At 44.4% G+C, this 112,839-nt stretch overlaps 4 protein-coding genes and 1 pseudogene across 6 annotated transcripts in view; 3 read left to right on the forward strand and 2 right to left on the reverse strand.

The window, feature by feature from the left end:
• The window catches only part of LOC135518844 (rho guanine nucleotide exchange factor 18-like), a 55,403-nt gene extending 53,058 nt beyond the window's left edge, over window positions 1-2,345 (forward strand). The window contains exons 21-22 of the mRNA XM_064943828.1: window positions 6-104; window positions 724-2,345. Coding sequence (XP_064799900.1) covers window positions 6-104; window positions 724-896 — 272 coding nt within the window. The 3' untranslated portion in view covers window positions 897-2,345. The remainder of the gene's footprint in view (window positions 1-5; window positions 105-723) is intronic.
• Window positions 2,346-15,616: 13,271 nt separating this feature from the next.
• Window positions 15,617-55,852, reverse strand: sppl2 (signal peptide peptidase-like 2). 3 transcript variants are annotated; one of them, XM_064930087.1, is made up of 15 exons: window positions 55,748-55,852; window positions 55,109-55,225; window positions 54,175-54,357; window positions 52,838-52,927; window positions 52,231-52,370; window positions 40,487-40,629; window positions 34,800-34,896; window positions 34,450-34,566; window positions 26,330-26,411; window positions 24,024-24,098; window positions 22,156-22,218; window positions 21,930-22,029; window positions 19,276-19,353; window positions 18,041-18,201; window positions 15,617-17,113 (listed from the first exon to the last, which is right to left on the reverse strand). In XM_064930087.1, exons 1-15 carry the CDS (start codon window positions 55,817-55,819, stop codon window positions 16,961-16,963), a joined length of 1,671 nt encoding a protein of 556 aa, XP_064786159.1. In that variant the 5' UTR covers window positions 55,820-55,852; the 3' UTR covers window positions 15,617-16,960. The 3 variants fall into 3 exon arrangements, 2 of the variants coding, with proteins under 2 accessions (XP_064786159.1, XP_064786168.1); XR_010450933.1 differs by having other exon boundaries at window positions 16,982-17,113; window positions 17,951-18,201; XM_064930096.1 differs by lacking the exon at window positions 15,617-17,113 and adding an exon at window positions 17,120-17,793.
• Window positions 55,853-61,743: 5,891 nt separating this feature from the next.
• Window positions 61,744-66,423, forward strand: LOC135509445 (U6 snRNA-associated Sm-like protein LSm7). The gene is made up of 4 exons (XM_064930113.1): window positions 61,744-61,808; window positions 65,038-65,140; window positions 65,370-65,441; window positions 65,718-66,423. The coding sequence occupies exons 1-4, from the start codon at window positions 61,803-61,805 to the stop codon at window positions 65,858-65,860; spliced, it is 324 nt and encodes a 107-aa protein (XP_064786185.1). The 5' UTR covers window positions 61,744-61,802; the 3' UTR covers window positions 65,861-66,423.
• A 233-nt stretch (window positions 66,424-66,656) lies between these two features.
• On the forward strand, window positions 66,657-74,155 carry LOC135509453 (death-associated protein kinase 3-like). Its single transcript, XM_064930126.1, has 12 exons — window positions 66,657-66,743; window positions 67,667-67,771; window positions 69,977-70,106; window positions 70,245-70,336; window positions 70,552-70,690; window positions 70,967-71,096; window positions 71,547-71,595; window positions 71,723-71,749; window positions 72,020-72,172; window positions 72,440-72,485; window positions 72,811-73,022; window positions 73,615-74,155. Exons 2-12 carry the CDS (start codon window positions 67,710-67,712, stop codon window positions 73,922-73,924), a joined length of 1,350 nt encoding a protein of 449 aa, XP_064786198.1. The 5' UTR covers window positions 66,657-66,743; window positions 67,667-67,709; the 3' UTR covers window positions 73,925-74,155.
• A 29,948-nt stretch (window positions 74,156-104,103) lies between these two features.
• Window positions 104,104-111,779, reverse strand: LOC135518860 (polyhomeotic-like protein 3; annotated as a pseudogene).
• Window positions 111,780-112,839: the final 1,060 nt, after the last annotated feature.

Here is a 112,839-nt window from a genome sequence, read left to right on the forward strand (position 1 = left end):
TGCAGCGTCCATAGAAATGTCTCAGGTGGTGCCGATCAGAGTGACAGGAAATCAGAGTCTGAGAGGGAAGAAGACTGTGAGCCCACAGAGAAACTACCAATTAGGTAAGAGCCCTCACAGGTAAAAACCCGTTACTGATTCTACCAATCAGGTAAGAGCCCTCACTGATGCTACCAATCGGGTAAGAGCCCTCACTGATGCTACCAATCGGGTAAGAGCCCTCACTGATGCTACCAATCGGGTAAGAGCCCTCACTGATGCTACCAATCGGGTAAGAGCCCTCACTGATGCTACCAATCGGGTAAGAGCCCTCACTGATGCTACCAATCGGGTAAGAGCCCTCACTGATGCTACCAATCGGGTAAGAGCCCTCACTGATGCTACCAATCGGGTAAGAGCCCTCACTGATGCTACCAATCGGGTAAGAGCCCTCACTGATGCTACCAATCGGGTAAGAGCCCTCACTGATGCTACCAATCGGGTAAGAGCCCTCACTGATGCTACCAATCGGGTAAGAGCCCTCACTGATGCTACCAATCGGGTAAGAGCCCTCACTGATGCTACCAATCGGGTAAGAGCCCTCACTGGACCTACCAATCATCTAAGACGAGAACCTTGGGAGTTCCAGATACATATTGTCTGATTTTTACTGTTTTAATATCTCGGGAAGTAAATTAACACACCCAATAATTAAGTTAACCGTACGCTGTTATGCCTCTTCAGATGATTTCTTCAGTCCTCCAGAGCCCCTGTCCAGCGTTAAGCCCTCCCAGACCCTGTCGTCCAGCAGCAGCATGAGGACCAATAACCAGAGCCACGTCCCTCCACCTCCCCCTCCACCCTTCCCCAAAGACATAGTAAGCAAACCAACCAAGGAGCACGTTATCTACCTGTAAGGACACAGGGCGACACCAAAACCCTAAGCCAGGGCTCTGAAACTGGCGGCCCATGTGCCAAAACCGGCCCACGAGTGATTTATATTTGGCCCGCCAAAGCTCTGTTCACAGTAAAGATGTGATTATATATATTTTTTACTGATTGGGCTTTCTAATTGCTGGTACTGTTCCTGTTGAATTTCCACATTTCCAAAATTCATTTCTATTGTTTGGATGAGTGCTTGTCTCTAAACTCTCTCTGCACTCAAGTCTTTATGTTTTTAAGCCTTTTTAAAGATGATATAAATTCATGTTAGGAAGCTGGTTATTACTTTGAATTGTTTACAGGTCTGAGGTGCCAAGCACGTTACCTCAGAGCGCATTAGAAACTCTTTTAAATCTGAATTGACCTGTTCCTCGTTTTGTATTTCTTCATGTCATATAATGTATGGAAGTAAATGTTCATTTAGCTGTGAGGTGTAAAACTGACCAGTTTACCAGACGCAGATTAAGTTTGGTCCAGCACTAAAAAAAGATTCTCAATTGAGATTCTCCCAGTTTTTAATTTTTTTGTTGTCCAAGACTAGGCTTAATCTGTGTCTGGGAAATGGGCCCTTATGGTATGGGAATTATGGTGTATTATAACACTGAATAATAATGACTACTGTACTAAATTATGCCAATTCTCCTGTGGTTTATGCCATTTTGTGATTTTTGTTATGAAGTTTACAGGAGAGGGTTTCATGACATTTTGTCAGCATTTTGTCAGACAGCTTCTCCACACCCATATCAACATGGATTGTTGTCAGTCAAGTTTTAGTTTAGTTATAACGACAGGAAAGTTTGTGTGCGAGAGTGAAATGTTAGAACTATCTTATGTGTGTACTTTGAACAAGAGGCAAAGCGTTTTGCCAGATGGTTTTCTTCATTGTGTAACTGTCAAAAGGTTCTGTTCTGGGAACCAAGGAACTTATTGAACAATGTTCTATCGGGGAGATGTTTGGAAGGATGTTGCTCATGGTTACAGTTTCCAGTGAACACAGTCTGGGAATAGAATTAGAACACGTGTGACAAAACATTTGTTTTTACTGCTCTAATTATGTCGTTAATTATCTTCAAAATGGAATCTCCCTATAACACATGTTCTATTGTTTCTACTATGCTGTTGTTACTTATAACCTGGATGGTTGCAGCCCTGAATGCTGATTGGCTGATATAGCCGTGGTATATCACACTGTATGCCACGGGTATGATGAAACATTTGTTTTTACTGCTCTAATTAAGTTGCTAACCAGTTTATTATAGCAATAAGGCACCTCTGGGGTTTGTGGTACATGGCCATGATACCGCGGTTAAGGGCTGTGTCCAGGCACTCTGTGTTACGTCGTCTGTAAGAACAGCTCTTAGCCGTGGTATATTGGCCATATACCACATCTCCTCTGGCCTTATTGCGTATATATATATATATATATATATATATATATATATGGTCTGGACATTCTGCTGTGATGTTGATGTCCTGGTAAACTGTTGTGGTTCCCATCCACAGCCGATGGAAGGAATAAAAAATCATTCTGCTGCCTGTAATCAGCCTGTTTGTTTCTAGAAGGAGAGCTCAGTCAAGTCAGGCCGGGGTTCAATCCAATAGTTTCCTTTAAAATCTGCATTGGCGTAATCGGATTGAATCCCCGGCCTCCATGTCACCTCCGAATGACTCACTTCCTCCCATCCCATGTCCAGTCTGAAATAGCAGTGAAGCAGCGCAAGGACAAAGCAGTTCTGTTGTTCCCCACCAGAATAGAACAGTGGCCTGTAATCGTTAGTCGTGTATGTTTTGCTTCCAGTTCAGCCCCTCAATGGGTGAATCTCAATTGTATTTCCTTGGTTCCTTTCATCCTCTCGCTTCAAAACACTTGGATGAGGTCAGAGGTCACAACCCCTCTGACCGGCAACCTCAGAATTATAGTCACCATTCTTCTTCTGTTGCTAATATAGAACATTCAGTTGGTGGTATATGACCTGGCAGTAGCTTGAGTTCTGAATGGAGAGTCTGTCTGACTGGGTGAGTCACTCCGGGAGCCGGTGGAGATTTGATGCCCTGTCACTACCTGGGTGCCTGGTCCTGCCCGTTAGCGCTGATGAAGTCTCCTCTGGCTCCCGTAGTGACTCTCCCAGTCAGACAGACTCTCCATTCAGAACTTAACATTAACACAGCAGTGACTCTCCCAGTCAGACAGACTCTCCATTCAGAACTTAACATTAACACAGCAGTGACTCTCCCAGTCAGACAGACTCTCCATTCAGAACTTAACATTCACACAGCAGTGCAGTGCCTCCCTTGGCTCTCGTCTCATCAGCAAGGCAGGCACACATTGTGGAGAGAAGGCTAGAGAGTCCGACTGCCGTGAGAGTGTAATTTGAGACGGGGCCAGAATGAAGAGGGTCATTCATATTCAGTTGCAGTACAACTCTTGCTACTGCCAGGTCATATACCACCAACTTAATGTTCTATATTAGCAACAGAAGAAGAATGGTGACTATATTTCTGAGGTTGGCAATGACGAAGCCATGCAGAGGATGAAATGCTTTTGTTTATTTATTTTGGCGTATTCCTCCTCAGATGTTTTAAAAACCACCTGGTGATGTCATCAAATAACCCTGGTGAATATCTCATCTCATTGGCTGCAAAATAGTGTGCAGATGAATCTGATAGGGCACTCTCCCTAACCAACCAGCTTCTTCCGTCATGACTTGACTTCTTATCTCTAACCCCTATCCTTTGACCTCTAGCAGACTGTTAAAATAGTGGTGTTCCTCTGCTAATATGTTGGTGACACATCAGATCTTAGGTATAGGTATTTTACGCATCAGCTAACCACATGTTATAGCAATCTGATGCCCGACGGAACAGTCGATGATGTGGCACGCAACCATTGGTTGATGCAGGGGAACATCCACCTATATTTCCAGTACTGACCAGGTCCTTCCTGTGTTTATGGACTCGTGGCTGTGATGAAATGAACGGGAACAACAAAAAACTAAAATCTACTCTGTTTAGCTACAGAATATACAGTGGGGTCAGGAATTATTGGCACCCTTGATAAAGATTAGCAAAAAAGACAGTAAAATAAATAATACAAATACTGAGCTATGTTGTATGCTCAAACTATCCTGAACAAAAATATAAACGCAACATGCAAACATTTCTAAGATTTTACTGAGTTACAGTTCATATAAGGAAATCAGTCAATTGAAATGAATTAATTTGGCCCTAATCTATAGATTTCACCTGACTGGGTGGGGGTGCAGCCATGGGTGGGCCTGGGCCCAGCCAATCAGAATGGCCCGCAAAAGGGCTTTATTACAGACAGAAATACTCCTCAGTTTCATCAGCTGTCCGGGTGGCTGGTCTCAGACGATCTCGCAGGTGAAGAAGCCGGATGTGGAGGTCCTGGGTTGGCGTGGTTACACGTGGTCTTTGGTTGTGTGGCCGGTTAGATGTACTGCAAAATTCTCTACAAATGACGTTGGAGGCGGCTTATGGTAGAGAAATTAACATTCTGGCAACAGCTCTGGCGGACAGTCCTGCAGTCAGCATGCCAATTGCACGCTCCCTCAACTTGATCTGTGGCATTGCGTTGTGTGTCAGAACTGCAAATTTTTCATGATTACTGATCAATTTCTTCATACATTTATAATTAGTAGGTTTTATGTTTTAACAAATATTTGTTATTTTGTACATATGTATTGTATATCGTGGTGTGGTTTTCATAACATCTGCACACTTTTATTTCATTCGTTTTTTTCTATTTATCACTTGTTTTCTTTGCTGCAAATTATTTTTTTTGACTGGCCTTTTATTGTCCACAGCACAAGGTGCACCCCTGTAATGATCATGCTGTTTAATCAACATATTGATATGCCACACCTGTCGGGTGGATGGATTATCTTGGCAAAGGAAAAATGCTCACGAACAGGGATGTAAACAAATTTTGTGCACAACTTTTTTGAGAAATAAGCATTTTGTGTGTATGAAATATTTCTGGTTTCTTTTATTTCAACTAATGAAACATGGGACCAACACTTTAAATATTGCGTTTTATATATATTTTTTGTTTAGTATAGGTGCCGGCACTGTTTATATTTAGGTGCTGGAACTCAACAATACTTTTAACCTAATTTTCTATCAGAGGTTCAGGAACTGTTTATATTGAAGTGCAGGAACTGAAACAGTAGAAACTTCTGAGGTGCCGATATTCAGTTCCGGAGAGCTCCTGCCCAAGTGAAGCACGGCTTGAGTCCCAAATGGACCCTGGTTCAAAAGTAGTGCACTATGAAGGAAACAGGGTGCCATTTGGGATGCACCCCACAAATATTTAGCAAATGTATTAAGTAAAAATAAAAAAAATGTAACGACGTTCTTCGTTTGTCGAAAGAGAGTCGGACCGAAATGCAGCGTGTTTGTTACATGTTTATTAGTGAAAACAAATAACGAAACTATACATGAAATAACGAATAAATACAAAACAACAAAACAGAACGTGAAACCTATTACAGCCTGACTGGTGAAACTACCACAGAGACAGGAACAATCACCCATGAAATACAAAGCGAAACCCAGGCTACCTAAATACGGTTCCCAATCAGAGACAACGAGAATCACCTGACTCTGATTGAGAACCGCCTCAGGCAGCCAAACCTATGAAACACACACCCCTAATCAGCTACAATCCCAATAACTAAAAAACCCCACTAAATACAACAAACAATAAACCCATGTCACACCCTGGCCTGACCAACTAATAAACTAAAACACAAAATACTAAGACCAAGGCGTGACAGAACCCCCCCCCAAGGTGCGGACTCCCGAAGCACCTCAAAACCATAGGGAGGGTCCGGGTGGGCGTCTGTCCATGGTGGCGGCTCCAGCTCCGGACGTGGACCCCACTTCATAAATGTCATTGTTCCTCCCCTTCGCGTCCTGGGATGATCCACCCTCGCCGCCGACCATGGCCGAATAGTCCTCACCCAGAACCCTACATAACAGAGGAGCAGCTCGTGACTGAGGGGCAGCTCGGGACTGAGGGGCAGCTCGGGACTGAGGGGCAGCTCGGGACTGAGGGGCAGCTCGGGACTGAGGGGCAGCTCGGGACTGAGGGGCAGCCCGGGACTGAGGGGCAGCCCAGTACCAAGAAGAAGCCCAGTACCGAGAAGAAGCCCAGTACCGAGAAGAAGCCCAGTACCGAGAAGAAGCCCAGTACCGAGATGAAGCCCAGCCAGGCAGTTGAATCCGGCAGATCCTGGTTGACCGGCTGATCCTGGCTGACCGGCGGATCCTGGCTGACCGGCGGATCCTGGCTGACCGGCGGATCTGGAAGAGTCTGGCTGACTGGCGGATCTGGAAGAGTCTGGCGGATCTGGAAGAGTCTGGCGGATCTGGAAGAGTCTGGCTGACTGGCGGATCTGGAAGAGTCTGGCGGATCTGGAAGAGTCTGGCGGACTGGCGGATCTGGAAGAGTCTGGCGGACTGGCGGATCTGGAAGAGTCTGGCTGACTGGCGGATCTGGAAGAGTCTGGCTGACTGGCGGATCTGGAAGAGTCTGGCTGACTGGCGGATCTGGAAGAGTCTGGCTGACTGGCGGATCTGGAAGAGTCTGGCTGACTGGCGGATCTGGAAGAGTCTGGCTGATCTGGAAGAGTCTGGCGGATCTGGAAGAGTCTGGCGGATCTGGAAGAGTCTGGCGGATCTGGAAGAGTCTGGCGGATCTGGAAGAGTCTGGCGGATCTGGAAGAGTCTGGCGGATCTGGAAGAGTCTGGCGGATCTGGAAGAGTCTGGCGGATCTGGAAGAGTCTGGCGGATCTGGAAGAGTCTGGCGGATCTGGAAGAGTCTGGCGGATCTGGAAGAGTCTGGCGGATCTGGAAGAGTCTGGCTGACTGGGGGATCTGGAAGAGTCTGGCTGACTGGCGGATCTGGAAGCGTCTGGCGGATCTGGAAGCGTCTGGCTGACTGGCGGATCTGGAAGAGTCTGGCTGACTGGCGGATCTGGAAGAGTCTGGCTGACTGGCGGATCTGGAAGAGTCTGGCGGATCTGGAAGAGTCTGGCGGATCTGGAAGAGTCTGGCGGATCTGGAAGAGTCTGGCGGATCTGGAAGAGTCTGGCGGATCTGGAAGAGTCTGGCGGATCTGGAAGAGTCTGGCGGATCTGGAAGAGTCTGGCGGATCTGGAAGAGTCTGGCTGACTGGCGGATCTGGAAGCGTCTGGCGGATCTGGAAGCGTCTGGCTGACTGGCGGATCTGGAAGAGTCTGGCTGACTGGCGGATCTGGAAGCGTCTGGCGGATCTGGAAGCGTCTGGCTGACTGGCGGATCTGGAAGAGTCTGGCTGACTGGCGGATCTGGAAGAGTCTGGCTGACTGGCGGATCTGGAAGAGTCTGGCTGACTGGCGGATCTGGAAGAGTCTGGCTGACTGGCGGATCTGGAAGAGTCTGGCTGACTGGCGGATCTGGAAGAGTCTGGCTGACTGGCGGATCTGGAAGCGTCTGGCTGACTGGCGGATCTGGAAGAGTCTGGCTGACTGGCGGATCTGGAAGCGTCTGGCTGACTGGCGGATCTGGAAGAGTCTGGCGGATCTGGAAGAGTCTGGCTGACTGGCGGATCTGGAAGAGTCTGGCTGACTGGCGGATCTGGAAGAGTCTGGCTGTCTGGCGGATCTGGAAGAGTCTGGCTGTCTGGCGGATCTGGAAGAGTCTGGCTGACTGGCGGATCTGGAAGAGTCTGGCTGACTGGCGGATCTGGAAGAGTCTGGCTGTCTGGCGGATCTGGAAGAGTCTGGCGGATCTGGAAGAGTCTGGCGGATCTGGAAGGGTCTGGCGGATCTGGAAGAGTCTGGCGGATCTGGAAGAGTCTGGCGGATCTGGAAGAGTCTGGCGGATCTGGAAGAGTCTGGCGGATCTGGAAGAGTCTGGCGGATCTGGAAGAGTCTGGCGGATCTGGAAGAGTCTGGCTGACTGGCGGATCTGGAAGAGTCTGGCTGACTGGCGGATCTGGAAGAGTCTGGCTGTCTGGCGGATCTGGAAGAGTCTGGCGGATCTGGAAGAGTCTGGCGGATCTGGAAGAGTCTGGCGGATCTGGAAGAGTCTGGCGGATCTGGCGGATCTGGAAGAGTCTGGCTGACTGGCGGATCTGGAAGCGTCTGGCTGACTGGCGGATCTGGAAGAGTCTGGCGGATCTGGAAGAGTCTGGCTGACTGGCGGATCTGGAAGAGTCTGGCGGATCTGGAAGAGTCTGGCGGATCTGGAAGAGTCTGGCGGATCTGGAAGAGTCTGGCGGATCTGGAAGAGTCTGGCGGATCTGGAAGAGTCTGGCGGATCTGGAAGAGTCTGGCGGATCTGGAAGAGTCTGGCGGATCTGGAAGAGTCTGGCGGATCTGGAAGAGTCTGGCGGATCTGGAAGAGTCTGGCTGACTGGCGGATCTGGAAGAGTCTGGCTGACTTGGCGGATCTGGAAGAGTCTGGCTGACTGGCGGATCTGGAAGAGTCTGGCTGACTGGCGGATCTGGAAGAGTCTGGCTGACTGGCGGATCTGGAAGAGTCTGGCTGACTGGCGGATCTGGAAGAGTCTGGCTGACTGGCGGATCTGGAAGAGTCTGGCTGTCTGGCGGATCTGGAAGAGTCTGGCGGATCTGGAAGAGTCTGGCGGATCTGGAAGAGTCTGGCGGATCTGGAAGAGTCTGGCGGATCTGGAAGAGTCTGGCTGATCTGGAAGAGTCTGGCTGACTCTGGCGGATCTGGAAGAGTCTGGCGGATCTGGAAGAGTCTGGCGGATCTGGAAGAGTCTGGCGGATCTGGAAGAGTCTGGCGGATCTGGAAGAGTCTGGCTGATCTGGAAGAGTCTGGCTGACTCTGGCGGATCTGGAAGAGTCTGGCGGATCTGGAAGAGTCTGGCGGATCTGGAAGAGTCTGGCGGATCTGGAAGAGTCTGGCGGATCTGGAAGAGTCTGGCGGATCTGGAAGAGTCTGGCGGATCTGGAAGAGTCTGGCGGATCTGGAAGAGTCTGGCTGACTGGCGGATCTGGAAGAGTCTGGCTGATCTGGAAGAGTCTGGCTGATCTGGAAGAGTCTGGCTGACTCTGGCGGATCTGGAAGAGTCTGGCGGATCTGGAAGAGTCTGGCGGATCTGGAAGAGTCTGGCGGATCTGGAAGAGTCTGGCGGATCTGGAAGAGTCTGGCGGATCTGGAAGAGTCTGGCGGATCTGGAAGAGTCTGGCGGATCTGGAAGAGTCTGGCGGATCTGGAAGAGTCTGGCTGACTGGCGGATCTGGAAGAGTCTGGCTGACTGGCGGATCTGGAAGCGTCTGGCGGATCTGGAAGCGTCTGGCTGACTGGCGGATCTGGAAGAGTCTGGCTGACTGGCGGATCTGGAAGAGTCTGGCTGACTGGCGGATCTGGAAGAGTCTGGCGGATCTGGAAGAGTCTGGCGGATCTGGAAGAGTCTGGCGGATCTGGAAGAGTCTGGCGGATCTGGAAGAGTCTGGCGGATCTGGAAGAGTCTGGCGGATCTGGAAGAGTCTGGCGGATCTGGAAGGGTCTGGCGGATCTGGAAGAGTCTGGCGGATCTGGAAGAGTCTGGCGGATCTGGAAGAGTCTGGCGGATCTGGAAGAGTCTGGCGGATCTGGAAGAGTCTGGCGGATCTGGAAGAGTCTGGCGGATCTGGAAGAGTCTGGCTGACTGGGGGATCTGGAAGAGTCTGGCTGACTGGCGGATCTGGAAGCGTCTGGCGGATCTGGAAGCGTCTGGCTGACTGGCGGATCTGGAAGAGTCTGGCTGACTGGCGGATCTGGAAGAGTCTGGCTGACTGGCGGATCTGGAAGAGTCTGGCGGATCTGGAAGAGTCTGGCGGATCTGGAAGAGTCTGGCGGATCTGGAAGAGTCTGGCGGATCTGGAAGAGTCTGGCGGATCTGGAAGAGTCTGGCGGATCTGGAAGAGTCTGGCGGATCTGGAAGAGTCTGGCGGATCTGGAAGAGTCTGGCGGATCTGGAAGAGTCTGGCGGACTGGCGGATCTGGAAGCGTCTGGCGGATCTGGAAGCGTCTGGCTGACTGGCGGATCTGGAAGAGTCTGGCTGACTGGCGGATCTGGAAGAGTCTGGCTGACTGGCGGATCTGGAAGAGTCTGGCTGACTGGCGGATCTGGAAGAGTCTGGCTGACTGGCGGATCTGGAAGAGTCTGGCTGACTGGCGGATCTGGAAGAGTCTGGCTGACTGGCGGATCTGGAAGCGTCTGGCTGACTGGCGGATCTGGAAGAGTCTGGCTGACTGGCGGATCTGGAAGCGTCTGGCTGACTGGCGGATCTGGAAGAGTCTGGCGGATCTGGAAGAGTCTGGCTGACTGGCGGATCTGGAAGAGTCTGGCTGACTGGCGGATCTGGAAGAGTCTGGCTGTCTGGCGGATCTGGAAGAGTCTGGCTGTCTGGCGGATCTGGAAGAGTCTGGCTGACTGGCGGATCTGGAAGAGTCTGGCTGACTGGCGGATCTGGAAGAGTCTGGCTGTCTGGCGGATCTGGAAGAGTCTGGCGGATCTGGAAGAGTCTGGCGGATCTGGAAGGGTCTGGCGGATCTGGAAGAGTCTGGCGGATCTGGAAGAGTCTGGCGGATCTGGAAGAGTCTGGCGGATCTGGAAGAGTCTGGCGGATCTGGAAGAGTCTGGCGGATCTGGAAGAGTCTGGCGGATCTGGAAGAGTCTGGCTGACTGGCGGATCTGGAAGAGTCTGGCTGACTGGCGGATCTGGAAGAGTCTGGCTGTCTGGCGGATCTGGAAGAGTCTGGCGGATCTGGAAGAGTCTGGCGGATCTGGAAGAGTCTGGCGGATCTGGAAGAGTCTGGCGGATCTGGCGGATCTGGAAGAGTCTGGCTGACTGGCGGATCTGGAAGCGTCTGGCTGACTGGCGGATCTGGAAGAGTCTGGCGGATCTGGAAGAGTCTGGCTGACTGGCGGATCTGGAAGAGTCTGGCGGATCTGGAAGAGTCTGGCGGATCTGGAAGAGTCTGGCGGATCTGGAAGAGTCTGGCGGATCTGGAAGAGTCTGGCGGATCTGGAAGAGTCTGGCGGATCTGGAAGAGTCTGGCGGATCTGGAAGAGTCTGGCGGATCTGGAAGAGTCTGGCGGATCTGGAAGAGTCTGGCGGATCTGGAAGAGTCTGGCGGATCTGGAAGAGTCTGGCTGACTGGCGGATCTGGAAGAGTCTGGCTGACTGGCGGATCTGGAAGAGTCTGGCTGACTGGCGGATCTGGAAGAGTCTGGCTGACTGGCGGATCTGGAAGAGTCTGGCTGACTGGCGGATCTGGAAGAGTCTGGCTGACTGGCGGATCTGGAAGAGTCTGGCTGTCTGGCGGATCTGGAAGAGTCTGGCGGATCTGGAAGAGTCTGGAAGAGTCTGGCGGATCTGGAAGAGTCTGGCGGATCTGGAAGAGTCTGGCGGATCTGGAAGAGTCTGGCGGATCTGGAAGAGTCTGGCGGATCTGGAAGAGTCTGGCGGATCTGGAAGAGTCTGGCTGACTGGCGGATCTGGAAGCGTCTGGCTGACTGGCGGATCTGGAAGAGTCTGGCGGATCTGGAAGAGTCTGGCTGACTGGCGGATCTGGAAGAGTCTGGCGGATCTGGAAGAGTCTGGCGGATCTGGAAGAGTCTGGCGGATCTGGAAGAGTCTGGCGGATCTGGAAGAGTCTGGCGGATCTGGAAGAGTCTGGCGGATCTGGAAGAGTCTGGCGGATCTGGAAGAGTCTGGCGGATCTGGAAGAGTCTGGCGGATCTGGAAGAGTCTGGCGGATCTGGAAGAGTCTGGCGGATCTGGAAGAGTCTGGCGGATCTGGAAGAGTCTGGCGGATCTGGAAGAGTCTGGCGGATCTGGAAGAGTCTGGCGGATCTGGAAGAGTCTGGCTGACTGGCGGATCTGGAAGAGTCTGGCTGACTGGCGGATCTGGAAGAGTCTGGCTGACTGGCGGATCTGGAAGAGTCTGGCTGACTGGCGGATCTGGAAGAGTCTGGCTGACTGGCGGATCTGGAAGAGTCTGGCTGACTGGCGGATCTGGAAGAGTCTGGCTGACTGGCGGATCTGGAAGCGTCTGGCTGACTGGCGGATCTGGAAGAGTCTGGCTGACTGGCGGATCTGGAAGCGTCTGGCTGACTGGCGGATCTGGAAGAGTCTGGCTGACTGGCGGATCTGGAAGAGTCTGGCTGTCTGGCGGATCTGGAAGAGTCTGGCTGTCTGGCGGATCTGGAAGAGTCTGGCTGACTGGCGGATCTGAAAGAGTCTGGCTGACTGGCGGATCTGGAAGAGTCTGGCTGACTGGCGGATCTGGAAGAGTCTGGCGGATCTGGAAGAGTCTGGCGGATCTGGAAGAGTCTGGCGGATCTGGAAGAGTCTGGCGGATCTGGAAGAGTCTGGCGGATCTGGAAGAGTCTGGCGGATCTGGAAGAGTCTGGCGGATCTGGAAGAGTCTGGCGGATCTGGAAGAGTCTGGCGGATCTGGAAGAGTCTGGCGGATCTGGAAGAGTCTGGCTGACTGGCGGATCTGGAAGAGTCTGGCTGACTGGCGGATCTGGAAGCGTCTGGCTGACTGGCGGATCTGGAAGAGTCTGGCTGACTGGCGGATCTGGAAGCGTCTGGCTGTCTGGCGGATCTGGAAGAGTCTGGCGGATCTGGAAGAGTCTGGCGGATCTGGAAGAGTCTGGCGGATCTGGAAGAGTCTGGCGGATCTGGAAGAGTCTGGCGGATCTGGAAGAGTCTGGCGGATCTGGAAGAGTCTGGCGGATCTGGAAGAGTCTGGCTGACTGGCGGATCTGGAAGAGTCTGGCTGTCTGGCGGATCTGGAAGAGTCTGGCTGACTGGCGGATCTGGAAGAGTCTGGCTGACTGGCGGATCTGGAAGAGTCTGGCTGTCTGGCGGATCTGGAAGAGTCTGGCTGACTGGCGGATCTGGAAGAGTCTGGCTGTCTGGCGGATCTGGCTACCTAAAGCACCAAACTAGCAACTCCCTCATTAATTTCTCCTCCAATTTCCCCATTAACTCCTTCACAGTCTCTGCTTCGCTCACCTCCAACACCGATTCTGGTCTCCTCCTTGGCTCTTCACGATAAACAGGGAGAGTTGGCTCAGGTCTGTCTCCTGACTCAGCCACTCCCCCTCTGAGCCCCCCCCCCAGAATTTTTTGGGGCTTCGCTCTGCGCCGCCGTGTCTTTTGTTTCGACTCCATTCTCCTATAGCCCTCTTCGCACTGCTCCAGCGAATCCCAGGCGGGCTCCGGCACTCTCTCTGGGTCGGCCGCCCACCTGTCTATTTCTTCCCACGTCGTAATATCCATACTGTACACCATTCTGGGCTGCTCCTGTTTCCATCCACGTCGCCGTGCTGCCTCCTCATACCAGCACCTCTCCGCTTCAGCCGCTTCTAGTTCCTCCTTAGGGCGGCGATATTCACCAGGCTGAGCCCAGGGTCCTTTTCCTTCCAGCTCCTGTTTCCTCTTCGCCTGCTGCACCTTTGGGCGGCTACACTCCCCTGGTTTAGCCCAGGGTCCTCTCCCGTCAAGGATTTCCTCCCATGTCCAGAAATCCTTAATACGCGGCTCCTCTTTGGGCTGCTCCTCTTTTGGCTGCTCCTGCCTGTTGACACGTTGCTCGGTCCGTGTGTGGTGGGTGATTCTGTAACGACGTTCTTCGTTTGTCGAAAGAGAGTCGGACCGAAATGCAGCGTGTTTGTTACTCATGTTTATTAGTGAAAACAAATAACGAAACTATACATGAAATAACGAATAAATACAAAACGGAACGTGAAACCTATTACAGCCTGACTGGTGAAACTAACACAGAGACAGGAACAATCACCCACGAAATACAAAGCAAAACCCAGGCTACCTAAATACGGTTCCCAATCAGAGACAACGAGAATCACCTGACTCTGATTGAGAACCGCCTCAGGCAGCCAAACCTATGAAACACACACCCCTAATCAGCTACAATTCCAAGAACTAAAAAACCCCACTAAATACAACAAACAATAAACCCATGTCACACCCTGGCCTGACCAACTAATTAACTAAAACACAAAATACTAAGACCAAGGCCTGACAAAAAAGTTACTGGAGAATTGAGACAATTGATTATAAGCTCCAAAAAAAAAAGAAACGTCCCTTTTTCAGGTCCCTGTCTTTCAAAGATAAACATCCAAATAACTTCAAATCTTCATTGTAAAGGGTTTAAACACGGTTTCCCATGCTTGTTCAATGAACAATTAATGAACATGCACCTGTGGAACGGTCGTTAAGACACTAACAGCTCACAGACGGTAGGCAATTAAGGTCACAGGTATGAAAACTTAGGACACTAAAGAGGCACCTCTACTGATTCTGAAAAACACCAAAATAAAGATGGCCAGGGTCCCTGCTCATCTGCGTGGACATGCCTTAGGTATGCTGCAAGGAGGCATGGGGACTGCAGGTGTGGCCAGGGAAATAAATTGCAATGTCTGTACTGTGAGACGCCTAAGACAGCGCTACAGGGAGACAGGACGGACAACTGATCGTCCTCGCAGTGGCAGACAACGTGTAACAACACCTGCACAGAATCGGTACATCCGAACATCACACCTGCGGGACAGGTACAGGATGGCAACAACAACTGCCTGAGTTACACCAGGAACGCACAATCCCTCCATCAGTGCTCAGACTGTCCGCAATAGGCTGAGAGATGCTGGACTGAGGGCTGGTAGGCCTGTTGTATGGGCCTGTTGTATCACTGGCAACAACGTCGCCTATGGGCACAAACCCATCGTCGCTGGACCAAACAGGACTGGCAAAATGTGCTCTTCACTGACGAGTCGCAGTTTTGTCTCACCAGGGGTGATGGTCCGATTCGCGTTTATTGTCGAAGAAATGAGCGTTACACCGAGGCCTGTACTCTGGAGCGGGATCGATTTGGAGGTGGAGGGTCCGTCATGGTCTGGGGCCATGTGTCACAACATCATCGGACTGAGCATGTTGTCATGGCAGGCAATCTCAACGCTGTGCATTACAGGGAAGACATCCTCCTCCCTCATGTGGTACCCTTCCTGCAGACTCATCCTGACATGACCCTCCAGCATGACAATGCCACCAGCCATACTGCTCGTTCTGTGTGTGATGTCCTGCAAGACAGGAATGTCAGTGTTCTGCCATGGCCAGCGAAGAGCCCGGATCCCAATCCCATTGAGCACGTCTGGGACCTGTTGGATCGGAGGGTGAGAACTAGGGCCATTCCCCCCAGACATGTCTGGGACCTGTTGGATCGGAGGGTGAGAACTAGGACCATTCCCCCCAGACATGTCTGGGACCTGTTGGATCGGAGGGTGAGAACTAGGACCATTCCCCCCAGACATGTCTGGGAACATGCAGGTGCCTTGGTGGAAAAGTGGGGTAACATCTTACAGCAAGAACTGGCAAATCTGGTGCAGTCCTTGAGGAGATGCACTGCAGTATTTAATTCTGTTGGTGGCCACACCAGTTTCTTTTGATTTTGACCCCCCCCCCTTTGTTCAGGGACACATTATTCAATTTCTATTAATCACATGTCTGTGGAAGTTGTTCAGTTTGTCTCAGTTGTTGAATATTTACACATGTTAAGTTTGCTGAAAATAAACACAGTTGACAGTGAGAGAATTTTTTTTTTTTTGCTGAGTTTATTATCATGAGACAACCTCCCCCTCCCCCCACACAACATAAAGTATCACTTATCAGTTTAAGAAACATAATAAGCTAACACATGAATACAGAACTCTGTCTTCATAAAGCACTATGCACAGAGACATTCCAATTGTAACCATGGACACCAGTAAGGCCAAAACCCATTAAGACAATATGAATTATATAACCAAAATTGGTCGCTCTACATTAGGTCTCCTTATAACCCATGTGTTCACATGGTAGCTACATACCAGTAAGTAGTTAGTGTAATTAGTTACAACTTTAAAAACTGTTAAACACGTTTAAGTACTATTTGAACCTAGCTGCCTACAATGTAATTACACCTATATACTACTGTATGTATCTACCACATAAATACATGGGTTTTTACACCTAATGGAAAATGGGACCACAAAATCTACTAGAGAAACGGTGTGGACAACATTAACTGTTGCACCCTTAGTATTATATAAAGACAGTGTGTAAGCTACTATATAAACCACACACTATTGTTGACAGCCTGGTCTAAACCAAACCCATAGCATGCAAAAACAATAAAAGGTCAAAAGTTCAGATTTAAACCAAATCAAAAAACTATTGGAGAAGGTTTCCGGGCACGGATTAAGCCTTATCCAGGATTTATAACAATTTACAAGGAGATTCTCCATTAAGCTTGCTTTTTTTAGTTCACTAGGAAACCGCCCCTTGACCCCTAAATCGATAATCATTCTATACCGTTTCGGTCGTTGAGAATCCATGATAGCACCACATGATATCGGGTATGTAGTACGGTAGACACTTCCTCTTTCATAAACAGAGAGACAAGCCGTAGTGTGGTTCTTCTTCTTCAAAGTACTTAATAAAGGAGAATGGGAAAAATTGGGAACAAGCTAACCGACAGAGCTTCTGATGGTCGGACTGCAACACATTGACCTTCTAGTTGTGGAGATTGTTGACTACTATTTTGCATAGGACTGGTGGGATAAATGGTGAACTGGAGGACAGGAGAGTTTGGAGACAAAACGTCTATTTTATGTGACAGGATGATAAAACTCATGAGAGGGGCGTTAAGTCAGCGTAGGTCGCAGTCGGGGCTGTGTATGTTGTGCTCTTTGACCTGGGTCGACAGCGCATCATCCAGGACTCTCAGCCAGTGCTGATCCCTGCTGACCCCGAGGTGTTTCGCACGTTGAAGAACTGCCACTGGAGGTTGAGTGCCCTCCCTCTCTCCCGTCAGTCCTTTTCCTACCCTTTTTCACACCAAGTGCACTGAAATGTTTATCATTTGTTTAAGAACTTATAGTGTTCCATTGAGATCCTATGTGTCAAAAATAAAATGAAATGAATAAGAAATTGGCATCCTAGAAGTCCTTTACTCTGATTTGCTGGCTTCTTTCTCTGGAAGGGGAGTGTCCTCACTCTGATTGGTTGCATCAGGACCTTGTGGCTCAGGATTGGTGAGGGGGTCATCTGTGGGTGGTCCTGGGGTTTGCATACAGTTGATTGGTTGCAGAGCTATGGGAGGCTGAGAGGGATATACAGAGTGGAGACATCAGACCACTGTGGAGCAAATCTGGGAGACAGACTATTGCCAACAATAGGCACACAGATAAGATTGTTTATGCAGGATGCCAACAAAATATACAGCCATTCCTCTCAACAAGTGGATCAATCGGCTTGATGGTTTTTCTACCATGAGGTTGTTGTCCTTCACTAGAATCACCACTGACTGGAGGAGTGTGTTAGCCAGCCTGGTAGACCGTTAGCAGAGGTATGGCTGTACATTGAGCTTGAAAACACCTCAGATAAAACTGGTGCCCTGGGTTGGCCTTACAGCACAAACACATTTGGGGACCAGGCTACCTCAGACACACGGAGGGGAAAAGCATTCTCAGGGAGGAAAGTTGCTTCAGAGCACCTCGTTTCACACCACATTCAAACCCAGTAGCTTATAGAAGCATCTTCACAATTTGCAGGTCAGAGAAAATGGGTGAGAGACAGTTCAGGACACTCCCCTTGTCATCACCAGATACAATTCATGTTGTCAATGTGTGAATTCATCACGACTCTACCTACCAATAGCGTTTAATGACCCTAGAAGTATCTATTCTAAACACCACAGGACAATCTATTAAGACAATATGACACTTATCTAGGAGCAGAGGAATACAATGGGAGAATCCAGGCGGGTGGCAGACACAGACCCTGGAGCCCTCAGCAGCAAAGCAGAGAACCCACAGTAAAATGACAGTAGAGAACAGGAAGGGGCGAAGCAGAGCAGGAGGAACAGCAAACAGAAACAGCATGTTGGAACGAAGAAGCGTATTATATCTAGTTTGTTTTCGGGGTTACGGTACTCAACTTTAAATTCTAGGTTTACTTTGTGGTACAAAACACTAGAAATGTTTCTTTCCGTAGAAGAAGAAGGCACTCAAATCAAACTGGTAATCACCACAAATCCACTTCCTGTCCAGAATAATGGCAGCTCTTTGCGCCACAGCGCCACCGCCAGGCTGGAGAGGAGGGTGCAAGGCACCAGGTATAACAGGGCCGGCTGACCCATCTGCATCAGGGCCAGAGCTACGAAGGTGATGAGCAGCCCGATACCATAACCTTCATGGGGAAGAGAGAGAGGGGGGAGAGAGAGGAGGGAGAGGAGAGTGGGTGGGGGGGAGGGGAGGGAGATGAGAGTGGGTGGGTGGAGGGGGGGGAGGGAGAGTGGGTGGAGGTGGAGGGGGAGGGAGAGTGGGTGGAGGGGGAGGGAGAGTGGGGAGAGTGGGTGGAGGGGGAGAGAGAGGAGGGAGAGGAGAGTGGGTGGAGGGGGGAGGGAGAGGAGAGTGGGTGAAGGGGGAGGAGAGTGGGTGAAGGGGGAGAGAGAGGAGAGTGGGTGGAGGGGGAGGGAGAGGAGAGTGGGTGGAGGGGGAGGGAGAGGAGAGTGGGAGGAGGGGGAGGGGGGAGAGGAGAGTGGGTGGGTGGAGGAGGAGGGAGAGGAGAGTGGGTGAAGGGGGAGGGAGAGTGGGTGAGGGTGGGTGGGGGGGAGGGAGAGGAGAGTGGGTGAAGGAGGAGGGAGAGGAGAGTGGGTGGAGGGGGAGAGAGAGGAGAGTGGGTGGAGGGGGAGGGAGAGGAGAGTGGGTGGAGGGGGGGGAGGGAGTGGGTGGGTGGAGGGAGAGAGAGGAGAGTGGGTGGAGGGGGAGGGAGAGGAGAGTGGGTGGAGGGGGAGGGAGAGGAGAGTGGGTGGAGGGGGGAGAGAGAGTGAGGAGAGTGGGTGAAGGGGGAGGGAGAGTGGGTGGAGGGGGAGGGAGAGTGGGTGGAGGGGGAGAGGAGAGTGGGTGGAGGGGGGAGGGAGAGAGGAGAGTGGGTGGAGGGGGAGGGAGAGGGAGAGGAGAGTGGGTGGAGGGGGGAGGGAGAGGAGAGTGGGTGGAGGGGGAGGGAGAGGAGAGTGGGTGGAGGGGGAGGGAAGAGAGTGGGTGGAGGGGAGGGGGAGGGAGAGTGGGTGGAGGGAGAGGAGAGTGGGAGGGAGAGGAGAGTGGGTGGAGGGGGAGGGAGAGGAGAGTAGGTGGAGGGGGAGGGAGAATGAAGCAGGTATGTTACTGCTTGTTTGGAACAAATACTAGTTGTTAAAAAAGACTCTACACACAAATGGCGTTTTTGACTATCAAAAAGACAATGGAAATGTGTCGGTCTTACCGATAGTGCAGGCCAGGAAATAGAACCGTGAGGACTGCATTAGGATGTCAAACCTGTGACAGTAGGCTATCAGCAGACCTGAGAAAGAAAGAACATGGTCAGCTCAACAGGGACGAGTACAGATATCTCGCCACAGAAAGATACGATAACAAGAGTTAGATATTATACGACAACAAGAGTTAGATATTATACGATAACAAGAGCAGAGCAGAGTACAGTACAGTAGGATACTACAGGAGTATAGTACAGTAGTGGAGTACACAGTACAGTAGTAAAATACAGTACAGTAGTAGACTATAGTACAGTGGTAGACTATAGTACAGTAGTAGAGTACAGTACAGTAGTAGACTATAGTACAGTAGTAGACTATAGTACAGTAGTAGAGTACAGTACAGTAGTAGAGTACAGTAGTAGAGTACAGTAGTAGACTACAGTACAGTAGGAGAGTACAGTAGTAGACTACAGTACAGTAGTAGACTATAGTACAGTAGTAGAGTACAGTACAGTAGTAGAGTACAGTACAGTAGTAGACTACAGTACAGTAGTAGACTATAGTACAGTAGGAGAGTACAGTAGTAGACTACAGTACAGTAGTAGACTATAGTACAGAAGTAGAGTACAGTAGTATACTACAGTACAGTGGTAGAGTACAGTAGTAGACTATAGTACAGTAGTAGAGTACAGTAGTAGACTATAGTACAGTAGTAGACCAGAGTACAGTAGTATACTACAGTACAGTAGTAGAGTACAGTACAGCAGTATACTACAGTACAGTGGTAGAGTACAGTAGTAGACTATAGTACAGTAGTAGAGTACAGTAGTAGACTATAGTACAGTAGTAGACCAGAGTACAGTAGTAGAGTACAGTAGTAGAGTACAGTACAGTAGTAGACTACAGTACAGTAGTAGACTATAGTACAGAAGTAGAGTACAGTAGTCTACTACAGTACAGTAGTAGAGTACAGTACAGCAGTATACTACAGTACAGTGGTAGAGTACAGTAGTAGACTATAGTACAGTAGTAGACTATAGTACAGTAGTAGACTATAGTACAGAAGTAGAGTACAGTAGTGTACTACAGTACAGTAGTAGAGTACAGTAGTAGACTTCAGTACAGTAGTAGACCATAGTAAAGAAGTAGAGTACAGTAGTATACTACAGTACAGTAGTAGACTATAGTACAGAAGTAGAGTACAGTAGTATACTACAGTACAGTAGTAGAGTACAGTAGTAGAGTACAGTACAGTAGTAGACTATAGTACAGAAGTAGAGTACAGTAGTATACTACAGTACAGTAGTAGGCTATAGTACAGTAGTAGACTATAGTACAGTAGTAGAGTACAATAGTAGACTATAGTACAGTAGTAGACTATAGTACAGTTGTAGAGTACAGTAGTAGACTATAGTACAGAAGTAGAGTACAGTAGTAGAGGATAGTACAGTAGTAGACTAGAGTACAGTAGTAGACTATAGTACAGTAGTAGACTATAGTTGCAAAAATCCCTGAAGTTGGAGACTTTTATCTCCCTCTCCAACTTCAAACATGTGCTATCTGAGCAGCTAACCGATCGCTGCAGCTGTACATAATCTATTGGTAAATAGCCCACCCATTTTCACCTACCTCATCCCCATACTGTTTTTATTTATTTACTTTTCTGCTCTTTTGCACACCAACATCTCTACCTGTACATGACCATCTGATCATTCATCACTCCAGTGCTAATCTGCAAAATTGTAATTATTCGCCTACCTCCTCATGCCTTTTGCACACAATGTATATAGACTCCCCTTTTTTGTACTGTGTTATTGACTTGTCAATTGTTTACTCCATGTATAACTCTGTGTTGTCTGTTCACACTGCTTTATCTTGGCCAGGTCACAGTTGCAAATGAGAACTTGTTCTCAACTAGCCTACCTGGTTAAATAAAGGTGAAATAAAAAAATAAAAAAATTGTACAGTAGTAGAGTACAGTACAGTACAGTAGTAGACTATAGTACAGTACAGTAGTAGACTATAGTACAGTAGTACAGTACATTAGTAGGCTATAGTACAGTAGTAGACTATAGTACAGTAGTAGAGTACAGTAGTAGAGTACAGTACAGTAGTAGACTATAGTACACTAGTAGAGTACAGTAGTAGACTATAGTACAGTAGTAGAGTACAGTAGTAGACTATAGTACAATAGTAGAGTACAGTAGTAGACTATAGTACAGTAGTAGAGTACAGTAGTAGACTATAGTACAGTAGTAGACTATACTACAGTATTAGACTATAGTACAGTAGTAGAGTACAGTAGTAGACTATAGTACAATAGTAGAGTACAGTAGTAGAGTACAGTAGTACAGTAGTAGACTTTAGTACAGTAGTAGAATACAGTACACTAGTAGACTATAATACAGTAGTAGACTATGGTACAGTAGTATAGTAGAGTAGTATTACCTGGTACTAAGATGTCGCTGACTATAGTACAGTAGTAGAGTACAGTAGTAGAGTATAGTACAGTAGTAGACTACAGTAGTAGACTATAGTAGAGTAGTAGAGTACAGTAGTAGACTATAGTACAGTAGTAAAATACAGTATAGTAGTATAGTAGAGTAGTAGACTATAGTACAGTAGTAAAATACAGTATAGTAGTATAGTAGAGTACTATTACCTGGGACTAAGATGTCTCCAAATCCCAGCAGAGAAAAGGGCCTGTCACACAGAGCCAGAGGGGAGGAGTTGAGGCGGGGCACTTTGAGCACCATAGGAAGCTGGAGGAAGGCCAGCAAGGACAGGGAGCATCCTTTATTAGTTACATTATCACCGCCTTCTACTGTTACTTCAAGAGAACGAACAACTGTCATAATGAGACCAAATCAAATCAAAGCCTACTGTACCTTTTCATGTGTGGAGGAGTCAGAGGGCCCAGCCGCCACCTCCACCATAATACTATGGCCACTCTGAGGAGACAAACACAGTACAACAACATGGTAGTGGCTTCATGCAGGGTTTCCCAAACTTGGTCCCGGGGCCCCCACTAGGTGCACGTGTTGTTTTTTGCCCTAGAACACACAGCCGATTCAAACAAACAAAAGCTTGATGATGAGTTGGTTATTTAAATCAACTGTGTAGTACTAGGGCAACAAAAAAAACGACATGTTCACCCAAGGGGGGGGCAGGACTGAGTTTGGGAAACACTGAAAATGTAGTCCATTTATCTAGCCAGTTAGTTACTGCTTCATGTATAGCACATGCAGTGCGTTCAGAAAGTATTCACACCCTTTTGTAATGGCAAGCTTAATAAATAAGTTCAGGAGTAAAAATGTGCTTTACAAGTCACATAATAAGTTGCTTGGACTCACTCTGTGTGCAATAATAGTGTTTAACGTGATTTTTTGAATGACTAACTAATCTCTGTACTCCACACATACAATTATCTGTAAGGTCCCTCAGTCGAGCAGTGATTTTCAAAGACATATTCAAGCACAATGACCAGGGAGGTTTTCCAATACCTCGCAAAGAAGGGCACCTATTGGTAGATGGCTAAAAAGAAATTGACATTGAATATCCCTTCGAGCATGGTGAAGTTATTATTCATCTATACAACCCAGTCACGACAAAGATAAAGGCATCCTTCCTAACTCAGTTGCCGAAGAGGAAGGAAACCGCTCAGGGATTTCACCATGAGGCCAATGGTGACTTTAAAACAGTTTCAGGGTTTATTGGCTGTGATAGGAGAAACCTGAGGATGCATCAACAACATTGTAGTTACTCCACAATACTAACCTAAATGACAGAGTGAAAAGGAGGAATACTTTCTGAAGGCACTGTTTAGCACCGCCTGTTTAGCACCGCCTGTTTAGCACCGCCTGTATAGCACCACCTCATCTTACCCTGATGAAGACAGCTTGGCTGTCGAAACGTTGGTAATTAAATTATTGCATCTGAGCTCCTAGAGTGTGCGGCTCTCTTTTATTTTATTTTCAAGTTTTATACTCCGCTAGCCAGCACCTCGTCTTAATAGGTGTGCGTTTATTTTTCTTCTAGATAGCACCGCCTGTATAGCACCGCACGGCCTGTATAGCACGGCCTGTATAGCACCGGCTGTATAGCACCGGCTGTATAGCACCGCCTGTATAGCACCGCCTGTATAGCACGCCTGTATAGCACCGCCTGTATAGCACCGCCTGTATAGCACCGCCTGTATAGCACCGCCTGTATAGCACCGCCTGTATAGCACCGCCTGTATAGCACCGCCTGTATAGCACAGCCTGTATAGCACAGCCTGTATAGCACCGCCTGTATAGCACGCCTGTATAGCACCGCCTGTATAGCACCGCCTGTATAGCACGCCTGTATAGCACCGCCTGTATAGCACGCCTGTATAGCACCGCCTGTATAGCACGCCTGTATAGCACCGCCTGTATAGCACCGCCTGTATAGCACGCCTGTATAGCACCGCCTGTATAGCACCGCCTGTATAGCACCGCCTGTATAGCACCGCCTGTATAGCACCGCCTGTATAGCACCGCCTGTATAGCACAGCCTGTATAGCACAGCCTGTATAGCACCGCCTGTATAGCACGCCTGTATAGCACCGCCTGTATAGCACCGCCTAAGTCTTATCCTTTTTCACTAATTCAGATCAGCTTTTTGCCAATAATTGGTGAAAATATCAGACATTTGTCCTGTAACAAAAAGCGCTTTAGGATTAAATAGGTATCAATATTTCCTATTTAAAAGGAGGGGCTCCACTGTGACGTACCTTGGTGAAGAGAGGAGTAATAAAAACAAAGAAAACATCGTAGACAAACAGGGTCACCAGCAGCATGGTGCAGGCCTGGAGCAGAACACATGGGAAGAACAAGAAGACATTAATACGACTTCTCCAGCTTATGGATGTTGTTCAACCAGGTTAGATACAGAGGTCACTGCATGTCATAGGGGGTCGGGGAAAAAATCTCTTGGTCATTAAACACGCACATGCATGATCATCAGTACAACTCCTGGCCCTAAGTAGTTAATGTGGTCGGTAACACTTTAAAAATGACAGACAAATCCACTGACTTGAATGGGATATTCCAGTTCTAGTGATTCTACTTTTATTATATAATCATTTAGTTAGTGCTTGTATTTGTCCTATTTCACACATGTACACGTGTGTACTAATACGCATGTGTGAATTGGAAATGTTTTTGTTGTGTTTGTAATATCACAACTTGGGAGAGTGGGGTCACAGCCAAAACTGCCATTATCAATGAAGATCCAGGAGCAATTAGGGATAAGTGCCTTGCTCAAAGACACATAAAGATTTTGTTCTACCTTGTCGGCTCTGGGATTCGAACAAGCGAGATTTTGGTTGCCGGCCCACCGCTCGGCTACCTTCCGCCCTGTTACGCTATGATCCATCTACGTGCATCGATTGAATTACAGTTGAAGTCGGAAGTTTACACACACTAAGTTGACTGTGCTTTTAAACAGCTTGGGAAATTCCAGAAAATTATGTCATGGCTTTAGAAGCTTCTGGTAGGCTAATTGACATCATTTGAGTCAATTGGAGGTGTACCTGTGGATGTATTTCAAGGCCTACCTTCAAACTCAGTGCCTCTTTGCTTGACATCATGGGAAAATCAAAAGAAATCAGACAAGACCTCAGAAAAGACCATCCACAAGTCTGGTTTCCAAATGCCTGAAGGTACCACGTTCCTCTGTACAAACAATAGTACGCAATTATAAACACCATGGGAACCACGCAGCCATCATACCGCTCAGGAAGGAGATGCATTCTGTCTCCTAGAGATGAATGTACTTTGGTGCGAAAAGTGAAAATCAATCCCAGAACAGCAGCAAAGGACCTTGTAAAAATACTGGAGGAAACGGGTACAAAAGTATCTATATCCACAGTAAAACGAGTCCTATATTGACATAACCTGAAAGGCCACTCAGCAAGGAAGACACTGCTCCAAAACCGCCATAAAAAAAGCCAGACTACGGTTTGCAACTGCACATGGGGACAAAGATCGTACTTTTTGGAGAAATGTCCTCTGGTCTGATGAAACAAAAATAGAACTGCTTGGCCATAATGACCATCGTTATGTCTGGACACGATCCCAACCGTGAAGCACGGGGGTGGCAGCATCATGTTGTGGGGTGCTTTTCTGCAGGAGGGACTGGTGCACTTCACAAAATAGATGGCATCATGAGGTAGGAAAATTATGTGGATATATTGAAGCAACATCTCAAGACATCAGTCAGGAAGTTAAAGCTTGGTTGCAAATTGGTCTTCCAAATGGACAATGACCCCAAGCATACTTCCAAAGTTGTGGCAAAATGGCTTAAGGACAACCAAGTCAAGGTATTGGAGTGGCCATCACAAAGCCCTGACCTCAATCCTATAGATAATGTGTGGGCAGAACTGAAAAAGCGTGTGCGAGCACGGAGGCCTATAAACCTGACTCAGTTACACCAGCTCTGTCAGGAGGAATGGGCCAAAATTCACCCAATTTATTTTGGGAAGCTTGTGGAAGGCTACCAGAAACGTTTGACCCAAGTTAAACAATTTAAAGGCAATGCTACCAAATACTAATTGAGTGTATGTAAACTTCTCACCGAGAATGTGATAAAAGAAATCATTCTCTCTACTATTATTCTGACATTTCACATTCTTAAAATAAAGTTGTGATCCTGACTGACCTAAGACAGGGAATTTTTACTAAGATTTGTGAAAAACTGAGTTTGCATATGTATTTGGCTAAGGTGTATGTAAACTTTAGACTTCAACTGTACATATAGAATCATACTGACTATACAATTATAGGATCTCTATACTGGTGGGCTCCCGCACTGCATCTCAGTGCTAGAGGCGTCATTACAGACAACCTGATTCGAATCCAGGCTCTATCACAACCGGCTGTGAGTCCCATATAGGAGGTACACAATTGGCCCAGCGTCGTCCGGGTTTGGCAGGTGTAGGCTGTCATTGTACATAAGAATTTGTTTTTAACTGACTTGCCTAGTTAAATAAAATACAAATTAGGGCGAATAGGCCTGACATTAAAACGGTGTACGCACCTTAAACGTGGGCAGTCTGATAGTCTTGAGCATGTAGAGACAGAAGGCTATGCCCAGGGCGTCTTGTAACACCCATGCCCACCTAGGAGAGGAACACAGCAGATGGCAGGAACAACAGTTAGCCAGCACAAACAAAACACCTCAAGTAGCAATGCAAATATCACAGTACAGCTATATGGACACTCAGTCACTATGGTACTTTTTAATGGTGAGTTTACAAAACATAGATTTGAAACTTGTTGAAATAAGTATAGCCAGTTGTAACTGTAATGGCTTAGCAGATAATAAGAAAAGACGATCAGTATTTACCTGACTAAAAGAGAAGGAATATATCTATTGTTTACAGGAAACTCATTCAGCAATGTTAGATGAAGCTGTGTGGAAAAAGGAGTGAAATATACTTCTCCCAATGGGCAAAGAAATTTAAAAAGAGAGGTGATATTAATTAACAGTAATGTTGATCTGAATGTGCAAACTGTCCAAACAGATCCTCAAGGTAGATAGATGATTTTAAAATAGGTTATTTGACCATAAACAGATATGGCTCATTAACCTATACAGTCCGAATAATGATGATCCACACTTCTTTGAAAATATATATATATTCTGTTAAAGGTCCCCAAAGCCCACACATCCCTGGGTCGCTTGTCTTTTCAGTTTGCTGCAGCTAGCGACTGGAACGAGCTGCAACAAACACATCTCTTCATTCAAAGACTCAATCGTGGACACTCTTACTGACAGTTGTGGCTGTTTTCTGTGATGTATTGTTTTCTCTGTCTTCTTGCCCTTTGTGTTGTTGTCATGTGGTTTTGCTACCATGCTGTGTTGTCATGTGTTGCTGCTTTGCTATGTTGTTGTCTTAGGTCTGTCTTTATGTAGTGTTGTCTCTCTTGTCATGATGTGTTTTGTCCTATATATATATATATATATAAATATATATATTATTACATTTGTTTGTATTTTAAATCCCTCGTCCCCCGCAGGAGGCCTTTTGCCTGTTGGTAGGCCGTCATTGTAAATAAGAATTGGTTCTTAACTGACTTGCCTAGTCAAATAAAAAGGTTAAATAAAAGGTTAAATAAAATAAAATAAAAATAAAATAAATACATTATTATGGTGGGAGATTATAATATAGTTTTAAATATCTCTATGGACCGTAAAGGAAATCACACTACAACCTATCAACCTCATGCACTTAAGGAAATCACAAATGTCATGGATATATTAGAACTAGTGGATACATGGAGGTTAAATACCCTGACCTAGTGAGATATACATGGAGGAGGTTTAATACCCTGACCTAGTGAGATATACATGGAGGAGGTTTAATATCCTGACCTAGTGAGATATACATGGAGGTTTAATATCCTGACCTAGTGAGATATACATGGAGGAGGTTTAATATCCTGACCTAGTGAGATATACATGGAGGAGGTTTAATATCCTGACCTAGTGAGATATACATGGAGGAGGTTTAATATCCTGACCTAGTGAGATATACATGGAGGAGGTTTAATATCCTGACCTAGTGAGATATACATGGAGGAGGTTTAATATCCTGACCTAGTGAGATATACATGGAGGAGGTTTAATATCCTCACCTAGTGAGATATACATGGAGGAGGTTTAATATCCTCACCTAGTGAGATATACATGGAGGTTAAATACCCTGACCTAGTGAGATATACATGGAGGAGGTTTAATATCCTCACCTAGTGAGATATACATGGAGGAGGTTTAATATCCTGACCTAGTGAGATATACATGGAGGTTAAATACCCTGACCTAGTGAGATATACATGGAGGAGGTTTAATATCCTCACCTAGTGAGATATACATGGAGGAGGTTTAATATCCTGACCTAGTGAGATATACATGGAGGAGGTTTAATACCCTGACCTAGTGAGATATACATGGAGGAGGTTTAATATCCTGACCTAGTGAGATATACATGGAGGAGGTTTAACATCCTGACCTAGTGAGATATACATGGAGGTTTAATATCCTGACCTAGTGAGATATACATGGAGGAGGTTTAATATCCTGACCTAGTGAGATATACATGGAGGAGGTTTAATATCCTGACCTAGTGAGATATACATGGAGGAGGTTTAACATCCTGACCTAGTGAGATATACATGGAGGTTTAATATCCTGACCTAGTGAGATATACATGGAGGAGGTTTAATATCCTGACCTAGTGAGACATACATGTAGGAGGTTTAATATCCTGACCTAGTGAGATATACATGGAGGAGGTTTAATATCCTGACCTAGTGAAAGATACATGGAGGAGATTTAGTATCCTGACCTAGTGAGACATACATGGAGGAGGTTTAGTATCCTGACCTAGTGAGATATACATGGAGGAGGTTTAATATCCTGACCTAGTGAGATATACATGGAGGAGGTTTAATATCCTGACCTAGTGAGAGATACATGGAGGAGGTTTAGTATCCTGACCTAGTGAGATACATGGAGGAGGCTCAATCAAGCTTCGTCGTCTTGACTAATTTCTTATTATTTCATTCTCTTTGGCACCAAAAGTTTTTTTTAAATTAAAAAAGGTGATCGGGGACAGAATGTGGTTGAACCATCAGATAATTGTCGTATACAGTGCATTCTGAAGGTATTCAGACCCCTTGACTTTTTCCACCAAGTTACGTTGAAGCCTTATTCGAAAATAGATTTTTTTTTTATTGAACTGAAATATTACATTTGCATTAGTATTCAGAACCTTCAATCACTACTTTGTTGAAGCACCTTTGGCAGCGATTACAGCCTCGAGTCTTCTTGGGTACGATGGCACAAGCTTGGCACACCTGTATTTAGCGAGTTTCTCACATTCATCTCAGAAGATCCTCTCAAGCTCTGTCAGGTTGGATGAGGGGAGTTGCTGCACAGCTATTTTCAGGTCTCTCCAGAGGTGTTAAATTGGGTTCAAGTCCGGCTGGGCCACTCAAGGATATTCAGAGACTTGTCCCGAAGCCACTCCTGCGTTGTCTTGGCTGTGTGATTAGGGTCGTTGTCCTGTTGGAAGGTGAACCTTTGCCCCAGTCTGAGGTCCTAAGCGCTCTGGAGCAGGTTTTCATCAAGGATCTCTGTACGTTGCTTTGTTCATTTTTCCCTCGATCCTGACATGTCTCGCAGTCACTGCAGCTGAAAAACATCCCCAAAGCATGATGCTGCCGCCACCATGCTTCACCGTAGGGATGGTGCCAGGTTTCCTCCAGGCTTGACGCTTGGCATTCAGGTCAAAGAGTTCAATCTTGGTTTCATCAAACCAGAGAATCTTGTTTCTCATGGTCTGAAAGTCCTTTAGGTGCCTTTTGGCAAAATCCAAGCAGGCTGTCATGTGCCTTTTGCTGAGGAGTGGCTTCCATCTCGCCACTCTACCATAAAGGCCTGGTTGGTGGAGTGCTGCAGAGATGGTTGTCCATCTGGAAGGTTCTCCCATCTCCACAGAGGAACTCAATTGCTCAGTTTGGCCGGGCGGCCAGCTCTAGGAAGCCTTGGTGGTTCCAGACTTCTTCCATTTAAGAATGATGGAGGCCACTGTGTTCTTGGGGACCTTCAAATGGTATCCTTCCCTAGATCTGTGCCTCAAAACAATCCTGTCTCTGAGCTCCAAGGACAATATTTTTTAAATCTTAAATACAGAAATGCTACCAAAAATAATTTACTGAAACTTGTTACAAATGAGAGTCACCCATGATTCACCAAATTACATTTTGAAAGAGGAAGTGAAGGACTTTAAGCATATGTTTTTGTTTCAGTCTCCTCCATCTCCACTAACCAAAGCGAAGTATGTGGATTTGTTTTATATTATTATTATTTTTTTTATATTTTTTTTAAACCTGGCCTCTTGTGTGGCGCAGTGGTCTAAGGTACTGCATCGCAGTGCTCGCTGTGCCACCAGAGATTCTGTGTTCGAGCCCAGGCTCTGCCGCAGCCAGCCGCGACCGGGAGGTCCATGGGGCAACGCACAATTGGCCCAACGCTGTCCGGGTTAGGGAGGGTTTGGCTGGCAGGGATATCCTTGTCTGTTTCTCAAACTAGACACTCTAATGTACTTGTCCTCTTGCTAAGTTGTGCACCGGGGCCTCCCACTCCTATTTCTATTCTGGTTAGAGCCAGTTTGAGCTGTTCTGTGAAGTGAGTAGTACACTGCGTTGTACAAGATCTTCAATTTCTTGGAAATTTCTCGCATGGAATAATAGCCTTCATTTCTCAGAACAAGAATAAACTGACGAGCTTTAGAAGAAAGTTCTTTGCTTCTGGCCATTTTGAGCCTGTAATCGAACCCACAAATGCTGATGCTCCAGATACTCAACTAGTCTAAAGAAGGCCAGTTTTATTGCTTCTTTAATCAGGACAACAGTTTTCAGCTGTGCTAACATAATTGCAAAAGGGTTTTCTAATGATCAATTAGCCTTTTAAAATTATAAACTTGGATTAGCAAACACAACGTGCCATTGGAACACAGGAGTGATGGTTGCTGATAAATGGGCTTCTGTTCACCTATGTAGATATTCCATTTTTTTTTAAACTGCCGTTTCCAGCTACAATAGTAATTTACAACATTAACCATGTCTACACTGTATTTCTGATCAATTTGATGTTATTTTAATGGACAAAAAAATGTGCCTTCCTTTCAAAAACAAGGACAATTCTAAGTGACCCCAAACTTTTGAACGGTAGTGTACATGTGATATGAGAAATGTAAGACATGTAAACATTATTAAAGTGGCATTATTTAGAGTGGATTTGTATAAAGTGACGAGTGAGCCATTTATTAAAGTGGCCAGTGATTGGATCTCAATGTAGGCAGCAGCCTCTCTGAGTTAGTGATTGCTGCTTAGCAGTCTGATGGCCTTGAATAGAAGGTGATTTCAGTCTCTCGGTCCCAGCTTTGATGCACCTGTACTGACCTCGCCATCTGGATTGTAGCGGTGTGAACAGGCGCGGGTGGTTGTTGTCCTTGATGATCTTTATGGCCTTCCTGTGACATCGGGTGCTGTAGGTGTCATGGAGGGCAGGTAGTTTGCCCCTGGTGATGCTTTGTGCAGACCACACCACCCACTGGAGAGCCTTGCGGTTGAGGGCAGAGCAGTTGCCATACCAGGCTGTGATACAGCCCGACAGGATGCTCTTGATTGTGCATCTGTAAAAGTTTGTCAGGGTTTTGGGTCACAAGCCACATTTTTTCAGCCTCATGAGTTTGAAGAGGCGCTGTTGCGCCTTCTTCACCACACTGTGGGTGGACAATTTCAGTTTGTCCGTGATGTGTACGCCGAGGACCTTAAAACTTTCCACCTTCTCCACTGCTATCCCTTCGATGTGGATAGGGGGGTGCTCCCTCTGCTGTTTCCTGAAGTCCACAATCACCTCCTTTGTTTTGTTGATGTTGAGTAAGAGGTTGTTTTCCTGACACCACACTCAGAGTGCCCTCACATCCTCCCTGTAGGCTGTCTTATCGTTGTTGGTAATCAAGCCCACTACTGGTGTGTCGTCTGCAAACTTGATGATTGAGTTGGAGGTGTGCATGGCCACGTAGTCGTGGGTGAACAGGGGGTACAGGAGGGGGCTGAGCACAAACCCTTGTGGGGACCCAGTGTTGAGGGTCAGCGAAGTGGAGATGTTGTTTCCTACCTTCACCACCTGGGGGCGACCCATCAGAAAGTCTAGGACCCAGTTGCACAGGGCAGGGTTAAGACCCAGGGCCTCCACCTCGATGATGAGCTTGGAGGGTACTATGGTGTTGAATGGTGAGCTGTAGTCAATGAACAGCATTCTTACATAGGTATTCCTTTTGTCCAGATGGGATAGGGCAGTGTGATGGCGATTGCATCGTCTGTGGACCTGTTGGGACAGTATGCAAACTGAAGTGGGTCTAGGGTGGCCGGTAAGGTGGAGGCGATATGATCCTTGACTAGTCTCTCAAAGCACTTCATGATGACAGAAGTGAGTGCTACGGGGCAATAGTCATTTAGTTCAGTTACCTTAGCTTTCTTGGAACAGGAACAATGGTGGCCATCTTTAAGCATGTGGAGACAACAGACTGGGATAGGGAGCGATTGAATATGTCCGCAAACACACAAGCCGGCTGGTCTGTGCATGCTCTGAGGACACGGCTAGGGATGGCATCTGGGCCAGCAGCCTTGCGAGGGTTAACATGTTTAAATGTTTTACTCACATCACCCACGGAGAAGGAGAGGCGCAGTCCTTGTTAGCGGGCCACGACGGTGGCACTGTGTTATCCTCAAAACGGGCAAAGAAGGTGTTTCGCTTGTCTGGAAGCTTGACGTTGGTGTCCGTGACATGGCTGGTTATCTTTTTGTATTCCGTGATTTCCTGTAGACCCTGCCAAATACGTCTCGTGACTGAGCCGTTGAATTTCGACTCCACCTTGTCCCTGCACTAGTATTTCACTTGTTTGATTGCCTTGCGGAGGGAATAACTACATTCTTTATATTCACGCATATTCCCAGACCTGTTTCCATTGTTAAATGCGGTGGATCACGCTTTCAGTTTTGCGCGAATGCCGCCATCCACGGTTTCAGGTTAGTGATTTATTTAGAATTCAAGGCACACTTAACTAGCATGGCTACGACAGCATTCTGCAGCGATACGCCATCCCATCTGGTTTGCGCTTAGTGGGACTATCATTTGTTTTTCAATAGGACAATGACCCAACACACCTCCAGGTTGCATCAGATGACCTGGCCTCTACAATCACCCGATCTCAGCCAAATTGATATGGTTTGGGATGAGTTGGCCCTCAGAGTGAAGGAAAAGCAGCCAACAAGTGCTCAGCATATGTGGGAACCCCTTCAAAGTGAAGCTCGTTGGAGAGAATGCCAAGAGTGTGCAATGCTGTCATCAAGGCAAAAGGGTGCTACTTTGAAGAATCTCAAATATAAAATATATTTTTTATTTGTTTAACACTTTGTTGGTTACTTCATGATTCCATATGTGTTATTGTATAGTTTTGATGTCTTCACTATTATTCTACAACGTAGAAAATAACAAAAATAAAGAAAAACCCTTGAATGAGTAGGTGTGTCCAAGCTGTTGACTGGTGCTGTATACAAAACATGTTTTGGTATATTCAGAGGACCATTATTAGCACGTTTTAACCACTCCTATATAAATGGTAGATTATCGGACATGCAACAAGAAGGTCTGATTTCATTATTACTGAAACAGGATCCATATGGTAAATATTAAGATCCAGTCCACTTCAAACATTGGAGGCCTCTTACACTTCAGTGTTGTGATGCAAACATTGGAGGCCTCTTACACTTCAGTGTTGTGATGCAAACATTGGAGGCCTCTTACACTTCAGTGCTGTGATGTAAGAACATTCTAAACATTCTAGCAAAATGCATAGAGCATATAATTAAAAGGTATTGTCAGATATTATGATAAGCTTACTATATTACATATTGGATCACAAAAAAAATACAACTTCTACATTACCGTGTAGTTTGACGGAGATGTGGACACATATCTCACTCCAATAAATTTGTATAGAAAGTTAGCAAAAATAGATAAGATCTTGCTACCTTGGAAAGGAAAATACCTGTTTATTTTTGTCATATCTCAGTTTAATGTTGTTGTTCATTAGTTTACTCCCATTAGAGGAGGGGTGGTAGGGTCATTGAAAATGATAAAGGAAAATATATTTTAAAAAGATATGTACGTATATACATAAAAAAAAATGTGTATGGGGGATTGAAAATGATGCGGACATTTACATTGATGGAGGCTACAATCTATCTGCAATATTAAATCTGATCTACCACCTAAGAATAAAATAAACGCCTCAGGAAGTCTGTTGGCCACGGAGCTGAAACCTGATGCCGAAGCATTCATTAGATCTGGGAGCTAAAGGCTCAAGCCAGTCTTCAGGTCTCAGGCAACAATCCTCATCCCTCCAGCGTAGACAACCAGTAAGACGGTTGGAAGATTCCAGGAATAAGCAGGAAATCCGTGAATCCTCGAACTGGGATTTATGGAAAACCTGGGAATTTTATAGAGGTTACTTTCCGAATATTCCGGAATTTTGTAGAAGTTACTTTCCGAATATTCCGGAATTTTGCCACCCTAATACTCACTGGTCTTCGTTGCGGAACACACCCCAGGTGACGCTGACTCCGATGCAGAAGGCTGACAACAGCAGCATGCGGACCTGAGGCCTCTTGTGGCAGTAAGGCAAGTTGTTCTCTGGGATCCTGCACACACACACACACACACACATCAGGAAGAAGTTGGAAAAAGTAAATAAATCAAAAAATACAACAATAGATGGAGAAGAGTCAACTATTTGCTTTGATTCAATTTCTGTTTTATTTTTTGGGGTTGATTGTGTAATCCTCTTGTGATTTGTGTTGATGGTAGGTTGATTGTGGACTACTTCCTGGTGATTATAAACAGATCTTTGTTAAGTTGATGGTAAGTCTCTCACCTGCACTTCCCGAAGGGGAGTCTCCTAACAAAGGGCCAGAGACAGCTGTACAGGCCAACAGACGAGGCCAGGCAGAATATCCCAATGATCATATAAACTACACAGACAGAGAGTATAGAATACAACAATGATCATATAAACTACACAGACAGAGAGGATAGAATACAACAATGATCATATAAACTACACAGACAGAGAGTATAGAATACAACAATGATCATAGACACTACACAGACAGAGAGTATAGAATACAACAATGATCATAGACACTACACAGACAGAGATGATAGAATGTAACAATGATCATAGACACTACACAGACAGAGAGGATAGAATACAACAATGATCATAGACACTACACAGACAGAGAGGATAGAATGTAACAATGATCATAGACACTACACAGACAGAGATGATAGAATGTAACAATGATCATAGACACTACACAGACAGAGAGGATATAATGTAACAATGATCATAGACACTACACAGACAGAGAGGATAGAATGTAACAATGATCATAAGACACTACACAGACAGGGATTATAGAATGTAACAATGATCATAGACACTACACAGACAGAGAGGATAGAATGTAACAATGATCATAGACACTACACAGACAGAGAGGATATAATGTAACAATGATCATAGACACTACACAGACAGAGAGGATAGAATGTAACAATGATCATAGACACTACACAGACAGAGAGGATATAATGTAACAATGATCATAGACACTACACAGACAGAGAGGATATAATGTAACAATGATCATAGACACTACACAGACAGAGAGGATAGAATGTAACAATGATCATAGACACTACACAGACAGGGAGTATAGAATGTAACAATGATCATAGACACTACACAGACAGAGATAAGTGAATGTAGACCAGTGAGAAAGTCAGAGAGACAGGTAAAGGCAGAGAGACAAGTAAAGGCAGAGAGACAAGTAAAAGCAGAGAGACAGATTGAGACAGGTAGTGATGGGTACAGGTGTATATACAGGTGGTCATAGACTAGAATAAGATACAGGTATAGACAGGTAGAGACAGGTAGTGACAGGTATAGACAGGTAGAGACAGGTATAGACAGGTAGAGATGGGTACAGGTGTATATACAGGTGGTCATAGACTAGATTAAGATACAGGTATAACAGGTACAGGTAGTGACAGGTAGAGACAGGTAGTGACAGGTATAGACAGGTAGTGACAGGTATAGACAGGTAGAGATGGGTACAGGTGTATATACAGGTGGTCATAGACTAGATTAAGATACAGGTATAGACAGGTAGAGACAGGTAGTGACAGGTATAGACAGGTAGAGACAGGTATAGACAGGTAGTGACAGGTATAGACAGGTAGAGAAGGGTACAGGTGTATATACAGGTGGTCATAGACGAGATTAAGATACAGGTATAGACAGGTATAGACAGGTAGTGACAGGTAGAGACAGGTAGAGACAGGTAGAGACAGGTAGAGACAGGTATAGACAGGTAGAGAAGGGTACAGGTGTATATACAGGTGGTCATAGACGAGATTAAGATACAGGTATAGACAGGTAGAGACAGGTATAGACAGGTAGAGACAGGTATAGACAGGTAGAGACAGGTAGTGACAGGTAGAGACAGGTATAGACAGATAGTGACAGGTAGTGACAGGTAGAGACAGGTATAGACAGGTATAGACAGGTAGAGAAGGGTACAGGTGTATATACAGGTGGTCATAGACGAGATTAAGATACAGGTATAGACAGGCAGAGACAGGTAGAGACAGGTAGTGACAGGTAGAGACAGTAGAGACAGGTATAGACAGGTATAGACAGGTAGAGAAGGGTACAGGTGTATATACAGGTGGTCATAGACGAGATTAAGATACAGGTATAGACAGGTAGTGACAGGTAGTGACAGGTAGAGACAGGTATAGACAGGTAGAGAAGGGTACAGGTGTATATACAGGTGGTCATAGACGAGATTAAGATACAGGTATAAACAGGTAGTGACAGGTAGAGACAGGTATAGACAGGTAGTGACAGGTAGAGACAGGTAGAGAAGGGTACAGGTGTATATACAGGTGGTCATAGACAAGATTAAGATACAGGTATAGACAGGTAGAGACAGGTAGTGACAGGTAGAGACAGGTAGAGACAGGTAGAGAAGGGTACAGGTGTATATACAGGTGGTCATAGACGAGATTAAGATACAGGTATAGACAGGTAGAGACAGGTAGTGACAGGTAGAGACAGGTATAGACAGGTAGAGAAGGGTACAGGTGTATATACAGGTGGTCATAGACGAGATTAAGATACAGGTATAGACAGGTATTGACAGGTAGTGACAGGTAGAGACAGGTAGAGACAGGTAGAGATGGGTACAGGTGTATATACAGGTGGTCATAGACTAGATTAAGATACAGGTATAGACAGGTAGTGACAGGTATAGACAGGTAGAGACAGTAGAGACAGGTAGAGACAGGTATAGACAGGTAGAGAAGGGTACAGGTGTATATACAGGTGGTCATAGACGAGATTAAGATACAGGTATAGACAGGTAGAGACAGGTAGTGACAGGTAGAGACAGGTAGAGACAGGTATAGACAGGTATAGACAGGTAGAGAAGGGTACAGGTGTATATACAGGTGGTCATAGACGAGATTAAGATACAGGTATAGACAGGTAGAGACAGGTAGTGACAGGTAGAGACAGGTATAGACAGGAAGAGACAGGTAGTGACAGGTATAGACAGGTAGTGACAGGTTGAGACAGGTAGAGACAGGTATAGACAGGTAGAGAAGGGTACACGTGTATATACAGGTGGTCATAGACGAGATTAAGATACAGGTATAGACAGGTAGTGACAGGTAGTGACAGGTAGAGACAGGTAGAGACAGGTAGAGACAGGTATAGACAGGTAGAGAAGGGTACAGGTGTATATACAGGTGGTCATAGACTAGATTAAGATACAGGTATAGACAGGTAGTGACAGGTAGAGACAGGTAGTGACAGGTAGTGACAGGTAGAGAAGGGTACAGGTGTATATACAGGTGGTCATAGATTAGATTAAGAGACAGGTATAGACAGGTAGAGACAGGTAGTGACAGGTATAGACAGGTACAGGTGTATATACAGGTGGTCATAGACTAGATTAAGATACAGGTATAGACAGGTAGTGACAGGTAGTGACAGGTAGAGACAGGTAGAGACAGGTATAGACAGGTAGAGAAGGGTACAGGTGTATATACAGGTGGTCATAGACTAGATTAAGATATAGGTATAGACAGGTAGTGACAGGTAGAGACAGGTATAGACAGGTAGAGACAGGTATAGAAGGGTACATGTGTATATACAGGTGGTAATAGACGAGATTAAGATACAGGTATAGACAGGTAGAGACAGGTAGTGACAGGTAGAGACAGGTAGGGATGTATATACAGGTGGTCATAGACTAGATTAAGAGACAGGTATAGACAGGTATAGACAGGTATAGATGGGTACAGGTGTATATACAGGTGGTCATAGACTAGATTAAGATACAGGTATAGACAGGTAGAGATGGGTACAGGTTTATATATAGGTGGTCATAGACTAGATTAAGATACAGGTAGAGACAGGTAGAGATGGGTACAGGTGTATATACAGGTGGTCATAGACTAGATTAAGAGACAGGTAGAGACAGGTAGAGATGGGTATAGACAGGTATAGACAGGTAGAGAGAGGTAGAGATGGGTATAGACAGGTAGAGATGTATATACAGGTGGTCATAGACTAGATTAAGAGACAGGTAGAGACAGGTATAGAGAGGTAGAGATGTATATACAGGTGGTCATAGACTAGATTAAGAGACAGGTATAGACAGCTAGTGACAGGTAGAGAAGGATACAGGTGTATATACAGGTGGTCATAGACTAGATTAAGATACAGGTATAGACAGGTAGTGACAGGTAGAGATGGGTACAGGTGTATATACAGGTGGTCATAGACTAGATTAAAAGACAGGTAGAGACAGGTATAGACAGAGAGACAGGTAAAGGCAGAGGGACAGGTAAAGGCAGAGAGACAGGTAAAGGCAGAGAGACAGGCAGAGACAGGTAGGGATGGGTACAGGTTTATATATAGGTGGTCATAGACTAGATTAAGAGACAGGTATAGACAGGTAGAGATGGGTATAGACAGGTATAGACAGGTATAGACAGGTAGAGATGGGTACAGGTTTATATATAGGTGGTCATAGACTAGATTAAGAGACAGGTATAGACAGGTAGAGATGGGTACAGGTTTATATATAGGTGGTCATAGACTAGATTAAGAGACAGGTAGAGACAGGTATAGACAGGTAGAGAAGGGTACAGGTGTATATACAGGTGGTCATAGACTAGATTAAGTATACAGGTAGTGACAGGTAGAGACAGGTGACAGGTAGAGACAGGTATAGAAGGGTACATGTGTATATACAGGTGGTAATAGACTAGATTAAGATACAGGTATAGACAGGTATAGACAGGTAGACAGGTAGAGACAGGTAGGGATGTATATACAGGTGGTCATAGACTAGATTAAGAGACAGGTATAGACAGGTATAGATGGGTACAGGTGTATATACAGGTGGTCATAGACTAGATTAAGATACAGGTATAGACAGGTATAGATGGGTACAGGTGTATATATAGGTGGTCATAGAATAGATTAAGACAGGTAGAGACAGGTAGAGATGGGTACAGGTTTATATACAGGTGGTCATAGACTAGATTAAGAGACAGGTAGAGACAGGTAGAGATGGGTATAGACAGGTATAGACAGGTAGAGATGGGTAGACAGATGGGTATAGACAGGTAGAGATGTATATACAGGTGGTCATAGACTAGATTAAGAGACAGGTAGAGACAGGTAGAGATGGGTAGAGATGTATATACAGGTGGTCATAGACTAGATTAAGAGACAGGTATAGAGACAGGTACAGGTATAGACAGGTAGAGATACAGGTGTATATACAGGTGGTCATAGACTAGATTAAGAGACAGGTATAGACAGGTATGACAGGTAGAGAAGGGATACAGGTGTATATACAGGTGGTCATAGACTAGATTAAGAGACAGATATAGACAGGTAGTGACAGGTAGAGATGGGTACAGGTGTATATACAGGTGGTCATAGACTAGATTAAAAGACAGGTAGAGACAGGTATAGACAGTAGAGACAGGTATAGATGAGGGACAGGTGTATAGACAGGTAAAGGTCAGAGACAGATTAAGAGACAGGTAGATGCAGGTTTATATCCAGGTGGTCATAGACTAGATTAAGAGACAGCATAGCAGGTAGAGATGGGTATAGACAGGTATAGACAGGTATAGACAGGTAGAGATGGGTACAGGTTTATATATAGGTGGTCATAGACTAGATTAAGAGACAGGTAGAGACAGGTAGAGATGGGTACAGGTTTATATATAGGTGGTCATAGAATAGATTAAGAGACAGGTATAGAGAGGTAGATCGAGGTAGAGACAGGTATAGACAGGTAGAGATGGGTACAGGTGTATATACAGGTGGTCATAGACTAGATTAAAAGACAGGTAGAGACAGGTATAGACAGGTAGAGACAGGTATAGATGGGTACAGGTGTATATACAGGTGGTCATAGACTAGATTAAGAGACAGGTAGATGCAGGTATATATCCAGGTCGTACCCAGTTGGTCGTAGTAGAAGTAGAGCAGCACCAGCATGGAGCAGCACATGACAACGAACACAGAGATCATGATGGGCGTCACGTCCACCGTCTCCTCGTCCTGCTTCTCCACGCTGTCATCACGCTTGTGCTTCAGGTAACGCCTGCAGACAGAGGGACACCACAGGGACACGTGAGGGGGGCCCCTGGGTACTGTCGTCAGTAACAGACCCCTCTCCATCCTGAGGCAACTGGTCTTCACCCTTCATCCTAAAGCTAGAGCCCCCCCCCTCCAGGTAGAAGATCTAAGATCAGCTGTAATACCCTCCCCAAATCCTGGAGAGGCTTTAACTGCAGGATGAAGAGGGTCTGTTACTGACAGTGGGGGGGGGGGATTGATGCACGGACCGGTTTGTTTTGTTTTATTGACCTTGTATAACAGTATTTCAACGTTTGGTTTGTACTCCATTCACTGTGTCGTCACTCTCCCTCTCTCTTCCCCCCTCCCCGTCACTCTCCCTCTCTCTCTCCCTCTCTCTTCCCCCCCTCCCCGTCACTCTCCCTCTCTCTTCCCCCTCCCTCTCCTCTCCCTCTCTTCCCCCCCTCCCCGTCACTCTCCCTCTCTCTTCCCCCCTCCCCGTCACTCTCCCTCTCTCTTCCCCCCTCCCCGTCACTCTCCCTCTCTCTTCCCCCCTCCCCGTCACTCTCCCTCTCTCTTCCCCCCTCCGGTTGGCGGTTGGGACGCGGAGGGTGATGAGGGACTACCCAATTTACTCTTGAAAGTTGTAATAGTAGACGGCACAATGTGCCATTTCTAAATTGGGTAGTGCATCATCAGTTCCTCTTGTCATGTCAGTCATTGTCGACCTTAGAGAGATATTTACAACTTGTCAGAAAGGTCAACTAGACCATGTCAACTATTTTTTAGCCCATAGATATTGTTGTCATTTCTTTGTCACTCAAATATCACATGAAGACACATTAGACGTGGCAAAATGTATAGAATTGCTGGAAATAAGCTTTAAAACCTGCAAAATGTTCTCTCCACCAACAACAGGGGTGTGAACAGTTTGAGTAATGAACAGTGCTTGTGCCCATAGAAATAGCACACGATGCTGGAAGGAGGGCCTGAGTGAAAAGATTTGGGAACCCCTGACATGATGCACACAAAATGTACTTTTTTCACGTGTCAACTCTGGTCTGGACACGTGTTCTCTAGCCAAACGCTCAAAGATACAATGCGGGTAGGCTAGTATATTACAATGAGACTTTTATGGATAAGATAAAAAATATTTGTATTTGTCAAACGGCAGTCAAGCATCGATCATCATATCACCCAGACCCTTTATATTTACTGGAAAGGAGCGTCAAGATCACTGTGCCCTTTCATCACCTTGTACATTCATCATAAACGATTTAATCTGTAGCCTAATAAACTGCATGGTTTCCAAAGTCGTAGTGGAAGGACCACACACACACCATGTCATCACGTGACTCAGTTTATTTTGATATGATGGTTATTATATCAATATTTGTGCATCAAGGCGTTTCCACAAAAAGATCCCACCACGTCGTACAAACAAATGATCTGTCGGCATTTTATTAAATTGCGCCGAAACTTCCTGTTTTCATCACAGCTGTCGTGATTTTTATTTATTTATACGGTATGACTTTACAGGCTTAATAACTGTGGATGGAAACGTGGTTATCGCCTATCAAAAGTAACAACTACTTCAGTGACAATCTTCATGTTGGTGACAACGATGCTGCTTTCCACTTTGCATCTTAATATAAATCCACAAGTGTTCTATAATTACACTATCAGTGTGTGTATCTTTTCTTAGCAAGTTGTGGCTAAAATAAATTGTGTTAGCTAATGCTAATCGCTAGATAGCTGGCTAGTTAAATGTACTTATTCAGAGCAGAGCAGAGCAGAGCAGTAGCTAGCTAGCTAATACAGCCTGATAGCAGTAGTGTTGTCGGCCTAGATCAGCATGTTGTTTGTGCAATGGTACGGTATATTCTAAATCAGAGAGGAATAGGCGAAGCATGAATATTTTTGCTACATCAAAGCTTCAGTAAGAGAACACATTTAATGTAACATGATTTAGGGTCCACTGGAAAACACTGACCAACACTTTGGTTCCTACAGTGCCACAAGAGCCCCTCACTGGCTTTTTCATTCGTTGTCATGTCAAACATTGTATTCAAAGTGCCAACTAAATTCCAACTGTTGGTTGAAGTTTCATTGAACAGTATAAAACAATCAGAATGGACAAAGCCCCATTGAAATCACTTATAATGTATGTGTTGCCACCCTAAGGTCATGAGCTCCTAATAAAGCATATTTAGAACTTTTTAAATTCAAAAACCTCAAATACCGTCAAAAATATTGTGATATGATATTTTGCCCATATCACCCAACCCCTGCTCAGTATCTAGACTAGAGGCAACTTCACTCTTCCCCTCTCTCTCTCTACCCTGCCCAAAGCACTCTCTTTTCCCCAGAGATAACCCTTGATAATTTAACCCACGGTCTAAATTAAGCCACTACAATGTGGCCTTGCAAGACTCCCCCTCCCACACAAGCTTTCATTGTAGTCTCAGACCACGCTGCTATACACAAATGTCTGTTGGAGTGGCCTATGGTTGTCTAGCTGTCGAAGCCGTTGCCTCCGGATCACATATACCACTGCAGCGTGGATTCGAATCTGGCCCCTGCCATTTCAGCAAACTCTCTCCGTCTTTTGTGTCTACCTCTGCCCTACCAACAAATCAAAAAGTCAGGTGTCCTTTTGTGAGAGAATACTTTTTACTGTCTGTCAAGACTTCTTGATGTCCTTACTACTACTACCACCACTACTATTACCACTACTACCACCACCACTACTATTACTACTACTACTACCACCACTACTACTAAAACCACTACTACTACTACTACAACTACTACCACCACTACTAGTACTACTACTACCACTACTACCACCACTACTACCACCACTACTAGCACTACTACCACCTCTAATAGTACTACTACTACTACCACCACTACTATTACTACTACTACCACCACTACTACTACCACCACTACTACTACTACCACCACTACTAGCACTACTACGACTACTACTACTACCACCACTACTAGTACTACTACTACCACCACTACCACTACTACCACCACTACTAGCACTACTACTACTAGCACTACTACTACTACTACTACTACTACTACCACCACTACTACCACCACTACTACTACCACCACTGCTAGTAATACTACTACTACCACCACTACTAGTACTACTACCACCACTACTACTACCACCACTACTAGTACTTCTACTACCATCACTACTACTACCACCACTACTACTACCACCACCACCACCACTACTAGTACTACTACTACCACCACTACTATTACTACTACTACCACCACTACTAGTACTACTACTACCACCACTACTAGTACTACTACCAGCACTACTACTACCACCACTACTAGTACTACTACCAGCACTACTACTACCACCACTACCACCACTACTACTACCACCACCACTACTACCACCACTACTACTACTACCACCACTACTAGTACTACTACTACCACCACTACTATTACTACTACTACCACCACTACAAGTACTACTACTACCACCACTACTAGTACTACTACCAGCACTACTACTACCACCACTACTAGTACTACTACCAGCACTACTACTACCACCACTACTACTACCACCACCACTACTACCACCACTACTACTACTACCACCACTACTAGTACTACTACTACCACCACCACTACTAGTAGTACTACTACTACTACTACCACCACCACTACTACCACCACTACTACTACCACCACTACTAGAACTACCACCACCACTACTAGTACTACTACTACCACCACTACTAGTAGTAGTACTACTACTACTACTACCACCACTACTAGTAGTACTACCACCACTACTAGTAGTACTACTACTACCACCACTACCACCACCACTACTACCACCACAACCACTACTAGTACTACCACCACTACTAGTACTACTACTACCACCACTACTAGTACTACTACTACTACCACCACTACTAGTACTACCACCACTACTAGTACTACTACTACCACCACTACTAGTACTACCACCACTACTAGTACTACCACCACTACTAGTATTACTACTACCACCACTACTACTAGTACTACCACCACTACTACTAGTACTACCACCACTACTAGTACTACTACTACCACCACTACTACTACCACCACTACTAGCACTACTACTACTACTACTACTACCACCACTAATAGTACTACTAATACCACCACTACTATTACTACTACTACCACCACTACTACTACCACCACTACTACTACTACCACCACTACTAGCACTACTACAACTACTACTACTACCACCACTAGCACTACTACAACTACTACTACTACCACCACTACTAGTACTACTACTACTACCACCACTACTACTACTACCACCACTACTACTAGCACTACTACTACTACTACCACCACTGCTAGTACTACTACTACTACCACCACTACTAGTACTACTACCACCACTACTACTACCACCACTACTAGTACTTCTACTACCACCACTACTACTACTACCACAACCACCACTACTAGTACTACTACTACCACCACTACTATTACTACTACTACCACCACTACTAGTACTACTATTACCACCACTACTAGTACTACTACCAGCACTACTACTACCACCACTACTAGTACTACTACAAGCACTACTACTACCACCACTACCTCCACTACTACTACCACCACCACTACTACTAGTACTACTACTACCACCACTACTAGTACTACTACTAGTACCACCACCACCACTACTAGTAGTACTACCACCACTACTAGTAGTACTACTACTACCACCACTACCACCACCACTACTACCACCACTACTACTACCACCACCACTACTAGTACTACTACTACCACCACTACTACTACCACCACTACTAGTAGTACTACCACCACTACTAGTAGTACTACTACTACCACTACCACCACTACTACTAGCACCACCACTACTACCACCACTACTAGTACTACCACTACTACTACTACTACTACTACTACTACTACTACCACCACTACTAGTACTACCACCACTACTAGTACTACCACCACTACTAGTACTACTACTACTACTACTACTACCATCACTACTAGTACTACTACTAATACTACCACCACTACTAGTACTACTACTAATACTACCACCACTACTAGTACTACCACCACTACTAGTACTACTACTACCACCACTACTAGTACTACTACTACTACTAGTACTACTACTACCACTACTAGTACTACTACTACTACCACCACCACTACTAGTACTACCACCACTACTAGTACTACTACTACCACCACTACTACTACTACTACCACCACCACTACTAGTAGTACTACTACTACCACCACTACTACTAGTACTACAACTACCACCACTACTACTACCACCACCACTACTAGTAGTACTACTACTACCACCACCACTACTAGTAGTACTACTACTACCACCACTACTACTACTACCACCACCACTACTAGTACTACCACCACTACTAGTACTACTACTACCACCACTACTAGTAGTACTACTACTACCACCACTACTATTACCACCACCACTACTAGTAGTACTACTACCACCACTACTATTACCACCACCACTACTAGTAGTACTACTACTACCACCACCACTACTAGTAGTACTACTACTACCACCACTACTACTACTACCACCACCACTACTAGTACTACTACTACCACCACTACTAGTACTACCACCACTACTAGTACTACTACTACTACCACCACTACTACTACCACCACTACTACCACCACTACTAGTAGTATTACTACTACTACTACCACCATTACTACTACTACTACCACCACTACTAGTAGTACTACTACTACTACCACAACTACTACTACTATCACCACTACTAGTAGTACTACTACTACCACCACTACTAGTACTACTACCACCACCACTACTACCACCACCACTACTACTACCACCACCACTACTACTACCACCACTACTACTACCACCACTACTAGTACTACCACCACTACTAGTACTACTACTACCACCACTACTAGTACTACTACTACTACTACTACTACCACCACTACTAGTACTACTACTAATACTACCACCACTACTAGTACTACCACCACTACTAGTACTACTACTACCACCACTACTACTAGTACTACCACCACTACTAGTACTACTACTACCACCACTACTACTCGTACTACTACTACCACCACTACTAGTACTACTACTACTACTACCACTACTAGTACTACTACTACTACCACCACTACTAGTACTACTACTACTACCACCACTACTAGTACTACTACTACCACCACTACTACTAGTACTACTACTACCAGTACAACTACTACCACCACTACTAGTAGTACTACTACTACCACCACTACTAGTAGTACTACTACTACCACCACTACTAGTAGTACTACTACTACCACCACCACTACTACTACTACCACCACTACTACCACCACTACCACCACCACTACTACCACCACCACTACTAGTAGTACTACTACTACCACCACCACTACTAGTAGTACTACTACTACCACCACTACTACTACCACCACCACCACTACTAGTACTACTACTACCACCACTACTAGTACTACTACTACCACCACTACTAGTACTACCACCACTACTAGTACTACTACTACTACCACCATTACTACTACTAGTATTACTACTACTACTACCACCATTACTACTCCTACTACTACTACTACTACTACTACCACCACTACCACCACTACTACTACTACCACCACTACTAGTAGTACTACTACTACCACCACTACTACTACCACCACTACTAGTACTAGTACTACCACCACGACTAGTACTACTTGTCATGACGTTGCCCTCTTTGGGTTCAGCGAGCACCATCCCCCTCTCTCTGTCTCATACAACCAGTCTGCTGTGGTCAGAGAGGTCGTAAATCCCTTGAGGAGATTATCTCCTCATGGCCACAGTATAGAGAGAGGGCGAGTTTTCGTAGAGAGAACAAAGGCATTTCTTCCACCTCACAGAATTTGAGGTCCAAACAATATTTATGTTCTGGAGAAGGTACAAAAGATCGGTGAAGAATCCAGCTACAAACTGGTCCGTATGGTACAATTCTGTGAAACTCATGAGAGACAATATGGCCACATTATCATAACGCTGTTTATACAATAGCCTCAGATATGAGGTTTACATCTAATTGTTGTATAAAATGAATGAGGATGATACTGTTTGTGAAATTGTGTAATGTGATTTTGGACTGTTTAATGAAGGAAAGTCCAATTCCCTTTGGAGTTTAACTAAATCAGAGGACCGCCCATGAGCACAGTTACGGTCTGGTGTCCTGGGACAGACCCTATTCTGCTCTTCCGAATAAACCCCCCCCGGGTTTTCTATCATCAGACCGAGCTCACCTCAATTACGAGATGGCTAAAGGTTGCAGACAAGCTTACCTCGATAACGAGAGGGCCAAGGTTTGAGATACTAGTAGTGGTGGTAGTAGTTTGATACTACTATCACCACTACTAGTACTACTACAGTGCCTTTCGAAAGTATTCGGCTCCCTTGAACTTTGCGACATTTTGCCACATTTCAGGCTTCAAACAAAGAAATAAAACTGCATTTTTTTGTGAAGAATCAACAACAAGTGGGACACAATCATGAAGTGGAACGACATTTATTGGATATTTCAAACTTTTTTAACAAATCAAAAACTGAAAAATTGGGCGTGCAAAATTATTCAGCACCCTTAATAACCTCTCGGATCCGGGATTGTGACTAAGCCTCAGGCTCATTAGCATAACGCAACGTTAACGATTTCTGAAAATCGCAAATAAAATTAAAATAATGCGTTTACTCTCAAGCTTAGCCTTTTCTTAACAACACTGTCATCTCAGATTTTCAAAATATGCTTTTGAACCATAGAAATTGACTAATTTGTGTAAGAGTATGCAAAGCTAGCATAGCATTTTGTGTAGCATGTAGCACGCAACATTTTCACAAAAGCCAGATAACCAAATAAATAAAATCATTTACCTTTGAAGAGCTTCTGATGTTTTCAATGAGGAGACTCCCAGCCACATACCAAATGCGCAGTGTTTCCTGAAAGCGTCTGTGTGTAGGAGAAATCGTTCCGTTTTCTACATTGCGCCTGGCTACCGAAACGAACCGAAAATGCAGTCACCTACAACGTGAAACTTTTTCCGGATTAACTACATAATATCGACCGAAACATGGCAAACGTTGTTTGGAATCAATCCTCAAGGTGTTTTTTCACATATCTCTTCATTGACATGCAGTTCGTGGAAGCTTGCTTCTCTCTCTTTTCTCCCATGGAAAAATACTGGCAGGTGACTTTTGCGCACCATTTCGCGCAGGACACCGGGCGGACACGTGGTAAATGTGGTCTCTTATGGTCAATCTTCCAACGATCTGCCTACAAATACGTCACAATGCTGCAGACACCTTGGGGAAACGACAGAAAGGGCAGACTCATTCCTCTTGCGTTCACAGCCATATAAGGAGATCATGAAAGACAGAGCCTCAAAAATCCTTGTCATTTCCTGGATGCCAAGTCATCTTGGTTTTGCCTGAAGCTCACGTTCTAGGGCACGCACAGAGAAGATATTTGTATTTCTGGACACGTCAGAGTGTTTTCTTTCGAACAGTAGCAATTATATGCATAGTCGAGCATCTTTTTGTGACAAAATATCTTGTTTAAAACGGGAACGTTTTTCTTCCAAAAATGAAATAGCGCCACCATAAGTGTAAGAGGTTAAGTTAATACTTTGTAGCGCCACCTTTTGCTGCGATTACAGCTGTAAGTCGCTTCGGGTATGTCTCTATCAGTTTTGCACATCGAGAGACTGACATTTTTTCCCATTCCTCCTTGCAAAACAGCTCGAGCTCAGTGAGGTTGGATGGAGAGCATTTGTGAACAGCAGTTTTCAGTTTCCACAGATTCTCGATTGGATTCAGGTCTGGACTTTGACTTGGCCATTCTAACACCTGGATATGTTTATTTTTGAACCATTCCATTGTAGATTTTGCTTTATGTTTTGGATCATTGTCTTGTTGGAAGACAAATCTCCGTCCCAGTCTCAGGTCTTTTGCAGACTCCATCAGGTTTTCTTCCAGAATGGTCCTGTATTTGGCTCCATCCATCTTCCCATCAATTTTAACCATCTTCCCTGTCCCTGCTGAAGAAAAGCAGGCCCAAACCATGATGCTGCCACCACCATGTTTGACAGTGGGTATGTTGTGTTCAGGGCGATGAGCTGTGTTGCTTTTACGCCAAACATAACGTTTTGCATTGTTGCCAAAAAGTTCAATTTTGGTTTCATCTGACCAGAGCACCTTCTTCCACATGTTTGGTGTGTCTCCCAGGTGGCTTGTGGCAAACTTTAAACAACACTTTTTATGGATATCTTTAAGAAATGGCTTTCTTCTTGCCACTCTTCCATAAAGGCCAGATTTGTGCAATATACGACTGATTGTTGTCCTATGGACAGAGTCTCCCACCTCAGCTGTAGATCTCTGCAGTTCATCCAGAGTGATCATGGGCCTCTTGGCTGCATCTCTGATCAGTCTTCTCCTTGTATGAGCTGAAAGTTTAGAGGGACGGCCAGGTCTTGGTAGAGTTGCAGTGGTCTGATACTCCTTCCATTTCAATATTATCGCTTGCACAGTGCCCCTTGGGATGTTTAAAGCTTGGGAAATCTTTTTGTATCCAAATCCGGCTTTAAACTTCTTCACAACAGTATCTCGGACCTGCCTGGTGTGTTCCTTGTTCTTCATGATGCTCTCTGCGCTTTTAACGAACCTCTGAACTTCCGGAGAGATTTTGCTGCACTGAAAGTAAAGGGGCTGAATAATTTTGCACGCCCAATTTTTCAGTTTTTGATTTGTTAAAAAAGTTTGAATTATCCAATAAATGTTGTTCCACTTCATGATTGTGTCCCACTTGTTGTTGATTCTTCACAAAAAAATACAGTTTTATATCTTTATGTTTGAAGCCTGAAATGTGGCAAAAGGTCGCAAAGTTCAAGGGGGCTGAATACTTTCGCAAGGCACTGTACTACCACTAGTACTACTACTATCACCACTAGTACTACGACTACCACTAGTACTACTACCACCACCATCACTACTACCACCACTACTAGTACTACTACTACGACTACCACTAGGTACTACTACTACCACCACTACTAGTATTACTACTACCACCACTACTAGTACTATCACCACTACCACCACTACTAGTACTATCACCACTACCACTACTACTACTAGTATTACTACTACCATCACTACTACCACCAGTACTAGTACTACTACTACCACCACTACTAGTACTACTACTACTACTACTATCACCACTACCACTACTACTACTACTACCACCACCACTACCACTACTACTACTACTACCACCACTACTAGTACTACTACTACCACCACTACTAGTACTACTATCACCACGACCACTACTACTACTAGTACTACTACTACCATCACTACTAGTACTACTACCACCACTACTAGTACTATCACCACTACCACTACTACTACTACTACCACCACCACTACTAGTACTACTACCACCACTACTAGTACTATCACCACTACCACTACTACTACTACTACCACCACTACTAGTACTACTACTACTATCACCACGACTACTACTACTACTACTACCATCACTACTAGTACTACTACCACCACTACTAGTACTACCACTAGTACTACTACTATCACCACTACCACTACTACTAGTAGTACTACTACTACCATCACTACTACCACCACCACTACTAGTACTACTACTACCACTAGTACTACGACTACCACTAGTACTACTACTATCACCACTACTACTACTAGTACTACCATCACTACTAGTACTACTACCACCACCATCACTACTACCACCACTACTAGTACTACTACTACCACCACTACTACTACCACTAGTACTACTACTACCACCGCCACTACTACTACTACCACGACTAGTACTACCACCGCCACTACTACTACTACCACCACCAGTACTGCTACTACTACTACTAGTAGTACTACGACTACTACCACCACTACTACCACCACCAGTACTGCTACTACCACCACCAGTACTACTACTACTACTAATAGTAGTAGTGCTACTACTACTACCACCACCACCACCAGTACTACTACTACTACCACCACCACCAGTACTACTACTACTACTAATAGTATTCGTGCTACTACTACTACCACCACTACTACCACCACCAGTACTGCTACTACCACCACCAGTACTGCTACTACTACTACCACCACCAGTACTGCTACTACTACTACCACCACTACTACTACCACCACCAGTACTACTACTACTACTACTACCACCACCACCAGTACTACCACCACCAGTGCTACTACTACTACCACCACTACTACCACCACCAGTACTGCTACTACTACCACCAGTACTGCTACTACTACTACCACCACCACCACCAGTACTGCTACTACTACCACCACCACCACTACTACCACCACCACCAGTACTGCTACTGCTACCAACACCACCACCACCACCACCACCAGACTTACTTCTTGATGTCCTTGCTACCGGCCCAGTACCCTCCGACGGCCACCGTCCCGACAGCCATGAGGAAGATGATAACCATGTTGTAGTCCAGGACGGGCTCCTTGGGCGCGTACATGGCCACCTCTCTGCCCTGTCCAAACATCTGCAGGGAACAGGAAACACAGCATTTGGGTAAATAAGACTAATTAACTGATTTGTTGATCTTTGTTAGTAATGTTACAAACATCAATTTTCTTTGAACAGGGTCTCGTTTCATCAGGGTGGCAGATATAAAATGTCACGAATAGAGATGCTGACATGATTCCTGTAGCCTCAATACTTACGCTACACGTCAGAGAGGCATCTCTGTTCTATATGATATAGTTCTGAATGTTCCACAGCGTATCGTGTGACCTATTGAACAGTGTGATTGTAAGGGTTGCAAAATTCCAGTAATGTTTCCCAAAACTCCCAGGTAGTCCAGAAATCCTCTTGGAAGATTCTGGAATTCCTGCTTATTCATTTTTTTTTTCCCCCGATAATCTTCTCGCCAGGGATTTCAGGAAAAGCTGGGAATTTGGGGAAAGTTACCAGAATTTTACAAGATGTTGGTCTCTCCTCTGCTCTCACCTTACTGATGTCCAGCATGTCAGTGTAGCTGATCAATGCCACAGGGATGTCAATCTCCTCATACTGACTCTTGTTTCCTGCCGGTGGGGTCTGTGATAGGAAAAACAGAAATTACAATTGGCAATCTCTGACTGTACAGAAATGATTTAGAAAATCTATAATCAATCTATTATTTATACACTACAGCTGTAGGATCTTAATTTGATCACCCTGTTGCAGGAGAACTATCCTACAATGCAGGAAATGTAAAACATTTGAGTTTTAAAAACGCTTCTGAAGTTTCAGACTTGATTTTCCTTTATTAAACATTTATTAATACCTACAAAAATGTCCATAAACTATAATCCACATAATAATTCACATTTCAAGTTGCAGGATTATTATCCTGTTGTAGCAAACTGGCTCAAATTAAGATCCTACACACGATAACCTACACTGTGTATACCAAACATTAGGAACACCTTCCTAATATTGAGTTTGCCCTCAGAACCAGTGGAGGCTGCTGAGGGAACCATTGCTGAGGGAACCATTGCTGAGGGAACCATTGCTGAGGGAACCATTGCTGAGGGAACCATTTCACTCATTCTGCTCCAGCCATCACCACGAGCCCATCCTCCCCAATTTTGGTGCCACCAACCTCCTGTGCCCAGAACAGCCTCAATTCGTTGGGGCGTGGACTCTACAAGGTGTCGAAAGCGTTCCACAGGGATGCTGGCCCATGTTGACTCCAATGCTTCCCATTGTTGTCTCAAGTTGGCCGGATGTCCTTTGGGTGGTGGACCATTCATGACACACACAGGAAACTGTTGAGCGTGAAAAACCCAGCAGCGTTGCCGTTCTTGACACAAACTAGTGCGCCTGGCAGCTACAACCATAAGACGTTCAAAGACACTTAAATATTTTGTCTTGCCTATTCTCCCTCTGAATGGCACACATACATAATCCATGTCTCAATTGTCTCAAGGCTTAAAAATCCTTCTTTAACCCGTCTCCTCCCCTTCTTCTAAGCTGGTTGAAGTGGATTTAACAAGTAACATCAATAAGGGATCATAACCTTCATCTGGATTCACCTGGTCAGTCTATGTAATGGAAAGAGCAGGTGTCCTTAATGTTTTCTACACTCGGTGTATATAACCTGTTTACGACAGGTGTGTTCCAATGCTCTTAGTCTGCTTCTTTCCTTCCGAGCCTTTTACAACAGCACTAGTGAAGATAAGAGGGAACAGGAGATGGCTAAAGTACATAGACAGGTCTGGGACCACCAGGCTAATATGATAGGACATAAGCTGGTAAGAGTCGAGTTGTCTTTGATATGAATTATATGGGTTGACTCTTACCAGTCTATCTTTGCTGACGATGAGCAGGCCTTTAGCTCCATTGAGTTGAGCCAGGCGGACCTTCTCATAGAAGGTGCAGTTCCCCCGCATCACCATGGGGATACGATTGGGGAAGCCACCCTCGGGGACGTCTGATGGGAAACACAGGACTGACGGTGTCAGGTCATAGGTCTCCAGACGAGACTAGTGGAGGCATAAAGGACGATTGGTTAATAATGGGTTTCATCGTGCGCACACACCACACACCAGCATTCTGATGAACTTGTCAGGGCAGAGAGCACACACACACACACACCACACACACACCACACACCAGCATTCTGATGAACTTGTCAGGGCAGAGAGCACACACACACACACACACACACACACACACACACACACACACACACACACACACACACACACACCACACACCAGCATTCTGATGAACTTGTCAGGGCAGAGAGCACACACACACACACACACACACACACACACACACACACACACACACACACACACACACACACACACACACCACACACCAGCATTCTGATGAACTTGTCAGGGCAGAGAGCACACACACCACACACCACACACCAGCATGATGAACTTGTCAGGGCAGAGAGCACACACACACACACACACACACACACACACACACACACACACACACACACACACACACACACACCACACACCAGCATTCTGATGAACTTGTCAGGGCAGAGAGCACACACACCACACACCACACACCAGCATTCTGATGAACTTGTCAGGGCAGAGAGCACACACACACACACACACACACACACACACACACACACACACACACACCACACACCAGCATTCTGATGAACTTGTCAGGGCAGAGAGCACACACACACACACACACACACCTTTGTTAGACATCTCTCAAGAAGTGACAATGACAGCCGTTTACTCCACTTACTGCTTTGTTGAGGTCCCGAGGTAGACGAGCCCACTGGGAGTTGAAGAAGATGCAGTAATCCTTTCCTTTGCCTTGACCCTTGTCACTGAAATGGGCCATCCCATATTCCCCCACAACCTGGCAAGAGAGAATTAACGTGTATAATAGATAAAAGCCTAAGTGCCTCGAAGAGGGGTGAGAACAATAGACAAAGATGTAACAGTGGCCAGAATAACTTGAGATATTTAATAGACTGGTCAACTGACTCTATGAGAGTGTGCAGTACTACATCTTTCCACCAGCTAGTCAGCTTTACACTGATGCACAAGCTTTAACTAGACATTTCCAAAATTGACAATACCAGGGAGCACGATATTCATCTTAAACCACATTGATACATCAAAAATGATCAAAGCCATGTTACAGAATGATGTACAGAGGATATTACTTGCAGATGGGCCCTATAGCTACGACTATTCTCAGCGCCCAAATAGGTTGTGTTCTCCGCAAGCTAACAGTCATGTAGCATGCAGGCTAACTGTTAATTATCTCGACAAAAATACAACAAGTACTGTTAAAGGTTGGATCGGACACATGCGGCTTGTTTTACAGATGAATGCCACATTATTTTTGGGGTAAATAGACATGCGACCATCTCACCTGTTTTAAGAGAAAATATGCCCAAACCAGGTTTAGCAAAGCCTTCATGATGCTTGCTTGTTGTCTTCCCATCAACCGCACTGCTCTGCTCTCACCGTGCGGTCACCAGCTGTTTTTCCAGCTCTCGCCCACATTCTACAGTGCATTTGCCATTGGTTTATTTTTTAACCAGCACTGAAGTACACGAATTATGATTGGTTTACATGATGTCAATCAAACATATCAATAAATTCCAGAGGTTTTCTGTCAGCTTCTATAATTTAGTGGTCAGCATACTAGATAACATAATTAGGCGGATGCTTACATTTGTCCTATTTCACTCATGTACATGTGTGAATTGAAATATATATTTTTTGTATATCCCACTCCCCCTGAGACTCACTTGGAGAGTGGGGTCAGAGCCAGGGATTAGCCATTATTGACCACGACCATGAAGCAATTAGTGCCTTGCTCATGGGCACATCAGACTCGGTGAAAAAAGCCGCTTGGGGATTTGAACCAGCGACTTTTCGGTTACTGGACCAACGCTTAGGGTTGCCAAATGTCCCTTATATTGGGCTAAATTGGTTTGTCCCATACGGGACCTCCCTTGTCCGGTATATTCATCCAATCGCAGTGTAGCGTAAACGCGCCAAATTCCTACCAAAGTAATTTCTGTTGTTGTTCGGTCGGTTTGGCATATCAAGTAAATATGGATAAACATGCAAAAAAAAAGAAAAGACTGTGCAGCTACAACAAACAATGGGAAGCAACAAAAAAAGACGTGGGTTAAGCCCGTCAGTGGTGACTCGACGAAAGCTTTCTGTACTTTATGCGGTCGGGAATTCTCAATAGGCAATGGAGGGGAGAATGACCGAACTCAGCATGCATCCACAGAAATGCACAAGGCCGCGCAAGCTAAAGTTGCCAATAATATCGGTGCATTCTTCGTAACGTCTACTGTGGAAAATAACAACATCGCGGAAAGTGAAGCCTCGTTTGTGTACCAGACGGTTAAACACGGACTCAGCTACAACAGCACCGACTGTCTTGTTAAGCTCAAAGGTGCTTTGTTTCATGACTCAAATGTTGTGAAGAAGATGCACTTGGGAAGAACAAAAGCGGAGATAATTACAATGAATGTTTTTGGACCAAATACTGTGCGGGATATTTTGGATGATCTGTCCCCGACCGAAGGTGCGACCGTGTATTTCTCAGTTGCCAGTGATACCTCAAACAAGGGAAATAGAAAAATGTTTCCATTGTGCGTGAGATATTTCTCTGATGGAGTGCAAGTTACTTGACTTTTATGAAGACAATGATGAAACTGCAAATGGCACTCAATCAAGCTCTGATGAACTCTCTGGAAAAGCATGAACTGGATATTAGACACATCACAGCCCTGTGTAGCAGATAATGCAAATGTCAACTTTGGAAAACATCTCTCCGTTTACCAGTTATTGAGCAGTGACCACAATCGCATTCTGAAAGCTAATTGCCCAGCTCACATAGCTCATAATGCCTGCCAGCACGCCTGCGAGCCACTAAGTTGCCTTGCTAGCTAAACTTGTGATTTACTATATTTTTTATTTATTTATTATTAACACAACAAATACAAAAAGTGAAATATACAAACAAGAGTACATAAACCTAACAGACAGGGTTATTACATATCAAGATACATTTTCAATTTGTTAAATACTTTTATGGTGCATATTGCTTTTTAGTTTTTACATTTACTGATAATTTCAAAACAATATTTAAATTCTATCTTATTAAATCATGTGAAAATTGGTTTGTTCTCTGCCCACTTCATTTTATGGACAAGAATCTTCCATGAAAGATAAACAAATAAACAATGAAAGTTAAATCAGGGTCCATATCATTTAGATCACAATAAAACATAATATCACTCTTTCAAATTAACATTAATACTTGTTTCTCTTAAAATAAAATCTTCTAACTTACTCCAAAATCTTCTGACAAGAACAGTCCCAAAATAAAGGGTCAAGAGTCTCTGGGTCACAACCACAAAATACACATTTGTTATCAATAGCTATTTTAAATCTGTGTATAATAAATGTCTTTACAGGGTAGATTCTATGAACGAGTTTGTATGATACTTCTTTCACCTTATTAGATATACAATATTTACCAGATAACAACAACACTTTGTTCCAGTTCACTTGTCCCAGGGCTGCATTCCAGTTCACTTGTCCTAGGGCTGCATTCCAGTTCACTTGTCCTAGGGCTGTCCTAGCTGCATTCCAGATCCTGTCCAGGAGCCAGGTTTTTCACCAAATTGACCTTGTCCTAGGCTGCATTCCAGTTCAGGAGGGCTGCATTCCAGCACTTGTCCTGAGAGACTGGCATTTTTGTTTTCATCACAGGTTCACGATTTCCAGTTCACTTGTCCTAGGGCTGCATTCCAGTTCACTTGTCCTAGGGCTGCATTCCAGTTCACTTGTCCTAGGGCTGCATTCCAGTTCACTTGTCCTAGGGCTGCATTCCAGTTCACTTGTCCTAGGGCTGCATTCCAGTTCACTTGTCCTAGGGCTGCATTCCAGTTCACTTGTCCTAGGGCTGCATTCCAGCTCACTTGTCCTAGGGCTGCATTCTAGTTCATTTTAGCAGAGGGAATAGTAACATATTGACATAGTTTCCTTATATACATGTTATTACATTTATAGTTTAAAATGTAAATTCCTTCTAGTTGTATTGAGGCTACAAAATCCTCAACAGTTGCACTTGGAGTATTGTTATAGCTTTAACAACAATTTGATACTCCTCAGGAGTGAATGTAACATTGTGTTGGTCTCATAAATTCTGGATAATCATATAGGTGTCCATCATTATTCAACAATTGTTTAACCCAAATAATGTTTTTGTCAAAACAGTTCTGTAGAAAATAAAGACTTGTTTTTGTATTTTATGTCTTTATTATTCCAGATTGTATACCTATGAGGGGAAAAATTGTGTTTGTACGTGAGGTTCCAAGTTAGAAGTACTTGTTTATGAAAGTTTGCAAGCTTAATAGGGATTTTACCCATATCAACGTTGCATTTGAGTAAGAATTCTAGACCACCAATCTGTTGGAAAATTAAATTAGGGATGATATTCCAAATGCAATCCTTATTTCTTAAATAGTTTTGTATCCATTTAATATTAAATATTATATTAGAGGTTTTACAATCCAGAACATTCAACCCTCCCTCCCCTTGGGTGCTACATATTACCACTTCTCTTAAATAATGAGCTTTATTCCGCCATATGAAGTTAAATCATTTAGTATCAACCATTTTAGTTACTGACAGAGGAACATCCAAGGCAAGGGAGGTGTAAACTCATCTGGACCTTCAGATGAAAAGTACACATCCAGATGAAGATCTCTTAATAACCAGGAGTTAAATCTTTTTCCAATTTTCTCCACAATAGGAGAGGTATTTAAGTTGACCCTTTCTTTCTGATCTTTGCTAACTTTAATACCAATATATGTGATCACGTCTTTTACAGGGATATTACGTACTGAGTTTAAGTCACATCTTTTCAACGCAAATAATTGACATTTCCTAATATTCAGAGATAAACCTGATACACGTGAGAAGGCATTAATACACTCACTAGCTTTCCTGACTTCATTATGATCTTTCAAAAAAAGGTGTCGTCAGCCAATTGTGAACATTGTATCTCTTTGTCTTGTATCTGAATACCCCTAAAACTATTCTTATTTATATGTAGTGCCATAACTTGTGTGTCCAATAAAAATAAGAAAGGAGAAATTGGGCATCCTTGTTTAATTCAATGTCTAATGTAAAATCTTGGTGAAGTTCCGTGGGATAATTTAACAGAGCTGTTACTATTATTGTAAAGAGTCTTAATTACACTTTGGAAATATTGACCAAAACCAAAATTTCTCTCTAACGTAATGTTCAACTGTATCAAATTCCTTGTAAAAGTCTACAAATAAAATAAATCTATCTTAGATACAGAATTAAAATATCCACCTCAGATAATTTTGATATCCTGAAATACACCTATAACTCAATTAATCTCTTCTTCAAATTCTTGAAATAATATCCTGTTGTTTTGTTTGTTGTTGGATGCATAAATATTCCCTAATAAAAACATTTCACTGTTGAAATTTACTGTTAAAATTAACCAAAATCCTGAGTGGTGAGACTTAATACTAATGACCTTCCCTTTAAATGAACCTCTTAAAACTGCTACACCTGCAGAGTGCTTGTTGCCATATGATAACCAGATATCGTTACCCCATTGATTTTTCCAAAAAGATAGATCAGGAGAACAAGCATGAGTCTTGTAAAAAGTAAAAGTCTGCATTAAACTGTTTGCAATACAGGAAAATAGCCTTACGCTTGAGTAAATTACGAATACCCCTAACATTAATTGAACATCCCATTATTAACCATCCCATTATTAACCTCTAACAAAAAAATATATATATAAAGTCATAAAGTTAAAGTATTCTTACTCCCACAAGGGGGAGACATTGTGTAGTAGTTAGTTGTTAGCAGTTACAATAAGCAGTTATTCACCTATAGTTTGTGTTTAGTTTACCAGTTCTCAGGTCAGCCTTTTCTCATTCAAGTATTTGTGTAAATATTTTATAATAAAAGGCTGCTTTTCACCTGGAAATTCATTTTTTTGGCCTGACAGTTCTGTCTGAGTTAGACTCTGGCTCTCACTCAAATGTTCTGATTTGGCCGCATTTCGTTCTCTTGCACCGATAAAAAAATGTGGGTTTCCCTGCCTTTCGAGCTGCAGCCACCATCGGCCACAGTTTCTCTCTTGTCACTTGTCTGCTGAGGTCAGATCCTCCGTGAAACTCAATTTTTGCTTGATGAGGAATTCACAATTCTTTGCTCGCCTCCAGAGAAGATCCTGTGTAGATCTGTTGTTCTGTTCATGTTCTGAATTCGGTCGCTGTACATTTAAAAAGTGTTAAACAAATAATTATATAGCTCGCTCATAAATGTCTTAATCGAAAGATTACAGATAACCTCTTATCCGCTCGTCATTCCCTTATTCCATAGTTTATACATCTCAATTGTCATTAGAAACCGCATTTGTTTAAGCAAGTCAGACATATCAGCTATGTTTTTTAAAGGGCAGTAAATGAGGATGAATTAACTGTTTCGCTGCCAGACAAGGCTCCGCTGATAGCCAGGAGCAGCAGTGGTAAAATGTTGGGACAGCTTTATGTAGGCCCTAACAGTTTGTGGGCACCGTTTGTCACCGTTATAGTGCAATTTATGTATTGTTTAGTGTTGTGGCTTTACTGGCATGCATCCCACTTCAAGATTTACAGGCTAAAATCGCCACTGGTTTCATATAAGTAAATATGGAACGCACAGCCTTCTGGGAGATCTGATGAAAGAGAAGATGGCAGACATGGGGGAAAAAGAGAAGTGGAACATGTTTTGAGTGAATATGGAGTGGTGGAGCACAGAGACGTTTGGAAGAACTACAGAAGGAAATTAAACATGACAAGAGTGAGGATGAATTAACTGCGGTGAAGACCGCCGTGTTTGAGCCTAGTCCTGATGATGACAAAGATGATTCGGGTCCAGTGGGAGTGAGATGGCAGATCGTGTTGATTTTTTTTGAGAGGCCAATAAAGAGTGATAGATGTGCTTCAGGAAGGTTGGTATTCTGCCGTACATGTACTTCAGGAATGGAATTTAAATCACAGGGGACGGATGTGGTGGCAACTGCGGAGAAGTACTTGGGTGTACAAGATTTTACAGCAGATGAGTTACAAGATGTTTTTAACGATAGTGTCCTGTCCTCCCAGGCTGCTGGCCTGGAATAGGTTCAGATGGGGCCAAAGTAGTGGAATAGTGGTGAGGTTTTAATGGGTGCAGGGTTAGATGGTAGATGGAAGGGCACATTTTTCAAAGTGTAATTAATTCATACTACATAATAGTAGGCTGATACACAGCCAATACACTAGGTGGCGGCATGCATTTATAAATGTGTTTGAGGACCGCCATAATACCAACAAAGTAGAAGAAAAAGGTTGGAGTTCGAGAGGCGTGGCTGGAACAGTTTCAAAATGGCGGTGAGTCGATCATATCTTCGATGAACGTATCTAAAACGTCGTTATTTATATTTTCTATTAGCAATTGCGTGCCTCAATCTAGCCACAGTAGTGTTATCTAGCAAATGCAAGAGAGCAGAGTAGGGGCATTTGCGAGCGTGCTTTTCAGACAGCATCATGTTAATGAAACCGAAAAAGAAAAGGAATGTCAAACAAAGACAGAAAAATTACAAAGAATGTCGCTTGAGAAAAAAAGAGCCAATACCCGATTGGGACGATCGTTGCTGGTGACAATATTCTGCAAAACCTGCAACATTACGTTAGACTACAAAGTGCATGGGCGCTAGAGCAGCATTCCCGGTAATAAAATCGGTGGACCTGCTCGTACATAAAGCATCATCCATTCAGGCTGCAAAGGCATTTACCTCCTTTTTAATTGCAATAAGAAGTGCGTACTTTAACACAATTTCCAGCCAATTTAGGATGTTGCATACCGCGTTCATCCAAGGGTGTGCAACGTTCCTAATCTAATATTCATAAAATGGTGGTAAATGAACACGCAGTTCATTTTAGTGGCCAACTCAGTAGACTTAACAGGTAGCCGCAAAAAATGGCGCTGAGTCGATATCTTAACTTAATTTAAAACCTAATTTACTCACCCCTTACTCAAATTTTTAGAACTAGAAAACAAATGGTATTTCAATTGAACTACAGTATTCTGACCACTGTTAGCGAGATGGAGTGGGTTGAGAAATTTGCTAGCGTTAAGGGCAGACTCGACTGGTTCTGTTAAATCACTTCAATCCTGGTCTTCCCTTAATCTGCTTCTTCTATTGGGTTTAACGGCCGTTGGCATCCAATGTTAACGGTGCATTACCGCCACCAGCTGGAGGAGGTATTTTAACGAGAAAATAAGAATCATTACAGGAAAGGGGGAAAACGAAAAAGACGTGAAACAAACCCCATCCCACTTCAATCACAGTCTATTCCAAAATACATCCCTGCTCAGGGGCCTCAGAGGGTGGGAACATTCAGTGACAGGATTTCTTGCAAGGCATCGGCTATGACATTACGAAGACCCAAGAAACATTTAGCTGCATTCAATGATGACAATTTTCTCCGCTTGTGGTATACAGTTTATGACCATTGCAATAAATTATACAAAGTCCACCTTTAACATGTAACATTTCACGATCCCTCTGTTGATGTGAAACAGTCACTGGGTCATGGGGGCTTTACTACCCTTTGTTTCTTCCCTGCCACTCTGTCGCCGTGCAGCAACCACTCCATCTGTTTTCAGTTATCATACTTCTTGTACCACTTTTTTGCACCCTAGAAATAACCCCCTTTGATTGGTTCAAAAATCTATACAGGAATCTTTCCACTCCAATATCTTGAGTCTTAAAAACACACAAAAAAACTAAGACTACTTCTTGTGATGTTCAGACTCCACCCGTTCCAAGACATTCCAGATTTTCAACAGTTTTGCAACAGAATTGGCTTAATAACAATACACTCTGGGTTTTATTTTCTACCTGATAATTGCACCCACCTGGTGTCCCAGATCTAAATCAGTCCTTGATTAGAGGGGAACAATGACAATCAGCAGTGAAACTGGCTTCAAGGATCAGATTTGAATTTGCCTGGCCTATACTGTCGATTAAAAGTTGAACATGACCAATTTGGGCACTTCTAAGCGCATAAATTGGAACACAGGGGTGTCAAACTCATTCCATGGAGGGCCCAGTATCTGCAGGTTTAGGGTTTTTCCTTATAATTAAGGCCTAGACAACCAGGTGGGATGAGTTCCTTACTAATTAGTGACCTTAATTCATCAATCACGTAAAAGGGAGGAGTGAAATCCTACAGACTCTCGGCCCTCTGTGGATTGAGTTTGCCACCGTGCTTTACAGTAACGTGCTGTAAATCACATCAGAGTGGGTTTTTATTGACAGCTGCTCTGAACAAGAGCACGTCACACTACAAGAAGTTGCCCCCGTCACTCCGGCTAATTGGGCAACTTTTGCAAATGTTTTTGTCTGAGGGGGGTAAATGCTGTAAATTGAGAGGACTCTTATGTATTTTGAAAGATGAGATGTTGAGGACTATAATAAATTCCACTTTGATGTCATACAAGTAAGCCAAACAACTGTGATTCCAAATGCAATTCACATTTCCATATCATAAAACTAATGTCACATACAGTGTCAATGTTTATAATCACTCTGTTTGATGTACAGTTAGCAGACGCTCTTATCCAGAGCGACTTACAAATTGGATGACATCATACCCTGGGTTGTTCTGAACAGAATGATTTGTCTATTGTAAAGAGAATTTGCGGCTGAACACACACCTGAATGCGCTCATGACTCCTTTCTATGTGCACCAAAATTCGGGTTGGTATCTGTAAGAGCATATTTTATAACTTATCTAGTCATGTTGGCAATAGAACAAGCTTTCAAATGATGCCCGCCTGATCCAGATTTCTAATGGGCCGTTCTTGGATTGCGTAAACAACGGTAATTGTGTGATGGCGGGTATGCAGGTTTCTCTAGTTTTTTCATCGGCACAGCTCGGAGAGCATCTATTAAAAGGTGCTTTTTTTGGCAAGGCTCTTCTTTGAGTCATAAAAATGCATTGCCATTACATAAGAACTGTACTCTTTGGAGAGATGGGTGACCACTTGGAAACATCAGTTAGTCCTCTCACTCAAATAACCCAACATTTCCAGGAATATTCTTATGTTACTGAATGTATTTTCAGATTTTGTTATCAACAAATGTGGTAAAAAGTACAGTAATTGTAAAATCTACATTAAAGTCAACAGTGTAATGTTTGGATTCAGTATTTTCAGGTCAACTGTTGTGTCCTTGCCTTGGTCAATTTTTCTTCTCCATAATCTCAACTTTTCCCTTTTAATTGCTACCATGCTTCTGTATACGTTTTTCATATTATGTATATAAAAAAAAACATTTCAATTTAGTGCTATCCATATAGGCTAATTCTCATGAGTGTAAAGGGTTAAAAAATGTATCATGATTTGGCTCAATTAAAATGGATCTGATCTCCAGCCCTGTCAGTTTGTTCCCACGTCAAGTACTCCTATTGAAATAATAATTATTTGTGTCAAATAAACACATCTACATTTTCAGTATACAAATTGGATACAAATAAAAGGGGCTGCGGTCCTTGATGGTATGATTAGACTATGGGGTTCAATCCCAAATTCTACTGAATATTTTCATTTCAGGACAGAAATAAGGAAGGAGAGAAGAAAAAGAAGGAGAGCATCTTTGACCTGTCCAAGTACATCGATAAACAAATCCGTGTCAAGTTCCAGGGAGGACGAGAGGGTAAATCAGTGAAGATAATACTTACTTAGTCCATTTCATTACTATGTTAAAACCTGAAGAACGAAAGAAAGAAAAAAATACTGTGGGGCTTGAGGCTTCTAAAAGAGAACACTGGCAACCTTCTGCCTGTCTGGAAATGCTGTTCCATGACAGGCCACAGTCCCCATCTTCTTTACTGTTTTTCTCTTTGCCTCCATTCAAGATAATAATCCTTGTTTATTTGTGTCAGCCAGTGGAGTCCTAAAGGGGTTTGACCCCCTGTTGAACCTGGTATTGGACAGCACCATCGAGTACTTGCGAGGTATGTAGCAGAAAGACTTGCTTGTATGATCGCATATCACTTCTACAAAGTGAAAATGCACTCCTGGTCGGCGAGGAGACTGTTGCCCACACAATTCAATGGAAAACATATCTGTGATGTTGCCCTTTTAGTTAAAAAATTTACAATAAAATCAAGGTCGTATAAAGAAGGTTGTGCTGGATCATTCATGGTGGAGTTTCACATACTATCAATTACCTCTGACCTGTTATGCCACTTCCTCCTCCAATACATTTTGGTTTGATTTGTTATTTCCAGACCCTGACGACCAGTTCAAGCTGACCGAGGACACGCGACAGCTGGGCCTGGTGGTGTGTCGAGGGACCTCAGTGGTGCTCATCTGTCCTCAGGACGGCATGGAGGCCATCCCCAACCCCTTCATCCAACAGCAGGATGGATAGTCTGCAAGCCTTATTCCTCTTAATTTCCTCACAGTAGCCCAATTCCTGGGGTGAATCTTAATTGTATTTCCTTGATTTCTCAAGTCCTCTCCTTGCTTCCTTCTTTGGACAAGAACATCCGAGGGGAGGAACCTCAGATCGTTTGCTCCAATATGCTTTGAAAAGGTGACAAGGTAGGAGGACGTGAGGAATCAAGGAAATATTATTTAGATTCACTACTATTCTTCCCTGACCCTTCTCCCCGAGGTGCACTTCATGTTCACTCCCATCAGCCCCACACATCTTTCTGAGTCCCTAAAATCAGGAAAATTATTTTGTTGTAGTTGAATTGCTGTCACCAGCCTGTATGTTGATGTAGTGTGATGAGCATGTGTTCTGTTAATCTTTTTTGGGGGGTGGGGGGGTTCTCTGACCAGATAAGTGAAAACATATTTTTGCTGTGATGGTAAACATAAAAAAAAATACTTTTTACTATGGTTTTCCCTAAGTCAGGCCAGGTTTGAACGATCTGGCATATTATGGTTTTACATTACAGATGTAATAAATTTACTATTTTCTTTTAATGATGTGTGTCTTCAGTGTTTTGTATCGTCTTTGAACGTCAAGAATACGGCCCAAATGGATTAAATAATTGTGATTCATTGAAGCAATTTGACAGATACATTTCAGCTTTTTTGTTTTTTTGTTGAGAAAATCTAAATCCATTGCTCTTTCAGACAGTAATAATTTGCTTTGCGGGTTCAAACGTGTGCACGCACAACGATGAAGTCAGTATGATGTCATTCCATATGGTCCATCCTCCTGTCTCAAAGTGCTGTAATTTTCTTCTACCACCGGAAATTTGACTCGGGAGAGGAATGCAGGACCCGTAGCCAGTTATAATGTAAGTATCTGACTTATAATTTGTATAGACAGAGTAAGGAACGATAAACTACCATCTCCGGTGTCAACTGACGTTATATGAAAATTGATGAGCGAATGACCAGCGAATCCTGTTCGCTAGTTAACGTTAGTGAATTAGTTAATGTAGCTAGCTAGCACGTTGGCTATCTAATATAGCATTACCAGCAAGCTTTTGTCAAAAATATAGCTATATTTTCTTTAGAATTTGGTTTTGCCACGACCCATTATCACGGAAAGAGTTTTGGGTTTTAATGTTTGTTGTTATTTCTAGGGAAGAAGTTAGCCGTAGCTCACTTCTCCAGACTCCAAACGGTAGCTAGCCAGTTAGCAGCTAGTTAGCTACATATAGCTAAAGTTCAGTTTTTACTTGTCAACAAAAATAAAAACAATTTGCGGTGTAATATTAATCCATAGTGTTTTCGGATAACAACACGAAACCATTGTTTCTCAATCTGAGTAGCAAACGGTTATCTAATGTTAAAACCGCAGTGAGACCCTTTTAATCAGCTAGTTGATGGAAGAAGATGACGTAAGTAAGACTGGTATGCGGAGTTCTCAGTCCTACCAGCCAAGTTTTCCTTCTCCACTTCACTATGTTCATCAGTCAGTCGAAGAAACCCAGCAACTCTGCCATGTTGACTTTGGCCAAATAAGGACGACCACTTTTGAGGGGGGTGTTATGCACATCATTGGTTGGGGTTGAATTTGTTCAGGGTCAAATAGTTACATCAATTTACTGTATGTGTGTAAACTGATTGTATTGACCCCCCCCCCCCCCCCCATGATGCAGCCTGTGGCATGCCTATTGTCACTCTATGACGTGTAGTATGTATTTGATCTAGTTTTGGGTCTCAATTTCCTTGGCAGGTACTAATAATCATGTTTCCCTGTTCTGTAATTCAGTGTGATTCAAGACAACTTCTATCAGCAGCAACCCAGTCAGACCATGGCTGGCTTCAGACAAGAGGATGTGGAGGCATTCTATGATATGGGAGAGGAGCTGGGGAGGTAAGATCTGACCTGTGTCTGTCTGTACAGTGTTGCTGGAGGAGGATACAAAGGAGACTTGATTCAGCTCTCCCAATGTGTCAGTGGGCAGAATTTGTACTTTTAGGATGATTGAGGAAAACTCCTACCCAGCATGAGGCACACTGGGCCAATGCAATTAAGTGTGCCTACCGTTCCATGTTCCAGCCATTACAATGAGCCTGTCCTAAAACATTACAATGACCACGTCGCCACAGGAGTTGCTAGTGCGTGATGGGACAAAGACATCCCTGCCGGCCAAACCCTCCCCTAACCTGGATGACGCTGGGCCAATTGTGCACCGCCCCATGAGGGGAGACTCAGACTCTCTAGTGGCACAGCTAGCACTGCGATGCAATACCTTAGATCACTGCGCCACTCGGGAGGCCCCCACCTTTAGTAGCTCTTGTATGTAAAGTGAAGCAATAGTTCTACAAAGATCTTAAATATTGATTGTTGGGCTCTCCTAAGGATACAATCCAAATACCACTTAGTTGACTTGAAATCACATAGCTGGATGAAAACATCCGTTGGCAAATTCCCAGTGTATTTGTGGGACTGTTTATTCAACAGTGTAGAGCTCTCTGTCCTGTTATGCAAACCTGCTCTGTGTTTTTAACAAGTCCTTATAAACTAAACAGAGCCGGAGCACTAGAATGAGTCATGTGCTTCTACAGGATTAAACCTGAATTTGTTCCAAATGGCAACCTGTTGACGTAGCGCACCACTTTAGATTAGAGACCATAGGGCTAAAATAGTGCACTATAAAATGAATATAGGGTGCCATTTGGGACTCAATAAACCTGACTTCCTACCTTTATATGGAAGTTTTATTTTCTGCAGTGTTGCAGAAGAAGAATGACATCATTGCCTTTCTATGCGTTCATTTCCTCTTTATGCCTCTAGGTTTAGTCTAGCTAGCTGTTTATTTGCTGTTTATTAGGTGTAGTCTAGCTGTTTATTAGGTGTCGTCTAGCTGTTTATTAGGTGTCGTCTAGCTGTTTATTAGGTGTCGTCTAGCTGTTTATTAGGTGTCGTCTAGCTGTTTATTAGGTGTCGTCTAGCTGTTTATTAGGTGTCGTCTAGCTGTTTATTAGGTGTCGTCTAGCTGTTTATTAGGTGTGTCTAGCTGTTTATTAGGTGTCGTCTAGCTGTTTATTAGGGTGTAGCTGTTTATTAGGTGTCTAGCTGTTTATTAGGTGTCGTCTAGCTGTTTATTAGGTGTCGTCTAGCTGTTTATTAGGTGTGTCGTCTAGCTGTTTATTAGGTGTCGTCTAGCTGTTTATTAGGTGTCGTCTAGCTGTTTATTAGGTGTCGTCTAGCTGTTTATTAGGTGTCGTCTAGCTGTTTATTAGGTGTTTATTAGGTGTCGTCTAGCTCTAGCTGTTTTTAGGTGTCTCGCTGTTTTAGGTGTAGTCTCGCTGTTTTAGGTGTAGTCTCGCTGTTTTAGGTGTAGTCTCGCTGTTTATTAGGTGTAGTCCAGCTGTTTATTTCCTCTCTGGCTCTAGGTATGGTCTTGCTGTGTGAGGGAGGGGGGGGGGGCAGAACATTCAGTTCTGTGCAGATAGAGAAGTTCTGTAGACTTAACTTTAGGAATGGCTAGACCCTCTGGAATGCAGATTTTTTGAACTCAGCAAAAAAAGAAACGTCCTCTCACTGTCAACTGCGTTTGCTTAAAATGTGTAAATATATGTATGAACATAAGATTCAACAACTGAGACGTAAGCTGAACAAGTTCCACAGAAAAGTGACTAACAGAAATGGAATAATGTGTCCCTGAACAGGGGGGGGGGTCAAAATCAAAAGTAACAGTCAGTTTCTGGTGTCGCCACAAGCTGCATTAAGTACTGCAGTGCATCTCCTCATGAACTGCACCAGATTTGCCCGTTCTTGCTGTGAGATGTTACCCAACTCTTCCACCAAGGCACCTGCAAGTTCCTGGACATTTCTGTGGGAAAATAGCCACCCACTCTACATGTTTGCATAGAGTCTTTATCTTATTACATAAAATGAAACTGCCAACCAGTGTGTTGCAATGCTTCCAGTGAACACGAGCCTATACAATTTGTAGTCAAGGATTTTCCCCAGATTGGCTATTTGAATTTGGCCCAGTCACTCTTTCTTTTTCCTATGTTTATGTACATATTATATTATACTATCGATCATCATCCTTATTAACTCTCCTAGTGGACAATTCGCCATCGTACGGAAGTGTAAAGACAAGAGTTCTGGCTCGGAGTACGCCGCCAAGTTAATCAAGAAGCGTCGCCTGTCGTCCAGCCGCCGGGGCGTAAGCCGCGAGGAGATCGAGAGGGAGGTGAGAGAACCACAATGGAAATAAGAATTCAGGCTTTGTGTTTTATCCTCAATCATTGTATGTACTGGCTGGACCAGCTTTATATGGCTATTTAAAAAAAATAATAATAATAATGAAATAAATCAAATTAAATTCTAGGTGAACATTCTGAGAGAGATCCAGCACAGCAACATCATCACGCTGCACGACATCTTCGAGAACAAGACGGACGTCATCCTCATCCTGGAGCTGTGAGTAGAGCTACACCAGTTGATATTTGGGGCTGATCTAGGATCAGCCACCTCCCCGTCCTTGTAATCGGATTCACTATGATCTAAAAGGCTAAACTGATCCTAAAGCAGCATTTGTTTGAGACTCTTTCTGAATACAGGCCCAGACCTGTACTCAAATAGTATATTGATAAAATAGAGTAATTTTTTTAACCCTGTTCTGTGGTGTGGTCCAGAGTGTCTGGAGGGGAACTATTTGACTTCCTGGCAGAGAAGGAGTCTCTAACAGAGGAGGAGGCCACACAGTTCCTCAAACAGATCCTGGACGGGGTCTACTATCTACACTCCAAACGCATCGCTCATTTTGACCTGAAGGTGGGTCGGGTGGAGTCTGGGGAAGGAGAAGCCAGGCTGGCATTGTAAACTAAAGTTCCATCTTGACCTGACGTATTCCTTTAAACTCCTATTGGAGCACTCCGACTCCTCACTCAATGTATAACTTGATAGACTGTTTTGAGTCATTGGAAGGTCAGTGAAAACGTCCAAAAGATTTCCAGCATTTGAGAAATATACAGTTTGGTGTCTTTAAAAAAAAAAAAACATCTGTAATGTATTATTATCTTCATTCTGAAATGTTTGTTTGTGCCGTAGCCAGAGAACATCATGCTGCTTGATAAGAACGTCTCCAACCCCAGGATCAAACTCATCGACTTTGGCATTGCTCATCAGATCAAAGCTGGAAATGAGTTTAAGAATATCTTTGGAACGCCAGAGTTTGTTGGTGAGACCATAGAGATGTGTTTGTAATATGTATTAATAATAATACTAGCAATTTAGTGTTCCACGTATATTTCGTTATGTGTGTGAGACGCTCCTACATATTCATTCAAACCTTCCCCTAACCCGTTGTCTGGGTTAGGGAACGCAATTGGACAACGCTGGACCAATTGTCCGCCGCCATATGGAACACGCGGTCACGGCCGGTTGTGACACAGCCGGGGGTTGAACCCCAGGTCTGTAGTGACGCCGGAACACTGCGATGCAGTGCCTCAGACAGCTGCGCCACTCAGGTGGCCCGTATAGCTTTAAAATAAATAAAAAATATTCCACAGTGATCTTAATGTTATGAATGGGGGAAAATATTCCTTCATATTGGTTTTAATAAGTGGAGGTTTGTGTGTTGATCTCCCTGAAGATCATATGGGTTCTAATAATCCTGCTTGTTTTACAGCTCCAGAGATAGTCAACTATGAACCACTTGGACTGGAGGCTGACATGTGGTAAAATAAACTAAGATTTATTTTAAATGTTTTTCTGATTGAGAACTTTTTGTTATTGTTTTGTTTTTTCTTGTTTCTTTACCCTTCAGGTAAATCTCACTAGTTTGTTGTCCTCTTGTTTCTCCAGGAGTATTGGAGTGATCACGTACATTCTGTAAGTACTGCCTCACATTATAATGGTGTCAGTTGAGCGACATAAACCGTGTCAAACATTTTGTTAGATTATTTCTAAATCTACAGACATTTTTGATCATATTCTGTACCTGTTTTACAAAATGGAGAACGACACAAGTGAATGTTATTTCTGAGCAATCCAATCATTTACATGATGAAATAGCAAATAAGCGATTGTATTTAATATTTGTCCATACCACTTGTTTAACCTTAGGTTGAGTGTTCTCAACATGTTGTTTGTCTTTCTCAGTTTGAGTGGTGCCTCTCCGTTCCTGGGGGAGACCAAGCAGGAGACTCTGACCAACATCTCTGCTGTCAACTATGACTTTGACGAGGAGTACTTCAGCAATACCAGTGAGCTGGCCAAGGACTTCATCAGGCGCCTGCTGGTCAAGGATCCCAAGTAAGGCTGGTTTACTGTGGATAGACCAGGCCTGGGAATACTTAGAACAACACACGTAGGGACATGACAGTAACTATTTGCTTTTGTTTGTCTTGTTAGTTAATATATCATTGTAGGGACTCTAGCAAAAGATGAACGTTTACTGAATCCGCACCATAGCCTTGGAGAACTTTGGTCTTCAGTGGAAATGATATAATTGCAATTACTAAGGCATGACAGTAAAGCAGAAAGTAATAATTGATTATTTTTCATCTCTTATTTCTCCAGGAAGAGGATGACCATCGATGACAGCCTTCAGCATCCCTGGATCAAGGTAGACATCTCTCGCCATCTCACACACATTTTACATCTTACTTATCCCACATGTTGGACTATCCCTTTGCACTCTTTCACTTATAAAGCAACTGTTGGCTTTTAAAACCTGGTTCACTGCTGGTTGACTGCCGCTTTACTGATGGTTTACTGATGGTTCACTGCTGGTTGACTGCCGCTTTACAGATGGTTTACAGATGGTTTACTGATGGTTCACTGCCGCTTTACTGATGGTTTACTGATGGTTCACGGATGGTTCACTGCCGCTTTACTGATGGTTTTTGTCCCCTTTATCTGCTATCCATTAACGCTCCTCTCCTCCACAGGTGATCAAGAGGCGGAACGTGCGCCAGGAGGAGAGCGGGAAGAAGCCGGAGCGCAGGCGCCTGAAGACCACGCGTCTAAAGGAGTACACTATCAAGTCCCACTCTTCCATGCCCCCAAACAATACCTACGTCAACTTCGAACGCTTCTCCCAGGTGCTGGAGGAGATCGCTGCTGCTGAGGAGGGGCTGAGAGACCTGGAACAGAACCAGAGGTGAGAAGGAGGGATGAATCGATAGATGGATGGATTTGTAATTTTAAGTTGATTATTTAAAAAATGCATGTACAGCCGCTCTAATTGGATACAACATACAGTGCCTTGCAAAAGTATTCGGCCCCCTTGAACTTTGCGACCTTTTGCCACATTTCAGGCTTCAAACATAAAGATATAAAACTGTTTTTTTGTGAAGAATCAACAACAAGTGGGACACAATCATGAAGTGGAACGACATTTATTGGATATTTCAAACTTTTTTTAACATATCAAAAACTGAAAAATTGGGCGTGCAAAATTATTCAGCCCCCTTAAGTTAATACTTTGTAGCACCACCTTTTGCTGCGATTAATAATTTTGCACGCTTAATTTTTCAGTTTTTGATTTGTTAAAAAAGTTTGAAATATCCAATAAATGTCATTCCACTTCATGATTGTGTCCCACTTGTTGATTCTTCACAAAAAAATACAGTTTTATATCTTTGTTTGAAGCCTGAAATGTGGCAAAAGGTCGCAAAGTTCAAGGGGGGCGAATACTTTCGCAAGGCACTGTACGTATTCCATACATTCTAACATCTCCCTGACTTCTCCAGGTCGTGCCGGGAGGACGTGGCTGCTCTCCTGTCTATCTACGAGGAGAAGGAGGGTTGGTACAAGGAGGAGAACCAGAGCATCGCCAGCGACCTGGGTCACATCCGCCAGGAGCTGCAGCGTACCCAGGCCCAGCGCAGGCAGAGTCAGGAGGATGCCCGTGCCACCATGCTGGCTGCTAACGCCCTCAAGAGGAAGTTTGGCCGTCTGGAGAACCGTTACGAGGTCCTGGCAGAGCAGGTGGCATCAGAGGTGCTCTGGGTGGAGGAGCTGGTCAGGGGGATAGAGAAGGACAGCCTCGTCATGCCCTGAGTTTGGCCTGGCTTCTAGTATCACTGACCTGGTCATGCCCTGAGGCCAGCCTGGCTTCTAGTATCACTGACCTGGTCATGCCCTGAGGCCAGCCTGGCTTCTAGTATCACTGACCTGGTCATGCCCTGAGGCCAGCCTGGCTTCTAGTATCACTGACCTGGTCATGCCCTGAGGCCAGCCTGGCTTCTAGTATCACTGACCTGGTCATGCCCTGAGGCCAGCCTGGCTTCTAGTATCTGACCTGGTCATGCCCTGAGGCCAGCCTGGTCATGCCCTGAGGCCAGCCTGGCTTCTAGTATCACTGACCTGGTCATGCCCTGAGGCCAGCCTGGCTTCTAGTATCACTGACCTGGTCATGCCCTGAGGCCAGCCTGGCTTCTAGTATCACTGACCTGGTCATGCCCTGAGGCCAGCCTGGCTTCTAGTATCACTGACCTGGTCATGCCCTGAGGCCAGCCTGGCTTCTAGTATCACTGACCTGGTCATGCCCTGAGGCCAGCCTGGCTTCTAGTATCACTGACCTGGTCATGCCCTGAGGCCAGCCTGGCTTCTAGTATCACTGACCTGGTCATGCCCTGAGGCCAGCCTGGTTTGGTACAGACACCAGTCTTATATACCAGCTGTCATTAGATTCAGAACAGGGGCCCAGAGTTTTTCTGGTGAGGGAAAACTCTGGCCCCTGGTCATAAGTCATGATGCTCAGACATTTGATTAGGAAAAATTATCCCCCTTTCCCATCTTTCCTTTCTAATGAGAGCACCAACAATGTCCCTCCCTACTATGAATACATTTAATCAACAAAATATGTGTTTAAAGAATGTCCATTCCAGTATTTTATAATGAATTCATAACGTTGAAAATGGTAAAGATTGATTCATTTTTGCAGTATATTTGGTTAAGATGATACATACATACATACATACATACATACATACATACATACATACATACATACATACATACATACATACATACAGGAAGGTTTTCTGCACCTGCAATCATTTTCCTATAGTTTTTTAGCCCCATACTTAAAGGGATATTTATCATTAGCTGACTATGATTAACCAATAAGGCCCAAGGGGGTGTGGTATATGGCCAGTATACCGTGTCTAAGGGCTGTTCTTACACATGATACAACACGGAGTGCCTGGACAGTCTTTAGCCGTGGTATATTGGCCATATACCACAAACCCCCAAGGTGCCTTATTGCTATTATAAACATGTTACCTATGTAATTAGAGCAGTAAAAACAAATGTTTTGTCATACCTGTGGCATACAGTGTGATATACCACGGCTGTCAGCCAATCAGCATTCAGGGCTGGAACCACCCAGGTTAGAAGTAACAACATAGTAGAAACAATAGAACGTGTGTTATAGGGAGATTCCATTTTGAAGATAATCTTATTGACACTCAACAACCGTCTTGCTGTACTGCGATGCGAAGCTACAGACAGATGCAGATACTATATACTATACTATATATTTATACTATATAAATACTAATAATTCTCTTACGTGTGAAGAGTCGTCTTAAAATGGATTGTACAAACCTGTTTTGCAACTTGCACGCAGCCTGTACATTGAACACCTTATTGCCTATACATAAGCTAAATCAAGTGTATAGTAATGTCTAAACCGTTTCATGAATAATGGAAGTCTAGTGGCTGTCCCTCCAAAACGTTTTAGGCCGGTTTCCCTGGACCCTGGACTATAAATAATGGTCCATGGAGAACCTCCATTTAGAAAATAGCATTTTAGTTCAGTATTGAGCTTAATCTGTGTCCGGGGAAAACCGTCCCTTTCGAATACAACTGTTGCACAGTAGCCTCATACCAAATGATCTGCATGTCTATCTGCTACTATATTTGAGTGATTTTAGTCAGCCTTCTGGCGCTATGACCATAGCCCCACACTACAGACATTCCATGAGGTGGTCTTAAATCTATGCATCACATTCCATGTTCCACATAGAACTCTATGTACTGTACATTTCCCTAGTTTAATATACTATTTTGCACTTAAATATAGCCGTGTTCCAAACTATTTCCCATTCAATCTTTTTTTTTTTTTTTTTTTTTTTTTTTTTTTTCCCAATGTACCCAAAACTTATAATGGTATGTATTGTTAAGTTTGAATGATGACATATTAAATGGGGTTTTGTTTCAAATAAACAAACTCATAACCTAAAGGAACCTTTCTGGTGTATATTTTTTCTGTCCATTGAGATTTTGCAGGTCCAGATTTCTCAGCTTTATTTTGGATCCTTCCACCTGGAGCTTATGGAACTTGTCTCTCTTGTTTCCATAGTAACTCAGAACTAAGGAATATGATCTTTGTTATTCAACGCAACCCCTGTTCCCTTCGACAACATGGCTCGGTCTAACAGTTAAGTCGTCCGGGACGTGCTGTAACCTGTTGATGGCAATGCTGCTGACCCTGTGGTGTCCCTCACTGTGATGTGGGCCAGTGCAAGGTAGCCCAAAAGGTGTGTGGACCACAGTGCCTGCCTGCTTCGCAGTAAAGCTTCCCACTGGGCAAAAACAGGTTGAGTCAGCATTGTTTCCATGTCATTTCAACCAAAACATTTAATGTGATGAAGTTGAATCAATATAGAAAACCTAAGGGACTTTACTATTTTCAGCCAACTTTAAACCTAAAGCCAATAAAGGGAGACATTATTGGTTGATTTCACATTATTTGACAACTGAAATGTTGAACCGACATCCGTTCCCAGTGAGTTCCTCCCTCTGGGTACAAGCCTCCTGTCCAGGGGGTGTACTTGTAAATCACACTGGCTCACACTACAGAAACGAGATGGACTAGTGTCCTGTTCAGGGGGTCTGCTTGTAAATCACACTACAGAAACAGGAGATGAACTAGTGTCTTGTCCAGGGGGTGTACTTGTAAATCACACTACAGAAACAGGAGATGGATTGGTGTCCTGTCCAGGGGGTGTACTTGTAAATCACACTACAGAAACAGGAGATGGGCTCCAGTCCCAATGGACTGTTCTGGCTCGGATAAGGCTTACTTCTCCAAGGTGTAATGTTCCCACAAGACAAACTCAAAATGACGCTCACAACAAAGATAATCACTGCCAACCAAATAAAACATTGTCGTTCTTAAAGACACCCACCATGACAAACTATAAGAAAAAACACAATTTAGGACAGGGAGTAAAAAGAACTGAAGAAACACCAAAACACATGCTTCTTTCTTACGTAAAAAGGTTGAACTCGCAAAACACAGTTGACAAAGTGTAGCTCTCCTTAACATCTCTCACGCTCAACTGGAGCACTGGGCCAGCCACTCCTAAATAGCACCTGGGCCAACACAGGTTTAACACACTGACTGACGAGGTGACACCAATCGGTGCGACCTACGTGCTAAATTCCAACCTCAAAACATGAATAAAAAAACCAAAGCCTGTAACAAAGGCTTATTTCCTTTTATCTACCTCCCAGGCTACAATAACTCAAACCAGAGCTTATCGTGTGTTTACCGGTACGATCTAAACTTCATTAAACGGGCCCTGACGGAGAAGATGGAGGGGGCAAAGGTCATGTGAGAGAAAGACCCGCAGGCCTTGCTGGAGGTGATAAGGCTGAGCCAGGAGATGCTGTTGCTAAGAGACTGACAGAAACTATCATGTCGCTGTGTCTGTCTGCAGGAGAATGTGTGTTTACATTTCGCCTCCAATACCACTTTTACATGTTTGACATCCTCGTTCGTGTTCAGAATATATACTGTTGATAGATTTTATATGCTGTTTATGTTCAGAATAGACCTCTTTGGAGACAATAATATATAATATGCTGAACAAAAAATATCAACACAGTTACAGTTCATATAAAGAAATCAGTCAATTTAAATAAATTCATTAGGCCTTAATCTATGAATTTCACATGACTGGGCAGGGGCACAGCCGTGGGTGGGCCTGGGAGGGTAGGCCCACCCACTGGAACCAACAGGACCCTGAAAAGCTTCTACCTCCAAGCCATAAGAATCAATGAACAAGCATTTCGCTACACCCACAATAACATCTTCTAAACATGTGTATGTGACCAATAAAGATTTGATTTGATAAATAGTTAGTTACATAGCTACCCGGACTATCTGCATCGACTATTTTTGCACTAACTTTGACTCATCACATAAACTCCTGTTAGTTTATTATCTGTCACTGTATTCCTAGTTATACTGTATGCACATATCTACCGCAATTACCTCGTACACCTGCGGTTAGACACGGTACTGGTACCCAGTGTACAAAACATTAGGAACACCTGCTCTTTCCATGACAGACTGACTAGGTGAACCGGTACATTGCCTTGTATAGGGGTCCTGGATGGCAGGAAGCTCGGCCCACGTGATACACTGGGCTGTATGCATTTTGGTAAATCTGACCACAACTCTATCCTCCTGATTCCTGCTTACAAGCTAAAACTAAAGCAGGAAGCACCAGGGACTCGGTCTATAAAAAAGTGGTCAGATGAAGCAGATGCTAAACTACAGGACTGTTTTGCTATCACAGACTGGAACATGTTCCGGGATTCTTCCGATGACATTGAGGAATTCACCACATCACTGGCTTTATCAATAAGTGCATCGAGGACGTCGTCCCCACAGTGACTGTATGTACATACCCCAACCAGAAGCCATGGATGACAGGCAACATTCGCACTGAGCTAAAGGGTAAAGGTGCAGCTTTCAAGGTGCAGGATTCTAACCCGGAAGCTTCCAAGAAATCCTGCTATGCCCTAGAACGAACGATCAAACAAGCAAAGTGTCAATACAGGGCTAAGATTGAATCATACTACACAGGCTCCGATGCTCGTCTTATGTGGCAGTGCTTGCAAACTATTACAGACGACAAAGGGAAGGACAGCCGCGAGCTGCCCAGTGACACGAGACTACCAGACGAGCTAAATCACTTCTATGCTCATTTTGAGGCAAGCAACAAATCAAATCAAATGAGCTGATATCTCAAAGTGCTGTACAGAAACCCAGCCTAAAACCCCAAACAGCAAGCAATGCAGGTGTAGAAGCACGGTGGCTAGGAAAAACTCCCTAGAAAGGCCCAAACCTAGGAAGAAACCTAGAGAGGAACCAGGCTATGAGGGGTGGCCAGTCCTCTTCTGGCTGTGCCGGGTGGAGATTATAACAGAACATGGCCAAGATGTTCAAATGTTCATAAATGACCAGCATGGTCAAATAATAACACTGAGGCATGCATGAGAGCATCAGCTGTTCCGGACGACTGTGTGATCACACTCTCTGTAGCCGATGTGAGTAAGACCTTTAAACAGGTCAACATACACAAGGCTGCGGGGCCAGACGGATTACCAGGACGTGTGCTCCGGGGATGTGCTGACCAACTGGCAAGTGTCTTCACTGACATTTTCAACATGTCCCTAATTGAGTCTGTAATACCAACATGTTTCAAGCAGACCACCAGTCCCTGTTCCCAAGAACACAAAGGCAACCTTCCTAAATGACTTCAGACCCATAGAAATCACGTCCGTAGCCATGAAGTGCTTCAAATCAAATTTTATTTGTCACATACACATGGTTAGCAGATGTTAATGCGAGTGTAGCGAAATGCTTGTGCTTCTAGTTCCGACAATGCAGTAATAACCAACAAGTAATCTAACTAACAATTCCTAAACTACTGTCTTATACACAGTGTAAGGGGATAAAGAATATGTACATAAGGATATATGAATGAGTGATGGTACAGAGCAGCATAGGCAAGATACAGTAGATGGTATCGAGTACAGTATATACATATGAGATGAGTATGTAAACAAAGTGGCATAGTTAAAGTGGCTAGTGATACATGTATTACATAAGGATGCAGTCGATGATATAGAGTACAGTATATACGTATGCATATGAGATGAATAATGTAGGGTAAGTAAGATTATATAAGGTAGCATTGTTTAAAGTGGCTAGTGATATATTGACATCATTTCCCATCAATTCCCATTATTAAAGTGGCTGGAGTTGAGTCAGTGTCAGTGTGTTGGCAGCAGCCACTCAATGTTAGTGGTGGCTGTTTAACAGTCTGATGGCCTTGAGATAGAAGCTGTTTTTCAGTCTCTTGGTCCCAGCTTTGATGCACCTGTACTGACCTCGCCTTCTGGATGATAGCGGGGTGAACAGGCAGTGGCCCGGGTGGTTGATGTCCTTGATGATCTTTATGGCCTTCCTGTAACATCGGGTGGTGTAGGTGTCCTGGAGGGCAGGTAGTTTGCCCCCGGTGATGCGTTGTGCAGACCTCACTACCCTCTGGAGAGCCTTACGGTTGAGGGCGGAGCAGTTGCCGTACCAGGCGGTGATACAGCCCGCCAGGATGCTCTCGATTGTGCATCTGTAGAAGTTTGTGAGTGCTTTTGGTGACAAGCCAAATTTCTTCAGCCTCCTGAGGTTGAAGAGGCGCTGCTGCACCTTCTTCACGATGCTGTCTGTGTGAGTGGACCAATTCAGTTTGTCTGTGATGTGTATGCCGAGGAACTTAAAACTTGCTACTCTCTCCACTACTGTTCCATCGATGTGGATAGGGGGGTGTTCCCTCTGCTGTTTCCTGAAGTCCACAATCATCTCCTTAGTTTTGTTGACGTTGAGTGTGAGGTTATTTTCCTGACACCACACTCCGAGGGCCCTCACCTCCTCCCTGTAGGCCGTCTCGTCGTTGTTGATAATCAAGCATACCACTGTTGTGTCATCCGCAAACTTGATGATTGAGTTGGAGGCGTGCGTGGCCACGCAGTCGTGGGTGAACAGGGAGTACAGGAGAGGGCTCAGAACGCACCCTTGTGGGGCCCCAGTGTTGAGGAGCAGCGGGGAGGAGATGTTGTTACCTACCCTCACCACCTGGGGGCGGCCCGTCAGGAAGTCCAGTACCCAGTTGCACAGGGCGGGGTCGAGACCCAGGGTCTCGAGCTTGATGACGAGCTTGGAGGGTACTATGGTGTTGAATGCCGAGCTGTAGTCGATGAACAGCATTCTCACATAGGTATTCCTCTTGTCCAGATGGGTTAGGGCAGTGTGCAGTGTGGTTGAGATTGCATCGTCTGTGGACCTATTTGGGTGGTAAGCAAATTGGAGTGGGTCTAGGGTGTCAGGTAGGGTGGAGGTGATATGGTCCTTGACTAGTCTCTCAAAGCACTTCATGATGACGGAAGTGAGTGCTACGGGGCGGTAGTCGTTTAGCTCAGTTACCTTAGCTTTCTTGGGATCAGGAACAATGGTGGCCCTCTTGAAGCATGTGGGAACAGCAGACTGGTATAGGGATTGATTGAATATGTCCGTAAACACACCAGCCAGCTGGTCTGCGCATGCTCTGAGGGCGCGGCTGGGGATGCCGTCTGGGCCTGCAGCCTTGCGAGGGTTAACACGTTTAAATGTTTTACTCACCTCGGCTGCAGTGAAGGAGAGACTGCATGTTTCCGTTGCAGGCCGTGTCAGTGGCACTGTATTGTCCTCAAAGCGGGCAAAAAAGTTATTTAGTCTGCCTGGGAGCAAGACATCCTGGTCCGTGACTGGGCTGGATTTCTTCCTGTAGTCCGTGATTGACTGTAGACCCTGCCACATGCCTCTTGTGTCTGAGCCGTTGAATTGAGATTCTTCTTTGAAAGGTTGATAATGGTTCACATCAACACCATTATCCCAGAAAACCTAGACCCACTCCAATTTGCATACCGCCCAAACAGATCCACAGATGATGCAATCTCTATTGCACTCCACACTGCCCTTTCCCACCTGGACCTGGACACAAAACACTTATGTGAGAACGCTATTCATTGACTACAGTTCAAAGCAAACAACCAAAAGGCCACCAAGATACACAACAAAATCTGTAAAGGTGTCTGCATGGAGAGAGTCTCTTCCATGAATGGGGAACTGGTGTATTTATCCTGGGACACACCGGGCCCAGGTGTTTCCCATGTAGCTGACGACCCTCCCAACTCCACCTACCGGCATCCTAATAAGGAAACAAGAACAAAGAGAGAATACGGCAGACAGAGTGGGAGGGTCGTCACAGTAGCAACATTGTGGCCAGGCACGACTCCAACACCATCATTATGTTTGCAGACGACACAACAGTGGTAGGCCCAATCACCGACAACGACTAGACAGCCTATAGGGAGGAGGTCAGAGACCTGGCCGGGTGGTGCCAGAATAACAACCTGTCCCTTAACGTAACCAAGACTAAGGAGATGATTGTGGACTACAGGAAAAGGAGGACCAAGCACGCTCCCATTCTCATCGATGGGGCTGTAATGGAGCAGGTTGAGCGCTTCAAGTTCCTTGGTGTCCACATCACCAACAAACTAGAATGGTCCAAACACACCAAGACAGCAGTGAAGAGGGCACGACAAAGCCTATTCCCCCTAAGGAGACTGAAAAGATTTGGCATGGGTCCTGAGATCCTCAAAAGGTTCTACAGCTGCACCATCGAGAGCATCCTGACTGGTTGCATCACTGCCTGCTACGGCAATTGCTCAGCCTCCGATCGCAAGGCACTTCAGAGGGTAGTGCGTATGGCCCAGTACATCACTGGGGCTAAGCTGCCTATCATCCAAGACCTCTACACCAGGCAGTGTCAGAGGAAGGCCCTAAAAATTGTCAAAGACCCCAGCCACCCCAGTCATAGACTGTTCTATCTACTACCGCATGGCAAGCGGTACCGGAGTGCCAAGTCTAGGACAATAAGGTTTCTCAAAATGGTTTACCCCCAAGCCATTAGACTCCTGAACAGGTAATCAAATGGCTACCCGGACTATCTACATTGTGTGCCCCCCCCCGCCAACCCCTCTTTTACGCTGCTGCTACTCTGGTGTTTATCACTTTAACTATACGTTCATGTACATACTACCTTAATTGGGCCGACCAACCAGTGCTCTCGCACATTGGCTAACCAGGCTATCTGCATTGTGTCCCGCCACCCACAACCCATCAAGCCCTCTTACGCTACTGCTACTCTCTGTTCATCATATATGCATAGTCACTTTAACCATATCTACATGTACATACTACCTTAAATCAGCCCGACTAACCGGTGTCTGTATATAGCCTCGCTACTTTTATAGCCTCGCTACTGTATATAGCCTCGCTACTTTTATAGCCTCGCTACTGTATACAGCCTCTCTACTTTTATAACCTCTCTACTGTATACAGCCTCGCTACTGTATGTAGCCTCGCTACTGTTATTTTTCACTGTCTTTTTACTGTTGTTTTTATTTCTTTACTTACCTATTGTTCACCTAATACCTTTTCTGCACTGTTGGTTAGAGCCTGTAAGTAAGCATTTCACTGTTGTATTCGGTGCACGTGATAAATAAACTTTGATTTGATTTACCCTCTGTAGCATCTTGAGGTCAGATGCCAAGCAGTTGCCATACCAAGCGGTGATACAGCCAGTCAAGATGCTCTCAATGGTGCAGCTGTAGAACTTTTTGAGTATCCGAGGGATTGTCATGCCAAAAAATGTCCACCGGCCAAATAGTGTAAATGTAATTATATCCCATATTACAAATACATTTCTTAAATATCTCTTAGAGGGCCAGAAAACAAATTAACAGTGGACAGTTGTTTTTACCTGGTCAAAAACCTCCACGTCCTTCTCAGTCCGTGTATGAAGATGAGTCTGGTTGGTCCGTTCACCAAACCTGGAGGAGGGGGTAGAAAAGCTATTGACAATGTAAGATATTGAAATATATCTGATTACGTACCATGGAAAAACAAAAATAAATTGTAAAAAATCAATAAAACAAACCATTGGTGACAGAATATAACCTATAACATCCGTACCTTGTTCCAGCGTTCATGACCTCAGTCACTCAAGACGACCTCAGGAGAACACTGGGTGGCCTCGACAGTCTCGTCCTTGATGGGTATAATACAAAATGAAAATATTTTTTGTTTGTTCCAAGCACCCTTTTTAACGGGTTACAGAAGGGAATTTAGAGTTAAGCACAAGCTCTTCCTTTACTGGCCTTAATAGGTATTGCCTCCACCACCTTGGTAAAGTGATGGGTCACCGTCAGACACCAGCTGTTGCCATTCCTGGATTTAGTGAAGGGTCCAATGACGTCCACCCCTAACATTTAAAGTGTTAGAGAGAAGATTATTTTATATTCTTACCCATATCTGAGTCATATTGTATGCAAACTTTCATACTTGTAAGGATATTGACGCACACACACACACACACACACACACACACACACACACACACACACACACACACACACACACACACACACACACACACACACACACACACACACACACACACACACACACACACACACACACACACACACACACACATATTCTATAACATTGAACTCTGCTGTGGTCAAATAAAGCATCCATTACAAAACAACTTATCGGGGCTAAATTTGAATTGGGACCCTTACCCATCATATGCCATGATGAAACAACTTTGATGGGCTTCAACTCTGGCACCACAGTCTTCACCCTCACACATTTCTGGCAGGCTCGACAGGGTAATGACCTATAAGCACAAAGTAACAAATTGATACATTGTGTGCTCTCTGATATGACATTCATTGAAAAGATAATACTGTCTGATATAATAGAATGTGATTGATAAACAAAAGGTTATTTCCCTTCTGTCCACCTCCTTGACAATTCCCCGTCAGAAGAAGGAAGCTTAGGTTGATTTTGACAATCATGTGCTTTTCTCCGAAATGGCCAGCATGCATCTCGGTCAGCACAACCTGTTTCTCCTCCTTAGTAAAAATCACACTCCTGTGTGGCTGGCCATCCTTCCCCCGTAGGTACATACTGTATGATTACTTAACAAGTTGGAAGAGAAGAGTTGTTAAAATACTGAAGTCTAAGTACATTTCCACTGCTGTCTTTCTCTCTCTGAATCTCTCTGTCCCTCTCTCACTTTCATATTTTCTTTCTCCCCCCCCCCCCCCCCCCGCCCACTATCAATTCAATTCACTGGCTTTATTGGCATGGGAAACACGTGTTAACAATGCCAAAGCGAGTGAAGTAGATAATAAACAAAAGTCAAATAAACAGTATAAAATTAACAGTAAACATTACACTCACAGAAGTTCCAAAAGAATAAAGACATTTTAAATGTCATATTATGTATATATACAGTGTTGTAACGATGTGCAAATAGTGAAAGTACAAAAGGGAAAATAAATCAACGTAAATATGGGTTGTATTTTGTTATTGTTTGTTTGTTTGTTCTTATTTGTTCTTCACTGGTTGCCCTTTTCTTGTGGCAACAGGTTCACAAATCTTGCTGCTGTTATGGCACACTGTGGTATTTAACCCAGTAGATATTGGAGTTTGTGTAATCTGAGGGAAATATGTGTCTTTAATATGGTCATACATTGGGCATTTGTCTTCTCTTGAGAGCCAGGTCTGCCTACGATGACCTTTCTCAATAGCAAGGCTATGCTCACTGAGTCTGTACATAGTCAAAGCGTTCCTTAAGTTTGGGTCAGTCACAGTGGTAAGGTATTCTGCCACTGTGTACTCTCTGTTTAGGGCCAATTAGCATTCTAGTTTGCTCTGTTTTTTTGTTAATTCTTTCCAATGTGTCAATAATTATCTTTTTGTTTTCTCATGATTTGGTCTGGTCTAATTGTGTTGCTGTCCTGGGGCTCTGTGGGGCCCTCTCTCTCTCTCTCTCTCTCTCTCTCTGTCAGTCTAGCAAAGACACCTAGTTCAGGACATTTGGAATTACCATAATTGCTTACACCTATCCATTTGATTGATCAGGTTTAACTTGTAGCTAGACACCTCAATATGACAGATATATACCTATATCAGTGGAGGCTGCTGAGGGGAGGACGGCTCATAATAAATGGCAGGAATGGAATGGTATCAACCACATACCACGTGTTTGATACCATTCCATTTACCCCATTCCATTATGAGCCATCCTTCCCTCAGCTACCTCCACTGAACTATATGAATAGCTAGCAACATGTAGATGACCAACTAGCTAGATGGAAAAATGTTGTTGAAAAATGGTTGTACATAACTAAATCCGTCCAGTTATCTAATAGAAGTTAACTGCTTAACGTTACCCTGAATTGTGAATTTCTCTGAATGTTGCGCCTCTTGTTCGAGATCAGTGGTGCCTTCAGTACTTCGCCTGGTTGGAAAAATAAAATATTCTCAGGGGATACCATTGAAGTGCAAGCTACATAGAAAGATTAAGCTACAATAACAGTTACAGTAGCTAACTTAGCTAGCTAACGTTAGCTAAATAAAAATGTCTGGCTAGCTAGCTGGCTCGCTGACTTGGCAGGCTGAGGTATAACGTACAGTAGCTAGTTTCGTAGAAATATTCAGTCAATAATATCTCTCAAATACCGGAGCCCGTGAGTTCCAATATACTTTTATTACAATATAATAAAAGCAGAGCCGGTTCATGAAAACAACTAACTTTACAGTCTTGGCACACACTTCTTATACATTTTTCCTTCTTACGTCACACACATAGTAACTCTTCTTAATGACTCATCCACTCTGGCATTTAACCACCGGTTATCTTTTTGCCTTGCACTAATTTTAGTTTGGTTTCATATTAAGGCATGGGAACTTTAGAGCCACACCAATAGTTAAAAAATACAGACATGTTCTCGCCTAAAACAGGTGCATTCATGTAGGACCATAGCAACAGTAAATATGAGGCCATACCACTGTTACAGAAATAACCAGACATGTCCACTCCCCAGACAGGTGCATGTCTAATGGTGTCTAATGACCCAGAGCACATATAGACAGCACTAGTCTTGCTGGCACCTCTGAAATAAATAATTGCCACACATGTTCTGGAAAATTCTCAATACTAGCAACGTCAATCTAAAAACAGCTCACATGATTTATTCATATTTAACAATAGTTTATTATAAAAAGACACATACAGTTGAAGTCGGAAGTTTACATACACCTTAGCCAAATACATTTAAACTCTGTTTTTCACAATTCCTGACACTTAATCCTAGTAAAAATTCCCTGTTTTAGGTCAGTTAGGATCACCACTTTATTTTAAGAATGTGAAATAACAGTAGAGAGAATGATTTCAGATTTTATTTCTTTCATCACATTCCCAGTGGGTCAGAAGTTTACATTCACTCAATTAGTATTTGGTAGCATTGCCTTTAAATTGTTTAACTTGGGTCAAACGTTTCAGGTAGCCTTCCACAAGCTTCACACAATAAGTTGGGGGAATTTTGGTCCATTCCTCCAGACGGAACTGGTATAACTGAATCAGGTTTGTAGCCCTCCTTGCTCTCACACACTTTTTCAGTTCTGCCCACAAATGTTCTATAAGATTGAGGTCAGGGCTTTGTGATGGCCACTCCAATACCTTGACTTTGTTGTCCTTGAGCCATTTTGACACAACTTTGGAAGTATGCTTGGGGTCATTTTCCATTTGGAAGACCCATTTGCAACCAAGCTTTAACTTCCTGACTGATGTCTTGAGATGTTGCATCAATATATCCACATAATTTTCCTCCCTCAAGTTGCCATCTATTTTGTGAAGTGCACCAGTCCCTCCTGCAGCAAAGCACCCCCACAACATGATGCTGCCACCCCTGTGCTTCACGGTTGGGATGGTATTCTTCGGCTTGCAAGCCTTCCCCTTTTTCCTCCACACATAACGATGGTCATTATGGACAAAAGGTTATATTTTTGTTTCATCAGACCAGAGGACATTTCTCCAAAAAGTACGATCTTTGTCCCCATATGCAGTTGCAAACCATAGTCTTGCTTTTTTATGGCAGTTTTGGAGCAGTGGCTTCTTCCTTGCTGAGAGGCCTTTCAGGTTATGTCGATATAGGACTTGTTTTACTGTGGATATAGATACTTTTGTACCTGTTTCCTCCAGCATCTTCACAGGGTCATTTGCTGTTGTTCTGGGATTGATTTGCAGGGGAACAAATACTTTAAGGTCTCAGAGCGAGTGATGTCACCAATTGAAACGCTATTAGCGTGCACCACCGCTAACTAGCTAGCCATTTCAAACCGGTTACACATAGAAGGCAATTTTTTATTTATTTTTTTTTTCACCTTTATTTAACCAGGTATGCAAGTTGAGAAGAAGTTCTCATTTACAATTGCGACCTGGCCAGGATAAAGCAAAGCAGTTCGACACATACAACGACACAGAGTTACACATGGAGTAAAACAAACATACAGTCAATAATACAGTATAAAGAAGTCTATATACGATGTGAGCAAATGAGGTGAGATAAGGGAGGTAAAGGCAAAAAAAGGCCATGGTGGCAAAGTAAATACAATATAGCAAGTAAAACACTGGAATGGTAGATTTGCAATGGATTAGCTTGTCTGGTAGGCTCAGCGTCACTGGGCAGCTTGCGGCTGGGTTTATCTTTGTAATTTATGATAGTTTGCAAGCCCTGCCACATCCGACAATCATCAGAGTCAGTTTAGTAGGTTTTGATCTTAGACCGGTATTGACGCTTTGCCTGTTTGATTGCATAGTGGGATTTCTTATAAGTGTCCGGATTAGTGTCCCGCTCCTTGAAAGGGGCTGCTCTAGCCTTTAGCTCAGTGCGGATGTTGCCTGTAATCCATGGCTTCTGATTGGGATATGTACATATGGTCGCTGTCGGGACAACTTCCACAATGCATTTATTAATGAAGCCGGTAACTGATGGTGGTAAACTCCTCAATCCCATTGGATGAATGCCGGTACCTATTTCAGTCTGCGCGAGCGAAACAGTCCTGTAGTGTAGCATCCAGTTCGTCAGACCACTTCCGTATTGAGTGCGTCAGTGGTATTTTCTGTTAGAATTTCTGCTTGTAAGCAAGAATAACGAGTATGGAGTTGTGGTCAGATTTGCCAAAATGGAAGGCGAGGGTTTGTATGTGTGTCTGTGTGTGGAGTAAAAGTGATCTATAGTTTTATTCGCCTCTAGTTACATGCTGGTAAAACGAATTTCAGTTTTACTGCATTAAAATCACCGGCCACTAGTTGCGTCGCCTTTGGATGAGCATTTTCTTGTTTGCTTTTGGCCCTATACTGCTCGTTGAATGCGGTCTTAGTGCCAGTATCGGGTTTGTGGTTGTATATAGCTGCGGAAAATATATGAAAACTCTCTTGGTAAATAGCATGGTCTACAGCGAGCAGAACGTAGAGAATTCCTTAATATTAGAGATAGCGCACCAGCCGTTGTTAACAAAGAACACACATAATGTACAAAAAAAAAACACACAAAATGGAAGAATTGGTCAGGAGCCCGTAAAACACCTGCTATCCAATGCAGCACCATTACTGCAGTCACTTTTTCCTGTACTTATTCACTTGATGACAGAACAGAACATGTTACAGTAAAGGCCTTTTTACTGTGTGTTGTGTTTATGTTTGTGTATGATTTTTTGGCTATGTAATTTCGTCAACTTTTAAATGAGGGAAATTACATTGCTCCTGAGTTCAGTATAATGTACTACATATCCCATGAATCAAACAGCACGAAACTCGGAAATTGAAATAGAGAACGGAAGAGATGAGAATCCCATTGGGCAATGAATAGAGCAACGTATAACACCCAGACCGACCAATCGGGTTGAATAACGTTGTCATGTTGCGTCACGCGGTTGCTAAACTAATCATCATGCAATCCCTTCTCGAAGTCAAAGTATCTTGCAGCATTTAAAATCACGGGGAACTCGGAAATCTCTGACTTCAGTGCGTTCATGACAACTGGGAACTCAGGAAAAAACGAGCTCCGACTGTAAAAAAACGTTTTGAACGGTCATGCAACTCGGAATTATAAGTCGTGAAGTCGGGCCTCTTTCTAAAGTTCAGACTTTTCGATTTGATAATCACCGACCTCGTTTTTTTCAGTGTTCCCAGTTGTCTTGAAAGCACCATATATCGAGAAACCTGCCTATTTTCCTCGAAAGTAGGTAAGATCACGATTCCAAAGCTATACAACGTTGCAGAGAAGCAATTAATTATCTCACACCTCGGAAAATATTTGTAATGTTATACTTGTTCACGGAATTGATGCTAATGTTGGGTTTTTGAGCTAGCGCCCAATTGACTCCCATTCACTCCTTGGAGGACAGCTCTCTTTATCCCAGAATAGCACAGAATGCACCGCGACAATATGGACAATATACACAAGTCCAGTGGAGTTTCGCATCTCCTCAAAAGTATCTCTGTTTTGGTTTGGGCGGGTCGTCACTAGTTACCACAGCCACAAAGTAATAAACCCCGCCTGTTTCTATAATTTATATTCTTAAAATCGTATTTGAAACATAACCTTAACGTGATTGCTAACCTTAAGCCTAAACTTAAATTAAGAACAAAAAGCACATTTTTGTTTTCATTAATTTTTACGATATAGCCCGTTGACGATAGCCGATTTTTACTTTGTGGATATGGTAACTAGTGTCAACCCAGAAGGAGTTGCAACATTTGAAGTATCAAGAAGAAAGTATTAAATCTACCTTGCTGTTTCTATGTGTACGTATGAATATTTATGAATATCAGTATTTGTAACCTAACTACTATACTACTTTAGAAACGTTAGCAAGTTAGCTACCTAACGGTTAGCCAGCACTGAGTAACCGATGCAATTCAAAACACGCTGTAGAATTATCGGTAGCTTTCTAGCTAGCTAGCTAGCGTTGTTAAACCAGAAAGCACGCCGTACATCCATATGCGGATGTAAAGTGAACACGAAAATCTATCAAAGCTAGTCAACTGTCTGTAATCTCATATGATCATGTTTTATTTTTAAATATCTGATGAGACCGATATCTAGTAGTGTTGTCAGCTAGCTAACGGCTAACTAGCTAACGTTATTTATTTGAAATGTTGCATGATGAAATATTTTGAGGTGCACCATCTCGTTTTCAAGATGCAAACGAAAGGTGTTAATCGTTTGAATAGCCACAGTTTGGTCTAGTAACGTAACTTTCAAATTCACAAGCTGTCAGTGTTTAGCTAGCTAGCTAGCTGGCCAGATGTTTGCTAAGATGTTTCTTAGGTTCTAATTACTAGCCTACACATTTAATGTTACAACCCTCTCGGGAAATTGACATGGCTGTTATTTGATCAACACAAAGAATAAAGCTGTTATCTTCATGCATGGTTCCACCACAGCTCAAGATGACAAGCGTTGCCCTCCTGAGGAGTTGAAGCGTTGGAGCTCGCCTGGCCTTGAACATGAATTCACCAGAGGACAGTTCTTCCTTTTCCACTCAGAAGAACTCAAATTGGACCAACCACCAAACATCCACTCCACAGCCAGGACTTAGCACTGCTCGCCCAGTTCAAACACCTGTTTCAACCAACCCTGCTAGCCTGTCTCAATCACTAATTTCACCCCAGAAACAGAGGACAGCAGAGAACGGAACCTCTGATGCATCACAGCCACACAGTGAACGGCGCAAGAGGGGGAGGCCACCCAAAGACAAGACACCTCATACTGTCCCAGAACATCAGATCCAGTCCCCTTCAGATTCAGACCCATGTTCACAGCGAGAGGAAGAAACTAATGCTGTCAGAGTGATACATCCCCTCTCATCCAACTCACCTGTGCCTGATGACCGGTGTCAGTCACCTGATGTCCTAACAGAGGTTGAGACACAGCCCCTGTCACCCAGCCCACCTGTGGGCACCTCTGAACTACCTTCCCCCACCAAGGATTTACCAAGGGTACATCGTAACGAAGGGTCCCATCTCTGTAGTCCATCTGTAGAACAAGGAGATACAACCAGCCAAAATGTCCTAATTGCTAGAGATCACACATATTCACTGACCAGAGAGCTAGAGGCTGAACCATTTGTTTCACCCCAGAAACAGAGGACCACAGAGAAAGAAACCTCTGATCAGTCACAGCCACACGGTGAACGGCGCAAGAGGGGGAGGCCACCCAAAGACAAGACACCTCACACTGTCCCAGGACATCAGATCCAGTCCCCTTCAGATTCAGGAGTTCACAGCCACCCAAAGACAAGACACCTCATACTGTCCCAGGACATCAGATCCAGTCCCCTTCAGATTCTGACCCATGTTCACAGCGAGAGGAACAAACGAATGCTGTCACAGTGACACATCCCCTCTCATCCAACTCACCTGTGCCTGAGGACAGGTGTCAGTCACCGGTGAGGAAGTATAGAAAAAAGTTGGAGACCCCTAAGGTAGACCAGTCGCAGGAGACTGACCAGTCGCAGGAGATCCAGTCCCCTTCATATTCAGACCCAAGTTCACAGCCACACAGTGAACGGCGCAAGAGGGGGAGGCCACCCAAAGACAAGACACCTCACACTGTCCCAGGACATCAGATCCAGTCCCCTTCAGATTCAGACCCAAGTTCACAGCCACACGGTGAACGGCGCAAGAGGGGGAGGCCACCCAAAGACAAGACACCTCATATTGTCCCAGAACATCACACCAATCAGGCCCTAACAGATACACACCCATGTTCACAGCCAGAGAACCAAAAAGAGACTGAGACACAGTCCTTGACATCCAACTCACCTGCGCCTGGCCTTGAGGACAGGTGTCCGGCACCGGTGACAAAGAGGAAGTATACAAAAAAATCAGAGACCCCTAAGGTAGACCAGTCGCAGGAGACCAACCAGTCGCAGGAGAGTGAGAATTTGAGCAAGAGGAAATATGCATCTAAAACATCACAGACCTCCAAGGTAGCTCAATCACAGGAGACCGTCCAGTCGCAAGAGACTGTGAGGAAGTGGAAACATACTAGAAAGTCACAGAGCCATAAAGTAGACCAGTCACAGGAAACTGAGGGGAATAGGGAAAAGACATCTGAAATATCGCTGAAGCGTAAGCTAGAGTCACAAGTGGAGACTGTAAAAAAGAGAAAATATACTAAGAAATCAAAGAGCCATAATGTAGTCTCTGCCAACCCCATCTCACTCCCTGTGCTATCTGCAGACCTCTCTCCCAGCGTTTTCTCTTCCACACACAACCCTCCTGGTGTCCCAAAGAGAAAACATAGGGAAAAAACACAGAGCCACAGGGTAGACTCTGAGATTGTCTCTTCATTCCCTGTTCTATCTGCAGAACTCTCTTCTGGCCTAAAGAGGAGCCTCTCTCCTACTCTTAGCCCTCCTGGTGTCTCTTCCTCGACAAGAACACCTAAGAGAGTCCGAGGCAGAACTAAGGGGGTCCAGCAACAGATCTGTCTTAGCTCCACCCCAAGCACCAGATCATCCATAGCAACAGCCAAACCCTTCTCTGTCTCTCTGTCTCCCCTGGCCCCCAGCTCTAAGCCAGACAGCCCTCAGAACGCCTCACCTATCACCTGGAAGCTGTCCCATCTAGACAAGGTACTGTATCATCTTTATCAACACTGAGTCGAAACAGACGCAATGTGACGCACCGAGAGACAATTTGCCTTGACAATGGAGAATCTCCATTAAAAATGTGTTTTAGTCCAGGCTTATTCTCTGTAGAGTAGTAAATGTTTAAAGTATTCAATATTCAGTAACTTTCTCTCTTTCAGATTCCAGAGCCAGACGGAGCTGTACCCAGCAGTAAACCCAGAGGTCGACCAAGGAAGGACCCGGCTGGAGTGAAGGGAGTGAAGAAGAGGGCTGTAGTGAAGGGAGTGAAGAAGCCGGCTGTAGTGAAGGGAGTGAAGAAGCCGGCTGTAGTGAAGGGAGTGAAGAAGAGGGCTGTAGTGAAGGGTGTGAAGAAGAGGGCTGTAGTGAAGGGAGTGAAGAAGCCATTTGTCGTGAAGGGAGTGAAGAAGAGGGCTGTAGTGAAGGGAGTGAAGAAGCCAGCTGCCGTGAAGGGAGTGAAGAAGCCAGCTGTCGTGAAGGGAGTGAAGAAGAGGGCTGTAGTGAAGGGAGTGAAGAAGCCAGCTGTCGTGAAGGGAGTGAGGAAGAGGGCTGTAGTGAAGAAGCCAGCTGTCGTGAAGGGAGTGAAGAAGAGGGCTGTAGTGAAGGGAGTGAAGAAGCCAGCTGTCGTGAAGGGAGTGAAGAAGAGGGCTGTAGTGAAGGGAGTGAAGAAGCCGGCTGCAGTGAAGGGAGTGAAGAAGAGGGCTGTAGTGAAGGGAGTTAAGAAGAGGGCTGTAGTGAAGAGAGTGAAGGAGAGGGCTGTCGTGAAGGGAGTGAAGAAGCCGGCTATCGTGGAGAGCGTGAAGAAGCCGGCTGTAGTGGAGAGCGTGACGAACCCGGCTGTAGTGAAGAGAGTGAAGGACCCGGCTGTAGTGAAGAGAGTGACGAACCCGGCTGTAGTGAAGAGAGTGAAGAACCCGGCTGTAGGGAAGAGAGTGAAGAACCCGGCTGTAGTGGAGAGAGTGACGAACCCGGCTGTAGTGAAGAGAGTGAAGAACCCGGCTGTAGTGAAGAGAGTGAAGGACCCGGCTGTAGTGAAGAGAGTGAAGGACCCGGCTGTAGTGAAGAGAGTGAAGAACCCGGCTGTAGGGAAGAGAGTGAAGGACCCGGCTGTAGTGAAGAGAGTGAAGGACCCGGCTGTAGGAAGAGAGTGAAGACTCAGTGTGGTAAGAAGGTGAAGACTGCAGCAGAGGGAGGTTCCCAGACCTGCAGCTCAGAGGAGGGGCCTCCAGCCAAGCACAGACGTAGAATCAGAAAGGGTCTTACAGCAGAGGTAGTGGAGAGAGTCGGGCTGCAGAGTGACGACAGCACCAGCTCTCAGCCAATCCAATGCTCCAGACCACGGTTTGAGCTACTGGAGTTGGACTCACCGGACGAAGACACAGGAGATGCCTCCCTGTCCTCAAACCTGTCCATCGAACTGAGCCTACAGGAAGACCACCTGACATCACTTCCTCTTGAAGAGGAGGAAGAGCAAGAGGATGAGGAAGATCTGCCCAGTTTCTTAAATAACACAAGTGAGTTAGAGTGTGATTGTGTGGATGGTTGATAAACTCCCTCCCTGACATGACGCCGGTAAAAATTGTACATTGTTTTTAATTACACTGAACAAAAATATAAAAGCAACATGCAAGAATTTCAAAGATTATACAGTTCATATAAGGAAATCAGTCAATTTAAATAAATTCATTAGGCCCTAATCTGCATATCACATGACTGGGAATACAGATGTGCATCTGTTGGTAACAGATAATTTAAAACAAAAGGTAGAGGCATGGATCAGAAAACCAGTCTATCTGATATGACCACCATGTGTCTCATGCAGCGCGACACAGCTCCTTCACATAATTGATCAGGCTGTTGATTGTGGCCTGTGGAACTCTTCAATGGCTGTGCAAAGTTGCTGGATATTGGCGGGAACTAGAACACGCTGTCATACACGCCGATCCAGAGCATCCCAAACCTGTCCAATGGGTGGCAGTCTGAGTATGCAGGCCATGGAAGAACTGGGACATTTTAAGCTTGCAGGAAATGTGAAACGATGACATGGGGCCGTGTATTATCATGCTGAAACATGAGGTGATGGCGGTGGATGAATGGCTCAACAATGGCCTCAGGATCTCTTCACGGTATCTCTGTGCATCAAATTGCCATCGATAAAATGTAATTGTGTTCATTGTCCGTAGCTTATGCCTGCCCATACCATAATCCCACCTCCACCATAACCCCACTGGCACTTTGTTCACAACGTTGACATCAGCAAACTGCTCGCCCACATTTGAAACCGGGATTCATCCGTAAAGAGCACTCTTCTCCAGCGTGCCAGTGGCCATCAAAGGTGAGCATTTGCCCACTGAAGTCGGTTACGACGCCGAACTGCAGTCAGGTCAAGACCCTGGTGAGAACGAAAAGCATGTAGAATTGCTTCCCTGAAATGGTTTCTGACAGTTTGTGCAGGAATTCGTTTGTTGTGCAAACCCACAGTTTCATCAGCTGTCCAAGTGGCTGGTCTCAGATGATCCAACAGGTGAAGAAGCCAGATGTGGAGGACCTGGGCTGGCGTGGTTACACGTGAGGCCGATTGGAAGTACTGCCAAATTCTCTAAAACAAATTTGGAGGTGGCTTATGGTAGAGAAATTAACATTGCATTCTCTGGCAACAGCTCTGGTGGACATTCCTGTAGCCAGTATGCCAATTGCACGCTCCTTCAAAACGTGAGACATCTGTGGCATTGTATTGTGACAATTGCACATTTTAGTGGCCTTTTATTGTCCCCAACCTGTGTAATGATCATGCTATTTAATCTTGATATACCACACCAGTCAGGTGGATGGATTAAAGGAGAAATGCTCATTAACAGGGATGTATACAAATTTGGGCACAAAATTAGAGAGAAATCAGCTTTTTGTGCTTATGGAACATTTCTGGGATCTTTTTATTTCAGCTCATGAAACATGGGACCAACACTTTACATGTTGCGTTTTTATATTTTTGTTCAGTATATAAATCATTATTTGTCTCTTTCAGAGCCGCTGTCCATAACAGAGGGAATATGTGTTTGGTGCAAATTTAGAAACTATCCTTTCTGGCCGGCAATGGTGAGTTAGGATCTGTGCTCCCAACAACACGAAACGATGAGATGTGGTGGGGACATGTTAGAGCTGACAACAACTCCTCTTCTCCTCAGGTGAAAAGCGTGAACCGGAAGATGAAGAAAGCCAGCATTGTGTTTATTGACAACCTGCTGTTTGACAAGAAGAGGATACGAAAAGGGTAGGAACTCCAAAAACTCGCTGTTTAACCCTTTCCACAGTCATTCTTTGGTAATGAACCTTTGTTCCGATATTAACCATCATGTTTTTTCCCCGTTTCTTTTCCAGCTTCTCTGTGGCCTTAAAAACATTGAAGCCTTTTGACTGTGAAGAGGCTGATCAGCTTGTGGTAAGAATGTCTGAAACAGACAACTCTTTTATGAATACTGTTTCCACCATATAACTGATTTATATTATAGATACAGCTCTTTTTGTATATGTATTCCTGGTGACTGGTGTGTTGATGTTGTTTTCTGTTGTCTGTAGTGTAAAGCCAGAGAGAGTTATGATGCTGCCATCAAATGGTGCCTGGAGCTGATCGCCGACTATAGAATCCGTATCGGTAAACAATTGTACTACGCTTCTCTTAGAATGAGCCTGTATTCCGGACCCTGATGAAGTTCATTACATGTGTGTTGTGTTTTCCTTGATGTTTGTATTGTCTTTTGCAGGATGTGGCTTCACCGGTTCATTCATTGAATACTTTTCAGATGACATAAGTAAGTTCATGTCTATTCGCTGCTATTAGATGTTGGTACTTTGCTATCCAATGTTTAACTTCATCCCAATGCTGCCTGTTCTTAATTTAAGATAGTCATTATTGTACAACAGAATGTATTCTCTAACTGACCTGACTAAATATAATATGTGTGAAATGCTTGATAATATGTGATATCAACAGAGAAGTATATTTTCTGGGTGATTTTATAATTGCCATATCTAGGAAAACCAAAGTTCCAAAGGCTGGGCCTATTATAGTGTATAAGAGCTCATACAATAAGTTTTGTAGTGATTCATATGTTGATGTAAAGAATCTTTGCTGGTCTGTGGTGTGTAATGAGGAGCAACCAGACGCTGCACTTGACACATTTATGAAACTACTTATTCCAGTTACTAATAAGCACGCACCCATTAAGAAAATGACTGCAGAAACTGTTAAATCCCCTTGGATTGATGAGGAATTGAACAATTGTGTGGTTGAGAGGGATGAGGCAAAAGGTATGGCAATTAAGTCTGACAGCCCAACTGATTGGCAAACGAACTACAAATTAAGGAATCATGTGACTAAATAAAAATAAACTACACTATGAAACAAAGATAAATTACATATAGAATGATAGTAAAAAGCTTTGGGGCACCTTTAAAATGAAATTGTGGAGAAAAAAGCCAACTCGGCTCCTTCATTCATTGAATCAGATGGCTCATCCATCACAAAGTCCACTGATATTGCAAACTACTTTAATGACTTTTTAATTGGCAAGATAAGCAAACTTAGGGATGACATGCCAGCAACAAATGCTGACACTACACATCCAAGTATATCGGACCAAATTATGAAAGACAAGTATGGTACTTTTGAATTTCGCAAAGTCATTGTGGTAGAGGTGAACAAATTATTGCTGTCTATCATCAACAATGACAAGCCACCAGGGTCTGACAATCTGGATGGAAAATGACTGAGGATAATAGCAGACGATATTGCCACTCCTATTTGACACATCTTTAATATAAGCCTAATAGAAAGTGTGTGTCCTCATGTCAGGAGGGAAGCTAAAGTCACACTGCTACCCAAGAATAGTAAAGCCCCCTTTACTGGCTAAAATAACCAACCAATCAGCCTGTTACCAACCCTTAGTTAACTTCTGGAGAAAATTGTGTTTGACGCGATACAATGCTATTTCACAGTAAACAAATTGACAACAGAATTTCAGCACGCTTATAGGGAAGGACACTCAACAAGCAAAGCACTAACATTTTTATTTATATTTTACCTTTATTTTACTAGGCAAGTCAGTTAAGAACAAATTCTTATTTTCAATGACTGCCTAGGAACAGTGGGTTAACTGCCTGTTCAGCGGCAGAACGACAGATTTGTACCTTGTCAGCTCGGGGATTTGAACTTGCAACCTTCCGGTTACTAGTCCAACGCTCTAACCACTAGGCCAACCACTAGGCTACATAAATACATAAATCAATTTTTATTGTGGGGGCTGTCTTGTTAGACTACAGTGCAGTTTTTGACATTATTGATCATAGTCTGCTGCTGGAAAAACATGTGTGTTATGGCTTTACACCCCCTGCTATAATGTGGATAAATAGTTACTTGTCTAACAGAACACAGAGGGTGTTCTTTAATGGAAGCCTCTCAAATATAATCCCGTTAGAATCAGGAATTCCCCAGGGTAACTGTTTAGGCCCCTTGCTTTTTCCATTTTTACTAACAACATACCACTGACTTTGAGTAAAGCCAGAGTGTCTATGTATGCAGATTACTCAATACACATCAGCTACTACAGCGACTGAAATGACTGCAACACTTAACAAAGAGCTGCAGTTAGTTTCAGAGTGGGTGGCAAGGAATAAGTTAGCCCTAAATATTTCTAAACCTAAAAGCATTGTATTTGGAACAAAACACTCACTAAACCTCAACTAAATCTTGTAATAAATCATGTGGAAATTGAGCAAGTTGAGATGACTAAACTGCTTGGAGTAACCCTAGATTGTAAACTGTCATGGTCAAAACATATTGATGCAGTAGTAGCTAAGATGGGGAGAAGTCTGTCTATAATAAAGCGATGCTCTGCCTTCTTAACAACACTATCAACAAGGCAGGTCCTACAAGCCCTAGTTTCTACCTGCTTAACAACACTATCAACCTAGTTTTGTTGCACCTGGACGACTGTTCAGTCGTGTGGTCAGGTGCCACAAAAAAGGACTGAGGAAAATTGCAATTGACTCAGAATAGGGCAGCACGGCTGGATGTACACAGAGAGCTAATATTAATAATATGCATGTCAATCTCTCCTGGCTGAAAGTGGAGGAGAGGTTGACTTCATCATTACTTTTATTTATGAGAGGTATTGACATGTTGAATGCACCGAGCTGTCCGTCTAAACTACTGGCACACGGCTCGAGCACCCATGCATGCCCCACAAGACATGTCACAAGAGGTCTCTTCACAGTCCCCAAGTCCAGAACAGACTATGGGAGGCACACAGTACTACACAGAGCCATGACAACATGGAACTCTATTCCACATCAAGTAACTGACACATTCACTAAAATTAGATTTTAAAAAAAAAACAGGAAAAAACACCTTATGGGGACTGTGAAGCAACACAAACATTGGCACAGGCGCATGCATACACACACACACACACACACACACACTATAACATGCGCACTATACATACAGTTGAAGTCTGAAATTTACATTTTAGACTCAGTTTTTACTATTTCTGACCTTTTTAATCCTAAAAATCTCTTGTTTTAGGTTAGTTGGGATCACCACTTTATTTTAAGAATGTGAAATGTCAGAAGTTTACATACACTCAATTAGTATTTGGTAGCATTGCCTTTAAACTGTTTAACTTGGGTCAAACGTTTCGTGTAGCCTTCCACAAGCTTCCCACAATAAGTTGGGTGAATTTTGGCCCATTGGCTCCATGCTCGCACACGCTTTTTAGTTCTGCCCACACATTTTCTATAGGATTGAGGTCAGGGCTTTGTGATGGCCACTCCAATACCTTAACTTTGTTGTCCTTAAGCCATTTTGCTACAACTTTGGAAGTATGCTTGGGGTCATTGTCCATTTGGAAGATCCATTTGCGACCAAGCTTTAACTTCCTAACTGATGTCTTGAGATGTTGCTTCAATATATCCACATCATTTTCCTCCCTCATGTTGCCATCTATTTTGTGAAGTGCACCAGTCCCTCCTGCAGCAAAGCACCCCCACAACATGATGCTGCCACCCCCGTGCTTCACGGTTGGGATGGTGTTCTTCAGCTTGCAAGACTTCCCCTTTTACCTCCAAACATAACGATGGTCATTATGGCCAAACAGTTCTATATTTATTTCATCAGACCAGAGGACATTTCTCCATGTGCAGTTGCAAACCATTGTCTGGCTTTTTTATGGCGGTTTTGGAGCAGTGGCTTCTTCCTTGCTGAGTGGCCTTTCAGGTTATGTCGATATAGAACTCGTTTTACTGTGGATATAGATACTTTTGTACCTGTTTCCTCCAGCATCTTCACAAGCTCCTTTGCTGTTGTTCTGGGATTGATTTGCACTTTTAGACTTTTGGAGGTCTACAATTTTTTTAGATTTGTCCATTTTCCCTTTTGCTTGACATCATGGGAATATCAAAGAGGCACTGAGTTCAAAGGTCGGCCTTGAAATACATCCACAGGTCCACCTCTAATTGACTCAAATGATGTCAATTAGCCTATCAGAAGCTTCTAAAGCCATGACATAATTTTCTGGAATTTTCCAAGTTGTTTTAAAGGCACAGTCAACTTAGTGTATGTAAACTTCTGACCCACTGGAATTGTGATACAGTGAAATAATCTGTCTAAACAATTGTTGGAAAAATGATTTGTGTCATGCACAAAGTAGATGTCCTAACCGACTTGCCAAAACAATAGTTTGTTAACAAGAAATTGGTGGAGTGGTTGAAAAACGAGTTATAATGACAACAACCTAAGTGTATGTAAAATTCCGACTTCAACTGTACACATGGATTTAGTACTGTAGATATGTGGTAGTGGTGGAGTTGGGGCTTGAGGGCACACATTGTGTTGTGACTGTATTGTCATTTTTTGTAAAATTGTAGAAACGGCCTTCATTTTGCTGGACCCCAGGAATAGTAGCTGCTGCTTTAGCAGCTATTGGGGATCCATAATAAATACAAATAAAGGAGACGTATGGATAAATAACCAGCCTGATCCACCCCCAGGCTGTCCTGTGAGGAGACGTTATCCTCAGAGTACCTCTGACCTCAACTTCCCCAATAAGCTGATGTTAGAGGAGCAGTTTTTAACCTCTGACCTTGGGGAGGAAGAGGAGGAGGGCAGCGGCCGGCAGGAGGAGGAGAGGAGGAGGAGAAGGAGGAAGCTGCTGCCTGACCGCTCCAAGGCAGCACGTAACCGTGCCAATGAGAAACTGGTGGACTTCATCGTTAAGCAACGCCGGGTGGAGACACGCCTTCTAGTGAGTAACCATGCCGATGCCTTCCTCACTCTCCCAGGCACTCAATAGGTTCACTTCTCTGTCTTGTCAGTCAGTATCACGTCTTCTCCCTTCATTCCCCTCTCTCCCTCATTCCTCTTTCTCGTTCGCTCTCACCCTTCTTCCATCCTTTTCTCTCTCGCCATCTAACCCCTCTCTCTAACCCCAGGGTGTGATCGGCGGGCAGCAACAATCTAAATGGTTGCGATTGTTCCTGGCAGCCAGCCGTTCAGTAGTGGACACCTACCTGGAGGATGAGGACCAGCTGGACCAGGTGTATCAGTACCTGAGGGGGGTGTATGATACCGCCCCCCTCACCGCCCCCTGCCTGGCTGACGTTGACCGCATTCGCCTCGTCCTGGACGTCCTCTTACCTGAGGTCACAGTGCAATAGGAAACTACTTTATTGTCCATCGACACACACATGTATTTTTGCTGTGTGTGTTTTAATATTCCCCTTCTTTACTGTTGAAGTGACGTGGAATTATTTTAAATTGAATTATTCTAAAGTTTTCTTCTCCTGCAGGCTATTATCTATGCCATAGCTGGAGTGGACAAGTTGTCACTGGTGAAGGCAGAGGACAAATACCTAAAAGGGCCCTGTCTGAGTAAAAGGTAAGAGAGGAGTAGTGTGTTAGCCCACTGAACTAAAGCCTAGGCATTGGCTTGGGGAGCTAACCCAAGTCAGATTTAACACACCAGTTCCCACATCTGTTTTCCTGTCCCTCCTTCCTCTCCTCAGGGAAAGAGAGGAGTTTGATTGGATGATCGAGCAACAGATGAAGATGAAAGCATCGATAGGTCAGCGTCCTGCGCACTGAAGACCACACTGCCAACTTGGCTTCCAGCCGTCAGACTTCAGCCGAGATTAAATCCGAGGGCGTGCTGTATAGTGCTTTACCTTCAAATGTCATTTCTGATTGAGACGACATCTGCAGCGTTTTACCGTGAATGCGATCTCCACAAATGCGGCAACGTTGCATTTAGTCCCAAAGTTTCCAAATCACAACAAAACTGTTGAGCATCCTGGGACAAAAAGAGCCATTTAGAACGGTCTCTGAGGACATTCAACTGCTGTAGTTCATAGTTCATACTAGCAGTGGTGTGACTGTGAATGTGAAACTCCTGGGAGGAGTTACCCTGCGGTCTAGACCAACTATCACAGTATTTTATCCATCATGGTTGCCCGTTAAGGCTGGATGACTGTAAATTCTGTAAATACTGGTCTATTTTTATATAGAAAAGGAATGTCTTTTTTTTTATTTTATTTTTATTGTAATATTTTAATTTCCTCTTTCCTCTTCCTGTTTGAATTCCTGTCTAATTATGTGGTCATGTAAGGCTAGCTTGTCGATACCTTCATCTATACCTATTCCTTGGTGACAGGCATGTAATATTCTGAACGTGAATCATGTCAGCTCAATAAAGCTTCCTCAGTCACCTGGTTTGCTTCTTATTGGTATACTGAGTCCCAAATGGCGCCCTATTCTCTTCCTAGTGCACTTCTTTTGACCAAGGCCCAAGTAGTGCACTATATCGGGAACAGCGTGCCATTTAAGACACAACCTATGACTTGCAATGACAGTACAGGAATGAGACTATTCCCCCCATGACAAGTCAATAATGAATGCATGCAAGTCTGGTAACGGATTTTTATTTATATTATACACTGCTCAAAAAAATAAAGGAAACACTTAAACAACACAATGTAACTCCAAGTCAATCACACTTCTGTGAAATCAAACTGTCCACTTAGGAAGCAACACCGATTGACAATAAATTTCACATGCTGTTGTGCAAATGGAATAGACAACAGGTGGAAATTACAGGCATTTAGCAAGACACCCCCAATAAAGGAGTGGTTGTGCAGGTGGGGACCACAGACCACTTCTCAGTTCCTATGCTTTGTTTTGGTCACTTTTGAATGCTGGCGGTGCTTTCACTCTAGTGGTAGCATGAGACGGAGTCTACAACCCACACAAGTGGCTCAGGTAGTGCAGCTCATCCAGGATGGCACATCAATGCGAGATGTGGCAAGAAGGTTTGCTGTGTCTGTCAGCGTAGTGTCCAGAGCATGGAGGCGCTACCAGGAGGCAGGCCAGTACATCAGGAGACGTGGAGGAGGGCAACAACCCAGCAGCAGGACCGCTACCTCCACCTTTGTGCAAGGAGGAGCACTGCCAGAGCCCTGCAAACTGACCTCTAGCAGGCCACAAATGTGCATGTGTCTGCTCAAACGGTCAGAAACAGACTCCATGAGGGTGGTATGAGGGCCCGACGTCCACAGGTGGGGGTTGTGCTTACAGCCCGACACCGTGCAGGACGTTTGGCATTTGCCAGAGAACACCAAGATTGGCAAATTCGCCACTGGCGCCCTGTGCTCTTCACAGATGAAAGCAGGTTCACACTGAGCACATGTGACAGACGTGACAGTCTGGAGACGCCGTGGAGAACGTTCTGCTGCCTGCAACATCCTCCAGCATGACCGGTTTGGCGGTGGGTCAGTCATGGTGTGGGGTGGCATTTCTTTGGGGGGCCGCACAGCCCTCCATGTGCTCGCCAGAGGTATCCTGACTGCCATTAAGTACCGAGATGAGATCCTCAGACCCCTTGTGAGACCATATGCTGGTGTGGTTGGCCCTTGGTTCCTCCTAATGCAAGACAATGCTAGACCTCATGTGGCTGGAGTGTGTCAGAAGTTCCTGCAAGAGGAAGGCATTGATGCTATGGACTGGCCCGCCTGTTCCCCAGACCTGAATCCAATTGAGCACATCTGGGACATCATGTCTCGCTCCATCCACCAACGCCACGTTGCACCACAGACTGTCCAGGAGTTGGCCTGGGAGGAGATCCCTCAGGAGACCATCCGCCACCTCTTCAGGACCATGCCCAGGCGTTGTAGGGAGGTCATACAGGCACGTGGAGGCCACACACATTACTGAGCCTCATTTTGACTTGTTTTAAGGACATTACATCAAAGTTGGATCAGCCTGTAGTGTGGTTTTCCACTTTAATTTTGAGTGTGACTGCAAATCCAGACCTCCATGGGTTGATAAATTTGATTTCCATTGATAATTTTTGTGTGATTTTGTTGTCAGCACATTCAACTATGTAAAGAAAAAAGTATTTAATAAGAATATTTCATTCATTCAGATCTAGGATGTTATTTTAGTGTTCCCCTATGCCACAGGTGTTCTTGGTGGACATCCTCATGCAACTTCAGTCAATCTTTGTCGTTCTAAAATACCAACTCGTCTCAGGTTTGTTAAACAGCCTTCAAAGACTACCAACATTTTGGCAAAACATTTCAATATAATTAACTTTTTAACATAATGTACAGTGCTTTCAATGTAATACACAGAAAATGCCGTATTGCTACAATCACTATGGTGATACACTGATGAAAAACAGTTTATTAGCTGCTTCTCACTGAGTTGAAAGGCGGAGAGCCAGTGTGTGTGTGTCTCAAATTCTCCAAAAAGGGTGTTCCTCTCGTTCGCATACCAAATAGCACCCTATCTCCTATATAGTGCACTACTTTTGACCAGATAGAGCCCTGGTCAACAGTAGTGCACTATATAGGGTGCCATTTGAGATGCTCATTTCCTGTGCTCATGGTTCCCTCAGAGAGTTGATGTGGGCACTGAGTTTGAGGGCGGGGCCTAGTTTTGATATTCATAGCTGTCATCAAGTGGTTCTCTGTCAGCAATAGGAGGGCCTGGCCGTCAATCTCCTGGGAACGTAACTCGTTGGATATGTCCCTCCTACCTGGAGGAGGAGGAGAGAGAGGGGGACAAATGAGGAAGGTGGAGAGAGAGAGAGGAGTTGTGACCCGGGAGGGAAAAACTCCAGGCCCCAGGCATATTGTATAAGATATGTGAATCCATTCCAGTCTTGGCTCAAGCAGCATAAAGATACCTGGCAGAGAGTTGATGAGGGAGCAGGCTTGTTTGAATCTGGGAAAGATTCTGGAACGTGGTGTGCTGGAAGATTCTGGAAGGGCTTCTGAATCAGTGCCTCTGCCACGGGGAGCTCCTCCTTTGACACCAGAACCCCAGTGGACTGGACCTCCTGAACCGAGTGCAGGGACAGCCTCTTGAGAGATGCCAGAGGAGGCTGGAGCAGTCTGGGGAGAGAGGCCTGGGAGATGGGGCCAAGACGCAGGGTGGAGGGCTGGAGCTGGGGCTGGCAGAGCAGCTGGGGCTGGAGCATGCTGGGACACAGGACAGGAGGAGGAGTGGCTGATGACAACACTACCACTGTCTGCTGGGGAGGTGGGATGGGGACGGGTTGCTGACAGGAAGAGGAGGGGACTGAGATGCCAACCCCAGGCTGGGATTGGACGGTGGTGGTGGTTTGAGTGGGAGTGACCAGGGGCTGGAGGGTAAGAGGGGAGGGAGTGTGGGAGGTGGTGTGGGGTGTGAGGCGCAGGGCAATGTAGTGCAGCTGCCAGTGGGATCCTGCTGTGGTCTGCTGGATGATGTGCTGATGGGGCGCCCCCTTGTGACTAGGAGGACAGTGCAGCTGGTGCTTGACCAATGCATGGGATTGGACAGGAGTGTACGATGCTGGAATGGCAATAAAACCATGTGAACAGACATGAGGGGTCGGATACGTGTAACAAACCCACACTAAACCCTGCACTGGAACAAAACCCTGCATGACCCGTGGATCCTCAGGACCAGTACTGCCTAACACTGATTCAATCCAATAGAGCACAACAGTTATAACCATGGTGACTGACTTACCAGGCGCGATAAGCTGGTTTGCTGATGTTAGCCGAGTGACGTCGGCTGGTTGGGTCTTGGCTCCAGGGGTGTCTGCCGAGGGGTCAGACTGCTGGCTGGACCTCAGGGGACAGAGGGACATCTTGGGCAGTGAGCTGACCAGGACATGGGCCTGGGGCCGGGAGGACAGCTGTGACAAGACACTCTAGCCAGTGGCCAAAGCCCTGGGGAGGTGGGACCACACAGCCAGGCTCTAGACCTAAGAGAGGAGAGAAGACACATGCGTTATAGGTAAATATTACTTACATACATTCAATGTCTTTGAGCAGGTACTGGATATCATATATGTGGGTATGGTGTCCCTCAGGGCTCCACATTGGGGCCTCTACTGTTCCTGATTGACTATATGACCAAAGGTATGTGGACACCTGCTCATTGAACATCTCATTCCAAAATCATGGGCATTAATATGGAGTTGGTCCCCCCTTTGCTGCTATAACAGCCTCCACTCTTCTGGGAAGGCTTTCCACTAGATGCTAGAACATTGTTGTGGGGACTTGCTTCCATTCAGCCACAAGAGCATTAGTGAGGTTGGGCACTGATGTTGGGCAATTAGGCCTGGCAAGCAGTCGGCATTCCAATTCATCCCAAATATGTTCGATGGGGATGAGGGCTCTGTGCATGCCAGCCAATTTTTTTTATTTAACCTTTATTTAACCAGGTAGGCCAGTTGAGAACAAGTTCTCATTTACAACTGAGACCTGGCCAAGAAAAAGCAAAGCAGTGCGACAAAAACAACAACACAGAGTTACACATGGGATAAACAAACGTACAGTCAATAATAGAAAATAGAAAAGTCTATGTACAGTGTGTGCAAATGTAGTAAGATATTAGGGAGGTAAGGCCCTCGAGGCAAAATAATTACAATTTGGCATCCCGGGTGGTGCAGTGTTTAAAGGCGCTGTACTGCAGCGCCAACTGTGCCATCAGAGACTCTAGGTTCGCGCCCAGGCTCTGTCATAACCGGCCGCGACCAGGAGGTCCGTGGGGCGACGCACAATTGGCCTAGCATCGTCCGGGTTAGGGAGGGCTTGGTCGGTAGGGATGTCCTTGTGTCATCGCGCACCAGCGACTCCTGTGGCGGGCCGGGCGCAGTGCGCGCTATCCAAGGTTGCCAGGTGCACGGTGCTTCCTCCGACACATTGGTGCAGCTGGCTTCCGGGTTGGATGCGCGCTGTGTTAAGAAGCAGTGTGGCTTGGTTGGGTTGTGTATCGGAGGACGCATGACTTTCAACCTTCGTCTCTCCCGAGCCCGTACGGAAGTTGTAGCGATGAGACAAGATAGTAGCTACTAAAACAATTGGATACCACAAAATTGGGGAGAAAAAGGGGTAAAATTGACAAAAATAATAATAATAATTACAATTTAGCAATAACACTGGAGTGATCGATGTGCAAGGAGAGATACTGGGTTACAAAAGAGTAACAAAAAAAATAACAATATGGGGATGAGGTAGTTGGGTGTGCTATTTACAGATGGGCTGTGTACAGGTACAGTGAACAGTAAGCTGCTCTGACAACTGATGCTTAAAGTTAGTGAGGGAGATATAAGACTCCAGCTTCAGTGATTTTGGCAATTCGTTCCAGTCATCAGCAGCAGAGAACTGGAAAGAAAGGCAGCCAAAGGAGAAATTGGCTTTGGGGGTGATCATATACCTGCTGGAGCGCGTGCTATGGGTGGGTGTTGCTATGGTGACCAGTGAGCTGAGAAAAGGTGGTGCTTTACCTAGCAAAGACTTATAGATGACCTTGGGTTTGGCAATGAATATGTAGCGAGGGCCAGCCAACGAGAGCATATAGGTCGCAGTGGTGGGTAGCTTTGGTGACAAAACGGATGGCACTGTGATAGACTGTATCCAATTTGTTGAGTAGAGTGATGGAGGCTATTTTGTTAATGACATCGCCAAAGTCAAGGATTGGTAGGATATAGTTTTACAGGGTATGTTTAGCAGCATGAATGAAGGATGTTGCGAAATAGGAAGCCAATTCTAGATTTAATTTGGATTGGAGATGCTTAATGTGAATCTGGAAGGAGAGTTTACAGTCTAACCAGACAACTAGGTATTTGTAGTTGTCCACATATTCTAAGTCAGAACCATCCAGAGTAGTGATGCTAGGCGGGCGGGTGCGGGAAGCAATCGGTTTAAGAGCATGCATTTAGGTTTACTAGTATTTAAAAGCAGTTGGAGGCCACGGAAGGAGTGTTGCATGGAATTGAAGCTCGTTTGGAGGTTTGTTAACACCGTGTCTTAGGAAAGGCCAGATGTATACAGAATGGTGTTGTCTGCGTAGAGGTGGATCAGAGAATCACCAGCAGCGGAAGCTTGTTGTGACATCATTAATATTAATGATGTAACACATCATTAATATACAGAGAAAAGAGTTGAGAATTTAACCCTGTCGCACCCCCATAGACTGCCAGAGATCCGGACAACAAGCCATCCGATTTGACACACTGAACTCTGTCTGCGAAGTAGTTGGTGAACCAGGCGAGGCCGTCATTAGAGAAACCAAGGCTATTGAGTCTGCCGATAAGAATGCGGTGATTGACAGAGTCGAAAGCCTTGGCCAGGTCGATGAAGACGGCTGCACAGTACTGTCTTTTATCGATGGAGGTTATGATATCATCTAGGACTCCGAGCGTGGCTGAGGTGCACCCATGACCAGCTCGGAAACCAGATTGCATAATTTCTTCCACACCGATCTCGACAAACCATTTTTGTATGGACCTCCCTTTGTGCATGGGGGCATTGTCATGCTGAAACAGGAAAGGGCCTTGCCCAAACTGTTGCCACAATGTTGGAAGCACAGAATAGGCTAGAATGTCACTGTATGCTGTAGCATTAAGATTTCCCTTCACTAGAACTAAGGGGCCGAGCCCGAACCATGAAAAACAGCCTCAGATCATTATTAATCCTCCCTTAAACTTGGGCAGGTAGCGTTCTACTGGCCCAGATTCGGCCGTCGGACTGCCAGATGGTGAAGTGTGATTCATCACTCCAGAGAACGCGTTTCCACTGCTCCAGAGTCCAATGGTGGGGAGCTTTACACCACTCCAGCCAACACTTGCATTGCCCATGGTGATCTTAGGCTTGTGTGCGGCTGCTCGGCCATGGAAACCCATTTCATGAAGCTCTCGACGAACAGTTATTTTGTTGACGTTTCTTCCAGAGGCAGTTTGTAATTCGGTAGTGAGTGTTGCAACCAAGGACAGACGATTTTTACACTCTTCAGCACTCGGCTGTCCCGTTTTTTTGAGCCTGTGTGGCCTACCACTTTGCGGCTGAGCCGTTTTTGCTCCTAGATGTTTCCACTTCACAATAACAGCACTTACAGTTGACCAGGGCAGCTCTAGCAGGGCAGAAATGTGATGAACTGACTTGTTTGAAAAGTGGCATGCTATGCTCTATAGCTGAGCTCTATAGTAAAGCCATTCTACTGTCAATGTTTGTCTATGGAGATTGCATGGATGCCTGCTGGATTTTCTACATCCGTAAGCAAAGGGTGTGGCTTAACTAGCCGAATCCACTAATTTGAAGGGGTGTCCACATACTTTTGTATATATAGTGTATGTTACAGTGTACTCAGATATACAGTATGCCACATGTCCACACGTCTAGCCATGAAATACCAAGTCAAATATATACCACATGTCCACACGTCTAGCCATGAAATACCAAGTCAAATATATACCACCTGTCTACACGTCTAGCCATGAAATACCAAGTCAAATATGTACCACATGTCCACACGTCTAGCCATGAAATACCAAGTCAAATATGTACCACCTGTCCACACGCCTAGCCATGAAATACCAAGTCAAATATATACCACCTGTCCACATATCTAGCCATGAAATACCAAGTCAAATATATACCACCTGTCCACATATCTAGCCATGTCAGATACTGTATATAACACTTATCCAAAGCGACTTACAGTGCAGTGATCAGATAGGCCTACATTTTAAAAATATAAAAATACTATAAAATGTATTTGTCGTCCAGTTATATAAATTACATCTCAGCAGTAGTGAGATGTGAACTCCTGCTGTGCTTTCTGACGACAGGCTAACTAGCCTGGCCATTCTTAACCCTTTTCACCTTTAACCCTTGATCCTATTGGTGGTTGCTGACCTGGGAGGCGGAGAGTTGAGAGAAGCTGCAGAAGGCAGGTCAGAGTGGACTGCTGCCACAGTGGCCACAGGGGTCAGAATCAACTGACAGGCAGAAGAAAGAGGAAAAAAGGGAAATGACACCAAGAAAAAAGAGAAAAGCAGGAAAAGGTCAGTAGAAATGTGAAAGAGAAATTGTTGGAAAACATCAGTGGAAAAAGAGACAGAGAAATTGTCATGGTTACAATTAAACTTTCTTCTTTTACTTCCTATGATCTTTGGGCAAGTAGATTGTTTATCATGCGCAACAAAACTGTTAAGAGTAAGAGGGAGATGGAAGGTACCATCTGGGCCTGGTTACAGGAGGCAGTCCCCAGGAGCATGACCTGCCAGGTAATCCTGTCTGTGGTGGAGCTGGAACTCAGAACAACCAATCAGCTGGCCTGTTCCGGGAGAGGCAGGGATGGTGATCTGAAGACAGACAGACAGAATTGCGGTGGTCTCACTAGGCATTGGTAGGCAGACAGGTGTTTGAGATTGTGATTCTGATACCTGGGTCACCATGCAGTTGGCTGCAGGGGGGTGAGGTGGGGGACAGTCTGTTACTGTGTGGCTGTGTCTGTTGCAGGGATGCTGTCTGCAGCATGACGTGTTGCTTCTGAGCAGCGTACATCTGCTGCAGGTACTGAGCTGCCATGGTCTGGGGCCTGCTGTGGACGGCTTGCTCGATAGAGAGACACAGCAGAGAAACACTACTTCCATTGTGTAGTGGGGGTGCTTCAGTGACTACCACACAAGACAGACCTGAACTACTCTCACCAAACCTGATGACTAATTTTATCTCCCAGAACTAATGCCTCGTCTTAAGCTCAATCTGAAATGGGTTGGATTCCAGGCATGTGGACGACCTGGGTGTGGTCACGATAACCTAGACTACTCTTATGCTTAGAAAACTAGACTTTGCTTGACATACATATGTGGTTTAATTTAACACACTGACAGAAACGGTCCTCTCTGGCTTCCCGTCCCCTCTGGCTTCCTCCCCTCGTACCTGAACAACCTGTCTTTCTGTGGGGGTGGCGCCCAGAGAGGTGGGAGGGGCATGGCTGCATATAGGGGGGGGTGCTGCTGGCTGCCTTTGTAATAGTGATGACCACCGATGTGGTGGCATTGGTGGTAACCGTGGTAACTCCTGTGGTGCAGTGACAGTAGTCCCATTGCTCTCTCCTCTTTCTCTCCCCTCCTCCTCTGTCTCCTCAGGGCTCTGTCGGTCCATCACTCTGGTAACACTATCATCTATATCAATGGGCCAACTGGACAGAACACACAGAAAAACCTCTGTAACTATACATGATGATTTGATGATATGGATTTGATGTTATGTATTATTTTGAAACTAGAATATTTATATATGGATTCCTACTTTCTTTAGTAAAAAAAAAAGTTTCCATTCTTCTGTATCCCTGAAAAGAGGGACTGTAATTTAGCTCATAAATTGCCTCATCATATAACAAATCTAACCATAAGTGCATATCTAAATGACAACATTTTTGAGCCGGTTGTTTTTGAATAAAGTTCTAAAGTGAATGTCGGCCTACACTTGACGGATTGGGCATATATCGCTGTAACTAACAGATGAGATGAGGATTGGGCATATATCGTTGTAACTAACAGATGAGATGAGGATTGGGCATATATCGCTGTAACTAACAGATGAGATGAGGATTGGGCATATATCGCTGTAACTAACAGATGAAATGAGGATTGCTGGACTAGACCAAGACAGAGTTCTCCTCGCGCTCCCCGTTGGCCTCGTAGCCAATAAGGCTATAAATCTACAGATTGATAAGCAAAGGGTTTCCTGTGGGCACATTCTGCCAAATCATTTCTTAAAACCTGAAGAAAAATATAAATTTACATTTCTATGTGCAAACGGAACACATGTTGTCACACAAATAATAATGAGCTGTGGCCTATAAAATTCAATTAATTACTTAAAAATCATACAATGTGATTTTCTGGATTTTTGTTTTAGATTCCGTCTCTCACAGTTGAAGTGACCTACGATAAAAATTACAGACCTCTACATGCTTTGTAAGTAGGAAAACTTGCAAAATCTGCAGTGTATCAAATACTTGTTCTCCTCACAGTATATGGATATGAAGGCTGTCTATGAGACAAATACTCTACCAGTGTCCAGGGGCAGTCACAAATAAATCTTAGCAAAAGTGAATATATTATTTGAATGAGCTGTAGCCTGTTGTTGTATGTGTTAAGGCCTACTTGACATTTCAACTGTCCTATTTAATTGATTGAAGTATAATGACCAGCCCAGA

Source organism: Oncorhynchus masou, chromosome 3 (assembly GCF_036934945.1).
Source record: "Oncorhynchus masou masou isolate Uvic2021 chromosome 3, UVic_Omas_1.1, whole genome shotgun sequence".
Taxonomy (NCBI): Eukaryota; Metazoa; Chordata; class Actinopteri; order Salmoniformes; family Salmonidae; genus Oncorhynchus; species Oncorhynchus masou.

Excerpts from the sequence above, each read along its gene's own strand:
- LOC135509453 (XM_064930126.1), top strand. The coding sequence starts at position 67,710 with ATGGCTGGCTTCAGACAAGAGGATGTGGAGGCATTCTATGATATGGGA. Across the intron at positions 70,691-70,966 it reads TCGCTCATTTTGACCTGAAG|CCAGAGAACATCATGCTGCT; the intron begins GTGGGTCGGGTG and ends TTTGTGCCGTAG. Across the intron at positions 72,173-72,439 it reads CTGCTGGTCAAGGATCCCAA|GAAGAGGATGACCATCGATG; the intron begins GTAAGGCTGGTT and ends TTATTTCTCCAG.
- sppl2 (XM_064930087.1), bottom strand. The coding sequence starts at position 55,819 with ATGGGAAGACAACAAGCAAGCATCATGAAGGCTTTGCTAAACCTGGTT. Across the intron at positions 55,226-55,747 it reads CATATTTTCTCTTAAAACAG|GTTGTGGGGGAATATGGGAT; the intron begins GTGAGATGGTCG and ends CTCTCTTGCCAG. Across the intron at positions 18,202-19,275 it reads TTTCCTGGCCTGCACTATCG|GTTATGGTATCGGGCTGCTC; the intron begins GTAAGACCGACA and ends TTCCCCATGAAG.
- LOC135509445 (XM_064930113.1), top strand. Across the intron at positions 65,141-65,369 it reads GTTCCAGGGAGGACGAGAGG|CCAGTGGAGTCCTAAAGGGG; the intron begins GTAAATCAGTGA and ends TATTTGTGTCAG. Across the intron at positions 65,442-65,717 it reads CACCATCGAGTACTTGCGAG|ACCCTGACGACCAGTTCAAG; the intron begins GTATGTAGCAGA and ends TGTTATTTCCAG.